The sequence below is a fragment of the Rhinolophus sinicus genome, chromosome 3 (genome assembly GCF_057876585.1).
Source record: "Rhinolophus sinicus isolate RSI-liver-muscle chromosome 3, RSI-T2T, whole genome shotgun sequence".
Lineage (NCBI taxonomy): Eukaryota > Metazoa > Chordata > Mammalia > Chiroptera > Rhinolophidae > Rhinolophus > Rhinolophus sinicus.
The window spans coordinates 71702903-71847081 of record NC_142503.1 but is presented as its reverse complement, the minus strand read 5'-3'; positions in this window follow the sequence as shown (position 1 = coordinate 71847081).

The window sequence follows — 144179 nt, the reverse complement described above, 5'->3', positions numbered from 1 at the left end:
TGGCTTCTGACTCAAACATTTTATATACAATCCAATCTAAAGTAATATTTTCAGTCCCAATCCATATCCCAGTTTCAGGGTTTGATACAATTGACAACCCTAATTTCTTGAAAGTCCCTCTTCATTTGAATCTTACAGAATCATTGTATCCCATTTTTCCTCCTCTTCCTTCTGTCATTTGATTAATACTTATTCCTATTCCTTGAACATAAACGACAAGGTTTGTTCCAGAAAGACTCATCTTTGATCTACTTCTATTCACAACTTGTATGTTCTTGTTAGTAACTCTCCTTTGTACTTATGATGTCAAACATAATTCACAATCCAGAGACGTGCGTGTGTGTGTGTGTGTGTGTGTGTGTGTGTGTGTCGTGTGTGGTTTTTTTGTGTGTGTTTTTTTTAAACTGTGAATGTACCCATCCTTTGCCAACCTTGTTTCTGAATATGTTTTGATGCACAATTAGGGGAAGCTTGAAACCAGAGCAGAGATCTGGCTTGGAAGAGGGGCACTAAGCTGGGCAGAGGAAGTTGATATAATGGAGAACAGGGAGAGAGAGAAAAATTGTGAGAGAGCAGAATAAAAGGTGTATTAAAAAAACCCTGGAGATTTGCAGAGTGATGGAGTCTGAGGTGGCTGTGGTTTACAAAAAACATGGGTCTTGGAAAAATATATTTGCCAAAGTATTTTTGTAAGCTAAAAATTGGATCCATCTTAATGTTCTTTTAAAACCTGAAATAAATATTGGATTTCTTTTTTAATTATTTGACAGCCGGATTTTGCTCCCTTAAATTTTATGCCATGCATTAGCTGGATAATGTGGGGGTCCTATTTTAGGTTTCAATTATAAATATAAAGGTAAATAAAGAATAAGTCTTTTCCTTAAGAATCTGTATACAGAGAGTCTGTATTTGAATTTTTCAGTTTCAAACTTAACTACATTACTCACTCTAAGAGTTAGTCAAAGTTTTGGTTAATAAGTGAAGTAAAATAGGAAATACTGATATTAGAATTCCAAGAGTAAGTGGTATTTACATCATTTCTACTTAATAAGAGGTACTGAGTCAAGAAATACCTAGATGTAAATTCGAGGCTTTGGGAGTAACATTCCTGCTTCCAGGCCACTGGGACATCATTTAGTAAATGCTCCTCCAACACTCAGACTGGAGTAGCCAAATTTCTATTAATTTAGGATTAGAGTCAGAAAAGGAGTCTTATCTCTTTCAATTATTAGCCAAAATACTGTGTCTGGTGAACTCTTGTGAAGATTGGGTTCATCTGTGTTGAATGCCAACCTATGAAAATTGGCCTTCTTTTATTACTTATATCTACAGGACCAATTTCTTTTTCTTGTTTTAAATTTTTTTATTAAATTTATTGGTTAGTAAAATTATATAGGTTTCAAGTGTATATTTCTATAATACATCAACTGTATGTATTATAGAATTGTTTATTTTCTTTGTTGTTGAGTTGTATGTGTTCTTTATATATTTTGGATATTATTAGAGGTGTTGTTTGCAAATATCCTCTCCCGTTTTCTTGGTTGCTTCTTCATTTAGTCTGTGGTTTCTTTTGCTGTGCAGAAGGTTTCTTAGTTTGATATAGTCCCATTCATTGATTTTAGCTTTTATCTCCCTTGCCTTTGAGGTCAAATTCATAAAATCCACTTTGAACCTAAGGTCCATAAATTTAATGCCTATGCTGTCTTCTCTGCAATTTATTGTTTTAGGTCTTATATTTAGGTCTTTGATCCATTTTAAGTGAATTTTGGTCTATCGTGACAGACAGAACCCTAATTTCATTTTTTTGGCATGTGACTTTTTAATTTTCCAACACCATTTATTGAAGAGGCTTTCTTTTCTTCATTGCATGTTTTGGGCTCCTCTGTCAAAAATTATCTACCCATATATATGTGGGTTTATTTATGGGTTCTCAATTCTATTCCACTGGTCTATGTGTCTGTTTTCCTGTCAGTACCATGCTATTTTGATTATTGTCGCTTCATTGTATAAACAACAAGTCAGGGATTGTGATACCTCCAGACTTGTTCTATTTTTCTTAGGATTGCTTTGCCTATTCAGGGTCTTTTGTGATTCCATACAAATCTGATGATATTTCTCCTCTATTTCTTTAAAAAATGCCATTCAGATTTTGATAGGACCAATTTCAAATGCATAGAAATCATCCAATCTCACTTTCAATCCAAAGATCAATCACTGACTGGGATTTTAAAGTATCAGTGCCTTTCTTGAGCCAGGGATATGGCTGTGTCCATAAGGAATGGTGTGAATTGCATATGTGTGTGCATTGCATAAACCGAAGGGTGCTGAAGTGTCATTCACCCTTACATCACTCTCCTCTTAGACTTACGGAAGACTTCAAATTCCCTCCATTACTCCCTTTTTGGTGACAACCAGTTTTGGCCACTGATAAATGTCATTACATATTTAATTTAATTAACATTGGAGCAGTGACACATTTTGGCAGTTTCATTAAGGTTGTCTCAATCTGAATTAGTGTACCAAATTAGCTAGTATAAATCAGGGCCCTCAGAAAATGAGGAGGGAGCAATGTGTGAGAAAAGAAGGCATGGGGGTCAGCAGACAGGCTAGCAAAGCAGCAGGGAGAGAGAAGGAAAATCAGGAAGAGAACGGTGTGGGGAGTGAGGGGGCAGAGGAGAAAAGGAGTTCCTTCAAAATTTGATCTGGGATCAATCCTGTCCTGAACAAGTGACTAGGAAAAAAAAAAATCAAGCTAATTTTTTTTCCTTTTAAATTAATTACATGAGGATTCTCTTTATTATATTACCGCAGAGTTTTAACCCAAACTTTTCTGTTGATGATAATTAGGTTATTTCAAGAAAACAAAGAAACAGAAAAAAGAAAACTATTTTTTTTTTGGATTTAATACTTAGTACATTTAGAGCTGAATTTTAAAGATTTATTTAGTAATTATTTATATTTATAAAATGTTTCTGAAACTAATTCTGATGTTCTAGTGGAATGAGTGGTAAAACAAAACTTGTATCTGTTTTATTCATACGGGGTTCTTTATTCATATAGAAATGCAATGTAATGTTAAGCTCTTGTATTCCTATTGAGAATAGCATCTTAGAATGCATGGAAAGAAGACCCTAAGCATTTTATGTAATTTCATCTGAAATCCATATGCTGTCATTTAGAGAGATCAAGTATAAGAACCTGGTGGGTATAAAATGCTCTCTGCATGGTCCTATTTAGAAAGATGCCTCAAATGTGAGTTTTCACAAGTTCCACAAAATACATTTTCACACCAAATTTGATACAGATATGTATTACAAAATCTCCCTATTGCCATTTGAATATAGAATGGAAAAGTTTCCCTTGAGTTTATAAGACTGTTCTCAAGTATAGGTGGGGGAAAGAACAAGCTGTGTTAACATCTGCCACTTGAAACGACATTGCGGCATTTAAAGTTTCAAAAAGATTACAGTGAAGAACATATCTTTCCTTAATGTAGCTCCAACAGAACCTTACCTATACAAAAGAGAGTCTCTAGTTGTTTCTTTTATTAATAAAAAATGGTTTCTACCACACACAGTGCTGTCACCCTTGGCAAATGGAGGTGGCGGGCATAGGACTGGATAGGTCATGTGTCGATGTGTGCATGTGCTCAAGTTGTGTAGTTGTCCAGGGAGCTGTGTCTGTGAGGCCATTGGTCACAGGCACGCACACTTTACCTCATAGGAGAATGTGTGGGTAGCTGTATAGAATGCAGTATCTGGTAATTCTGGGCTTCTTGGTTGAGGCTGGAGTAGTGGAAGGTAGCCCAACTTGACACATGTGTTCATACGCATACTCAAGAGAGCACACAAAACATGTCCTCACTGACGTAGAGATGTTGGCATGGATGCTCCTTATACAAACTCCACTCAGGCATCACCTAAACTGTAGGTTGTTAAGGTTGTGTGAAAAAGCACTCATTTAATTTAAATGTTTGCTTTTTATCTTGAGAAAGATAAAGGTACTTTACAGGACAGTGGTGGGTAAATGAGGCGATATGCTACTCTATACATTTCTGTATTGCTTGTTTTACATTTTAAAAAGTATTTTAATTTTGTATTTTTTTGTATTTAAAAGGTAAGAATTTTACGTAAGTAAAAAGCAAAGTTGATTCTCTAGAAGGCACATCATAAGGCCAAAACACTGCCACACATTCAGAGTGTCTTTCTGGAAATCCTGAAATGAGGTGTCTTACTGTGCTGTAATAGAAGTTAGTTTTGCGGAGAAATAACTGTGAACAATAGGCACATGAATTCTGGTTGAACGCAGCTTGTGTACGTAAGCAATACTGTGATGTAGGGTTCCAAAAGATGTGGATGTTAACTACAGTGTCTCAGTGATACCAGAGTGACTTCCGTCATTCAGACTTGAGTGCATAATGGGGATGCAAAGCATGTGACTGTGTCATGCATGGGCAAGTGCCTGTGAAATCACAGAGCTCTCTAAGGCATGCTGGAGGAGAGGTACATCTGCTGCAGTGTCTAAGGTTTCTCCAATTACACCTTGGTTAAACAGTCAGTCATTCAGCAAGTATTAATTTAGCGTGCACCGGATGTCAGGGGAAGAAGAACTTGCTGGCCTTGATCCAGATCTTTTGCTGGGGCTTACACTTCGTGTGTTTCCCAGCATTGTCAGGACCAGCATGTTCCTCAAGATGGCCAGCGGAGCGTGCTGTCCAGCAAGCCAGCTACTCCTTTACGCACAGCATGCCACGATCAGCGTCAGGCCCAAGTCACGGGGCTGTGAAACCGAGCAACTTGCATTCAGCGTAGCCTTAAATGGATTCCCAAGGTGTTTTCACGCTGCAACAAGTAGGGATTTCAATCTATTGTGAACCTGTTTGTTTGTTCTAGGAATGCAAGTTTCCAAAACTTTTTGATAGTTTAGAGTAGTCTGTATCTATTATTTTATCTAAGTTTGTGGTTTTTAACTACCTCATATAAGTATGTGTGGATATGATTATTATTATAAAAATCACATATAACAGAAAAGAATGAAAAAAGTCAGAGATGCCATTTCTAAGTGATAAGAGCAGTTAATAATTTAACACGTAGCCTTCCAGACTTTTCCCCATGTGATTCTTTATGAAAGATATTTTCTAAAAATGGGATTATGAATGACATGCTGATCTGTAACCCGTTTTTATACTTCACAAAATATGATGAATGTCATACTGATACATATAACATCTACATCATCTTCTCATCTGTATAATATTACACCTATGTCGTCTTTTGAACATCTGTAATGCTTACATTTCTCTAACACTGACGTTTACTCATTAGATTAACTGGTATCAATTGTACTTACACTTTGATAGCTATTGGGAATTCATAATCCTGGTTCATATATTAATACAAAGTGCTAAGTTTCACTTGTCAGATTGTTCCTGAGGCTAAACTCTTCTGTATCCTCTGAACTGAAATGCTCTAAAACCACTTTCTGTGCTTGGCAGACCCCATGTAATTTTTATATGAATGTTTTATATGTGCGTTTTGCTTTTTTTTAAGGACTGCAACTCAGAGCTGACTTTTCCTTCTGAATTTCATGAGTTTGGTTTTGTCAGGAACAAGGGGCTATGTCTACTATGCACTTGGGCACATTGTATCCCCACAGTCTCCACCTTGGCGACCTTTCCTCTCACAGGCTGAGCAGTGCCAGCCCCTGGGTCCCTGCAGCTCTTTAAGGTAGCTTGCTTCTGTGGAGATTTGGTGTGCAGCAGGTTCAGAGCGCCCTGGGCTCACAATTTCTTTCTTTCTTTTTTTTTTTTTTTAATTTTCAACTTTTTAAAAAAAATTTATTGGGGTGACAAATGTTAGTAAAATTACATAGATTTCAGGTGTACAATTCTGTATTACATCATCTATAAATCCCATTGTGTGTTCACCACCCAGAGTCAGTTCTCCTTCCATCACCATATATTCGATCCCCCTTACCCTCATCTCCCACCGCCCACCCCCCTTACCCTCTGGTAACCACTAAACTATTGTCTGTGTCTATGAGTTTCTGTTTCTCATTTGTTTGTCTTGTTCTTTTGTTGTTTTTGGTTTATATACCACATATCAGTGAAATCATATGGTTCTCTGCTTTTTCTGTCTGACTTATTTCGCTCAGCATTACTCTCTCAAGATCCATTCATGTTGTCACAAATGTTCCTATATCATCTTTTCTTACAGCCGAATAGTATTCCATTGTGTATATATACCACAACTTCTTTATCCATTCATGTATCGAAGGGCATTTTGGTTGTTTCCATGTCTTGGCGACCATAAACAAAGCTACAATGAACATTGGAACACACGTGTCTTTATGGATAAATGTTTTCAGATTTTTTTGGTAGATACCCAGGAGAGGGATTGCTGGGTCATATGGTAATTCTGTTCGTGATTTTTTGAGGAACCTCCACACTGCCTTCCATAACAGCTGCACCAGTCTGCATTCCCACCACAATTTCTTTTTAATCAGTAGCTGGCATAACTCTAAATAGCCATTCTTTTGCTTTTTAATAAGGCACAATTTATGTGAAACGGGAATGCAACTTAACTTTGCAGAAGCAGTAACACTGGTCTATTCCCAAAGCATGTTGTTCTAAAGATTGAGTAGAGCACACTTTTTCTGTGATTCTGTGAAGCTGTTCATATTGAGAAAGTAGACATTCACATTATAGAATTTACCTTTGCTTGTACTAGGATTCACAAAAACCTTACGTAAACAGAAAGGTTTCCTAACCCAAGCTCTGAATCTTCAGATAGATGACTACTCCATGTCTTACTGCTGTTGGAAATGCAGCCAGTCATTCCAGCTGTACGTGTGTGGCTCAGAGTCCAGCAACTGACTTTCTCTTGGGTCTCAAGTTTCCTGGTCTCAAACGACCTGCAGTAATTATCTTCTGGCCAGACTACTTGGTGTGAGATGTTGAGTGTTATGCATATGATTAAACTTACATACCTTTAATATATTAGGTAGTATACTAAATACCTTGCATTTATAATCTAATTTAACCCCGCAATCTGCAATGGATTCACATCATACTTAGAAAAATCCAAACTCCATAGCAGAGCCCATAGGTCTTACACGATCTGTCCCTTATCCATCTCAACAGCCTAAATTCTCACCACTGTCCCCTGTGCTCACTCCACTAACACATTTATTCTAAGTGCTTGCTATGCTTTATGCAATGCTTCAAGTGTTTTGTATCCTCACACTAGCCTATGGAGTAAGTGCTATTATCAGTCCCATGTTACAGATGAGGACATTGAGGCACAGAGAGGTCCCACGGCCAGGAAGTCCAAACCTAGGCAGATGGGCTCCGAAGAGTGAATTCTTAATCACAGCACTATGTTATATTGTGTTACTCGCAGTAGCATTACTGAAAAATGGCAAAAGCAGGTAACTTCAAAGGCCTCCAGGTTTGAGGTGCATTTGGCACACTAAAGAACACTTTGGGGTGCTTGTTGACATACAAGTGACTGTCTTTCCAGTGGCCCAGCAAATGCTGACTTTGGCAAGGGTAAAAAAGACCTGGCTTGAGTTTTTCCTTCCTGCGTGACCATTCCCCACTTCACAGCTCATTTTACATGTGAACACTTATATGAATGATTGCCTGAACGGCATGTCACCAGACTGGGAGATTTCTCATCTTGCCATCCCCAAAATACCTGGCCAACAATAATTATGATCATGTGTACATTATTAATTTATTATTCAGGCTACTCAGTGCTGGATTTATACAATGCGTAGGCTAAGCAAACATTTAGCACATTAACATATATAGTATAAGAAAATAAGACAAAATAATAAGAAACACAAATTTAAAAATTAATTTGAAATAAAGTTAAGTTCAAATGGAGCATCAAAACAGTGAGTCATCACTGTGAAGAATTCTAAACCTTTCTGAATATCTATACACTTATTTATGGAGTGTGTGTGCGCGTGCGCGAGTGCGTGCACATGCATGCGTGTGTGTGTGTGTGTGTGTGTGTGTGCACATTAGATACTAAGACTTTTTAAGTGGTCATGGACTCCAAAACCTTAATGCCACTCTCCTCCACAGGAATGTATCTCAACTAGAAAGGTTCAGGGAAGGGAAAAGGTGAGGTGGAATCATTGGTACAAAAGTATTTGTAAGTGGTGGTCATGTCCTTGATGAAATAGGATTTTTGCCAATAAATTTACCTGTTTCAAGATACTGCAAGAGAGACAGTGTTTGATAGTATATGAAATCCTCCAAAATGGGAAACTATTATTGTTATACATATGACTTATAACTCACTTCATCACAGTTCTCAAGTATTCTACTTATGTTAACATTAAACTTGGATTAAATAATATAACAGGAGTATCTAAATTTAAATGAGTTTAAGATAGTGGTTAGAACAAATGTGTTACGTTAAAGACATCTAGACGGTCTTTTCATGAGAGAAAAATCATTTATTAAATTTACCAAGAAAATCTATTTTATACAGAGTATAATATGACAACAGAATTCATCTACCTTTCTTAGTAATGAGCTAGAAATGTTGCTGAATGTTTGGGATAACATGGTTTGTGAAGCTAAATAAACCAATGTCTTTCTTTCAGTGGCCTGCCTCAAAAATCTCTCTGCGAGGTTCTCATTGCCAAGGGCTTTATGGACAACTTGTATATTTAAAATTTTTGCTATTTTGGGGTAACTATTTATACAAGCTCACTTTCTAAAAACTTACAAAATAGAGGAAAACCATCTACGATTTCAACAATCCTTCAGATAAATTTTGCCCTGTGCTAAATGTACCGGAGGTGCCAAAAAAAATGTAAACAAGTGGACACTTTGGTCCATGTTGCTCAAGCAGTGGTTCGCCGTAATCAGAAGTGTCTGGAAACTGATGGTAATCACTTTGAGCACCTCTTGTAATTGCAGAAGTCAAAGGAAACTGGTATTCATCTTTTGTTATCGGTATATATTATTATAATTTTAATACAGTTTTCCTTTCTTAAAATGTGTATGCATTTTTTGGCACCCTCTGTATTTGTACATATATTATTACTTTATTTTATAAAATTGGGATCACCATATATGTCCCATTTTGTTATTTATTTATTGATTATCTTTCCATATCATTAAATATTCTTCTTTATATCATTTTAATGGCAGCAGAGTATGCCATTGTGTATGTTCGATAGTTATTTAAGATAGTACATATTGTTGGACACCTAGTGGCTTTCCAAAGCTTTACTGTTGTTAATATGCTTAAATAAACATTCACAGAAAATTCCTCATAGACCTCCATGCTTATTTCCTAACAATGAATTTGCTCTATCCAAAGTTGTGTACACTTTTAAAGATTTTGGTCCCAACTCCTAAATTGCCCACCAGACCTTGGCATAGTCTCTGATTACCAGGTACAATGTTTGTCTTTTTCTTGTCAACAGAGAACAGAATGTTAGGGACAATGACATAAAACTTAGGCCAGAATGAAAGTTAAACAGAGTGTAAAAAAATTTAAAGTCTTATTAGTGGCATTGACCTGCTTAGTACAAGATGTAATAATAAAAGCTGTTACTATTCCTCAAGTATTCCCTATGCAGAAAGCAGCCTGTTAAGTATTTCACATATCTTATCCCATTTAATTCTGATCTCAACCCTCTGGGACATATTATTCCTTTTGTACAGGTGAGATACTCTAGGACACGTAAGTTAACTGACCTACTACATGTCATGCCACATTGCTTAGCAAGGATTTGAACTCTGTGATGTTTGGCTGGAAAATTGTGCTCTTAACCAATATACACGTTATTCTCTTGGTTATTGCAGAAGGACTGTGGCAGTGTAGACAGCTTATGGTACTGGATGTCAGTTAGACTTGTGAGTGTGAAAGGGGGTACATGGGACACTGGGGTTCTGGAGCTACCAACAACATAGTTTTACACAAGACAAGGTAAGTTGGAGCTAATCTTCAAAAATTTAATTCATAATCCATCAATTGGATTGCTTCCTACTGACCACTGTGCCTAAGTAGAATGTGTAGGCTTTAAAGGCAATAGGCAAATAACAGACTGTGTACTGATACTGAGTTTACATCTCAATGTAAATTGGATACAATGCACACAGAGGCCAAGAGGAGACACTTAAGCTTGTATCTATGTTCTGCAAGGCTTGTGTCATGTAATGAAACGAGTGTTGGTTACAGCTGGTATGTTAGTCGGGATTATTGGCAATGGAAATGAATTCTTATCATAGCTGGTTTCATTATTAAGGTTGCTGATAAATGACATTTCATGTAACTTCTTGTTAATAATGATATGAGTCTGGGAATTCTGCCATGGTTTTCCTAGCTTGGAGCTAAATAAATGTTCTTTTTTTTCTCCTCCATCTTTTCCCAACCCTCCATTCCCACTCCCACCTCTGTCCCTGAATTATATATTAGATTCTTTGGAGAATGGCTTATGCTGCACAGCTTTAATGACAATCTTGAGTTTGAATGGAGTAAAATAAATATCCAGCTGTAATCACATACCTTTATAAAAGTCATTTAGATTGAGTGGAACCTTGGCATGTAACAAATATTTTACCCAAAGAACACATCATGTCTCCTTATCTGCTGCTACTTGATATGCTTTTAAAATAGAAGCCAGACACAGAAAATGAAAAATTGCATGTCTTAAATTGTTTTTGGAGACACAACCCCCAGAAGATAATTTGTGCTCATTTAGTTCTAAACTTGTTAAATTGTAATGTGAAGTGTACTATTAGTTTTGAGTATCTGCCAATCATTAAGTGCTTTAGCAGCCAATGTTTTAGAAGTCTTTGAAACCTGTTGAGTTCACTAATGATTTGACATCATTTGATGGCAGCAGTCTTAGAAAACCATATTTGTAAATATGAAAGAGTTTAAGATGCATAGTTTATCTCATTGACTAAAGTTGTGTGTGTATAAAACATGCTCTAAGGCAAACTGGTCTCTGTGTGTGTTCTTTGTGCTCTGGTGTTTTCATCAATGACAAATATGCTGATTTAAGTTGATTCTTTAAGAGTGGAATATATATATATATATATTAAAGATTGCCTGCCATGTGGCTACCTTAACACTCCACCTCCCCTCATTTTTACCTCTTGTAGTGACTGTGGATCTATGTTCTCCTATATGGACACATATCTCCTTTTCCAGGATTAGTAGAATCCATTTACCTAAATGGAGAGAACTCTTAATGTGCTTGAGGGCTCCACTGTTCCACATGGCAAGAGGACTGAGCACTTTAGCTCAAGTCCAGCAGCTTCTCAGCCTAGTCAGCCATGTTTTGGAGCTTTTCTGGGATGAGCCTATGGACTGGCTCTCAAAACAGTAAAGTTTATAAGGATAAGGCCTTTGTCTCTCTCATTCTCTTCTTAATCTTTGTACTTAGTACTGTGCCTGCCACTCTATATATATTTCTAGAAGAATTAATTGTAATTTATATAAATTTACGTAATTGCAATGTTATCTTTTTGATTTTTCTAATTAATGCCCTAGTAGCAGGAAGTTCAATTACCTTTATTTTAATGCCTTCCCTTGAACTTCTGATTTGTTCAATAACTTCAGCAGCATATTTAATTAGGAGTGGGTGGTTAAAATATTGTTTTTAATAACAAGTACAGTAAAAACAAGAGCGACGGTGTGCCTTTCTGCTGCCACATAATGTGTAGAGTTCTAGGAACACTCGCATCCCTGTTCTGCCCAGGGCACAGTGGTGCCTGCTCTGGGGCCAGGATTATAGCTCCTTTTACTTCACATTTGTAACATAGACATGCATTCCTTAAGCAAAATCATTATACTGGGGTGTCTAGATCTATAAGAATCCCATCACCAGCCACAGAAATAAGCCACATGTTGCCCGAGGAGCCGAGGTCTCCAGATCCAACTCCCAGTTTTCTGTGAGTGGGTTTTGCTTTTCGCATCTTGGAGGCCTTTTTCTGTCAGAAAACTCTATCAGGTCACTTTGCTCCACATCCTGGTCTCCTTCAGGATCACTAAGGTCACTGAGGGCAGTCCACCCTCTCTCTGAAGGCCTTGGGCTTCTTCTGAAATTGATTGACTGCCATCTCTTTGTCTACCTTGCATACAGTCTCCTTCCTCATAAAGGAACACATGATATGCTCTAAGGGAACTTTCTTTTGTCACAGTGAAAAAGTCTGATAGTTTTAAAGTGCTCATTTAATAAGAAGTCCATTTGATCTCTCCTTTTATAGCTGCCCTGTTATAAAATAAATAGGATCTTTAAAATATTTAAGAAGGCTCTTGTGGGGAGGTGTACAGGTAACCCTCACATAACACAGCACTCGCCTAACACGGTTTTGCTCTAACATGGTTCGAGAATCAGGAGGACCCTCGTACAACACGGCATCCTCGAGCATGGTTTCACTCTAACACGGTTTGAGAATTAGAGAAATCCCTGAACAACATGGAATGTAATAAGAACTTCTAAGGGAAAAAATTTTTCTCTTTTGAAATTAGGGAAATCCCCGAACAACATGGAGCGTAATAAAAGCTTAGTAGTGATGACGAAGAATACATTATTTAATACAGATTAATATGTTATACTTCTGGTGAAAATTGCTTCAATAAAGATATTTCTCTTAATTATAAAAATATAATAGTATTTTTTTTTTTAATTTTTGGAACCTAATCCCCTTTTTTTGTACTAGTTCTTTGTTTCATATAACACGGATTCACATAATACGGCATTTTTCAGGAACCTGACAACTATGTTACACGGAGGTTACCAGTATCTATTTGTTAAATTGTACTAAAAGGTTCAGAATACATTAGTGCACATGTTATAAAGAGACACATATTTGGGAAGTGCACCCTTTCTTTAAGATCTTCATCCAGTCACCCTTCTGTGTCTCTCCTTCCTTATTAGCATCATCTTCTTTAGTTATTGTTTTCTTCTTTACACTCAAGTTCTGTATGCCTCTTCAATTGACCCTGAGCATAAGCAATCTCATATTACAACTGTCTTCTTTTGTGCATTTTCTATGTCTGCAACTGGATGCTAAGGACCCAAGGTCAGAGGCTTCCTCATGTTCCTTTTCTCCTTATGTTCATTGCTATGTGTATTTCCTGCAGCCAGAAATTATTGAATATGTGCTTGTTAATAGTGACTGGTGGCACAGTTCATGCATATTGGCTGAAAGAAAGGCTTCATGAGCTGAAAGTCTGCAGGAAGTTTCATGGTGACCTTCTCAGGACTGATAGGGACTTTGGAAATGTTTGCACTGACCTGGAAACCATCTCTTCATTTCAAGGATACAGAAGAGAGCCTTTAGCCTTGTTTATTCTGTAATCTGAATAGTGTTTCTACATAGCTGAGGTTCAGTAAGTGGGTGGTAGAAAATTGTGACTCTTAGAGTATGGTCTGTTGATCAAGAGCATTAGCATTACCTGGGAACTTGTTAGAAAAGGAACTTGTTGAATTAGCCTCTGAATTTCAGCAAGATCCCTGGTGCTTCCCATGCATGCTAAAGTTGGAGAAGCAGTGATCTAAACCTCTTATACACATCCCTTTCATTACTTGGGATACTTATACATAGTTACTGGTCCTCCTTCATGCCTAAAATTTGGAGATTGATTTGTAAGCTATTGTCAAGAGAAGTGCTTTCTGCATGTCTTTTATACACAGCATGTTCACTTTTTTCTAAGGATTCATCAGGATAAAAGGAGAAAAATGAATATGAAAGACAATTATTGCTGCTTGTACTGTGTTTCATTCTAGAATTCAATATGTTATTCAAAAGGTCAAAGAATATATCTAATACATTCCCTAATGTTCGAAGGAATGATAATGAAACTGCCCAGAAACCAATTCAAATACTATCTGCTGCTATTTAATCAAAGAAATTTAGATAAGGCAACACTTTATGTAATGGGTAGGCAAAACATTTTACATTAAAAAATAATTAGCTGCTTAAATTAACCAAAAGTCTTCATTCACACTTTTAGTATCAATTTAACTTTTTTTATTTCCATAATGATTTCCCCCAGAAAGGTGAAGTTGGGGTTTCTCATTAACTTGAGGGAAACTGATTCTGAAGCTGTTACTAAAGAATCTTCCACATGGTATAGCTCACAATGAAATAACATTATGCAATCACATTCAGAAAAAAAAATTTCTTCTAAAACATGATGATGTATTACAGAGTAAGATTTCTAATAGCAATTTGAACTTATAGTTAGTAAAATAAAATTAATCATGAAATATTGTCATCCTCCCAAATAATACTGAAACTTTGTACTGCAGCACAAGTTAAACCTATATTGCCCTATCCTCTGGAAGAGCGTACTTGCACACAGAATTTTTCTGGATATATAAACTGAAGGACTATGTCCCGTAAAATACTGCTAACTTCTCCCCCTAAAAGAAAAACCCACCATTGACAGTGAATTAATTTTCTAGAGTCGGAATGTATAGATCAAAAAGAATGTTTTAAAAGTAGATGCCATTCATAAAAGACTCAACTTTATTTTCAGTAAATAGCTGAAAATAATTCCTAAAACAACAGTTTGCTTGTGATATAGGTATATGGATAAATTTGGATAAATTCTCACTCTCAATGCTCTCCATGGCCAGAAAATTTCATAACTATTGATGTTTTCCCAATGAAGTGCTCGATTATGAATATGAATTTCATGTGGTTGCTTAATTGTTTGGGGAGTTTTTGCTATAGTGAAGCCTAACACTAAAATAATCTAATCCTTTAAAAATTCATTTATTCACTTATTAATATGCTCATATTGTGTACCAGACATGGCTATAATTAGAAACTACTGGGACAGATGTGATACCCTGCTTTCTTTAAGGACTTTGTGATATATAACCTCAAATTGTCTCCAGACATGTTTCAAGACACTCTCCTACCATCAGAATATGAAGGACCCAAGTCTCAGTATTATTACTAGTAAGGGTTTGAAAGATAAATAACTTCCTATCTCTTTATTGTTTATATCACTGTTAAATATTTTTATATTGTTTTTATTATTAATGTTTATTCTTTTATGTAGCATTTTGTTCTTTTCCTTTGCCATTTTGGGAGTAACATAATATATTGGTATGACAACTATTTTTTGTTATAATCATTTTTCATAATTTGTAATTGTTTTTTTACTACACATTTTCATTATCATTTTACTAATCAAAGTTAACATATATATACATATATATATGATAAAACATATTAACTTATTCAATCAATGCTTTTGTTTCTTGTTTTCTCTCTCTGAAATAAAGGGAAAACTCTGAAGGCCAAGTATTTGCTCCCAGGCAGAACCTGATGCTGTCTACTTTGTAAAATCCTTTTTTCCCCCCATGTTTAGCTGAAAGGCAGAGAAATATACCCAGCTCCAACTCCCAATGGTCAGATGGCATTTTTTTTTCATTGTGACTCTGCTGAATTGATAAGGTACCTTCTATAACCCTGCTGCCTGAAACTCTGAATACATGCACTGTGAGAAAACAAGCTGTCTTGGCCTCTGCCTACACCGACAGAGTACTGTTCAGAAGATACTCCTGGGTGAACTGAACGAAGCAATACATCTTTCTTATCTATACTTCCTTAATGTTATATGTAAACACTTCAATCTCTAAACAAATATGTAAAGGAGGTAAGGATAAATCATTTTTTACCTCCTTGAACACAGTGTCAATGCTGTTGATGGACATTGCAATTTTTATAATTTATTTATATCCTTCCTAGGTTTCTGAGACAATTGGGGCAATAGCAAAACATCTTATACTTTCCTTAAGGCTAGCAGACATTAATACATAATTTAATAAATAATATTAACTATGATAGTGATATGTTTGGCAAAGGTGAGATACAGTGTATTATGAGTAATTGAATAGTGGGGATTAATTCTGAGCTTTAATTCCCATGATTGCTTTGCTTGTTGGCCTCTGACCTCTGAAAAATACAATATACTTTAATGAACATCTAACAAGTATAGACATCTTTATTTAATGTAATTATCATAATGATTTTGATATATGGAAGTTTTCCTGGAATTGAGATTTAAATACGTTTTATTCCAATTAATTATCCCCCTTTCTCATCATCTATGCAAAGTATTATTTCCCCAAAATATCTTCAAATAATTTGTTTTAATAACCCCAATAGTAAAAAAGGAAAGCAATGGGGGCCTACTAAAAGATATGTTGAAAAGAGACTATAGAGCCTTGAAAACTATTGATATAACACAACCCATATGGATCAATGACTTCAAAAAATACAGGGAAAAGTTTATATGAGTATACGGAAATTTTAGTTGGTATTTAAGATACCTAAATTGCAATAGAATTTTTATCATTTTGTCCACTTACATATAATTCACATATGTTTGTTATTCTACTCTTACATATTGTTAGTATTTTAAGTACCAAATACTTGTGGTTAGTTGCTTTTCCTATTTTATACTTTTAAGTGCTGTTGCTGAGTCTATTTCCTGTTCCTATAAATGACCAATTTTAAGTCTGGGTGGTAGTCATCATTTTAGGAGACATACTGCCCTATTAGTTAAACATGAATAAAACATTACAGATTTCTGGTCAAGATGGAGGAGTAGGTAAATGCTGCACTCACCTCCTTCAGGACCACATCAGTTACAACTAAACCACAAAACAACCATTATTGAGAATCACCTGAAGTCTAGTTGAACTTAAGCCCTACAACTAAAGACATGTAGAAGAAGCCACCTCGAGACTGGTACAGTGTTTCCTTGAAAATAAGACCTAGCCAGAAAATAAGCCCTAGCATGATTTTTCAGGATGACATCCCCTGAATATAAGCCCAAATGAGTCTTTTGAAGCAAAAATTAATATAAGACCTGGTCTTATTTTTGGGGAAACACAGTAGAAAGGACAGAGGCATTGAATAGGTTGGTCCCACACCCATGTGTGACCATTAAAAATTGGGAGGCATATCTTGGCTGTGGAGGTCCTCCCCTGAGGAGTGAGGGGTCCCAGCTCCTCCCAGCCCTAGGTTTCAGTGCCAGGGAGAGAAGACCCCATAACTTCTGGCTGTGGAAAACAGGAGACTGCGGCTGAGTGAGACTGAGGACAGCTGCACAACCAGGAGCTCCTCTTAAAAGGTCCCATGCACAGACTCCCTCGCTGATGGAGTCACTTTGAGCTCCACCACTGGGGCAGCATCTTGAAAGGCACCAGGGACATCATATGAGGAGGAATTGAATTGTCTAGTTTCAGAATGAGGGCCAGAGGGGCAGGAGTTGGCAAAAGCCATTGTTTCTTAATCAGCCCTCCCCTTTCCTGCATGCAGACACAGGCAGGCACCATATCTGAGTCTTCATCAAACTGGCTATCTCTTTTTGTCTGCCCCACTGTAGTGGTTCTCTGACATCCCACTCCACCCAAATTTTGGGCACACACGAAACCACTTCCAGTGGCTTTTACATATAAACGGCCTGCTTTGGCTCATCCTAAGGACTTTCTTAAAATCTCTCTAAAGTTCACAAAACCCAAACAAGCAGCATCTGGCTTGAGCATGTCCCATACCTCTGGATGAGTAGCCCTAAGCCCGGCACTAGCAACAGCCAAGCTTAGTTCATGGCTTGACCACTCAAGGCATCTCCAATACAGTGGAGGTGGTGGCTATCTGCGGATTGCCTTGTAGCTCATGCAAGGCGGCCCTGGGTAGGGCACAGACTTTACTGAACTTGGCCTGAGACAGGTACCCTCACAGAAGGCCCTGGGGACAGGCCCAATGGCCAATTTTGGACTGAGCCAGAACATCACCCGGCCACCTCTAAAAACAACACACCCAAAGGGCAGACTGTGTAGGCACCAGAGCCCCACCAGAGTGAAACCTGCTCTGAAGGGTCAGCCCCTGCACAACAACTCCTCCACTGTAGTCACAGCCAGTCCTCACAACCAGTGAGACTGAGGGTCAATCCCTCCTATTGATGTACAAACAGCAATCAAGTGTCAACTACAATAGGAGGGCACACACAATCCACACAAGGGACATACTTAGAGCACCCGGCTCTGGTCACCACGGAGGCTGCACCACTGGGTCCAACAAAAATGCCTACTACATAGGCCAGTCTAGTAAGACTGGGAGGCATAGCAGCTCTACAAAAAAACAAACACAGTGAAGCAGCCAAAATGGGGAGACAAAGAAACATTTCCCAAATAAAATAATAGAAAAAAGCTCCAGAAAAAAAACCCCAAAAAAACAACACAATAGAGTTAAGCAATCTACTAGATGCAGAGTTCTAAACACGTGTTATAAGGATACTCAATGATCTCAGTCAGAGAGAACTTCAACAAAGAGATAGGAAACATAAAAATGAAGATAGAAAACAAACAAGCAAAAAAGAACTAGTCAGAAATAAAGAGTACAATAATGGAAATGAAGAATACATTAAAGGGAATCAACAGTAGATTACATAAAGCAGAGGATTGAATCAGAGATTTAGAAGATAGGTAGCAGAAAACACACAATCAGAACAGTAAAAAAAAAAAAAAAAAAGAATCTAAAAAAAATAAGAAGAGTTTAAGGGCCCACTGGGACAACATCAAGTGTACCAACACTGGCATCATAGGGATACCAGAAGGAGAAGAGAGAGGGAGCTAGGACTTGAAAACCTATTTGAAGAAATAATGACAGAAAACTTCCCTAACCTGGTGAAGGAAATGGATATACAAGTTCAGGAAACAGAGAGAGTGAAACAAGAGTAACTTAAAGAGGCCCACATCAAGACACATCATTATTTAAATGCCAAAGTTTAAAGATAAAGAGAGAATCTTAAAAGCAGCAAGAGTAAAGCAATTAATTATATACAGAGGAGCTCCCATAAGACTATCAATTGATTTCTCAACAGAAACTTTGCAGGCAAGAACGGATTGGCAGGAAATATTCAAAGTGATGAAAATCAAGGTCCTACAACCAAGAATACTCTACCCAGCAAAGCTATCATTTAGAATCAAAGGACAGATAAAGAACTTCCCAAACAAGAAAAAAACTAAAGCAATTCATCACCACCAAACCAGTATTACAAGGAATGTTAGAGGGACTTCTTTAAGACAAGACCAAAAATAAATAAATAAATAAATAAATAAATAGATAAATAAATAAATAAATAAATAAAAAATATGAATAATACAATGGCAATAACTTCATATCTATCAAAGTTACTTTAAATGTAAATAGATTAAATGATTTCATCAAAAGATAGGGTGTCTAAATGGATAAGGAAACAAGATCCTTACATATGCTGCCTATAAGAGACTTACTTCAGATCAAAAGACACACAGACTGAAACTAAAGGGATGCTTTCAGAATGGTATTCTCCTGTGCAATAAAAATTGTTACCTTTTTCTTTTATTATTACAATTCCTCAATTTTAGTTGCGATACCCAGCTAAAGACTAGGTTTTCCAGCCTCCTTCAATATTAGGCATAGCTGAACTTCCCTCTATTCTCTTTTGGCTAATTAGAACGAAGTCAAGATGTTGAGGATGGGAGCAACCATCTTGCACCATGAGTTAAAAACCATATTTTGAAGATGATAGAGCAACAAGACAGACTTTGTACCCTTAACCACTGTTCTACAGACACCTACTAAAGACAAATGTTTTTAACATGTTAATTCTCTTTTCTTTGTGATTTGCTGGTTGTTAAAGAAATATATAGTCAGATAGATGATAAGGGGACAGTTTGAGACAAGCATCCATGCTACCTAGGTGTTAAGGAAGACAAATGAGAGCAGGGATAAGTTACCAAGAAAAACACTGAGACCTCAATTTAAAAATGTTAAACACCATCTGTCTCCCAATGATTCATTGATCATTTTCCACATTTTATTTATATAAATGCTGTATTTTTTTATTGTTCTCAAAATATACATCTTGATACTGATAATAATAAAATTCTCATATTTATGATTTTTTTAGGTCTTAGTTTTTGTTGCTTACAACAGTTCCAGTTTAATACAGGCTGTTAAGTTCCCCAGTGTGCTATTCACAGATTATTTTTGAATCGTTAATAAATGATAAAAGTTGAAAATGATCTGCACTAGTACCACCGTCTGTTTCACACCCCCAAACACATCCAATAAGTTTTGTTTCATTGCCACTTTATTCTTATGCTTTATTTATGGTCTCAGAGCTAATTTTAAATCTATATAAGTATTTCACATCTACTATAAATTTGAATCAATTTAGTAAACAACACTTTTAAAGTGTGACATCAATTTTTTCCTATAATCAAAACACTAAGGGGGAGCTGCGGGCTTCGGTGCAGAGAGGGCCAAGTCCAAGAACCACACCACGCACAATCAGTCCCAAAAACTGGTACAGACATGGTATCAAGAAGCCCTGATCACAAAGATAGGAATCACTTAAGGGGGTGGACCCCAAGTTCCTGAGGATCATGTGCTTTGGCAAGAAGCAAAATAAGAAGGTCCTGAAGAAATGCATGCCAACATTGCCAAGGCCATGAGTGCATGAGCTGAGGCCATCAAAGCCCTCCTAAAGCCCAAGGAGGTCAAACCCAAGATCCCAAAGGGTGACAGCTGCAAGCTCAGTCGACTTGCCTACATCGCCCACCCAAAGCTTGGGTAACGTGCTCGTGCCTGTATCACCAAGGGTCTCAGGCTCTGCCGATCACAGTTCAAGGCCAAGGCTCAAACCAAGGATGAGGCCGTAGCTCTACTTCAAGCTCAGACTCAGGTTCTGACTCTCAAAGTTGCTCAGGCTCCATAAGGCCCCAAAGTAGAGGCCTCTGTCTGCCGATATGAGAACAGAAGGACTGGTGTGACCCCGGGGCTGACGTATGCATGGGGCTGGTGTCCTCCTGTACCATTTATACAAATAAACATGAAGCAGGATCTGTCACCAAACAAACTCCAAAGAACAACAACAACAACAAAACACTAAGTATCTGTTGCATTTACTTTAGCCTGTATTTATTGGTATATCCTTTAAAATGGAAGGGGAGACATGAAAAATATTTGGTCACTTATTGATGATATTTACTGAATTTCTACATGAAAGCCCTTGTCTTTTCTTTTATCTCCTCTCCTGTACTTATCGCTTTATCTCTCTCCTCTCTAGAATCAAGCTGTCTCTATATCATTGTGCCCAATTCACTCTTTAATCCCCTGCTACCTGGTTTCTGCTCTCACCTCTCTAATGACACTATTCTAGCAAAAGTCACCAATGGGACACTAATTCACAAATACACTGATTCTTTTAAGCCCTCTATGCAGCACAAAACTTGAAAATTCCTGTTTTGAAAATGTCTCTTCTTTTGATACCCAAAGCATCATTTGCTCCTCTCTCTCTCTCTCTCTCTTCTTTCCTTCATTGCTTTTTTTTTTTTTTTTTCTCTTCTCTCCAACTTCTTTACATTCATCTCAGAACTCCTCCTTCCCTGTAGGTCTCAGTAGATTTGGAGAACCTATAGCCTAATCTTCCAGAAACAACACCCTCAATGAGGTCTCAGTGTTTTTTACAGTAACTTATCCCTGTTCCTCTTTGTCTTCCTTGCCACCTAGGTAGCATGGATGCTTGTTCCCTTATCATCTATCTGACTATACTTTTCTTTTAAATACTGATGTTCTCTTCGTCATTGTCTTGGTCATCTTTCTGTTCACTACTCATTTGCTTCTCTTCTAATGCCGTATATTGTGTTTTATTGATATCCATGACAATTTCTTTAAACATCATTTTTTCCTTCATGCCTACTTTGGAAAATGTGGCAGACTGACTCACTGAGCACCATTTCAACCCCCTATTTTGGAGGATCTGTTTAGTAGCTGGAAAGCTAAAATCTGTATTTTCCATGTACTCTGGCAACCCTTAATATTTGCACTAACTTTTGGTGAGCCAATGCATCATTTGAGAATCGCAAGGTAGATGTGAGGTAGAGTTCGAGTGAATCTTCTGTCAAGCAAAGTTGCTGTGCCTTTGATTTTCCTAGCAGAGGTCTGATATTCTGATCCCTAACTTCATGCATGTCCAGAGGCAGGGCAAAGGGCATATATTTTGAAAGGATGGATTTCATCAGATTTGGTGTGGTTCTGATTCTGTCAGGTGTGATAGCAGATTACTTATTCTGTGGTTCTTGATCTTAGCAGATGTAGCAATTCCATCGGTGAGCCAGGGTTTTGGTGTCATTTGGTGATATTTCTGGAAGATTAGGCTGTAGGATCTCCACACCTATACTAATTCTGAATGTGCTCCATAACACTTAATAGATCTCTTTCTGGTTAACCTGGCAAACACAGATTTTATGGTCTGCAACTGAGAACTTCTACTAGTTTAACTCCCAAAGCATTGTCTGCAGACCAGTCTTCTCCTTTAAACTTTACATGCCTTAAGTATTACTTACTTACTATGTAACTCACATTGGTAAACCTGCAAGGTGGCAAACTCAACAGGCTGAAAACTAAACACATTGTCTTTCCCCCACAAACCTATGCTTGCTTCTGAACTGTCAAACTTTGTTAAGGACACCACAGTCCACTTAATAACTCAAGGTACAAACCTAGGGCCATCTCTCTCTCTTACTTTTTACCTCCAACTTACCATTGTCCAGGAGAGTCTATCTTATCAATAGCACTCATATCCACCTTCCCGTCTCTTCATTATTTCTTTAATTCAAACTTTTATCTATTTTAGCCTGGATTATTGCCATAACTTTCTAAGTTCCTTTTCCTCTATTCTTGATCCAAACCATCTAGCTGCCTCAGTTTAGACAATTTCTAAGACACAACTTTGGATATGTTACTGTATTGCTTAAAAGCTTTCTCATTGTCTACAAAACAGAGTCCAGATTCCTGGTATGGTACGTGATCAATGACAACCTTGAGCTGGTCCACAATAGTCTCTCCAGTTTAAACCCTGACTGCATATTTCAAACCCTATCATTCTGAACTGCGTACATCACCTGGAACACACCAGAATTGTCAAAGCCTCTGTATCTTTTCTTCCTTTGTGTTTTCTCTCTCCATTACCTTGCCTGAGGTGGGAAGTGAAACTTTAAGGGTTTTATCATATATTGCCAAATCAACCTCCTTAAAAGATAGGCATGGGGTTGACATTCTTTTAAATGTTTGGAATATATATATATATATATATATATATATATATATATATATATCTATATATATATCCTTGCCCCAAGTAGATTCAAGAATTATACTATTTATTTTAGAGATTTGGAAAGTTTAAATTGTTTTCTTAAAGTTGCCCAGCATGGGATAGTAGGCCTGGATCTTAAATTCAGGTCTTCTTATGCAAACCCAGTGCTCTGTTTCACCATACTGGAATGCAAGTGTTCTCAAGACAAGGGAATGGGGGAGGGACCTGGAAAATAAATGAGAAGAAAGTAGGAGTCTTGGACCCCCCCTGGCATAAATACTTCCATATCTCTCATATATTAGCTTCCCTAATAGCCGCTCCAAATAACAAGCTGAACAATTTCTATCATTCAACTTTGGGGTGCTATAGGCTTTTGAAAAATCTCAAGAGTTATTTCTTTAAAAATATTCAGATAGGCTCTTCCGTTTACTACAAATTAAAAAACTGTAGCTACACCCCAAATGAACTAAAAGAATTACTACCCAAAGTATGCTTTATCTTTAAATTTTCTTACCAGGTGATATTTTAATTCAAGGATGGATAGACAGACATCTAGTATGATATTTTCTTTTGTAGTTGTAGAGAAATTGAGGGAGATGTGAAAAAATTGGTCAAGGTTATAGAGGTGTGGTGGATAGCAAAATAGGAAAATTACTCTTCTTCTTGAACACTTGCTTGTTGCCTTGATTTTTTTTTTAAATGAAATCAACAGCTTCACATCAGCTACTGATCAGGTACCAGATGGCAAAAACTTTCAGTTGCTACCACCTAGGGCTATATTCAAACCAATGAAAGGCCTGTATCTCATTATCGGTCTCTTGAGCTCTCCATTCTCCCACATGGTACTGTCTTTTTCAAGTAGAAAAGTGACATTATTTTAAAACTGCCCTTGTTTCAGATAACCAAAAAATTTGATAATTTAAACAGGTTTGTCCTTTAGTTTTTCAATTGTGCATGACATTATTAAACTTGCAATGAGTACCACTGTAACAGAAATTTATAAAATCAAACCAAATCATACTAAACTATATGATAAGACCCAGGAATCTTGCTTAATGTCAAGAATTATAGGAGGCTGAATAAGGTTACCAGGTTTAGCAAATAAAAATACAAAAACCCAGTTAATTTTGAACTTTAAATAAACACATTTTTTTGTTGTTAGTACACATATGCCCCAAATACTGGGTTAAACATACTTATACTAAAAAAAAATTATTCATTGTTTATCTGAAATTCACTTAACTAGAATCCTGTATTTTATCTAGAAACCCTATGAGTAAAGAATGAACAGTTTAAATTATTTTGTATAACTAAAAACATAAGGACATGTTAAGTTGCTTACAAAAGTGTTTTACAATGCCCACCAAAGCCACTTTATGCTCTGTGAGAGACAATCATGTCTTAAAATCATTATTATAATACTGCAAGTCTATGAAGAATAAAAGGGGGAAAATAACTTCTGCTTTGGCTTGAAAATAAAATTATATTTTGCTAGCATGAAATGGCATGCAGCAAAATAAAAGGTACTGTGGATTTTTTCAGTCCCTCTTATAGAAATAGAACCCAATAAATTGTTTTCCTTTTTTTTTTTTTTTTAAGAAGAAGAACATGCTACTCCTAGTTGGAAAACTACTGGGCAAGTTTTAGGTTTAGCAACACTGTTCACTGAATAACAATTCTGAATTGTTGCATATTACTCCATTATTCTCTCTGTCACGTAAGTCTGTGAAGGTAGAAGTGCACCTTTTGCCATGAATGTGATTTAATGGTGTCTATAATTAAAAGGCAGCACACAGATAAAAGGGGAAATATGAAAACATCTGCCTAGTACAGATTTCTTATTTATTTTTGCTTTTATCTTGTTTCAAGAGCAATGAAAGAAATGTGACATCCAATAATTTACCTTTCTGCTATGTATACATGTGAACTCAAATCGCATAGCCATGGTAACAAGGACATTAATAGTAAATATAAAAAGTACATTAGAATCCCTTTTGGGTGTATATTCTTATCTTGATCCATAGATTTATATATCTAACATCCATTAACATTGATGAATATAAATCTCAGGCACTGAGGAAAGAGCATAAATACTTGTAATTCAAGATGTAATTATCCCTACCTTTAAGGGTTAGGTTTCTGACAACTGACAAAAGCAATGAAATGGAAAGTACAGGGAACTGACATTATACTCTTAACCCAAGATACTGTAATATACATAGGAAAAGTTTTTTAAATTGTAAGTTATGCATTCTGATATTAATTATAATGTGAGTAATGACCTCATGTATTAGGCTGTAACCATAGTTGGTATTTCAACACAACTATTACTAGAAAAGTGAAGCTACTTTATTATACTTTCCACTTTTTTTTTAATGTTAAGGGGAATAAATCTATCTTGAGTATGCTACCAGCCATATTGTCTTCTGAAAATTTGGCACATTTGAACACCTTCAGTGAATACTATTTCCCCCCCAAATAACATAAATACTTGGTGACACAAAATATCCTCATAAACCAAAAATATAATAGAGAGGGAAAATACATTGTTCAGTGCATTATATAACAAAGTTTTATTTTATAGACATCTATCTGTCTACTGATTTGTGAATTCATGTGTTAAGCAAGTTGGTAGTGTGTCTTGATGTATGTTTTTTAAAAATTAGAATTACGTCTGTAAATTCATGCTAATCTCTGATGTTCATACTGAAAATAGGTTATTTTGTTCCCAGGAAGCTGTACTCTTTTAGAATGCAATGATCTTTTGGGTGGTGAGGATGGCAGGGTGCTGAGGAATCCTTGCTGTGTGTCACAGAGCTGAAGATGAACCAAAGCTAAACGATCAGTGGCATGTGGAAGAGACCAAGAGGACCTGTGGTGCCAGGAGTTTCATGCACACTTCAAAATCATGAAATGCAGTTATTGGGAAAATGTCATGTACTTGCAGCTCGCTCTACATGCTACTTCTAATCTTATTGATACAAGTACAGGCAAACATCTACTAACAACAGAGATTATCTCTTTTCCCCTTGTTACAATTTAGTATTGATCGCTGTGCAGGAAGGGTGACATGAATCCCAGAATGGGTTTAATTACAAGTATACATAAAAAAGTAAATGGCACAGTAAGAGATTAGTCAGCAGGTTTCTTTTTTACAGAACCACAATATTTACCTTGAGAAGCAGTGGTAATTAACAAAGAAAAAAGAAAAAAAAGTATATATATGACCCCAGTCCAATTTAAAATTCATTTATTTCTTCCTCCTTTAGCCAATTCCCACAAAAGCATTTCAATGCCATCTCTATTGTCATGTTACAAATCACCAATGACTCAATAAATATCAAACTGGAAAATTAAAGGGGGGTAAGACATGAAGCAAGAAAGTGGGTAGTATGAAAAGGCTGCCTCCCAAAACTTACACGAGTGTGATGTGATATAAAACATATTATAATTCTAGATGTCAACATTTTTGTATTTTGGGCAGTCTTCAAATGGGCTTGAAAATTTAGCCTTCTCTACTGACGGTTTTTATATTATAAATAGAATAAATCCCACAAACAAGAATCTGAAACTTAATTTCACAATTTTCTCTTTAGTTGATTATGTTTACACTATCTCCTTTTGTTCTGGGGACACAAATTGGTTTTTCAGATCATGCTGTTATTAATATGATTTTTTTTAAATAATTGAATTTAACATAGAGGTTGGTTGAGAAAACAGGCAAAATGAAAATGATAATTCTTGGTGTGAAAACCTTAGAAAGTGAAATAGAATACACTAATGTTTTTTGCTTACTTAAAAATGTTTAGGATATGTTTGTACTTATTGATGGTACAATATAACAGAAATTGGGCTTGCCAGGGCCTTGCTGTCCATGGGGTGTCAATGATTCATTAGAAACTTTGCTAGGTAACCGAAAAATACTTAACTAGGATTTATTTAGATTTGGTCTCTTCTAAGCTCAGGTTTTCCTTCTCATTTTAGACTTATTTTCTTTCATAAATCAATGTTAATAATAAACTTCTTTTGCTATAAAGTTAATAATAAACTTCTATCTATTGATTACTAATAGACAGAAGTAATCAATCCTGCTATCTTGTTTCTTGTTGCTTTACACCAAAGGCAGGCTAAAATAACCAAATTAGGGGTAAATAAAAGTGATTAAAATCTCCACTTTGGAAAATAATTTCTGTAATTCTATAAAGATGAAGATTGGTCTTTTAATTAACCATTAACTACCAGCCCTAATTACTATGCTACATATATAGTAAGTACTTAGTAAATACTAGTGATTCTCAAGTTATAAAAATGAGAGTATTACTTTGAAATTTTACCTGCATTGATATAATTATATAAGAAAGAGTAGACAATAAAATTATCTAGACATTCTAGACTTTATAATATTTTATAGTATACATATCTGTATTATACTTGCTTTTAAAAATTTCTGTAAATAAATGTAAAGAAAAACAAGCAATGACATAATTATTTTGGTAAAAAGATAAAAAAACAATTGTTTGTTTTTAAATCTGAAAACTCACTATTTTCATTTATCCATGTGAGCATGATTTAGAGATTTTGATAAAAAAACAAAACAAAACAAAAAAATCCTACAATACCAGAGGTGTTGCGTTTTAACATGTATTAACATAAAAGGAACTGAATCACTTCAACCTGTGTGACTCAAATCAGTGAGATGGCAGTCTTTCTGTCTGAGTACTAAATGCCATAATGCAACACAGTTAAAGCACAGAGCAGATTTGTATTCACATGATAGAAGAAAACGTGAAAAATAGTTTCTGATTGTTCACATTTTAGGAAAAGTAAATGACAGAGTAGTAGTTTTACTATGTACATACCTGCAGTAGAACTGTTCTGACCATGGAGTGCATGCTTAACTTGAAAAAGTCTACTCTGTAGTGTAATGTCATTTTGTACATACAATAATTGAAATAAATTTTCAAAAATTAAAAACTGCCAAAGTGAAAATGAACAAACTATTTTTAGCTGGTTGTGTAATAGTTAAAAAAAAACTTTTACAAGCATAGTTCAAGAGAATTTATGTTATATCAAATCGCAACAACTTCCCGAATTGATTGGAACAATGATATTTTGAAACATAACTAAAGAACAAATGATTTAATCTGATTCTCAGCACTGGTATATTTACAGCTCAACAGGGTTTGCATTGATGAAAGACAGCCTGCTACATTAGCTATCAGTAATATTCTTTATAACTATCTCAGGCAATTACTTTGAAGCTGAAAAATCAAGTAATGCTAATGGCTTGTTTTTTATAAGAGAAGTTGGAAAGTCAAGATCATTTTAAGGAAACTAACTGATATAGAAATGTGACTTGTATAAATCTTACATAAAATGCCTACATTAAAAACAGCAACAAAAATTAAACAGTCAAAATACCCAAACAAACAAACATGAGCAAATAAAACAGACAAACAAAATAACCATAAGTCATTTAAAAAGTATTCCCTTCTAGGACATTTAAAACAAATTATTTCATAGCGTTCTCATGAAAATTGACAATTTAGGCAGTATTGAACTAAGGCTTGACCTGCAACCAATCTAAAATATGTTAAAGATAATCTGCATTTTTAGAAATTGGGATTTTTACATTGCAACCTATGTTTAAGAGGATATTTTGCAATAGTTAAGTATGTATTTGCATTCTTTCTAAGGTGTAAAGACTGAAAATTTAAGGATAATTTTATTTTTGCTGAATGTCTGTGGGCATTATATTAGAGGAGAACATCCTCATGATTTATAGAAATGTTATCAAAGTTTTTGAAAAATAATTTTTACTGTTCTAAAATGGTTGTAGTTTACTAAAAATACATACATATCCTGATTAGAATAATTGCAGTCTTTATGTAAACTTTCTCAATGTAAGTTTTACAAATATGCCAATGATATACCCAATAAGGAGTTAATATTTAAATTTATAAAGAACTCATGCAACTTAAAACCAAAAAAAAACAAAAAAAAAACTAAAAATCCGATTAACAAATGGTCAGATGACCTAAATAGACATTTGCCCAAAGAGGATATACAGATGGCCAATAGACATGAAAAGATACTCAATGTCACTGTTCAGTCAAGAAGGCGCAGCAGGTAAATGCTGTGCTTACCTTCTCTCTCGACCACATCAAAATTATAACTAAACTACAAAACAACCATCATTGAGAATCGCCTAAAATATTGCTGAATCGAAGTCCTACAACTAAGGACATGCAGAAGAAGCCACCTCGAGACTGGTAGGAGGGACAGAGACAAAGAACAGGCTGGTCTGACACCTGTGTGTGACCATTAAAAATCAGGAGGGATATCTCAGCTGTGGAGGGATATCCCCGAAGGAGGAAGAGGTCCTAGCCCCACCCCAGCCCAGGGTTCCAGTGCCAGGGAGTGAAATCCCCATAATTTCTGGTTGTAAAAACCAGTGTAGATTGTGGCTGAGTGAGACGCAGGGTGGCTGGAGCCCCAGCCGCTCCTCTTAAAGGCACTGCGCAAGGACTTACCAATGGAATCACTGGCTCTGAGTTCCAGCGCTGGAACAGTAAGTAGCTGGAAAAGTGGTAGGGACGTATGGTAGGGAACTGAGTTGTCTGGCTTGGGACCGGGGCTGGAGAGGCAGCTTTCTCCTGGATGGAGGGACTTTCTCCCAGACGTTGTTTCTTTGTTGAGTCCTTCCCCTTCCTGGCGTGCAGACACAGGTGGCCACCATATGTCAGTCTTCTTCGCCAGGCCTGCTGATTTGAGACCATGCCCCACCCAACTTTCGGGCCCACCCAAGCCACTTCTAGTGGCTTTTTTGTACAAACCACCTGCCTTTGCTCATGCTGCAGACTTTACTAGGGTCTCAAAGGTTTGCGGAACCCAAAAACGCAGCATTTGGCTTGAATGTGTCCGTACCTCTGGCTGAGCAGCCCTTAGCCCAGCACTGGCGACAGCCAACCTTGGTTCATAGCTTGGCCTCTTGAGGCACTTCCAAGCATGCAACGGGCCCTGGCCTACTATGGATTTCTTTGTGTCTCCTGCCGGGTGGCCCTGGGTGGGGCACGGGCTGCAGCTGAACTTGACCTGCAGTGGATCTCCTCCAATGTGGTCCTGAGGCTAATGCCCCCAGTGGCCAGCTTTGAAATGAGCTGGAACATCACCTAGCTGCCTCCAAGAACAACACACGTAAGGGGTGGATTGGTCAGGAACCAGACACCTGCTGAGGAAGGTCCTGATCTGTAGGGTCAACCCGTGTACCACAACTCCTCTGCTATAGTCATGACCAGTCATCACAACCAATGAACCTGAGGGTCAATCCCTCCCATTGATATATAAATAGCAATCAAGTCTCAACTACAAGAGGAGGGCATATACAACCCACACAGGGGACACACCTGAAGTGCATGGCTCAAGTGACCAGGGAGACTGCACCACTGAGCCCCACAGCACATCTATTAAATAAGGCTACTCTACTAAGACCAGAAGACACAGAAGCCCTACAACATACATGGAAACGAACACAGAGAGGCAGCCAAAATGGGGAAACAAACATGTACCAAATAAAAGAACAGAACAAAGCTCCAGAAAAAGCACTAAACAAAATGGAGACAAGAAATCTACTAGACACAGTGTGGGGACAGAGCCCCAGAAAGCAGTTTCCAGGCTCTTGGCCTCACATAGAAAGCTGCTGGCTTAGGTAGTAAATGGTCATCAACTGTGATTGGATGGCCATCAGCTGTGGCTAGTTGGCCGTCAGCTGTAACCAGTGAGCCATTGGCCACTAATATAACTGCTGTGGCTATGCTAGCAAAAAATGGGGGCTAGCAAGAAGATGGTGGCTGAGCTAACAAGAGGGGATTGCAGAGAGGTGGATGCCGCCAGCGAGACTATAGTAGTATGACTCCCCTACTGATGGCTCCATGGGTGTTCCTTTTTGGCCTAGCCATATCCGGCCTTCTCTTGTGGGGAGCGGGAGCAGAGACCCCGCCGGACGCCCTGCACGACACACAGACTCCCAAACAATGTTTATAGGATGCATAATGATCTCAGGGAGAGCTTCAGAAGAGATAGGAAACATAAAAATGAAGATAGAAAATATGAAAAAGAACCAGTAGAACACATGAAAAAGAACCAATAAGAAATAAAGAATACAATAATGGAAATGAAGAATAAATTACAGGGAATCACAGTAAATTAGATGAAGCAGAGAACTGGACCAGTGATGTTGAAGATAAGGTAGCAGAAACCACTCAATCAGAATAGTAAAAAGAAAAAAAGATCCAAAAAATTGAGGAGAGTTTAAGGGGCCTCTGGGACAACATCAAGTGTACCAACATTGGATACCAGAAAGAGAAGACAGAGAGAGAGCAAGGAATTGAAAACTTATTTGAAAAAATAATGACAGAAAACTTCCCTAACCACGGTAAGGCAGTAAATGTATTATACAAGCCCAGGAAGCACAGAGAGTCCCAAACAAGATGAACTTTAAAAGGCCAACACCAAGACATATGATAATTTAAATGCCAAAGATTAAAGACAAAGAGAGAATGTTAAAAGCAGCAATAGAACAGCTTATTTCCTACAAGGGAGCCCCGATAAGGCTGTCAGCTGATTTCTCAAAGGAAACTTTGCAGGCCAGAAGGAATTGGCAGGAAGTATTCAAAGTGATGAAAAGCAAGGACCTACAACCAAGATTACTCTACCCAGCAAAGTTATCATTTAGAATCTAAGGATAGATAAAGAGCTTCTCAAACAAACAAAAAAAGCTAAAGGAGTTCATCACCACCAAAGCAGTATTAAAAGGTATCATGTAATCTTAAAGAGGGATATCTTTAAAATGAAATATATATATATATATATATATATATATATATATATATATATATATATGAATAATAAAATTACAATAACTATACACCTATCAAAAATTACTTTCACTGTAAATGGGTAAAATGCTCTAATCAAAAGATAGAAGGGTTGAATGGATAAGAAAACAAGATCCTTACATATGTTGCCTATAAGAGACATACTTCAAATTGAAAGACACACACAGACTGAAAGTAAAGGGATGGAAAAATATATTTCATGAAAATTGAAACAAACAAACAAAAGTCTGGGGTAGTAATACTTATACCATAAAAAATAGACTTTAAAACAAAGACTATAACAAGAGGCAAAGAAGACCTAGTAATCCCACTTCTTGATATGTATCTGAACAAACCCAAAATGCTACTTCAAGGGGACATGCTCATGTTCATTGCAGCATTAACCACATAAGCCAAGATATGAAGGCAACCGAGGTGTGCCTGAAAGGATGAATTGATAAAGAAGAGGTGGTACATAGATACAATAGAATATTACTTAGTTGTAAAACAGAAGGAAATTTTGCCATCTGACACAACATGGATGGACCTAGAGGGTACTGTGCTGAGTGTAATAAGTCAGACAGAGAAAAATAAGTGTAATATGATTTCACTTATATGTGGAATCTAAAGAACAAAATAAACAAACAAATGCAACAGAAACAAACTCATAGATACAGAAAATATTTTGATAGTTGCCAGATGGGAGGGGGATGGGGGTAGGTGGAAAGGGGAAGAGATTAAGAAGTACAAATTGGTTGTTACACAGTAGTCATGGGGATGTAGGGTATAGCATATGGAATACAGTCAATAAATAATATTGTAATAACTAGGTATGGTGTCCGATGGGTACTAGACCTATCTGGGTGGTTAATGGGAGGGGTGTTGGGGGAGGGTGAAAAAGGTGAAGGGATTAAGAAATACAAATTGGTAGTTACAAAACAGTCGTGGGCATGTAAAGTACAGGGAATATAATTAATAACATGTATATATTATTATGTATAATAATATAATTAATAACTACATATAGTGCCAGGCGAGTACTATTCAGGGGGATCACTTCCTAAATTATATGAACGTCTAACCACTATGCTATATGCTTGAAACTAATATGAAATAATATTGAATGTCAACTCTAGTTGAAAAATTTTAAAAGGGGGGAAAGATCAATAATATTGTGATAGCGTGGTACAGTGTCAGATGGTTGCTGGACTTATCATGGTGATCACTTCTTTAGCATAGGGAATACAATCAATAATGTGGTAATAACTCTGTATAGTGCTAAGTGGGTACTGTTGAATAACTATGACGAATACTTGAAACTAATGTAATAGTGTATCTTAGCTATGTTTTAATAAAAATCTTAAAAAAAATACTCAATGTCACTAATCATCAGAGAAATGCAAACGAAAACCACAATGACATATGACCTCACACCTGTCAGAATGGCTATCATTAATAAATAAACAAACAATAAGCATTGGCATGGATGTGAAGGAAAGGGAACCATTGTGCACTGTCAGTGGGATTGCAAATCAGTGCAGCCAATATGGAAAACAGTATGGAGTGTCCTCAAAAAATTAAAAATATTGCTACCTTATGACCTAGCAATTCTACTTCTGGGTATTTATCCAAATAAATTCAAAACACTAATTCAAGAAGAATTACACCCCTACATTCACTGAAGCATTATTTACAATAGTCAAGATATGGAAGCAACCTGAGTGCCCATCAGTATTGTATAAATAGGAAGTGGTACATATATACAATGGAATATTACTCAGCCATAAAAAAGAATAAAATGTACGATTTGCGACAACACGGATGGACCTAAAGAGTATTATGCTAAGTAAAATAAGTCAAACAGAGAAAGACAAATACCTATGATCTCACTTACATGTGGAATTTAACAAATGAACCAACAAAACAAAAACAGACTCATAGAGACAGAAAACAAACTGATGGTTGCCAGATGGGAGGAGGTTTGGGGGCCTGGGTGAAAAAAGTGAAGGTATTAAGAAGTATAAATTGGTAGTTACAAAGTAGTAATGGGGATGTAAAGTACTACATAGGGAATATAGTCAATATATTGAAATAACCATGTAGATGCCAGGTGGGTACTAATCAGAGGGATCACTTCATACATTATATAAATGTCTAACCACTATGCTGTACACCTGAAACTAATACAAAATAATATTTAATGACAATTGTAACTGAGAGATTTTAAAAGGGGGGTTAGGTGAAGGGGAATAGAATAAGAGGTTCAAATTTCCTGGTATAAAACAAATAAGTCATTGGGATGTAGTGTACACCACAGGGAATATAGTCAATGATATTGTAGTAACATTGTACAGTGTCAGATGGTTACTAGATTAATCATAGTGATGACTTCTTTAGGTATATTAATGCGGAATAACTGTGGTGTACACCTGAAAGTAATATAATATTGTATGTTAGCTATATTTTAATAAAAATAAATTTTAAAGAAAATAAAGGAAACATGAAAAAAAGTTTCACAAATACAATTTTACATTTTGATTCAGCTACTTTTACTTTTAGTTAAGAGTAACTTTAACAAATAGTGACTGAAAAGTTTAGATAAACAATGATATATATCATACTGGAATAGATATGAACGCAATCTAACAAAGGTCTCTAATTTTGCATCCAAGGAAACTAGGCTAAGGTACATTGATGATCAAGTCTAAGTTATTTCCTGGCAAAACAAGGGTGAAATCTTGATTTTTCCAATTTCTAAACTACTACTCTTGATCACACAGCCCAGATCACGTTGCTCTTAGGGATAGAATTTTTATATATTAAACTGTGTTTTAAGTGTAGTAAAGAAACTTGTTGTTTAAAGGGACCCAACAAAGAATGTTTCAAAGGCAAGTAATTTATGTGTAATATAAATAATAATTTTCCAAAATGGTAGGAAATACTCTGAAGCAGCTTCCATAAGACATGGTTTTCAGTCCCTACTCTGAAAATATCTGGGAACATACTTAGAACATGGCTTCTAACTTTCTCTCTCAGTATTTTCTTCTGTACAAATCAGGAAGTTGGATTATGATTTTTGACATACTTTCTAGTTCTAACAATTCAGTTGATGTCATACTAGGAATTGCAATGAACTCTTAACAGTTGTTTGGGCACTGGACTGGTGGGAGTAATTTTATCTACAAGTACCTCTCTCTTTCTTCTGAAGAAAAAGAAAGGGTGTTTACAGAATTGGAATCCTTAATAGGGTCCATTATAATGGCTCTGTCCAGAGCCATTACTTTTTGGAAGGCGCACATTCCAAAAGGTTTCTGAGGTGTACTTTCTCAAACTCCTGATTTAGTAACATTTTAGCCCTTCAGTAAAGTATAATGTAATTTCTTGCAGTAGTTAAATGTGATATTTATGGATGGAAAAGTGAACATAATACATACACATACACACAGATATGCCCATCCACTTACATACCTGTTTTTAGTTTCAGGAGTAGGTGAAATAGACAATCCTTTAGTACATACACAAATATCTTAGCACACTTTATATTTTATCTGAATAACATGTGCTGGGTTCTTAATGCAGTCAGAGAAAGAGTGAGCTCAGTTCACACCTTCCTTTCTTATCAATCAGTCTTAATAAAGGAGAGGGCCCTTTGTGGGAAGAAAAATGAATGAGCTGTCTTGGATTTACCTCATGCAATGACATACGGTGATCTATTTATTTTCTCTGAGTATGTATAGTTCTTTTGGGGGGATACTTAAAATGTGGTGAATGTTATACTGTCATTTTCTCTTTCATATATTTCTACCACTTCCCTTCTCTGTTTATAGTTAGGAAAGTACTTTTTAAGAGTACTGTAAAAGTTGTTCATCTTGTGTTTAATTGACAAATCTCAAACTTGGGAGGCAACAACAGTTAATTAAAACTAGCAGGACATATTGGGAAGATAATAAGTTAACTATATAAAGGTGAGCACAGAATGGAATCCTCAAACACAATTATATCAATGGAATTGTTATTTTTTACTTTATTTTCATCCTAGGCAAGCTGATTTTTCTGTCTAATCTACAGCTGTTTCATTTTGTTGCATCTCTAATGTAATGAAGAGACAGATTACTTCACCCAGTCAACAAAGTTTTGGGGATATTAAGCATAAGTATGTGTTGGTTAGGGGGCAATAAAAACTATTAACTACATATTTGAAGACAATATCTCCATTAGCAAAATGTATTTATTGGGCACAGTGTGTCACTTCAGATTTAAAAAAACCCTACTGCATGGGTCTTCCGTTGAGTATTTAGAGGATATTTCAGTATTGGAATAATCAAAGACTTATTGAGGGATGCAAAAAAAGGGAGGAGGTTTGATGGTCCTCACAGATAATTTTATAGTTTAGAATGGAGCAATTATTATATAACTTCTGGTAGAAATGGAAAAAACACACACAAAAACCCCTAAAACCACGCCAATTAAAAATATATTAAATTGTTTAAAAATGTATAAAAATAGTAAATGCACAATTGAAAAGTAATAAGTAATAATGCCTTTTTAGTTATTTAAAATTTGATAATAAAATATAGTTTTCAGACCCATTTGATGGTTAAAAGATCAGATATAAAACTGTAATAACTATTCTTGTTTTTAAAGTATATTCTCCTAAGTTCATCACTGATATAATTACTGAGTATATGGAATGAATGTGCCTTAAATGAATGGCAGGTTTTTGTCTAGGAATAACTTCAGAGTCAAACAAACTCAATAAACAAAGTGGAAAACATCACATTTTGAAATATGACAGAAAGATAATTACATTGTGGTAGTAGTGATTTAGCTAACAATTTTGTCTTTAAAAGGCTTTTCATGTATTTCTTTATCCAGTAAGGAGATGGTGTCCATTTGTGCTGACTGGATAGAGAAAATTATTGGTGAATGCGTTTGGAATTATTGATTATGTTTAGGCATAGTGAGAGTTGTTAAAAGGAGACAGAATCAGGGGAATTGAGCTGAATTCTCTCCCCTGGTGGTTCTGCACTTTTCTTTCCTAGCCATCCCCCTCCCATGCAGAATCTTTAGGTCACAAGTATGCACTGAATTCAAGAATGTTGCTGAAAAGACATCTATAATAATTTGCGATAATGAGGCAAGGAAAGCATAACATAAGGCATATTTATCAATCCAAAAATATGCATTTGCATTGATGTGGGAGAAAGAACTGGAATTTGAGGTTGGTGTCAAGCCTGTATGAATGCTTGTGAAAAAGTTTGGCTTACTTCTTTAGCTCTCAGTGGAAGTAACATCAGAACTCGCAAGGCTCCTCTTCCACAACTCGGCTTCCATTTTAGGGGATTGTATTCATCCCCATCTTCAATAGATTGTGCAATTTTTTTTTAAGGCTTTAATTCTCTTTCTCTTTGTTCCTTTCCCTTCTGTGTTTTTCATGAGTTTCAAACCCAGTTCACATCTGTCAGTTACCGGACATAGCTTTTGGGACACCTGATTTAGAAAATTTGTTCCAATTCTCTTTATGTTATTTATTAACATGATGGTATTTCCAATTCTGGCAGTACATATAAAATGTAAGCCCAGAGAGCAGGAACTCCCCTCTTCAGTAATAAGATGATATGAGACAGCTAGTTCATGCATCTGCAAAAAATGTTTAGGAAGCCTTAAGAGTGAGAAGACAGTCTAACCATTACTGGGGGAAAGCACGGCTATTTCATTTTTCAAGGAGTTTAAGTAGAAAGATTTGTGGAGCTAATATAAGGCAAGATAATAAACCATGCTTTAAACATGTCAAGTATTATATAAACTCTAAACACGCTTTCTAATACTAAGAAATGCAGATACCATTAAAGGTTTGTCAAATAGTCACTGCAAGATTTAGAGAAGACCACCTTGGGACTGACTCTCACCTTAGAAAATCTGTAGGGATTTTGTCAAATACTTTTAAGGGAACAAGTATTTTATCCTGAACTTGAATTTGCCTGCTGGATAATTCAGGCTCAATGGACATTTTTGATGTTTGATTTGAGTGTGTGTGAAACACTGCAATGTAGCTGGATAAAATTCCACGTTGTCTGGTAGGTAACGAGTCTGGCCTGGATCAAATTTTGTCAGGTTCAGATTGGAGTTGACCCGATCTTTAGGGTCACATTTTCCAATCCTCACACCACTTTACAAGCTTCAGTGTGCATGAAATTATGAAACATGGAGCATGTGAAAATATCTCCCAAGTTGTTTTTGTGGCAAGAAAGCCCAGACAAATAATTTTCAGCCCTTTGAGTTTTATTACTTTCTGAAGAAAGAAAATTTGGTTAGGGTCAGTTTTCAAGTTTAACAGTTCATCAGCCCATAATTGCACTCATTATTACTGTAGCCAGCTTTATATTGGAGTTTGATTAATAATGATATGCACTTCAGTAACACTTTCCATTAAGTGGTACTAATTACTCTGTAACTGCTGTTCAACAACCAAGCAAGTGTAACTACAATGTCATTTTTATGGAGCCAGATTTGCTCATAAGGGTACTTTGATAATGCTAATGAAGGAGTGAAGTAACAGAGTGTGGTGCCAAATTTACTATTACTTTAAATCCTATAGACAATAAACCATGGCATTCTGGAGTTCTTATTGGTAGGAGAAGCTTTGGCTATGGACTCAGTGAAACTCTTTGGAATCCAATAAACATCTGCTTGGAACTACTTTGGAGACTAAGAACCCCAGTCATTAGATGTAAGAGCATAGGATTTACTTGGAAGACTGGGCTCAGATCTTAGCCTACCCATTTATCACTCTGATCCTGGGCAAAGTGCTTGACCTCTCTGAAATGACCACCTATGTATACTGATGCCTGCTCCTATATTTGTGATGCTAGGATTAAATGAGACACTGTGAAGATGCCTAATTTAGTGCCTGGTCCATATTAAAGGCTTTTTTTTTTTTTTTTTTTTTTTTAAGTGTTTACCTAACTCAGTTTTCTTATTTTTTTTATTGGGGGAGGGGAACAGGACTTTATTGGGGAACAGTGTGTACTTCCAGGACTTTTTTTTTCCAAGGCAAGTTGTTGTCCTTTCAATCTTAGTTGTGGAGGGTGCCATTCATCTTCAAGTTGTTGTCCTTTCAGTCTTAGTTGTGGAGGGTGCAGCTCAGCTTCAGGTCCAATTTTCATTGCTAGTTGCAGGGGGTGCAACCCACCATCCCTTGTGGGAGTCGAACTGGCAACCTTGTGGTTGAGAGGATGCACTCCAACCAACTGAGCCATTTGGGAGCACAGCGGCAGCTCAGCTCAAGGTGCTGTGTTCAATCTTAGTTGCAGGGGGTGCTGCCCACCATCCCTTGCGGGACTCAAGGAGTTGAACTGGCAACCTTGTGGTTGAGAGCCCACTGGCCGATGTGGGAATCGAACCAGCAGCCTTTAGAATTAGGAGCATAGAGCTCTAACCACCTGAGCCACCGGGCGGGCCCCTTAAAGGCTTTTTAATGTTTCATAAAGCCATTCTCTCCTCATTCTTTCCATCATTTAGTAGCAGGGAATGCATTCTTGCTCTCTCAGTAAGCTCTCTACTTGAATTAAGACTAAATATATATATTTTTTTAATACTTAAAAATATGTACATACATAGGGAGGAAAAGTGTTAAGCTCTAATAGAAAGAATGCAAATTAATCACTATTGTATTAAGAAACTGGAGAAACTATAGGAAGGAGGGAAAGGGTCAAAGTTTAATTTCCAAGTTGGGATTATTATGGAGAAAAACGATTCTGAGGCCAAAAGTTCAGCCAGGTCTTGGAGACATAAACACTGGGAAAAAATGAAGCAACTTGGATTGGAAAAATTGCACAAGAGAGTGAACATATTATTTAAGAGCTGAATTTTCTGTACTACTACTAGTTCTTTTGCTAATCATTAGATTTTTGGGAGGTGTATGCCTCCAAAGTTTTGCTGAAATAAAAGAATTAGAACCTGTGTAGAATAAATTATTGTAATACCTAGAGTGGGAGATAGGATTTTTTTTTTTTTTAAGAGGAACCACAGGGAATGGGCAGTGTTCCAGTGCCTATAGCAGTAGGTTTCAGATAATGCATTTAATAGTGAGTGGTGACAGGCCAACTAAATTAGAATTCTTGCAAGGAATCACAAATATTTGGTGGAGAGAAGGTCAAAGTAAGATCAAAATACCTTTATATTCTGATATGTTTTCCCAATATTTCCTGCCCTTGAATATCTCTCCTTTTAAAATTCCAATCTGCTCAAAAATTACCTTATAAACATGAGCTTCAACATATATTCTGGGGTTTGATGTAAAGTGTATTGTATAGGAAATGTGGAGAGAAACCAGTTTGATATAATTGTGCCTCTGTAATTTTGGGTTATTGGAATAGTACATAAATGAAAAAGAAAGAAAAGAAAAAAGACATCAATCTCAAATAATGTTCTCTTTGTAAACTGTGTGTCCTTTCATCCCAGTTTCTAATTACATGAGTAATTGCTGGTGCCCAACTATATGTGCAATAATTTAGAAATAAGGCTTTATGACACACTCAGTTGGAAGAGTAGAATCTATTGAGTTAATGCCAAGAGGCAAGGAGACTTGGGTGTAATGAAAAAACCTTAAAAGTTGGTGAACTTATTTTCAGGGATGGGCTCTTTCTGAACGCCAGCACCCGTGATTAATAACTGGTGAGCACCAGTGATTAAACATTTGGCTCTGATTTTCTGGGTTGTAATAAACTCTCAACTTTTGCTCATACTTGTTGAAGGGGTTTTCATACTTCCTTTCAAGGAACATTTTGTGGACCTTCATTTACCTAAAAATATAGAACTGTGAAGAAATTATAGGTTCCCATACATTGATATTTGATGGGAAAGAGTCATACCAACAGTGAGCACAACCACCATGTGAACCAGGAGACAATATGCCCCAATACCTGGGAGAAAGAGGACTCAACACCATCTCCAGCCAAAAATCACTTGAGTTGCTGATCTTTCATGAGGACCATTTAAGTCAATGTCCTGTTTTTTAAATATCTGTACTTATATTAAAATATCATGCTGTATAGAATTGTGACTGTTTAAAAATGACTTTAGTGTTCCCACTTATGTAGGTATACATTGATTCACAGTTCTGTGGGCTAAAGTTATTATTAAGGTAATAACCTTTGCAGCTTTTGATACTTCTTTACAAATAATTCATTAACAATAACTGTAAAGAAAATTTTAAAATAATAAACTTCTTCACTCACGTTAACTAATTTTTAAAAATAGGCTTATGTAAATCTATTTAAATATTTAATTTATCATAAAAATATGAACTGCAGTTGTTAGATGCCTGAAGAGTTTCTATTGAGATGGAATTGGTGGCAAACCTAATATGAAATATTGAATGAAACAGAAAATAAAGGATTGAAGTTTTATCAATTCAGAATATAACATAAATTAATGGTATGATGGCTACTTTGTCCACCAGCTATAATCAGCCTAACATAGCTTCTTAAAAATTTTAAAACAATAAACATGTAATTATAGTTAGCAAGGATTGCAAAAAAATATCTACCTTTTTTTTTTGTATAGAAAAACTATATAAGATCATTTAATGTTGAAAACACAAACCTTTCCTTGTGTTAAGATTTGTTTGTTGATGGATGCATTTAGATTTTGTTAAACACAGCGTATGATGTACCTGTTACAGATTTCGGAACATCAACTAGCATGTCACAATAAATGATTATCTTGGGCACCTATAAATACAAGTTATTAAAACTTTCTAAACGTAAAGAGTTGTTCATTGTTCTCTAACTGTGGAAAACACAAAAACACAAAACACTGTTTCATGGCCATAGTAACCACATGAAGGTAAACGGCAAATTTCTCCCACAGTTACAGTCTGACCTTCTGGTGGCTGCACCATGGGCATGTACAAAGATTTGTTTTACACCACCTTTAGGATGTCAGTGCTTAAAACTTTTCCCCAAGACATAAATATGTTTTACTTTAGATAGATTTTGAAATTATTTGCATTTTCAGATTAAATTATATCTGTTGAATAATACCATTTACAACCTGATCACATTTTATTTGCTTTACGTTTTCCTACAACTGGTAAGTAGAAACGTCTAAAGCTAACCATTCGAAATTTTATTGTAAAACCCATGTGCATCCTAAATATACTGTAAGTAATAAGGTAGACTTTGCTAATTCCCCGGTTTAAGGTTAGGACTTCAACAAAATTCTGTTCATCTTGACACACGGTCACTTTCACTCTCCATCTTAATCACATCATCTTTATAGCTCTTGGGGCTGAACTCTGTTTCATTGGGAGTTTGTAATAAAGCTTTCCTTTAATTCTCAATGTGTCCTCATGGTTTAGTATCTTTGATTTGAAAAGTCTAAAAGACAACCTAAACCTTTAAAAAATATTTTCTAATAAAAGAGTTAAAAAAGTCTCTCAGATCTGTATACACATCATCTATTCATTTCTTAACATATATATGTTTATTTGTTAAAAAAAAAAAAGTAAACTCAGTATTTTACCATCAAATACAATACAAATCTAACACACACCCACAATATACTTTTTAATGTTTATTATAGTTTGGAAATTATTCTACATTCATGCACGCTATTGATGCCATCAATTTTTATTTATGCAAGAATCAATAATTATCTTTATTTATAGATACCACGACAATTATTATAGATTATCTGAATCGATCTGAATGTGCATCTGAATTATTCGAGTTCTTTGAAACATGGAGGTAGGAGTATAATTAAGGTCAGAGAAATAGATTTTCCATATACACATTTGCATATGTGCACACACACATATCTTTGTATCTCTATATTTTTGGATGTTTAGGCAATTAAAAACTATCTTAAAGTACTTTATTTTCCTCTAGCCTAGGCACCCAAGATATACAAGTATGAGGTCTATATACAAATATAAATGACTCATGCCTTATTTCTTTTTAAAATACTCACACTTTTTCATTTATTAGTGAAGATAGCACTTATCTACCTTTGAATGTGTGTGTGTGTGTGTGTGTGTGTGTGTTTGTGTTTGTGTATGCATGCGCATGTGGGTAACAACAGGCGGCAAAATACAAGCTTTATTTTTCTTTAGTTTTCTTACTCAGAGACAGATTTATACCTATTTTAAAATAGAAAAAAAATGCACTTCTGTGAAAGTGCTCAAATATATGGAGATAAATTCTTTTTTTATTTATATTATAATCCTAATATGCAAATTGAAAATCCAAATAAAAACAGCAGGGTAGATAGATATAAACTATACCTACACAAATAAGAATGTCCAAATGTACTGGGTAGTCTTTTTCTTAGTCCTCAATAGGTTCTTCAGTCATAATTTTGGTCTATCTACCAGACACTTCTTGTGTATATTCTTTCATATGCTCCTAACCTCTCCCTTCTCTTGTTTTAGTTGTTGCTGAGACAACCCAGCTGGGCATGGGCTCAAACAACTTCAAAATGGTACAACCTAAGATGGCCTCATTGCATGTCTGTGCTGTATACCATTAGCCTTATGTCTGTAGCTTCTTAAATTACACTAAAGCATGAGACATCTCAAGGCTCCCTAAGTGTTTACATTTGTATAAGCCAGAGGTGTATGAGTTAAAAACCTATGGGTTGATCCAATGCGACACAGGAGGCTTGTGGAGTGCATGGGATACAGAGCTGAGTAATATGTTTTCTCCCTCTTTCTGAGTATAAAGCATACTGAGAAGCAGTTGTTTAGATGGCCTCTTGGAAGAGGGTCCCAGTGAAATCAACCAGTCACTCAGCTGTACTTGATATAATGCAGTGGGCAGATAAATAACACATCCTTTTACTGGTATTTCCTTCTTCCATCCTCACTTCTCATTTCCCTCACTCCCTCTCCCTGGAACTGAACTCCAGTGAAAGTTCCAGGCTTCAGGCTCTGCCTTCTGGGGAACTCAGATTAAAAATGGTGTCAGGAATGGCCCTTGAAGATAAAACTCATGTGTCTATTGACAATAGGATACACTTGCTGATGGTATATAGATTGATGATATGTCATGGTATATATTAGCTTTGCAATTGCTAAGGATTTAATCTCCAGTTAAATAGGACAAGGTTCAGGTAGAAGGTAAGGTGCTGGATTTTACAACAGCAGTTGCATTTTAATGGCATGAGGTAAGGATAATTGTAAGAATTCAAAGTAGCTTTTGTTAACAGCACTGGCATCTGTGTTAGAAAAAAAAAATAAACGAAAGAAAACTAAATGCCTACTGAATCCCAAGGACCTCTATTGCAGCTTTTAAGAAACATTCTTGACATATGTAAACAGAACAGACTGCCTTGAATGTATAGCCCAAAGAGGTCTCCCATGTCAAAATCATGTCACTAATAGAAAAAGACAGGGATAATAATTTCAAGATCCATCCATGTTGTCCCAAATGGCACTATTTCATCTTTTCTTATGGCTGAGTAGTATGCCATTGTGTGTGTATACCACATCTTCTCTATCCAATCGACTGTTGAAGGACATTTTGGTTGTTTCCATGTCTTGGCCACCGTAAATAATGTTGCAGTGGACATCAGAACACACATATCTTTACAGATAAATGTTTTCAGAATGCTGGGTCATATGGTAATTCTATTCTTACTTTTTTGAGGAATGTCCACACTGTCTTCCATAGTGGCTGCACCAATCTGCATTCCCACCAGCAGTGAATGAGGGTTTCTTTTCTTCCATAGCCTCTCCAACACTTGTTACTGTTTGTCTTCTTGATGATAGCCGTTCTAACTGGTGTGAGGTGATACCTCATTGTGGTTTTTATTTGCATTTTTCTGATGATTAGTGATATTGAGCATCTTTTCATATGTATGTTGGCCATATGTATGTCCTCTTTAGAGAAATGTCTATGCAGGTCCTCTGCTCATTTGTTAATTGGGTTGTTTGCTTCTTTGTTGTTGAGTTGTATGAGTTCCTTGTATATTTTGGATATTAGCCCCTTATCGGAGGTGTTGTTTGCAAATATCTTATTCAGTTTGTTGCCTCTTCATTTTATGGATGGTTTCTTTTGCTGTGCAGAAGCTTTTAGTTTGATTTAGTCTCATTCATTTATTTTAGCTTTTATTTTTCTTGCCTTTGAGGTCAAATACATAAAATCCTCTTTGAACCCAAAGTCCATAAGTTTAGTACCTACGTTTTCTTCTATGCAGTTTATTGTTTCAGGTCTTATGTTTAGGTGTCTGATCCATGTGGAGTTAATTTTGGTACATGTTGACAGATAGCAGAAATAAGTCAGACAGAAAAAGTCGAGAACCATATGACTTCACTGATATGTGGGACATAAAACTGAAAGCAACAAAGGAACAAGACAAACAAATAAAGAAACAAAAACTCATAGACACAGACATCAGTTTACTGGTTACCAAAGCGTAATGGGGGAGTAAAGATAATAGAAGATGGTAAAGGGGATCAAATATATGGTGATGGAAGGAGATCTGACTCTGGGTGGTGAACACACAGTGTGATATATAGATGATGTATTACAGAATTGTACACTTGAAACCCATGTAATTTTACTAACCATTGTCACTCCAATAAATTTTAATTAAAAAAGAAAAAGGAAAAAAAAGAAAAAGATAAGAACTCTAAGACTTATCCTGAGGACATTTGATTGGGCAAAACTGAGATTCTCAAATCCCCCCAAACCCTCTGGGCTGGCAGAAGTGACCCCTTTTCCTCTTGCTTCTTTTCAGAAGCAGATTCTTTCCCCCTAGAAACCATGCGATAGTCTCACCTGAGGCAGTTCCCTTGCAAGATGATACTTGTTCCCCTCAGGATTTGCTCCAACCACACCTCACTGTCTTCAGGCCAATAAATCCAGGTCAGAGCTCTCACATAGTCACATGGAGAAGTACAGCCGTGTGACTATGTATTTAGCTTATTTGCTTAAGGAAGTTTTGCATCTGGCTAATATGTTTCAGCAGGGGCTGGGTAAACACATGTAGGAATGAAAATGAGAGTGTTCACCAGGAGAACACAGAATATAAAGCTGCACAGTGAAGAATTTATTAACATAAGAGCAGTAACTCAAACTTGGGATTCAAGGACTCCAGGATCTCGTCATAGTAATTTGCTGATTTGAATCCTTAAATCTAGAACATAGTCATGCCTGACAATATAGTATGTTTAGCTTTCAAAATCCAAAGCAGTCTATCAACTCTTGTGTCCCTTTCTTCGTAGTAGGAGGTCCAAAGTGGAACAACTGTCTTTAGCTGTAGAGGGAGTGTCCCAGCATTCCATCTGACACTGGATCCTACAATCTCCTTTCATGTGGTCAGCACCTGCACCTTTTGGGGGTTTATAGCCTTCTCTCTGACACAGAACTGTTTTATTAGGGTATATAAAGTATTTTCTGCTTCCTTCTTGCCAGATCCAATTTGTTTGATGTCATAAATATAGTGGACTAGCTAACACTGTGTAGAATGTCAAGATGATCTTATCCCTATATTTCTATAAAAAACAGGAGAGATAAAATAGCTCTGAGGCAATACATTGATTCCGAACTGCTCTGACTTCTGTAGGAATGCAAATTGCTTTTTTTCTTCTCTCTTGTTTGGGATAAAGAAGAAAGCATTTGCCACCAGATCAGCAGCCACATACCAAAAGACAAAGACTGTAGGTCTGCTCCAGTAACAATGCATTTAACATGAAAGCTGTGATTCAGAGTACTCTCTGGTGAAGTGCACATTAGACGACTGACATTTGCTACATTCCATTGGTTTTTTAAGAGACAGACAGGTGAATTGAACAAATTGAATGGGATGATGGGAAATATCATCCCGGAATCTAATAAGGGTTTGATAGTGGCACTAATCTCTGCAACACTGTTTGTCCTGAGATGCTCTGTTGTTTCCAATTCCCTATGTTGGCCAAGGCAAAGTGGATACAATAAGAAGTTTCAGAAGCTCTCACTTGGCCTTTCCTCCATATGATTCTCTACCAAATCAGAGAGGCAATGTGAAAGTTCTGCCGCTACAATATATATCTACAATATATATTTATCCTCATTGTATACTCAAGGGACCAGGTGAATAGTCACAGGGCGGAACCACTATAAATAATCACAGATTGGAACCACTACAAATATCGACAGATTGGAACTACTATAAACAGACTTGGGTTCAAAGTACATTTATGACCTGATCTCCATAAATGTCCTAATTAGGAAAATAACTTGATGGAATTTTAGATCCCCTAGTATTGGTGTCATCTCACACCCTGTATCTCATTATTCTCAAAGATTTGGCTATTCTCACCTCTCCTGTGCATATAGCTTCTTTGCGCATAATTAGAGTGGGGAGCGGGTTGGTGAAATCTTAACTGTTTATTTACATAAGAGCTGTCCTTGAGTAGGTAATTGGGATGGTATCCAGTGCATCTGTGGAATGTGTACCCTTAGAAAGAAGCATCTGCACTGAATGCATAGGAACAGGATGAAAGACAGACATGCATACAGAGCAGTTGTGATGGTTAATTTTATGTGTCTATTTGACTGGGCCACAGGGTGCCCGGACATTTGGTCAAAATTATTCTGGATGCATCTGTGACAGTATTTCTGGATGAAATTAACATTTGAATTAGTAAACTGAATAAAGTAGATTGCTCTTCTTAATGTGGGTGGGCCTCATCTAATCACTTGAAGTCCTGAACAGAACAAAAAGCCTGACTCTTCCTGGAGTAAGAAGGAATTCCCTCCTGCCTGACTGCTTTGATCTGGGACATTGTTTTTTTTCCTGCCTTTAAACTTAAATTGAAATATTGACTGAAGCATCATCATCTTCTCAGTTGGTCAAGCCAAATATTGCATATTGCTATGCTTTGGTTTCTCTTTTTCCTTGCTCCCACATTTAGTTCATCAGGAAGCCTGGTTGACTCTTTTATATATATTCTGAATCCATCTTCTTCGATTTTCATATCTTTTTAAGTTCAAGCTACCTTCATCTCCGACCTGAATTTCCACAGTAGTCTTTTACCTACTTGCCCTTACTTCTATTCTCACACAAAAACTTCATTCTTCACTCAGCAGTCAAATATTCTCCCCCAAATATAAATTTTTTCATGTCATTCTCTTGCATAAAATTCTCAGTGCATTTCCATCATAGGTAATGTACCTTTCGAATGCCTTACCCTGGCATCCAAGATTTTCACAGCTGGCTAGCTCCTGTCCTGTCTCTATTTCTCTCCACTATGACACTTGCTAACACTCTTCAGCCACACTGGTTTGCTATCTGTTCCTCGATCATGCCGAACTTACTCTCTTGTCTTAGGGCCTTCCACTTTCTTCCTCCTTTCTCTTGCATTACTTCTAATCATGCAGATATCAGCTTCAATGTCTCCACTTTAATGCAGGTTTCCTTTTCTTTCTTTTCCTTTTTTTTTCTTTCAGTTTCAGGTGCAGAAAACATAGTGATTAGACATTTGTATACCTCACAAAGTGAAAACCCATCTGACACTGTACATACTTATTACAATATTATTGAATATATTCCCTATGCTGTACTACATATCTCCATGACTATTTTTTTTTAAATTGTAGTTGACATTCAATATTATTTTATATGAGTTTCAGGTGTATAGCATAGCAATTAGACATTTATATAATCTATGAAGTGATCCTCCTGATAAGTCTAGTACCCATCTGACACTACACATAGTTTTTACAATATTAACTATATTCCCCAGACTGTACTTTTCATCCCCGTGACAATTTCATAACTACCAATTTGTATTTCTTAATGAAATATTTTTGTTTTGTTTTGTTTTGTGGCCCATATGTGGTCTATCTTGGAAAATCTTCCATGTGCACTTGAAAAGAATGCATATTCTGCTACTTTGGAGTGGAATGCTCTAAAATATCAATTAAATTCATCTGGTCTAGTTTTTCATTTTAGGCCACTGTTTCCTTGTTGATTTTTGTCTGGAAGATCTCTCCATTGGTGTCAATTGAGTGTTAAGGTCCCATACTATGATTGTATTACTGTCGATCTCTCCCTTATGTCAGTCAATATTTGCTTTATGTATTTAGGTGCCCCTATGTTGGGAGCATAAATGTTTACAAGGGTTATAGCCTCTTATTGGATTGATCCTTTTATCATTATGTAATGTCCTTCTTTGTCTCTTATTATAGTCTTCATTTTGAAGTCTATTTTGTCTGATATAAGCTAAATAAGCTACCCCATTTTTTTTTTCCAGTTCCCGTTTGCAAGAAATGTCTTTTTCCATCCCTTTACTTTCAGTCTACATGTGTCTCTTGATCTGAGATGGGTCTCATATAGAGAGCATACATATGGGTCTTGTTTTCTTATCAATTCAGCTACTCTGTATCTTTTGATTGGAGCATTTAATCTACTTACATGTGAAGTGATTATTAATAGATCAATAGTTATTGCCACTTTATTATTCATCTTTTTTTTTATCTCTCCCCCTTCTTTTTTGTCTTAAAGAAGACCCTTTAACATTTCTTGTAATACTGGCTTGGTGGTAATAAATTCCTTTAGCTTTTTCTTGTCTGGAAAGCTCTTTATCTCTCCTTCAATTTTAAATGGTAGCCTTGCTGGGTAGAGCAGTTTGGGTTTTAGGCCCTTGCTTTCCATCATTTTGAATACTTCCTGCCACTCCTTTCTGGCCTGTAAAGTTTCTGTTGAGAAGTCAGCAGATAGTCTTATGGGAGCTTCCTTTTAAGTAACTGATTGTCTCTCTTTCTCTGCTTTTAGGATTCTCTCTTTGTCTTTAACATTTGCCATTTTAGTTATGATGTAACTTGGTGTGAGCCTCTTTGGGTTCATCTTGTTTGGGACTCTGTGCACTTCCTGGGCTTGTATATCTATTTCCTTCACCAGGTTAGGGGAGTTTTCAGTCATTATTTTTTCAAACAGTTTTTTGATACCTTGCTCCCTCTCTTCTCCTTCTGTTACTCCTATGATGTGAATATTTTTACACTTGATGTTGTCCCAGAGGACCTTGAACTATCTTCATTTTTTAAAAATTCATTTTTCTTTTTGTTGTGCCAATTGGGTATTCTTTGCTATATTGTCTTCTAAATTGCTGATTCAACCCTCTGCTTCATCTATCCTGCTGTTGATTCCCTCTAATGTAGTCTTCATTTCAGTTGCTGTATTCTTTATTTCTGACTGGTTCTTTTTATGGTTTCTGTGTCCTTCTTTATGCTTACTGTCTCTTGTTGAAATTCTCATTACGTTCTTTAAGCATTCTTATAACTGGTGTTCTAAACTCTGTCTCTCACAGGTTGATTGTCTCCATTTCATTTAATTCTTTTTCTGGAGTTTTCTCTTGTTCTTTTATTTGGAACATACTTCTTCATTTTGGCTATCCCTCTGCCTTTGTTATTTGACAGATCTTCTATGACTCAGTCTTTGCCGGGTGGCCTTATGTGTGTATGTGTCCTGTGTGGTCCAGTGGTTGAGTCTCTCTGATCACCTGTGTGTATTTCAGGAGTGTCCCTTGTGTGTGTCGTGTATATTCTCCTGTTGTAGTTGAGCCTTAATTGCTTTTGGTACACCAGTGGGTGGGACTGACTCTCAGGCTGACTGGCTGTGAGGAATTGCTATGCCCACAGTGTATGGGCTGTTATGTGGGGGCTGACCTCTCAGAGGGGGATTCACCTGAGGAGTCTTTTGAAACCACCTTTTGTGGGCTCAAATCAGGTTGTACTCTGGTTTATTCTCGGGCCTGCCTCTGGTATCTCTTGGGAGGGGCTCTCATACAGGCCAATTTCAGCCTTGCCTGTGACCAGCCTGGAACTACCTGGTAAAAGCCACAGAGCTATATGCTGTTGGTTGCTGCCTGCACTGGATTTGGAGGTGTGTTGGTATGGCCTTGCTGTGAACCAAGCCTGGCTGCCACCAGTGTTAGGCCTGGGGCATCTCAGCAAAAGGCCTAGGGCCTCCCTAAGCTTGTTGCCACCTGTTGGCTGCCCATCAGGCTCAGCTGCTGAAAGGGCTTCCTTAGTTGCCTGGGCCCAGCTGGTAGACCTGGTGTTGACAGTGCCCCTAGTGATGCTACCCAAATTGGGTGGGGTGTGGTCCCAGGGACTTATGGATTATGGGCTGTGGTTTTCACAAACTTAGCATAGATTCAGTTCTTGCATCAGTGCTGGGCCTGTGGCTGTTATGTACAACACCCAGAGAGTACCTTGGCTAGCCACCACTTGCCTTGGGCCCGCAGATCTCTGAGAAACTCCCAAGAAAGTCTGTAGTGCAAGTTGTGGCTGGCAGTCCATGTCCGAAAGTTTCCCAGGCCACCATGGGCAGTCTGCTGCTGTGAAACCCTTCCACAGCTTGAGGGGAGGTGCCTGGCAGCCCAGGAGCTGGTTGCCCTACAATGCCTCCCTAGCTGGATAAGGCAGAGTTCCAGGGAGTCACCAAGTTGGTACATGTGTGGATTTATCAGACTGATGCATTCTCAGATTTGGCCCTTTTGGCGGAGGGTTCAATACAGGAGAGATGGTGCCCTCCTGTAGGCAACATGTGAGGTGGGCTCCACAAGGATAATGGCGGCTGTACCTCTATCCCTCGCCTGGAGACCACACAACTCAGTCTTTGCCTGTATGTCTCTGGTGCTTCTCGACTTGCCACCCCTCCACTGGAGCCCAGGATGAGTGCTTGTAAGCAAGTGAGTATGTGTGCAGAGTTGCCAGCCACCTTCCATCTCATGGGGATGGATGGACAGAATCCTTGCTGATTTTCACTGCCAGATGTTGTAGGGGCAGCTCGTCCTGGTACAAGACACCAGGACTGGGGAGCCAGGTGTGGGCTGAGACCCCTCAATCCTCAGGGGGGACTTCAGCTGCTGAGTGGACCCTCCAACTGCTCCACTGCTACCTGTGGTTTTGGGGTCAGTCTGTTTCCTGTCTCTGACCTACCAGTCTCAATGTGGCCTCTTCTTTATGTCCTTAGTTATAAGGCTTCTGTTCAGCTAGTCTTCAGATGATTCTTGAGGTTGAGTGTTCTATAATTTAGTTGTAATTTTAATGAAATCCTTGGAGGTAGCAGGCATAGTGCTTACCTATTCCGCCATCTTTGACGTCCTCAATGCAGGGTTGTTTTTTTTTACCATTCAGTATAAAATAGCTATCCAGGCACCTGCTATCAATCTTTACTGAATCTTTATGGAGAAAGTATCAACATGCTAATTAGTCTTGACTGAAGAAGGATATAGTTGGAGATGTGACAGATAAATTCCAGGGCAGGACTGTTCAGTGGAGCACAGGTATAAAAAAGAAATTAATGGCAGTTAGTTTACTGAAAAAAAAATGTTGTCTTCAGAGAAACTCTAGACAACAGCTATTAATAGGTTTTAAAACAGAAAACATGCAATAAATAAATGTGAGCCTTGGGTGGGGGAGATATATCATATGTGGATTTTATGAGTATTACTAACAGAATAAACATTTTGACATGAATTGCAATGTTCAGAGACAATCTTTGGGATCAAGACACACTTGTAGTTTTGTACTTATTTATTATTAGAAAGGCTTTACTATCTAAATACCACATTGCTTAGAAAGATAAATTGGCTATGAAAAGGATGTTATGGACATTTTAAATAAATGATTTTTAAGCTGAATTTGTTTTTCTTAAATATTGATTTAACTATTTTATACTACTCAAACTAATATTAGCCACATGGTCTAGCTTCATTACAATGCAGTGTGACTGTAGCAATAGTCAATTATTTATGAATCAGTGGAAACATCTGGAAACTTGACCTCCTTTTGATATTAAAAAGACTTGGAGCTTTGCTGTATTTCACTATTAGTGCCACTTCAGTTATTACATGCTCTGCCAATGTTTTATATAACTGTACTGATTTCCTCCTGACTTATAATGTCAGCTGGCTGTGAAGGGATTGAGTTTTTCTAGGCAATGGTACCTACGTCTATCTCCTTATTGATATAGTGGCCTCCGACCTAATGCACACCCGCAGTGCAAAACGTATCATTCTAGAATTACATAGTATATTGTGTAAGCATCAGAGAGAATAAACTAATTTATTTCCCTGGACCAATCTTATATTCATGTTTCATAGTATTTCCAATCTTTTCCTTTTTGATATATGCACTCATGCCCTCATATGCACAGACACACACACACACACACACACACACACAATTAAATGTTCCTCATTCGTATCTAAAAAAATATAATGTCCTTACCTACTGGCAGAATAACTACAGCCAGTTAAAAAAGAATGCTTCAATTTTATACCAAATATATTTCCAATGTACTTTACACGAAAAGTAGAGATAGAGAAAGTGCATGTTCAAGGACTGATGACACATGTACCAAAAATATATACAAACATACACAGGTGAATTCACAATTCTATCTCTGGCAAGATAAAGAATATACAATTAAGGAGATGTATCCTACTTCGTTGGATAATCTCAAACTGCAGGAAATCAAGTTATTTGTATTTAGCTTTGTTGTTTTCCTGCCAACAGACTTCCATCCTTATTCATTTTGCTTTGGCTTATTATCATTCACTAGATATTTTTGTGAGTATTCCCTGTATCAGACATGATACTAGACATCAGAGATAAAAATGATGAATGAGATAGTCTCTGGTTCTAATGGGTTTCAGTCTTTTCACATGGTCTAAAGCAGAACAGCCCAGCAGTAGGGTGAAATGTATGGGGAACGAAAATGGGAGATAAGAGTCACTGTCCTGAGATTAAAAACAAACACAAGCAAATACACAATCAGAACAAACTCACATTTTAATACTTAATCTGATTACTTTCCAAAGCTCCTATGTTTTCTTATCAGGGTGCTTCCATATCAATATTGAAAGAACTGAGGTGGAAAAAGCAGAACAAGTGATGTGAGTCTCTGGACGGGGCCACATAAGGTATATGTTTAGAAAAAGAGTCTTCTTAATTTCCGTAGAAAACAAATGCTTGGGAAGTCATAAACTCCTCGATTGTGGGCATGAAACATTGTGAACCGTGAAGGCCAGAGCATATATTGTACCCTGAAATCATACAAAAGGAACACGTGTTCAGTGCTCATCCCACCCTTACCCATTTTGGCAGCTTCTTGTGCTTTGCTTGTTATTCTTTGTGCCACATTACACTATCACTTTGGCAACTCAAGATGAGATTAGTGATGTGACTCTACACTTATTTTAGACGCGAGATTGTGAGGTCCCTGAGCCCTAGAGCTCTAACAAGCCAATGCTCCCTAAAGGCAGTGTGACTGGCACAACACAGCAATTTCTTTGGAGGCTTTGAATGGGAGATATAAAGATAGAGGCAGCAGCTGGCAACAGTAGAGTGATAAATAAGTGGAGAGTCCTAGTGAAAGAAAGCAGTATGCAGAAGCCATCAGCCAGTGGAATCTCTGTGATTAGAAGACGGAAAGCAGTACAATTGGAAAGGGGTAGAAAAACAAGTAAGCAAGAAGAACGAAACAGGGAAAAGGGGGTGAGACTGATGTTACTGGGTATAGGCAGGAGCAGTAGCAGCAAAGACAGACTAGCTGAATCATTTTAACTGTAGGACTCTGAAGTCCTGACCAACGGATGCCTGCTTCTGAAGGCTGAACCTCACATGTCCATTGGCTAAGCAGGTGTACCGACCTTAACAAAGAAGAAAGCATGAGCTGTGATGACCATACCTGGTGTTTCTATAGAAACAGACTTGACATATATAGTCTTTCGCCATAGTAGGCCCAAAAACTTAGGAGAAACAGACTTTGAATAAAAGCTACATCACCTGGGAAAATGAGTCTCCTAAATAGGCTAAATTTTTCCCCTGTGATTAATTCCATCTGCAAAACTTCTATTTGTAAAAATAATCTTTGGCCAGAACTTTGACAAATTATCAGGATTTCTTAAGTGTCCCCTTCTTTAAAATAAAAGAAATTGTGTTAACAGAGAACCCATGTGGTCATGTGGTCATCTTAATTCTGAATGTAGAATCATCTCATTGAATTCCTTTTCCTTGCAGGGCAAAGAAAGGTCCCAAATGTTCCTAAGCATTTTGCACAGTGAGTGCATACATCTCAGCAATAATGGCTATAAAGAAAATCATTTCTTTAATGATAAAATCAATATTCTGTTAAAAAAAAGTCTTGACTGTGAAACAGTGCTTCTCAAAGATAATATCAGGAAGGAAGGTATATTGTGTCACATGGTGGTACACTCTAAGAGAAAGAAGCAGGATATTGGAAGTTAGAGGCACATGTTCTTCCTGGGATCCACTGTGCACTATCCAAATGCTTTTCTCCTTTCAATTTTGTATGGTGTCTAACAGAGTTTAATCATGACACATTTGTTATCTTCTATCTTTAAACAACTGAATTGTCATGGTTTCACACCCGGGCCCAATCCTCATTATCTTCAATGGGAGAAAGTGAGGCCCTGAATACTCAAGACTGGGGTTTCAAGCAAGGAATTGAGCACTAGAACTCCTATTTTATCCTTAATAGCATTTTTCTTTACAAGTCATAGCTGCAGGACTGCTAGAATGGTTTCTTCTTTTCTTCACATTCCTTGGGTTCTCTCACTAAGTACCAGTTAAATCTGTATGCATCTTAAAGAAAAAAAGGTGAAAATGAAGATTTGAAATATTTTAGGGTATAGATGAAGGAAACTGATCATAGTTTGGTTTAATTTTCTAAGTAATGGAGGATGCAAAGTTAACCACACAGAGAAAAGGTTGGCTAGAAATGGGTAATAAAGTTTGGAATTGCTACTGTGAAAATATGGCAGGGAATCAAGTAGAGATGAATAAGAAAACTGTAATAACGGTCCAAGAGCTGATGGATGGCATGCCTTATTACAGTGATTTGCACAGGGTTTTTTTCCTCAAGTCATGACCAAATGTCCTTTGGCAGAAATCCATGTTTGAGGATGGGAAAATTTACATCTTTATTTTCAGTAACCTTGAACTGAAATTTACATTTTCTTCAATTGTGAATATAGGCTACAAACCACAGAAGTATTACTAGTTCTTGTGATATTTTACCCAATTGAAATATTAGCTATTTTCATATCATCTTAGTGTTATAGTATCTCAAAATATCATGTATTATACTCCAATGGTATTTAATGTGTTATTACAAAAGAACATATATTACAATTTCAATTTTTTGACAATTGTATTTCAACATAATTAGATTCCTTTGTACTCTTTAATTTTTTAAATTTAAAATATTTTTAGAAGTGTTCTATGGTATTCATAGACTTCATCAAGTTACCAAAGAGATTCATGGCATATAAAATATTAAGAATGCCTGCTTTTGGTGTCTCAATATTCGTCACACATTATATAACACTTGAGACTGAAGGGAATGGGATACATTGGAATAAAATATTGTTATTGAAATGGGCAGAATACATAAGTAATTACCTAGGTTCATCAACTATTATGAGATGCTGCTTTTCTTATGTTAGAATTTTAATATTATGACTTCTGGTATTTTTCTTTTACAAATGCCCAGGACTTTTTGTTATAGTCAATTAAACCTGTCTCATTAATCTTCTCCAACCTTCAGTTAGAATGCCCATGTAATGTAACATTCATATTTTAACATTGCATGTGCAACAGCATGATTTAAGGCTGATGAAGGCTTTTTTATATGGGCACTTCATTTGGTGAAAATCCATGGCTGACATTTCCAAGTCCTGTTGTTGCTTGCCTCAGGGATTTTTGCAGGTAAATATTGATTGCGTGCCTTTGATTTTCTACTGATTGATAAGTAAGTGCCTAAATGAGGTGACTGAAGAAGGTTGCCAATTTAGCATCAAAGCAAAGGTTACAATACTGTCATGGGTATCCGTTCCTTTCTGCATTTGCCGTGCTAGTACCTCTCCCCTATCATTTTCCAAGGAAAGCAATCAACCTTTTATTTTATCAAAACATTCCCCTTGATTCTTAATTCCTGATTCATTTGGGACTGGCCCTTTCTCCAGCTTCAGGGGTGAACATGTAAATCAGGCCAATCAGAGGGTTCCGTTTCCTTTTCCATAGTATGGTCATAGAGAGAGGCATAGGTGACTGAGGCAAATACGATTCATTTGGATGGCTATTCACTGGAATTCGTTGGGAAAAGTTGGGGTTATTGAGATCTTGTATTAAGCCTGGAGCTGCCGTCAGCCTTCTTTCCACCATGACAGCAAAACCTTTCAGGGAATGAAAGCTGTAGGAAAAAGTGTTCCTCAGAGACGGTAAGAGTCACAGTCATTCTGGTGACTAAATTAGAACGTTGGATCTTGCTGTGCCTAAAGTCACCATGTGAGATTTCATTGCTGTGCACCTATTCGTGATTCGTGTATTGAGTCACTTTGAGCCACAATTCTGTTACTTGGAATAAAGAGAGTCTGAACTAACACAAACACTTTTGCTAAACTCCAAATTCTAATTAGGCTGGAAAGTTGTTATTAACTATGAAATACTTATTAGTGATTCATGCATTCGTCAAAATAAGAATGGCAACAAAGGAAAATTATTTCATACTTAAAAAAAATCTTGTTTTAAATTAAGCCATGGCTAAGTATGGAAGGAGGGAAAAAAATCTGGATATTTCAGATGATTAATAAATTGTCTAAATATGAGTTAATTATTTGAGGAGATACTGCATTTATCATCCAGGATGCCATAATTTCTAAACTGGCATGCGTGGATCATTTGTACATTTTGAAGTCAGAGGATCTAATCAGTCTTTCTCCTGGATTTGTATTCCAGTAGAAATGATGGCCTATTCTAGTGCAGCCAGTGTTTCCTGGCCTATTGTACTGAAGAATAAATGAGTAAGTCTTGATTACCTTACAAATAAATCTGGTTAACAGTTATATTAATTAAAATGCCTGGTTCTGCGGCTATTCTGAACTATTTATACGTGATTTAATTCATATCAGCAGCTAATTTGTATTTAATGCAAACTAATGGGTTTTATGTAAATGGAGCATGTGGCAGTCTATTTAAAAAACAAATTATCTCCAGTTTCATTTCAGTTATTTTAATTAAATTTAGAGTGTGTGTGTGTGGTGGGGGGATGAAGGGGAAAGGGATGTGTTATATATGAAGTGATGATTAAATCCAATTTAAATCTACAGAATAAGAAACAAGTAATTCAAAAAAAAGAAAAAAAAAAAAAAAAAAAAGGAACCAAGTAATTCTCTCAACAGACACATTGGCCCTTTCATAAAGTTTTGGAAAGTCCAGATAGTTCATACACACAAAAGCCTCTAAGATTCTAGATGGTGTGGCTTTCTTAAGATCATGTTTTACGTTACAAACCACAAGCACTTAAAAGTGCTTGTATAAATAAGTTTCTTTACAGATTTTTAAATTTGGCTGGAAATTATGTTATGACTTAAATACGTACATATATATATGTATGTACGTATTTTTTTTCTCAGTCTTTGATTTGGAAATTTTCAAACTATTCTATAAACTGGTAAAGTAATGTTTACTTCACTTTCTGTCAATAGTTTAAATCTATGGAATCATGTTTTAACTGTAATAAAGCTTTCCTAATCTGTAGTTTATATTGGACTTTTATTTTTTTCAAAGAGCATTTTTTTCTCTTATTCCCCAAATTTTGATATGTATTCTGGAGCTAAAGAGGATTTTGGCACATTCTTCATAGTTTCTGCTATTTAGTCCTAGTCTAGAACAGTCTCTCAGCTTGTATAACTTAGTTAACTTCAAAGTTGATAAACTTCTTATTCTTTTCATTGCATTAAGATTACTTTTGTCTGTGTTCCTATTGCCAGCTAGATCATAACTTTTTGAAGGACAAGAACTAATTTGTTTCATGTCTACATAATGTGATTTTGTTGCATGAATACTTCTTGAATATCTCCTCAAAATAAATTATCCAAACCACTGAATGACAAGTGTTCCAAAATCTTTCAACATAAACAAAACATAATTCTCCTCCCTCTCATGCTCTTGGTTACAGGATAAAAACTAAACTCAACAATCTAATCAATCTGGTTTTCCAGACCAAATTTCAAATATCTCAAAAATTCACTAACCATTACCTCTTAGTTGCACTAGTGTCGTGGTAGCATAATGAAGGATTGCATATTGGCCTCTAGGGAAGTCCTCCAAGGGCAGACAATGATTGATACCAAGATTGAATAAATTTTCTAGGGAAACATGGGGAAGAATATGTTTCTGTGATACAGAAGAGCTCCTGCATTCCTCACATAATATGGTGTAGCATTAACCCCAAAGAACACTCTTATGTGCTGGTATTGAACTCTTTCCTTAAGAAAATATGTTTAATGATCATTTACTTAAAACTTTTTCCAATTTTACATTTGCAAAATTGGAACCATTTTAAAAATACCCTAGATTTCCTCCCTGGAATATTTAAGATTACCTAAAATTATAATGACAAACATGAAAATAAGTTTTAGAAATCGTGTCATTGGTATATATCCACAGTTACAGAAAATTGTCACAAGCTTGTACAGGAAAAGACAATCAATTTTTAAACTTCATGTTTTCTTGTCACCAAAGAACAGAAACAGGAAATCCAAACAATTGTTTATGGATATTAATCCTGATCAGATTGATCAGTTGACAGTCCCTCCAGTTTCACCGGTTGTATAGGGAAGTGTTGACTCCTACTTAGTATTTACAGTGACTTCAGGTGTAATTCAACTGCTGCCAATTTGGAGCCACGCTCAACAACTCAACTCCTCCAGAGAAACTTTAACAGCTATAATTAGGAATATTTGAAATGAAAGAATATTCACTCAGTTAAAATGATTGGAAATCCACTTTTTTTACAATGTAGTTAGATTCTAACAAGTTATTTAATTAACTTCATTATCATTTACTTCAGGAGGATCATAACTGTTCCGATGGTATAGTAATGCTTTGTGTGGTACTGTGAGGTGTACCAAAATAGGGTGGTCTCATTCATTTCTCAGTAGCACACGGGAGAGTGAAAAGCTGATGTGGGATATAGGAGCAACTACATTTCATGTAACCCCATGTAATTTACATATGCAAATTATAGTTTATACAAATGATGCCTCAAAAGTTGTACCCCAAGGAAGAGATGGGAAGAAGAGAAAATATGCTTCACAGAGCTCACTGTTATACCCTTTTTCTAAAGCAAAAAGTAAGTTACTAAGATAGCATTATTTGTGACAACATGGATGGATCTTGAGATTATAATGCTAAGCAAAATAAGTCAGACAGAAAAAGTAGAGAACCATATGATTTCACTGATATGTGGTATATAAAACTGAAAACAACAAAAGAACATGACAAACAAATGAAGGAACCAAAATTCATAGACATGGAAAATAGTTTAGGGGTTACCAGAGGTAAGAGGAGAGGGGGGCTCTAGAAGAGAGTAAATGCGGTCTAATATATGGTGATGGAAAGAGAACTGACTCTGGGTGCTGAACACACAATGTGAGATATAGATGATATATTACAGAATTGTACGCCTGAAATCTACGTAACTTGACTAACAATTGCCACCCCAGTGAACCTTAATAATAATAATAATAAAAAAACATGTAGCATTATTTGTGCAGCTGCCAAATCCCTCTTCTACTGTCCTCTCTTTCAGGCCCTGCTCCCCTCTCAACTTAGCTGCATTAGCCGTCTACATTGATTCCATTGACAGGTGATTTATCAGACCAGCATTTCATCTTCCCTACAAAGGCAAAACATGCCCTGTTCCTGGGGCTACAAGGGGGAACAGACGAATATTCCTTTGATGCTACAAGGACACCAGACTGATAAAATTTGCTCCTGCATTGAACTTGACATGGAGGTGGAGTGCTTTAACTTTTAAAAGTCTGTTCTGTTACTCTCAGAATAACTGATGACTCTCGTTTATATTCACATTTCCAATGAAGATAAATCTTCTCTTTTTTTCTTCTTCTTTGATTCTAGGTCCAAAATTTTCACCTTCTACACACACACACCCTGTTATCTCAAAGTGACGAAAATCTTTCTACCTGCTGAGTCACTCAGTCCATCCATCTATCTATTCATATGCAATGGGATGGAAAAATATTGCTATTTAAACCAAAGTCACCTGCATTTGTTATCACATACTAGAGAGTGGAATGATTTATAACCGAGAGAATATTCTTTGTTTAGAAAGTACCATAGTACCTCTTCCACTTACTTGAGGGGGGGAAATAAGAAAAAAAAAAAATGAGAAGAATCTGGAGTTTTCAAAGGCACTGCAAGAACTAAGAAAGGGAGTAGAGGCAAGGCCACTTCACAGGTGAGTGACTTGTGCTGTAGCACAAGGCTCTGAATTCAAGAGGGCTCCATTCTTAGTTTAAGGTTCTGCTGTTACTATCTTGAAATCCTTACAAAAATTTTGAATGAGATATCTGAAAATTTATATTGCACTGGACCTGCAAATTATATAGCCAGTTGTGGACAGCAACACTCCATTTTCTTTAACTTAGTCCAAATCTTGAGTTAAATATAGTGAAATATTGCCAATCAAATGTCTTAGGCCTATTTCCAGGTGTGAAACAATGTACCAAATATTATGTAAAGCCACTTAAAAACAGCAAATACTCTCACATCCTATAGCTTGGTGTTTTCAGACACCAGGGATGCTTTATTCCATAGGCTTGAGGTTAATTTACAGGATTAGCATTTATTTAATTAGACTGATTTTTCTTTTCTCCCCACCCCTACCTTTTATCAGAGTGTCCTGTGGTTTCTCTAGGAAACTGATTTTCATAATGAAGGTTGTTAGGGCATGGGGTAATTTAACACAGACTACCTTAAACCTCAGTCGTATTTTTTAATTTATTTTTTTTAAACTGAATATTTCCTTGGGGTGAATATGAAAGAGGCTTGGGTAGGCAAGGTTTTAGTAACCTTGTGACAGGTAGCTGTTCCTACCCACTTCTCTGTCTTTAAGGTTAAGAAACCCACTCTTTAAATATAAGATGCAAAAAGCCAGGTACTCCCTTTACCAGTTTCCCTTAAAGCTGGGAAATAACATTTCTCAAATCCTGGTGAATGGGAGATGAGACAAAAGGCCTTTTGGAGGCTGTGAGGAAAGGTTTTCTTTGATGATAAAGAGAGAAGAAACTCATTCGCAATGCTTGCCGGTGGAAACGATTTTGTGAACACATGATATATGAGCTACAACAGACACCTTGAGACAATGAGGGGAGAGCCATAAAAATAGAAGAGAGGAAAGATAGCAACATGAGACATGTATGAAGCCATTTGCTGCTGATGTAAGTAATGCTGAAAGCACCTCCCTTCAGAATTCTTGTAAATTTAAGTCAGTGGTTCTCAAAGTATGGTCCCTGGAGCAGCAATGTCAGCATTACCCAGAAATTTGGTAGAAAAGGGAATTCTTGGGTATCATTTCAGATTACTGAATCAAAAATACTGGGGGTGAGACCAAGCATTCTGTGATTTAACAAGCCCTCTTGGTAATCTGTACTTTCTTTTAATGTTATGTTTTGACAACATGCATATTCCTGAAATTAAAAATATCCGAACTTAGTATTCAGCTAACAAAAACAGTTTAAGAATTTTTCCTCATGTTTATTGCAACATTATTTACAATAGCAAAGATATGGAAGCAACCTAAATGTCCATTGATGGATGAATGGATAAAGAAGATGTGGCACACACACACACACACACACACACACACACACACACACACACACACAAGAATACTACTAGTCCATTAAAAAGAATAGAATCTTGCCATTTGGAACAACATGAGTGGACACTGAGGGCATTATGCTAAGTGAAATAAATCAAACAGAGAAAGACAAATACCATATGATCTCACTTATATGTGGAATCTAACAAATAAATAAACAAACAAACAAAACAAATAAACAAAAACCCAAGCTCATGGATACAGAGAACAGAATGATGGTTGCCAGAAGAGAGGATTGGGGGTGGGCGAAATGAGTGATGGGAGTCAAAATATGCAAACTTTCAGTTATAAAATAAATAAGTTATGGAGATGTAATATACAACATAGTGACTATTGTTAATAATATTGTATGGTGTATTTGAAAGTTGCTAGGAGCACAAATCTTAAAAGTTAAAAGTCCCAATTACAAGAAGAAAAATAACTTTTTTTTTGTAATTCTGTGTGGGAACAGATGGTATCTAGCCTTACTGTGGTGATGATTTTGCAGTGTAAACATACATCAAATCATTATGTTGTACAACTGAAACTAATATGTCAGTTAAATTATACTTCAATAAAAAAAAGAATTTATCACTTTGCTCATAACACCCATCTGTGAGAATCACTGTCATCGGATATGAAATTGATTTGATATTATTTATCTCATTTTCATACTTGTTAGTTAAATCTTTGCTGCTACTTGAGGACTACTTTTATCTCAATGGGAAAATTGGGATAAATAGAAATATTAGTTACAACAATGCATGAAATTTGCTACAAACAATCTCTTTGTATACCAATAAAACCAGTATTGGATTTGGATGCAGCATTCCTTAATTAGACTCTAACAGTAGATATCACTTTCCAGTATCGCTTTCCAGTGTTTCCAGTATCACTCCCATGTTCTTGCTTGGAGTATTTACATACTCTGCTGTTAGCTTATTCTGCTTCAACCATAACTCGACCTGTATTCTCTTTACAAAACTCCTCCTTAGTTCCTCTCTGCCTATAGAAGTCTTCTTCAAAGTGGAAACATGTGTACTCCAGATATTTCCAAGATGATAAATTGACGTACAGGGAGAAATATTAAAACTCTGTATATTTTTTCATTTACTAATAGGAAACAAATCTTTACTAGAAATGTAATATATGGATCAACACTCATGTATAAATGTGGTCTATTTTCTGGTACATCATATATCATGTACAATGTGACAGCTATCTTCAAGAAAGAATGAAACTGACATACTGGACAAAGGGGGACAGTAGAGCCTTCTTTTTATTTATTTATTTATTTTTGGCTGTCAGCATATTTTTATTAATGTAGTTTATTTGTGCCAGACTTAGTGAAGTTATAAATTATATTATCTAGTTTTAACTACACAAACTTTCACAAATTAAGGGAGTTCAGATGCTTTTTAAAAATTGCAGGTTGAAGGAATCATAACTAATGTAAATACAAGTGACGATAGTGATATTGGTGCTTTCCATTTTGTTCATGGGCATTTTGTCAGCCTTGTTACAAGATATAAACAATTATACTCTAATATGACGCAATGACAAGTTTCCAAGCACTTGTTAAAATAATTTAGAAGAGTATCTGGAATATAAATTTATATCTATTATTTTTAGTGATGACCCTCACTCTAAGTGGATATTGACCTATAAATATTAGCTTAATGATAGTTATAGCTGTACCTATAACTATCTATTATTATGTACACTACACAAAGCACTATCTTTTTTCTGATTTCTAAATTTTATTGTGCTACTGATTTTATTGTAATTTATTTACTTTTTAGCTGATAGAGGATAGATAGTAAAAAACAAAACAAAACGAAACAAAACAGTGTGTAGGCTCTTGACTCACAGAATGAGGTAAAAATTTCTTTGCTTTTCATACAAGGATTTCTAGCAGCTGAGTCCAATCTGCTTTTCAATCATCATTTTCCTTTACTCTTCTCTCATGTTCTGTGTGCTTCTGCTACAATGATGGGACTGCTCACTCTTTTCCAGACCCAGCTCTACACACTTTCTCAAACTAATTTCAGCCAGGAGTCATTTCACCTTCTTTGAATCCTCATAATGAATGTTGATACATTACACCTTTTTAAGTTCTTTGAGGGCAGAATTTATTATCTGATTCATTTTATCTCCCCCATAATGCACAGGATATGTATTCCAAGAAAATTGTTAGAAAAAAGGAAGAAAGGAAAGAAGAAATATCAACTGTGTGAGTGTGAGGAAAAAACAAAACAAGCAAAACAAAACAAAAGTTCTTCACCTGTCCTGTCTGAAGGTTCAGGCTTATGGGGAGTCACCAAACTATGCAAATTAATTCCTTCAATCATCTAATTTTGAAAGTGTACTTCTTTTTACACTATCTTTCATGACTAGAGCAAGCTTAAAATATCACCAGGCTGCTGTATTTCTGTCATGTAGTGACACATAAAACAAAATCTAAACTATGGGGTTCACAGAACTTCCAGGCTAGTGAGCACCGCATATGCTGGAAAGGTGATATACCCTAAATCCTGAACCTACTGAACTACATAAAACACAGAAACCTGAGAGGGAGGACAGTGTGTGGCATGGACATTTTATGCCATCAGAACTAGGTGACAATCCAGCTTCATTACTTAATACGCACATGCAACTGTTCTTCACACTCTTTCTTCTCTAATGTTCTCACCTTTCAAATGGCTGTATGAATTCAAATAAATGATACATGCAAGGAACTTAACATAGTAACCAGATATAATAAGTGTAACTTTTGGCAACTTTTGTTTTCCGTTACTGACAGCACTTCTGACACCAAATGTGTGGGGCTTTTCCCCACACAAAACAATTTTCCATTTCTCTCACCATCCACTGGGTGTCCTATAATTCAACCATGACACTAACCACCCAGAGTTACTTTAAGGGTTCACCCCCACATGATCGTCCCTGATTTCTGATGCCCTTTGCGAATCCAAGGTTGTCATCTGTAATTCTGATCAACTGACTATATACATTGAAGTTTCCCAAACCTCCTCCTCAGGTTTGATAGTTTGCTATAATGGTTCAAAGACCTCAAAGAAACACTTACTTGTGTTTATTGATTTATTATAAAGGATACAACGAAAGACACAGATGAACAGTCAGATGAAGAGGTACATAGGGCGAGGTCCAGAAGGGCCTTGAGTGCAGGAGTTCTGTCTCTGTGATTTTGGGGTATATCACCTTTCCAGCATGTGTGGTGCTCACTGATCTGGAAAGCTCTCTACACCCTACAAATACTATAATAGGATGTAGAGAGCTTCCAGGTCAGTGAGCACCACACAACCACACATGCTGGAAAGACGATATATATGTATTTTTTTTTTTTTTTTAATGGAGGCTTCGTCACGTGGCATGGTCAATCTCCAATCACTCTCCCTTCCAAGGATGGTTGGGAGTGAGCTGAAAGTTCCGAGCTTCTAATATGCTTGGTCTTTCTAGTTACCAGCCCATGTTCAGGAGCCCAGCAACAGTTGTGTCATTAGAAAAAAAAGGTGCTCCTGTCACCTAGGAAATGCAAGGAATTCAGGAACTCTGTGTAAGACACTGCTATCATCCCCATCACTCAGGAAATTACAAGGGTTTTTGGAGCATTTTTTCAGGAATCAGGGGCAGAGACAAAAAATATATATCTTACTATGTCATAGCTTCCTGTTGTTATGAATCATTCTTACCATTACATGTATCCTTAAGGCTTAATAATGATAACATGTATATATAATATATTATTTTGACTTACGTTATTGAAGTTCTAAATTTTAAACTTAATTAGCAGTGGTACAATTATCTTATGTTTCATCCGTAGCTTAATAATTTTATGCTTTGATTATTTTCTCATACTTTCTAACATAAACAATTTCCCATGATCAAAATTATTTATTAATTCTACAGCTTAGGTCTCCTCTAACATTCATCAAATTGACCATTTAACACTATGGGAAGTGGAAAAAAATAGTTTATATACTTGCAAATAATAGGGGTTATAGTAAAAAGAGAACAATAAAAATAAGAAAATGGTATCAAATAAATAACACAAGAAACTTCTCAGATGTGAAGCACACAAATCCTCAGATGAAGTTTCCACTGATTGTCCAGCAAAATGAAGAAAACAGAAAACAAATCCACAACAAAGCTTATCAATCTACACACTGGGACTAAAGAGATATTTTTAAAAGACTTAAAAGGTTGTGTGAGGGGGAAACTGGTCTGTTACAAATGCTAGGAAATCAAACTGTTATTCATCTGTCAATAAGAACCTATATCCTAGAAGTCCTTGAAACAATGCTTCTAAATTCTAAGAAAAGACAGTTCTCATCCTGTAATACTATAGTCAGGCTAACTGTCAGTCAGTAGTGAGAGAAGAAAAACATAATCTCAAAAACGTAAGGACTCAATAATTTAGCTGTCGTGTAATCTGCCTTAGGAAGGTTCTAGAGAACTTACCTTAGAAAGATAAGTGATAAATCCACACATGCACAAAGAATGCATGCTATCCTGGAAAAAGGCTACCCAATACAGGAGAATGAGGAATTGAAATTCCAGAGTGACAGCTGTGTGTCAGGTTCAGAAAGATGTGATCCTTAATATAGGGAGCAGGTGTTTAGAGGGCTGTCTGGAAGAACTTCAAGTTTCCTTACATACTTTGGTATTTTGGAAAATTATTACTAAGCTTTTGATAGCTTTGATGTAACATTTGGATAACTATCAACAATAGATACATAGAACACATAGGAAATTTTAGAAAGCAGAAATGTATTCTTTGGAAAAAAAAACCCACAATGCATTGAGAAGGAAACAAACTGTTTGGCATAGCCATAAATAAGTAATCTTTACAATGGTACACTTAAATAAAAATTGACTAATGGTTTAACCAAACATTATAATATTACAATAGCTGAAAGCTCTGGGAGAGAAATTCAGGAAGGGTGATGACGGAATAAGAGAATTTAAGTCTCAGCTAGAAAACCAGTAAGTCAATAGTTTCTGACCAACTAGACAAAGACCTACACATTTCAAGTGTTTTACCTAGAAAAATGGGGATCAATACCCAAAGAAACAACTAATACAGAGCCGTTATGGGAGATAATTCTGGGATTGAGAGTCAGGAGTTGGCTTCCTTCTTCCCTCACACTTTTCTCTCTACCCCCCAGTTCCAAGTACTTGTCTTCCTGAGACCTCCCTGGAGCAACTCCTTATGCATGAGATATCTGTGCAAGAAGTCTCTGGCTTTGTTGAGGTCTTTGCTGAGAGAACACTGGTATTGAATTATCTTGTCTTTGAGGAAAACAGTGACATGGAAAGTGGGGTTGGAGACCAGGGATGAGGCCCTGAGGGCAGCACATCAAAGTAAAAGATTTGTTCAAGCCAACTGTATACCCAAAAAACAGTTGGATGCTGACCTGTGTTAGTGTACCAGGTATTGCATATTCCCAGAGGACTTGGAGACAGCTGAATCAGAGGGCTGAGTCTCCCCTACCCCAAGCTATGGGCATGTGGGAAGATGGGAGAACAGATTTTTTTTTTTTTTTATAGATGCCTGTGGCTTTGATGTGGGAGAGGGTCCATGAATGACATTTTACCTTACAGCACCTATAGGAATCCCATCAGTTAGGCTATTACAATAATGAGCTTTAAACCTGATTGAGCTGAAATGGGGAATTAGCCACCTATCTGAGAAAACTAACAGGGAGAGAACAATCATGTTGAAACACCTAGATACAAGTCTAGTGAAATAGAATGCCTGAGGAGCTATCTGGATACCTGAATTAACATAGCCATTTGGGAAAACCCAAATGCATCACAAACAATACCTTCTGGAACTTATAAACATGATTTGTGATTTAAAAAAAATAGCACACAGTGTGAGGGATATAAATGATAAATGTCTAAGTTTTGCTTTGTCTTGTGCACCTGAAACTAATTAATAAAAAAAAAAAAAAAAAAAAAATAGTATGAGTCAAATCAGAATATATAATTGCTGAGACTCAATGTCTTTGACAAGAGAGCTTTGGAGTGTCTAACGGCAGAAACAAGAGACACACCGTTTCTGTGTATAGCTCGCTGACTAGACCAGTGTCCTGATCCTGCTGAATTGCAGGGCAAGGGAAGTATAAATCCTGCCTGGTGCTTGGATAGAAGGGAGAAGGTTGCACGGGTGAACAATGAAAGTTGCCATCATGATCTGAGGTCAGAGAAGAAGATTCTAACTAAAATGCAAAATGAAGAGAAATCTCAAAAAGGAAATATTAGTGAATAATGGATAGTGACATAAAGATATAGCTATCAATACACAGACAGAAATGTAATTATGAAGGATAGACGGCCTGGGAATATGTAACAAAATGCTAAATAAGCTCACTTAAAACGGAAGAGACATTCTGTGAGAAAAATTCTAACAATCCTTATAAACCTTACAGTGGGAGAGGGGGAGAAAGGAAATACAAGCTTATCTCCAAGATACTGTGGGTTTGGCTCCAGACAACCTCAATAAAGCAAATATCGCACTAAAGCAAGTCAAACAACATTTTTTGTTTTGTTTTGTTTCCCAGTGCATATAAAAGTTATGTTCATATTATACTGTAGCCTATTAAGTGTGCAATAGCATTATATTAAAAAATGTACATACCTTAATTTAGAAATACCTTATTGCCAAAAAAATAATCACCATCTGAACTTTCAGTGAGTCAAAATCACTTTGCTCGTGGAGGGCCTTGCCTTGATGTTAATGGCTGTTTACTAATAAGGAGAATGAATACTGAAGGTCGGGGTGATTGTGTTCACTTCTCAAAGTAAGACAACTATGAACTTTGTTGCATTTATCAACTCTTCCTTTCACGAATGATCTCTTTGTAGCATGCTACGCTGTTTGATAGCATTTACCCACAGTAGAGTGTCTTTCAAAATCTGAGTCAATCCTCTCAAACCCTGCTGCTGTTTTATCAGCAAAAGTTATGTAATATTCTAAATACTTTGCTGTCATTTCAACAATATCCACAGTGTCTTCACTAGGAGTAGATTCCATCTCAAGAAACCAAGTTCTTCACTCATTCATAAGAAGCAACTTCTCCTCTCTTCAAGTTTCATCGTGAGAGCACATCAATTCATTCACAACTTCATGCTCCACGCTTATTCTAGTTCTCTTGCTATTCCCACCACATCTGCAGTTACTTACGCCACTGACGTCTTGGACCCCTCAAAGTCATCCATGAGGGTTGAAATCAATTTCTTCCAAGTTCTTATTACTGTTAATATTTTGATCTCTTCTCATGAATTATGAATGTTCTTATTGGCGTCTAGAATGGTGAGTCCTTTCCCAGAAGGTTTTCATTCTACTTTGCCCTGATCCATCAGAAGAATCACTATGGCAACTATAGCCTTATAAAATATGTTTCTTAAAAAATAAGACATGAAAGTCAAAACTACCTGTTTGATCCATGGGCTGCAGAATGGATGTTATGTTAGCAGGCATGAAAATAACATTAGTCTCGTACATCTCCATCAGAGCTCTTGGGTAAACCAGGAGCATTGTCAATGAGCAGTAATATTTTGAAAGAAATCGTTTTCTTCCTCCCTCCCACCCCTGAGCAGTAGGTCTCAACAGTGGGTGTAAAATATTCAGTAAACCATGTTGTAAAATATATATATATATAGTCTTATCCAGGCTTTGTTCCATTTATGCAGCACAGGGAGAGTAGATTTAGCATAACTTTTAAGGATCCTTGGATTTTAGGAAGGTAAATGAGCATTGGCTTCAACTTAAAGTCACCAGCTGCATTAGCTCCTAACAAGGGAGGGAGTCAGCTTGTCCTCTGAAGCAAGGCATTGATACTCTCTAGTTATGAAAGTCCTAGACGGTATCCTCTTCCAATATAAGGTTGTTTGTCTATGTTGAAAATCTGTTGTTTAGTGTAGCCACCTTCGTTCGTTATCTTAGCTAGATCTTCTGAAAAACCCACTGCAGCTTCTACATCAGCACTTGCTGCTTCACCTTGAACTTCTATGTTATGGAGCTGGCAGAGTTGAAGACAGTCACAGCCTTGCTGTTGACTAGGCTCTGGCGTAAGGGAACATCATGGCTAATTTGATATTCTATCCAGGCTACTAAAACTGTCTCCATACCAATAATAAGTCTGTTTAGTGGAGAAGCACTTTTAATTTCAAGAATGTTTTCTTTGTATTCACAAGTTGGCTAACTGTTTAGCACAGGAGATCAGCTTTCAGCCTATCTTTGCTTTCAGCATGTCTTCCTCACTAAGCTTAATCAGTTCTAGCTTTTGATTTAAAGTGAGAGATGTGGGACTCTTCCTTCACTCGAATATTTAGAGGCCACTATAGGATTATTAATTGGCCTAATTTCAATATGTTTGTGTCTCAGGAAATAGGGAGGCCCAAGGAGAGGAAGGGAGACAGGGGACTGGCTGTGTAGTCAGCACACACACACATCCATTGATTAAATTCACTGTCTTATACAGCACAGCTTGTGGACCCCCCAAAATTACAGTAGTTATATCAAAGGTCATTGATCACAGGCCATTATAACCAATAAAACAGTAATAAAAAAGTTTGAAATATTGCATGAATTTCCAAAATGTGACACAGAGACATGAAATGAACAAATGCTTTGGGAAGAAATGGCACTGATAGACAGGATTGCCACAAATTTTCACTTTTTAAAAAGAGCAATATTTGCAAAACTCAATAAAGCAAAATACAATAAAAGTAGGCATGCCTATAAAAACATACCAGAAGTCTCAATTATTGTGGGAAGAAAAACGGAGGAAAAATAAGAGGAACCCTATTTTAATGGTTTTATTCTGTGGGAGGAGGGAGTAAAACAAAATAGAATTAGCATCGTGGTGAGAGAGGCAATGGGTTTTAATGAGAAAATAGTAGGTAATAATAATAGATTCATATATGTGTGTTTAAAAAAAGTAATCAGAGGGATCATAGCTATATAACAGAGAAATACAAAATCTTCATACTAATTGAGAGAAACCTAGAATGGAAATCAATAAAATAGCTAGCAAAAAATAGGCTAAGGAGAAAAGAAAGTAAAATATACAATGATTTATGTACAGGGTAAGGTAGAAATAATAAAATCTAAGATACATTAATTACACTAAGTGTAGATACATACACAGATTACAATAGAAAGCAAACTCAGATACCTGCTGTTTTGAAGGAATAGACTTAAAATATACTAACTAAGTAATAATAATGATAATAATGAGGAGGAGGAGGAGCAGAAGAAGGAGGAAAACCAAAGGACAAAGAAATTTCAGGTATCTAAAACCAGAAGAAAATTAAAATGAGAGTTACTTTCCAAGGTAGGGTTTACAATTAAAAACACTAAAGAGCATTAAGAAGGATAATATACACATTAGAAAATATAAATGAGGAATAAAAAGATATAATAGACGTAAATATATATATGAAGAAAACAGTATAGTAGCTAAAGAAAAACCAAAAAAAAATGTTTAGATTGTATGAGGTAGACATATGTAGAATTCAAAAAAATGCAAAATATTTGAAGATTTTATTAGTTTCATCCCAGCATTACACAGAAGTAATAGGGGAGATTTGAAAGTGCTGCTATCCTGAAAACTAGGGTTTGTGAGAGGACAGAAGGAAACCTCAATTACATAGATACAAGTGGTTAAGTACCATTTTATTTTTTTCAAATTGTAATCATATATTTGATAAAATTAAATAGTAATTTGAAACCATGTCTGTGAAATAATCATTTCTCAGAATGAAGGGAGAAATAGAGGAGGTTATTGCTCATGATAATGCTATATACTCTCTGGGGAGTGAGGATTAGGATCCATGCCATTCTGTTTCCCTCTGAGTAGATTAATTTGTTTACTGTCTCCTCATTCATTCTTAATTGCAAATAAATATGTAGACTTTATACAACAAAATAATTAAAATTATGGACATTTCATTGTGTTAAGTTTATTTCAAATAAGAGATAATGGTTAAAATCATATTAAGTTTATAACAAACAATTAAACATTGTCTTTAAAGAGAATCTCATTTAGAGAGAAGTATTTTCTTTCCTTGGTAAAGTAATATGCAATTTCTTTTATTTTAAAACTGTCTTTTATGTTTGGTTTACATTTTCATTTCTGTGGGCAGGTTCTTAAAATCCCTGTAGGCATTAACAAAATTCTGAATCTGTTTCTCCTCACTACATGCTATTTTGTTAATGCTTCTTTTAAGGCAACTAACATTTTCCAGAAGTAAACCAAATTGCTACAAAATGGACAAATTGAGAGAAGACCCAGACATTTTTGGCCTTCTTGCCAGGCCCATTTTAATTTAAAGCTTTGACAACATTCTTTTTATGTGATATTTGGATGAATTCACGGCACTTTAATTTGATTCTTATTTCCCTTTATGACTTTCTTTTTCAAAATTCTTCTGTTTTATGTAATCATTTTTCTAAATGTAATTTTATCAAATTCAAAACTGGTTTAATGAGAATGTTACTTGGAATTCTCTTAAATTGGAGGAACTTGCCATATTCATAACACTCATTATTCCCACCAAGAACTTTCTGTATTTGCTATATAATCAAATCTGTTTTTATATTTCTTAGCAGAATTTGATACTTTTCTCTGTACATTATTCACATATTTTTGTTTATTGAATCTCTAGTTTGAAGTTACCTTTTTAATTGTATTTTGTGAACTGTTATTGCTACTTCATTAGATACACTTTGGATTTGTCATGTTAGTTTTTCTGTCCATTATCTTAATAAATTTGCTTTTTAAAATCTAATTGTATTTTAGTGTATTTTCTTAAGTTTTTTAGATAGACCATCAATCTTTAGTATAATAATATGGGTTATACAAAATTTGCATTCTTTCTGTTTCTTGTCTTATTGCATTGGCTAGAATGAAGTTAAATCGTAATTAGCACAGCAGGCATCTCTATTATGAAACTTAAAAAAGATATTATTTGAAAACCCTCTAATGCTTGCCCATTAATGTGTAGTTGTTGGTTCACTTATGACAGATATTCTATAATGTTTTTATCGGAGTTCTCATCTATTATTTTACTAAGTCTTTCTTTGGATGGTGGTCAAGTTTCATCAAATATCTCTTGGGCATCTTTTGAGATGGTCACATACTTTTTAATGTAGGATCTGTCTGTGTTATTATTTATACAAAAATACATTTGCATTTCTGGGAATAACTCTATTTGGATGTTGTCAATTACTTTTTAATAAATTATTGAATTTAATTAATGGTGTTTTATTTGGTATTATTACATATGATATATGTTTCATTCTATATTTTTTCTTTTTGCTACATTTCTCTATTTTTTTAATATTGGAGGAATGCATAACATTTAATTCAACTATATAATCTGAAGATTATAAGGAGTGGGAAATATTCGAGGTTTATTATTTGTTTGAATTCACGAGTAAAGTTGTATGGACCAAGACATTATTTTAGATATAATTCTTTCTTTGATTTTCTAGTTCTTTTATTGTCATTAGTCTGATTTGATCTTTTAATTCTTGAAATAATTATAGAAATTCTAATTTTGTCAAAAAACTCAATAGACAAAGATATAAAATATATGAACATAAGTTCATGGAAACTAGTATCTCATAACTTTAAAAATATCCAATTGTTTCCTCATTTCTTATTTTAATATGTTCTTCTAAAAAGTTGTTAAATTGTTATATTTATAAATAATATGTGAATATATTACATTCATTATATTCCCAATTAGTTACTTAAATGAATAAGTTTCTTAAATAATTTTATAGTTTTATTTTCTTATTGTTCACTTAATTTGTGCTGTTAACTTTTGAACTTTCTGCACTACATTATAAAAATGTGGTCAAATATTTTGTATTCTTCAGATGCACTGAGTTTTTGTTTTGTGATCAATAAGTAATAAATTTTATAAAAATTTTAATATAAGTGAAAAGTTGTGCATTCTTTATTTATAGGATGTATATGTACACATATTATCAATTAAACTTTATTGTCTATATTATTTTGTTTTTAATACGTTTACATGTTTGTCTTTATTTGACTGAGTGTGTAGATTTAAAACTACTATAAATGATTTTTTCTTATTTTTTTCTTGTACGATAAATATGTCTTTGAAGTTATAATCAAATCACTGACTTCTAAGAGAACAGGGCTATTCTCATATGCCTACCAAGAATATAGTATAAAGAAAAGTTCAGAAAATAATTGTTGGAAAAAGTACAAAAGCCATAATAAGTTGTAACTAATGCCATCAATTAAACTATTAAACTATTGAGATAAATTCAATTTGCATAAATGTCAAAAATACAGTATTTTGAAAAAGGTAAAAGACAAGAATGCATTTAAAATGCAAAATTGCAAAATTAACATTTTACTCTGTCCTAAAAATAATTAATTCCTAATGAGGAACAATTAAAATGGTACGTATATTTTAGAATTTATTAAAATTAAAAGTCCAAATTAAAATGTAAGAGTCAAATAAATATTTGACTCATTTTCTACATGTAGCTCCACAATAATAATTTACTGCTCAAAAATTACATTAAGTATTTTATGAGGATTCATTTTTCTGGAAAACAAAATTACTATCAATTTTCAAGAATTTCAGAGCATAAAGAGAAAACAACATTTTAAAATCAGAGAATAATGTTGAAAATAGAAGTATGCCTAATCTTTAGTATCTTAGAATAATGAGATGGTGTTGGGAAAAATGGATAGCAACATGCAAAAGAATGAAAGTGGACCACCATCTTACAACATATACAAAAATGAACTAAAAATGGATTAAATACTTGAACATAAGACCTGAAACCATAAAACTAGAAGAAACATAGGCAATAAGCTCCTGGACATAGGTCTTGGGGATGATTTTTTAAAATCTGACACCAAAAGTAAAAGCAACAAAAACAAAATAAACAAGTGGGACTACGACAAACTAAAAAGTTTCTCACAGCAAAGGAAACCATCAACAAAACAAACAGGCAACCTACTGAATGGGAGAAATTTTTTGAAAACTATATATATGCAAGTACGTAAAGAACTCATTCATTTCAATAGCAAAAAACAAAACAAAACAAAAAAACAAAAACAAAAACAAAACACACTAAGTAAAAATTGAGGAGAAGATCTGAATAAGCATTTTGCCAAAGAACACATACAGGTGGCCAACAGGTATATGAAAAGATGCTCAACAACATTAATGATCAGGGAAATGCAAATTGAAACCACAATGAGATATTATCTAACATCTGTTAGAATGGCTGCTATCAATAGGACAAAAAATAATAAGTGTTGGAAAGGATGTACCCTTGTGTACTATTGGTGGGAATGTAAATTGTTATAGCTACTATGGAAAACAGTATGGTAGTTTGTAAAAAAATTACAAATAGAACTACCTTATGATCTAGCAATTCAACTTTTGGATATTTATCTGAAGAGGATGAAAATACTAACTCGAAATATGCACCGTCATGTTCATTGCAGCACTATTTATAAGAGCCAAGATATAGAAACAACCTAAATCTGTTCATCAATGAATGAATGGATAAAGAAGTTGTGACACACACACACACACACACACACACACAGACACACACACACACACACACACACAGAGTCACGCACCTATGCATGCACATGTGCATGCAATGGAATATCATTCAGCTACACACACAAAAAAATTTGAAATCCTGCCATTTGCCACAATGTGAATGGACTTCAAGGGCAAAATAAGTCAGACAGAGAAAGATACAAATATCATATGACTTTCCTTGCACGTGGAATCTAAAAAAAACAGAACAAAATAAAATGAAACAAACCGAGTTCATAGATGAAGAGAACAAATTGGTAGTTGTCAGAGGTGGCGGGGGAGTGAGAGGGGGCAATTGAGAAAAATAACTGAAGGGGTCAAAAGGTAAAAAAAATAAAATAAAATAAAATAAAACAAACATGAATTTCCCCTTAGATACATTGCCAAACCCTTAACTCTCTGCTTTGAGACTTTCCCTAAAGTATTTATGTGGGAGAATAAACCAATATCCATGGCTTAGTTAATATTATTTTAAGAGGAAAGAAGTTATCTACTAACTTAGTGGAACACATTTTCCCATTGGCTAAGGAAATAATACAAAATTACTAAATATTATAGAAAGCTCTTGTAATTGCCATTGACTTTCTCAAAGTGATGTTTTAGTTAAGTCTCATTAGTTTATAGTTATACGATTCTGAATTTATATAGGATATAGTGAAGGCTGAACTTGATCCACCTTGGAGAAGGAAATATTGATATAGTGACTACATAGTGAAGATTCATTTTCACTGTGAACACATTAACCAATGGAGAGTACAGAGCCTCTGAACAGCTCTTATGCCAAATTCATAGCCGCTTGCCCTTACCCTCTAGTTCAGCTATGCTGCATTGGTTCTGCACAGTCTTGGATGGGTTTTGCACTGGTTAACCTGACTGTAACTTGCCTTATTTGCATCTTCTGCACCTTTCAATTCCTACTCTAGGGCTTCTTTGAAGACATAGTATACATAGGAAGCCAGCTGGGAGGCCTGCATGAATTGCCTCATGAATGCAGTACAGGGAAGTGTGGGAGAGTTAACACTCCATAGGGAATTACTTTATCAATGAAAGATAAGAGCCAACAGACAGAGTCTTCCTTCATTTATCCCATGGGCGGACAGTTCTGAGGCTTTTTATGTTACAAAAATTATATTTATTTTATAAGGCTCCTCAGAAAGTGTTGGTGACATTAAGCACTGAGCCACCCTTAGCCAATGTCATATGATCATCTTTATACTGGTTTTTGCTTTTCTCCTTTCCTTAATTCAGTTCCCTGGCATTCCAAAATAAATGAGAGAGAGAGAGAGAGAGAGAGAGAGAGAGAGAGAGAGAGAGAGAGAGAGAGAGAGAGAGAGAGAGAGAGAGAGAGAGAAAGAGAGAATAAGGTTGAAAATAGAGATATGCCTAATCTTTAGTATCCTAGAGTAATGAGATGACAGTTTGAACTCTGTCTCTGAACTAAAGGATCTTTTTTTCTTGATCATCTTTCTGTATCTTACTGGCAATTTCCTTTTGGTCTCAGTGAGTGATGTTAAAACTTTTTGTTGGGAGATTGATTTAGTTGTACCACAAAGTAAAAGCCTGCTTATTTGGTTAAAATTTTATGCTGACCAAATGTTCTTTGGAAAAGTACTTCTCACATCTGCCAACTAAATTCTATCATACATCAAATTAGATGTTAGGACTATTTCTTTCCATCTGTATTCTGTAAACTCTTAAATGATAATTTACTATGATTATACAGAATATATATATATATATATATATATATATATATATATACTTTTATATGGGGAATCCATTTTGCTTAATCTGTGATAGATTTGTAATATGTTATCATGCTAATTATGACGCATTTTAGAGTTTTAAAAAATTAAGTGTGGTTATCACTTCTCCCTGGGCACACACAAAAAAATCACACTTTCCAACACCTTGCAGTTAGGTAGGACCATGTAATTAGTTCTGGTCAATCAAATGTGTGTTAACATGATGTGTGCCACTATCAGGGTAATTAAATTCAAAGCCTGAGAGTGATTAGCTTGTGTCTTCTTTTTCTTGCCTGTGGTTGTTGTGGATGTCATAAGCTATCAGAATCACAGGATTAAACCATCCTGTATATGTGAGTCACTGAATAGTGGACAGATGCCCTGGGTAGTTACCTGGACCCAAATAGACTTTACATATATTAGGAATAAACCTTTGTTTTCTTAAACTACTGAGATATGGGAGTTATTTGTTATTGCAGCACAGTCTCTTAAGGCATATACATCAAGCAATCAGCTAACTTGGAGTTTCTATTTACCAGTAGGGAGTTTATGAATGTATGCTTATACTTTTAGCTATTTGCATACTATTTTCATTGAGCCTGCTTTTTAGAAAAGTACTTCGCAAAATACATATTATGATAATTTACTTTTTTTGTTCATACACATTACTATATTTATTTAAATATGCTTTATACTAATATTTCTTTTCACTTCACTGTTATCAAATATTTAAGTGCATGGTGGCAATTATATTTGACCCAGAAATGTTATATTCATCCATTTTATTTGTAATACTTGTCTTAGGACATGATTGATTATGTGAAATGTACTCTACCCATTGAATTTTGTTGTTATATTTTGTACTTGTCACATAGAATGCGCAACATGAAATATTTATGTCTCCCAAGGAGACAAATATGCACCTCAGCATTTGAAATAGACCATGGTGATAGTAAATATTTATTAATTGTAAAGCACGACACCAAAATTTATGAGATGGACTACATGCATACGGAATGTCATACTGAACGCCAGTGTACACATTGATGAATAATGGATAATAAGGCTGACATCTATGAAAATGACTATGAACTCTTTTGAAGAAGAAAAAAACAGCACCTAGATATATTGCAAGTCATTTGTCTTTATTTTCTGTTTTGTTTTCTTTTTGCCCAAAAGTTAGGGGCATAGAGAAATAAAGGCCTTCTCTCTATCATGCACTCTCCCCTTGTGCCTACAAAATTGTTCACTCATTGATTTAACAACTATTTATTGAGTGACTACTCTATGCCAGGTACTACTTTAGGTGATGAGGCAGAACATTTAAAAAACGTAATTTTCTTACTTTTGTGGAACTTTATTAGAGACAATCAACAAAATAAATACATGTGATGATTTCATAGAGGAATAACTGGTATGAAGTTCATGCGACGTGGGGAGTGATCAAAGATCTTTTACAGGAGGTGATTTTCTTTCCAGTGCTCTTTTTTATTTGTTTTATTGAGAAATAATTGACATACATCACTGTATAAATTTAAGGGGTACAGGATGACAATTCAATGGAGAGGTGATATTTGAACTGAGACCTGAATTATAAGATCTAATCCCTGTGAAAATGAGACTTTCAAAAATTTATTTTGGAGTACATGGAGATCTAAATGACACTGTGATAACTACCAGCTGACACGTTCTGGTTTAAATCATCTATATGGAGGTACTACCATATACTATTATTTTTTCCTTTGGGACTAGGGGACTTAAAATGTGCTCCAATAGCTATTCTTGGTAATAATTTCTAATTTTAGATGCAGGAATCATCAAGTGTATGGATCAGACCCATTTATTTTTGCGTAGTCCTCTCCATTTTTCAATGAATATATTAGTGTAAGTGTCAAGCTTGACATCTATATCTTATTAAATTTTTTTCCGCCAAAGTTGTCATATTTCTTACTCACTATTTTTCTTAATCATCTGGAGTCCTGCAATGCCTTCCAAGTGCCCACCCACACCCGCTGGTTCCACTTCAATTCATTTTTCACACTGTAACTAAATTAAATCCTTTAAAAATGTCAGTCTTATTACCACCACAACCCTCCATACACACATATTTGAGATTCTCTATTAGCTTCTTTTTGCTCTTAGAATGAAACCACCAGATTTTCATAGGCCCTAGAGACACTACACAGTCCCTTCGTATGCCTGCCTCTTTTGGTTCCTTCACTCTAAAACACAGGAATTGGTTAACGTGCATGTATCACGTTGCATTCTGCCACCAGTCTGTGCATATGCTACTCCATCTGGAATGTTCTTAACTCACTTCATATCCTAATGATTTCTTTACAGTTTTCAAATTCTGAGTTATTTAAAACATTAGAAAATACACATAGAATATTATTGTTTGGAAATTTATTAAATATTTTGTCAAATTTGTTTCAGAATTTTTTAAAACATTCAGTGTATTACACAAACATTGTAACTTATGTAGTTATCATTTCATTGTCTTCCTTCCTAACCCCAGATCAACCACTATTTTCAATCTGGCGCATTTCCATTAATAATTTTATACTAAAACTTCCCCTCGCTATATAATTATAATCTCTATCTGAATTTGGATAACGTGAGTTGGGACAGAGGGTTAAAGAGCAAAACAATGCAAATTAAATGAATATGTTTGGTTCTAGAATTTCAAATAGCAAGTAGTGAGAATTTAGACATAGATTTGTACAAAAAATTACCTGAATCCATCAATTTCTATGTTTGAATAGCAAGAGTTTGGATAGTGTACAGTCTGCGGTGTTTGAGTGTGTGTGTGTGTGTGTGTGTGTGTGTGTGTGTGTTGTGTGTATGTATGTGATTTTTTTACATTTTTTGAAATTCATATAAATACATTTATATGGCTTACATAATATCTGTTACTTTAGCAACATTATGTTTTTCGTAGACTTATCCATGTTGACCTAGTTTATTTACTTTAATGGCTATATATGTGTGATTATGCCTTAATTTAATTTTGCATCCCATTATTTCCATTTTATAAGTAATAGTTTAACGAACATTTTCCCACATTTTATTTATGCCTAAGTGTAAGAGATTTTCTAGGATATATATATATATATATATATATATATATATATATATATTTATGAAGGCTTGAACATTGTCAATTTTACAAGATATTGTCAAAATGCTTTCTAATATAGATTTATCAATTCTTCCTACACCAATAGTATATGGAAGCCCCTTAGTTTTTATTTTCTTCCCAAAACTTGGTCATGTCAACATATGGAGTACGTTTTCATTTCTATTCCCCTGATAACTAATAAGGTTGAGTAGTTTTGCATTTTTATTGGCTAATTTTCTTTTTTTGTGAACTGTCTATACACCAATTTTATCCAGTGTTGTATTGGGTCATTTTCTCCCTCATTAATTTATATAGAAATCTTTACATCTATATATTAAAATATCATCATTACATGTGTTTAAATAGCTTCTCTCTATATGTCACCTGTCTTTTATCTTAGTTAATGATGTCTTTTATTGAACAGAAAAATTTTTAATGTAACTGAATTTAGTGATCTCGTACTGATTGCTTTTTCTACTTCTTGTTCAGAAATCTATCCTTATTCTAAGGTTATAAGAATACACTCTTATGTATTCTTCTAAAAAAATTAGAGTTTTCCATATTTATTATACTTCCATGTTGTATTTATAGCTAAAATATAAGTTTGTGTATTATGTTAAATAGACATCTATTTTTATTTTTATAATCATAAATAACCAAATACTAAGCATCATCTATTAAGCAGTCCATACTTGGCCCCGCTGATTTATAATACAAAAATCTGTCCTATATCATAAATATTATGCTTGATTTTATTTACTTTTTACTTATTCCTGTATCAATACTCAATAGATTAGAACTTGTATCAAATAGGTTTTGATATTTGGTAGAGCTAGTTTTCTTCTTATTCAATGTTTTTGCTATTCTTGGCCCTTTATTCTTCCATATGCATTTTTAATTGGGTTATCAAATTCAATGAAAACCTCTATTTGGGTTTTAATGAAAATAGGATTGAATTTACAGAGTAATTTGTAGAAAATTGACATAATTTTGATACTGAGTTTGTAGTGCATGGATATTTTTAAAGTTTTGTTTCATATCTTCAAATCCATAGTTTAATTTCTTCCATATAATTCTTGCACATGTTTTTTAAAAATAAATATTCCTAGGTATGGCATGATTTTGACTATAATTGGAGATAACATCTTCTTTTTAAATGTATTTTCTAAAGGTTTGTTTCTGATGTAAATAAATATAATTGCTCTTTGTACACTACTTATTTTTCAGATCTTCACTCACATATGTTACTTCAGAAATCATCTGATTTCCTCCATATGTTTTGGAGCTCTGAGTACCTCTCTTTCATATATTTGCCACAGATGCTCTTTTCCTTTGTTTTCATGATTACTTTATTAAATTCGCTCTTTTTCACTAGACTTTATGTTCTAGGTTACAGATCATTCTGTTTTTCCCCACCTTTATATCTCCTAGACCTAAGGACAGTGCTTTGCACATAACAGATATTTAGTATTTTTTGAGTGACTATAGGAATGAATAAATGGTTATAATTTTTTAAAGCAAGTTATTAATTAGGCTTAGATCCTTCGAGTATGAGAGATTAAATGAAGTTTCTCTTCAGATATAACAGTTCAGTTCACACTGGAGACAAGTCAATTAAGGCTAGTAAAAGACTGAAAATTCATCACCATTCGAGACTTAAAATTATGTTTTCACTATCTCCTGGCTGCTGATCATAACAACCCTCTTCAAATACAACATGGACTAAAGAATTGCATAGGAGAAGAGAGAAGTAAATTGTTGCCCTTCACTTTAACTGAGCTTTAATAGTAAAAGGCTGTGCAGTATTTATGAAAATGAGCACAGATAACAATGAAATTGCTCTGATCAAGACTACCAAAAGGAAGACTCAATGAATTAATTGTAAACAAAGTACAGCTTTTTACAATGTGAGGATTTTTAACTGGGTTGTAGTTTGATGAACCATAAGGAAAACAGCTCAAATTTAATTTTATACTGGTATAATAACTGAAGTTTTAACATGTCTTCCAATTTGGATAACAAAGGGAAAAGAACACAAAAACTGTTGTCAAGATAATAGTTTACTTTTTTTTCTATAGGTTTTCCAAGCAGGCGACTTTGAGCTTAGACATGACCTTTTTTCCTAACTAAATCTTCTGTTAATAGCATATGAAGGGGAGCAGGATTTGCCCCCAAATGTTTCTTTGGCATAGGAATTATTTTAGGATGGTTAGGAAAAGCTCTGAAAGAGAAATAGGAGTTGCCCTTTTTTAAGTGACATTTACAAGACAAATCTCCATTAGTTAGAGTGTCTCCCTCTCCATACCAGGAAGAGGAGGATGACTGAAACGCTAGAAACTCTTACCAATGGAGAAGGCTTGGACTTAAAACTGCACAACAACCACACCGTTGTTTACTGTTTACTGGTGCTTTTCCTAGTGACTTCCCACAACTTGCTCTCCCGCCACTCCCAACATCTTTTGTTTTTAGCTGCAGATGGTATTTAAGGTGGTAGCTTGGACCATTTCCTGGAGTTACGCACTTTTACTAGGTCTCTTCTCTGCATATAAGAGATACACATTTTATTAAACTTCGGTTTGCTTTTTTTCTGTTAATATATTTTGCTCATTTCTTTGTTTTGTTTTGTTTTTATATATAACGGGGTCTCATCCAAAAACCCAAGGGTAAAGGGACACTCATAGAACCAAATATCTGGCATTAGATTATACTGATGAGCAGAGCTCTTTTCCTTCCTTCCTCTCTCTCTCTCTCTCTCTTTCATTTTCTCTTTCTGTGTTTCATTTTTGTCTAGCTTTTATACATTTCCTAGAAGTTTTGGAAAGGTCACGGAATACAGTTAAAGAAGACTTAACTCTCCCTTTCCACATATAGTCCCAATTTCATGTGATATAGACTATTTGTGAATCATCAATCTCACCTTAATGAGAAACTCATAACCACTGCTTCAGCCAGGGTCAGATACATAATATGTAGGATCCAGTGCACAATGAAAATATGGTTCCCTTGTTCAAAAACATTTAGAAATTTGAGAGGTTGACAACAGAGCATTCCACAAAGTGTGGGGCCAGTTTGAGGCCTGAAGTTCACTCATTCATGAAGTTGAGGATTTTGTATCTGCTCTTGCAATCCTGGTATGATGGATGCTGATGAAGTGCAGATGAGGAATGGGTTAGCTTTTCAAAAGGGTTCCAGGTGAGTTCTAAAACAAGGATTTTACCATCAAGGACACACTCTGTGATCCTTGAGAACATCCCAGGCCTTTCTGAATAGAGGCAATGGTGACTGATGGTTATTGGTATAATTTCCATGACATGAACCATAATTATAAAATTAATTATAAATGCATTTTACTTATAAACTTATATTAACTATAAATTTCCCATTTCCCCTTTGTAATTTTTTTAGTGTGAAATAACTGAAAATCATGACATTGTCCAGATTAAAAATACTTTAATTTGAAAAGTACAATGCAGATACTACTATTGCTGTTGCTCTTAGCTTCTCTTTGCATTGGTGTATTAACGGCTTCAAACTACTTTCCTTTTATTCTGGACTTTAATCACCATGTCACCTACCACTTCAATATGAACTGTCATTGTTTTCTTTAACTGCTTCTCCCTCCAAATATATATACATAAAATAAAAAGGAAAGACCTTTGAGAACTGGGCTCTAACAGGTTATTTTGTAAAGTACAGAGGCAAAAGCAGATGCTCAAAAATGGTTGCTTGTGAGAGGTAAAAGGGGTCGAGTACATGGTGGTGGAAGGAGAACTGACTCTGGGTGGTGAACACAAAATGCAATATACAGATGTTATATTATAGAATGGTACACTTGAAACCTAAGTAATTTTACTTAACACTCTCACCCCAATAAATTTAATAATTTATAAATGTTGTTTCTGTTGCAGGGGAGTAAATCCCTTTGAAAAGCAGAAGATAGAACTATGGTCCTTTGAGCCTGACTTGAGTTACAGGTACATATGGAGTTTAATACAGCAGGTAAAGAAAGCAGTTTCTGAAAAAAAAAAAAAAAAAGAGGGAAACACTTGACATCAGAAAGAGAGCTACATCATAAATCACAAGTGATCAGTTTGTTCCTGGTGATATCCCTCTTCTTAGCAGGGTGCATAAGTTGAGCAAAGTTTACCTCCGAAAAAAGGTAATGAGAAGAACAAGGCATGGCCAGCCCATGTCTCAGGGGCTTGTTCTATGGCATGACTTCTGCTTCAGCAGGAAAACTGAAACAAAAATCCAAGCAGAAAGAGGCTGTGTGAGGAGGCAATGCGATGGTGAAAGAGGGGGCAAGTAAAAGCTGAATCAGAGGGAGAAGCATTGGAGTTCTGGGCATTAAGAATAGTGATCCTCATGGCTAGGATTATTACACCCACGTTTACAGAGCACTAGCAGGCATTGTTGAAAGAGCTGAGAACTACAAAGGTAATGTAACGTCACGCATATTGTCTTTATGTGTTCTGGGTCTAGTAGGCAAAAAGGACACAAATAGTTTCATTATAATAACATAACAAAAAGCTTAGAAGTATACACTGAATAGGTGTATACTTATTACGACAACTGTTATTTCTTGCTCATGGTACATATCCTGTGGACTGTGACGTAGCTCTGCTCCACACAGAAGCGTACAATATGGCCTGGGATTTCAAGAAAAATATTTATGACTGAATCTTAAAATGTGAGTAGAAATGAGTCAGATGAGGAATGAATAGGAGGTAATTCTAGATAAATAGAACAGCATGAGCAATGTGGTGTGTGGTAGAACTACAGGCAACTCAGTATTACCAGACATTAGCTTAACAGGAAAGAAAGGAAGGGAATGGAGGGAACAACAGGCCAAGTCATGGAAGGCTTGTATGTCACATTGCTAGGCTGTGACTCCTGACGTTTGAAGGTGACCAATAAGGCAATGTTGCATTTTACATTTAATCAAAGGTAAAGATATTTGAGTAATCTGGAGGCAGTAAGACCAGTCAGGCGGTTATAGTAATAACCTGATGAGAGCAGCTGAAGGCCTGGACTAAGGGAGTAATAGCAGGACCAGACAGGAAGGGGCACATGTAAGATAGATTTAGGAGGTAAAGATAGCAATTATTAACCAAATTGGTTTGTGGTTTAATGATGAACTTGAGGGGAAGGAAACAAATAACTGTATCTGAGTGGCGCTGAGAAAGGTAGGGCTAAATATACCCCTTATGATGTGTGGGAATTCATTTTAGTGGGTAGGCTGTTATACCACATTAAAAACAGCCAAAATTTTCAGTGACCTAATGGCAACTGTATTTCTTGCTCATGGTACATACCCTGTGGACTGTGACGTATCTCTGCTCCACATAAGCACTCGGGGATCCAGACTGCCACAGGTGCCACCATTCTGTTCCTGCAGCAACTGAGTCATGTCCCGACAGCAGAGGGAGGAGAGCCTGGAGAAATGTACTTAGACATTCCTATCTCAGCCAAGAAGTAACAAAATTTTCCTCTGCTCCCATTTATTTGGTCCGAACTACTGACACATCCCTATCCAAATTATAATTTACACAGAGCCTGATAAATGTAATCTTCAGTATGCCCAGAAGGAAAGGAGACCCAAACATTGATGACAACTAGTGAATTATTATGAAACCTAAAGTAATGTGAACCTGTTCTAGTGTGAAGTTATGTAGCATAAGACAGGCTAAACATGGCCATAGGAAAACATTCAGAGCACACTTTGTAATAATTTGCTCTGTGCCAGACCCTATGCTCAGTATTACACCAGACATTGATGTAATCTCTGTGGCATACTCAAGAAGACATGGCTGGTCATGCAGGCTTTATTAATATCCCAAACGACAATGCTTTTATTTGTATTGAAAACCTTAAGGTTTGGTGGGGTGAGGAAAGGGTGCATATATCAAAAGAATTTAGTTATTTAATCCTCTCAACCTTTCAAGAATACAATAAACATTTTGAATTTTAAACTTGGAAAATAATTTTCAAGTGATCATTCTATAACAAACCCTTTATTTTGCAGATGAAAAACTGATATCAAGAAGAGTAAAATGAAAAAGTACATACTTCCAGTTATAAAATAAATACGTCACGGGGAAGTAATGTACAGCATTGTGACTATAGTTAGTATTGTATTGCATATCTGGAAGTTGCTAAGAGAGTGGATCTGAAAAGTTCTCATCACAAGGAAAAAATGTAACTACATATGGTGACAGATGTTAAGTTGGCTTACTGTGGTGATCATTTTACAATATATACAAATATTAAATCATTATGTTGTACACCTGAAACTAATATAATGTTGTATCTCAATTAGACCTAAAAAAAAAAAAAAGATGCTGATGGGCTGACAGACAAAAGTGACCATCATATGAGCAGGAGACCCAGGAATTTTTATTTATTACAGAGACTCATACAATAAAAGGACAAAATAAATAAACTAACAAGAAAAAAAAAAAAAAAGAGTGGAATAATGAATTTCAGATAACATAAAAAATGAGCCTCAGAGATAAGAATCAAACTCAGACTGGATGCTAAATCCAAAGGGCTTTCTTCCATCCCACTATTCCTCATGTTCCATGATTTGGATCTCAAAGATCACAGAAAGTTCTGTGACATTTCATACAGCTGGGCAAAATTACTGGTACAAACCTCTCAGTAAAGGGTGAGTATAAAGCCACGATTAAATTATATTTTATTCAATGTTGATGTAATCTCTGTGGCATACTCAAGAAGACATGGCTGGTCATGCAGGCTTTATTAATATCCCAAATGACAATGCTTTTATTTGTATTGAAAACCTTAAGGTTTGGTGGGGTGAGGAAAGGGTGCAGTTTTTCCCTTACTAACCTCATAAATGCTTAACGACAAAGTCTCTATCGTTATGATTTGCAGTTATATTTCACATTGTCACACCACATTCTGACAGGAGGGAGATATAGCACTGCTCTGGCCAATTCTCACGGCCTACTGTATTCATTTAACCTAGAATTACCACATCGTGGCACTAACTTCCTGACTCAAAACTCTAAACAAAATTGTAAAAGAGAAATAAATTTTAATTACTAAATAGTAAAGGAGATTAACTGTATCATTTAAACTGGCACTTAGGTTAAGATACGTAATCACTATGCCAGTAGAGTTAATACAAGTTAGTTTACTTTCTGGTTGCAGAATTTAACACATACTATATTAAAGTCTACAGGCAAGAGTGAGATGTAATTCACCAGTGGTTATAAAGTAGATAATTCCCCCCAAAAATGAGATATGTTATAAAATTATATGAATAAAAAAAAAATGTTTTTAGTACAGCATCAGTGAAAGTTTGACTCTTTCCCCAAACGTTGGTGCTTACCTCTGAGCAGTGTGCAAAAGCTATTTAAAGGTACAAGGTAAACTACAAAATAAACTCATCATGTTCTTGGAGACTCTATTTTAATATAAAATTTAATGATTTAACTAGTATATTTATATTATTATAAGCATGGATATATTATAGGGTAGAATCAAAGCTTGCATGACTTTAATGATACAGCAGAAACTAATGGAAGCAGGTCATTTAAGTCTTCTCTGAGGATATGCGTCAGATCCCTCTGCTGTTAATGGTAGCATAGCAATAAACTCTGAGAAACAGATGGAGGGAAATTTGCAAATTGGAGCAACACAAGTTTGTGATTTTATCATGTCTTTGGACTTCAGAATAAAGGACTGAAATTGTCCTTCGGCAGGTAAAGAAGTAGGAACAAGCCAAGAATTACCTTCCTTTGAACATGAACTGGACAGTAATGTGGATAAATGATGACAGGTTACATTCAGTTACAAAGTTGGCAGAGCATCTAAGAATCTTCCATTTTTATATGAGAGGACAGAGAGTTGGCTGAGCCCTAGGCTACAATACTCTGAAGACACTGGACGTGACGAGGATTTTATCCTGCCTACTCTTACAGAATCCATGTCCTCCATTCCTCTTGGCATACATTTGAAGAGTACACTGAAACTGTGAAATAGAGAGACAGATTTAATAATCATTCCACTTAGTAAGTACAGCTGGGGCAGGTAATTAAACAGGTTTTCTCTTGCCAGCAGGCCTAAAGCAATATAGCTCAGCATCTCTGTCACACCTCTGGACTGAGATGGAGCTAATGTTAAACAGGCCTTCGCCAGGCAGGTCCATGTCAGCATCGCTGTTCTTAGCAAGTAGAAGTTATTAAAGGGTCTAGTCAGGCTGCCAGAGGCCCGCCAAACCGTCAGTCTTAGGAATGTTGAAAATAAAGGCTGAAAATGAAAAGGGACTAGAATAATTGAAAAATTATTATAATCGAAGTGGTTGATATCTAATAAAATATGCTCATTGTGATTTTTTAATATTATCATGATATGAATAACAATTCAAACATTGGTAATATAATTTCTTAATTTTTAAAATCTATAGTCCTTTGCATTGTGAAAGTACAGTATTTAATTGAGGTGAGACATAGTAGCCTAATTGCGTGTAGGTTGAATAGGGACAAAACACTCATAGGGAGATGAAAATTCAACTTAGTTAAATTGCCCTTTGTTGCAAACGGTTTTTTGCTTGGTTGAGGATGGAAAGTCAAAACAACTTAAACATTTTTCATTTAAAAAATATGTCAGTTATATCTGTGGCTCCATTAATCGTGTTTCCTTTGTTGTTTCTTTTATATACATATATTGCTACATAACAAACTACTCCAAAACTTAGTGTATTAAAATAGCAAATACTCTATTATACCTCAAAATTTTGGGGGTTGGGAATTTGGGTAGCGGTTAGCTAGGTAATTCCTCTGCCCCACACTGTGTTGACTTGGATTATGTAGTGGTATTTACTTGGATTACCTGGATTACTTAGCTGATGGCTGGTCTGGTCTTGGGAGTAGAACACAGCTAGTGCTGTGGTGGGGACAAGTGTGAGTTTGGGCCCAGCTGTGCCTTTTGCTTTCACCATAGAGATTTAGGGCATCTCCACAATCAATGGTCCTACTATTGATGCCCAGGCAGCACGTACTGATTAACCACCACTGGAGTTGATGTATGCTACAGGTTCAGTGATTGCTAATCTTCATGCCCTAATTTCAACAGGGTGTCAAAACTATAAATATTCTTCACATATCAAACATACATTCCAACAAATGTTTTCGGAGAGTTTGGTGACATTTAAATCTTCTTCCACTGTGTGGGAAGGCATCAAATCTAAGTACAAGTAACTGGATTTGATGCCTTCACTGGAGTCTGTGGTTCTACTTTTAAGTGGGTGTGTATGGTGGTGGCGGTGGGATGTGGAGGAGGGGCTTGGGGAAGACTTTTCAATGAATTCCCAATCTTATTTGTGTTTTGCCAGCTTGGTTCTTTGGAGGGAGGCAGAAACAGTGATTGGTTTGTAAATACAGTGACTTAAATAGTGTTGTGTCTTTGACATTAAAATATGCCTCTATTATTTTCTTTACTGTGTTTTAAAATATTTAAGAAAAAAAATCTCATTAATACCGTGTTTCCCTGAAAATAAGACCTAGCCGGACAATCAGCTCTAATGTGTCTTTTGGAGCAAAAATTAATGTAAGTCCTGGAATTGTATTGTATTATATTATATTATATTATATTATATTATATTATAGTATATTATACTGGGTCTTATAGTAAAATAATACTGGGTCTTATGTTAATTTTTGCTTCAAAAGACACATTAGAGCTGACTGTCTGGCTAGGTCTTACTTTCAGGGAAACGGTAGGAACTCAAATTGCATGATTTATGCTAAATGTAAAACATTTGGATAGCTGTGTGATATGAGATAATCTATATTTTAAACTAGATGACAACAATGCAGAAGTAAACAGAATTGCAATTGCTGCCTGGATACTTAAAAATAGAATAAAGGTACAACTCTAAATCTATTACCTAGATTTAACAGGAAGCTAAGTTTCAGAGATATTCATACAATATTGAGAATTTATATTTTTAAATTTTAATTATTTTACTAGACAATATTTTTTACATGGCCAACATTTATAAAATATATTAAATATAAGTTATAGAGCGAAGGTCTCTACCACACAGACAACCACTATTAGCAGTTTCTTTATGTGTGAATAAGCAAATATGACTATGTATTTTCATTTTCCTATTTTCATGAAAAAGTGGTATTAGATACACACTATTCTAGACCTTGTTTTTTTCACTTAATAAATCTTTCCATATGCACACATTAAGAGCTTTTTAATTTTTTACATTCACATAGTATTGCATTATATGGATGCACCATAATTTAAACAGCTCTCTATTGGTGAACACTTATTTTTTAAAATACAACTTTTTTTTCATGTAATTAATAACCTATTATTTCTATTATTTAAAACACAAGTATATCCATGTTAAGCTTTACAGAAGGGAAATCACTGGGTCAAAATACATATGCATTTCTAATTTTCATAGATATTATCGAATTGCTCCTGATAGAAGCTGCAAATACGAGTATATGCGGACTCTAGAAATACATGAGACTGGCTTCCACGCAGCCTGACCAAGAGGGTCAAATGAAATTTTATTCTTCTTTCCAAGTGAAAGGTTAAAAAAGTGGCATTTCTGTATCATTAATGTACATTTCTTTTAGTCTCATTGAATCCATGCATTGCTTTTTATATTTTAAAGAACATTTGCTTTCCTGTGAACTGTATGATCATATTCTTTTACCAAAGATCTATTGGGTTATTATTATTTTTCTTATTTATATTTCTTAGTAATATTCATCAATATTAGCATTTAAGGAACTTTATATATTAAAGTTGAGGCATTTTTGACCTGATTTAGCAAATATTGTTTCTTCATTTTTTATTAGGCCTTTGGCTACATAATTCTTTTGGCTTTGCAGAAGTTCTTTACATATTTTCATTAGTGACTTCTGGATTTTGAGTTATACTTAAAAAGGTTTTTGTCTCTCCAATTTTATCAAGTAATTCTCCCAGTATTTTTCTGGTGCATTTATGTATTATTTAAACATTGTTCTGTTTGGAATTTATCTTGCTGTCTGGTGTGAAGTACAGCTTACTTTTCATTAGTTATTCCAATGCCATTTTTTAAATAGTTCATCTTTTCCCTACTAATTTGATATACTAACTTTATCATCTTTCAAATTTATATACATATATTTATATAAACTTTGGATACTGTATTCTGAGACATTGATCTGTCTGAGCCAATACTTCACTGTTTTAATATTGAAGCTTTATTAATATTTGTTATAAATATATCATAAGTAATATTCTCATAAGACTGGTCCTTCATGTAGTCTTCCTTATTCTTTTTCAGAGTTTTGCTAGAAATTTTTCTATTTAAACATGATGATTAATTATGATATGATTAGTTATTATTAGTTTGTCTAACTAACACATATTTTTATTTAGGTTGTATCAAATCAATAGAATAACTTAGATATAATTAAAATCTCTATAAAGACACTGAGCATTTCTATCCAATGACATAGTATGTTGTTACATTTCGTCATGTCCTTCAGTTCTGGTTTAAATTCTTCTTCAAAGAAATCTTTTCATCTTTGTGATTGTTATTTCCTGTTCGAACTTGGTAGTGTATATAGAGTCATTTTTCTCGTGCTGTATTTTCTAACTGGTTGTTATTTGCATATATGAAATCTGTTTTTCAAATGTTTTTTTTATCATCTACAGTGGTGATTTATATTACTTGTATTAATAGATGTCTTAGTGTTGAATCATTACACATACAATAAAACTTAGTTATGCTATAATTATCTTTTAATTTTCTGTATTTTCTTGAGTATTTTATTTAAGTTTTTTGAATCAATATAAGTGAGACTGTTCGACAGTCTGTTTTTAAAGTACAGTTTTAATAAGACTTTAGTATCAATGTCATATTCTTTTTATAAACTTGCTTTCTCTTTTATGCCTGGAGCAGTTTAAAAGCATTTCATAGTGTGATTGTTAAATATTTGTTGGAATTCTCCTGTGAAGCCCTTTGATCCTAGTGCTGTTTAGGAGGATTGATCTTTGACCACTTTTGTCTCAATTGTTTTATGAAAATTAACCTTTTCTGATTTTATGGATCTCAACATCAGTTTTGCCAAATTATTTATTCTTAGGAAACGTATCTATGTTATCCACATTTCAAATTTATTTTCATAGAATTAACATAGCACTTATTAATGTCATCCACTTTCTTCTATTTCTGTGATTTTTTTTCTTTATTATAATTTCTTATTATATGCTTTTTTCCAACTAATCTTGATTAACTAGTGAATTTTATGTTTTAGTGTTTACTTTTTTCTTCAAAGAAGCAGTTTTTAGATTTATTATTTTTGCTGTTTACATATTTTTCTCATTAAATTTTACTTTTGTTTTTATTGATTCTTCCCTTATGCTTGCTTTCAATTTATTTCTAAACTTCTAACGGAATCAGTGACTTAATACATTCTTTTTAACTGACAAAAGCATTTATGGCTATGCATTTTTCTCTAAACAGTACTTACCTATATTCCACATGCTCAGATATGGATAATTTTTTGTTACGTGTGTTTTATAGAAGTTTTACAATTTTGATTCGTGTTTAGAGTTAATATTTTTTCTGTATCTAGGTTTATAGATTCATGCATTTACTTGTGTTGTTAACTTCTAATTTTATTGCATTTTTAGCAGATAATATTGTTTCTACCACCTGCGATGGTTAATTTTATATATCAATTTGACTGTGTCATGGATTGCCTACATGTGTGGTCAAACATCATTCTATATGTTTCTGTTACAGTGTTTTAGATGACATTAAGGTTTAAATCCTTAGACTATGAGTAAAGTTAATTGCCCTTCATAATGTGAGTGGGTTTTATCCAGTCACTCAACCAGCTAAAGGCCTGAATTGAACATAAAGACTCTCTACTACCCAAAGAAGAGAGAATGCTTTAGCAGACTGCCTTTAATCTTCTACAACATCGGGCCCCTCCTGGTTCTGCAGCCCACTGTCATTGGACTTGAACTAGAATATTGGCTTTCCTGGGTATCCAGTCTGTTAGCCGACCCTGTAGGTTTTGGACTTGCCAGCCTCCAAAAATCAATTCCTTATAATGAATCAATTATTTTCTCTCTCCATATGTATATAAATATAAATCCTATTGGTGTTGTTTCCTTGTAGAATCCTAATACACCATTCAACATTTTAGTCTATATTCCTCTATTATTATTTTGTTTGCTCAATATTTTTAGTTTCAAAAGGAATTCATCTGAACAATATTTTCTGAATTTGTTTTTAGAGTTTTATAACTTCATGACACCTGCACTGACTATAAAATTTATAAATGGTCTTTCTTTTTAATTTTTCATTATCTAATGTGTTTTCTGTGGTCTTCTGGCATTGAGTTTTACTGGGTGGAAATCTGAAGCCAGCTTTATTTTTTCCTCTTATAAATAACTAGTTATATAGTCCCTTAGTTGCTTTCTAGTTAAACTCTAGTAACTTTATTATCATATGTCTGGCTGTTGGGCATCCTACTCATTTTGCTTTGACATATAATATGTCTTTTTAATATATAAATACAAAGGGCATTACCATTTATTAGCTGAGAATTGATATAACTTAACTTTTATACATTTCAGTTTCCTCATCTATATAATAGGAACAATAATTGGATTTGCTTTAGAAGGTTGTTATAAGATAGAATTAACATTAAACAATGCTTAATACTGTGCTTGATACATAGCAAATCATATTGCTTATTTAATAACTAATAAACAAAAACAAATTTCTGTCAGATAATTTTCTTGATTTTACGTATTCAAATGTTAATTGAATTCTCTTCTTAGAGAATTTCAGTTATGTGCATATTAGATGTCCTTTGCCTGTCTTCTAAATCTATTGTTTTCTCTCTAATTCTTAAACAAAAAAACAAAAATACTGATTACTGAGTATATTGTTTGGTGTAAGTGCAGAGTTTTGGCAAATGTACACAACTGTACAATGACTAGAGTCAGATTTTAGAACTCTTCCATGGGCTTCAAAACTTCCCTCAGGATGCTTGAGGTCAAATCCTGCCCCACCCTGGTCCCAGGCAATCTCTGATCTATGTTGTTGTTGCTATAGTTTTACCTTTTCTAGAATTTTATGTAAATGAAATCACATTGTATGTAGGTTTTATATCTGGCTTCTTTCATCTGTATTGTGTGTATAGTTTTTTCTTTCTTTCATTGTATGGATACACCACATTTTGTTTATTATAATCTGTATAAACAGTTAATTTCCATTACTTTTTGCTTGCTTTGCTTATTTCTATTTTATACTCCTATGTTCCTTATTGGGTTTCCTGTGGTGTTTCTTCCCTTTTGTGCTTTTTCAGATTTCATCTTTCTATACATGATGTTTCCTTCTCACTGTGTATGTATGTATATATATATATATATATATATATATATATATATATATATATATTTTTTTTTTTTTTTTTTTACTTTTTCCTGTCCTCCACCAGTTATTGCATCTTTCCCTAGTATCCCCCTGTCTCTGCCCTAAGTTCTTAAATATGTCCTTTTTGAATTTCCTTTATAGAGTGATGGTTTAGTTCAGGTTTCTTAATTTTTAGTGATATGCTTAGCTATGCTCTTTATCTGTTCTGTGGAAACATTTTCTGAAGAGTGTACATTCATTCATTCAATCATTCACACATTTAACAAATATATTTTGAATTCATACACTGTAGCAGGCACTGAGAATAAAGCTGTAAATAAACCAATAAAATAATATATATATATATAAATATAAATATAAAATATATCAGATTGTAAATTGTCTTATGCAGGGAAATATAACTCAGAGAAGAGGAATAAGGAATGTTGATGTGTTGGTCACAATTTTAAATAATGTGACTTGTAACAATCAATCTTGGGAAGTGACAGTTGATTAAAATGTGAAGGAATCAAAGAGTGAGCCCTGTACCTATCTAGGAAGAATATGTCAGACACAGGGAATAGCAAGATAAAAGGCTTTGAGCAATGACTATGTCTAGAATATTCTAGGAACATAAAGAAGACTAGGGAACAAAGTTTAGAAGTCAAAAGTAATGGGAAGTGAGATCATACAGGGCCTTGTAGGCTTTTTAAAAGTTTAGCTTTTTTTCTTGAGTTAGAAGGATAGGAACATTTGTGACAACATGGATGGATCTTGAGAGTGTAATGCTAAGCGAAATAAGTCAGACAGAAAAATCAGAGAACCATATGATTTCACTGATATGTGGTATATAAACCAAAAACAACAAAAGAACAAGACAAACAAATGAGAAACAAAAACTCGTAGACACAGACAATAGTTTAGTGGTTACCAGAGGGTAAGGGGGGAGGGGGGTGGGAGATGAGGGTAAGGGGGATCAAATATATGGTGATGGAAGGAGAACTGACTCTGGGTGGTGAAAACACAATGGGATTTATAGATGATGTAATACAGAATTGTACACCTGAAATCCATGTAATTTTACTAAAAATTGTCACCCCAATAAATTAAAAAAAAAAAGAAGGATAGGGAACCCTGGAATATATGGAGTGGAAGACGAAAGAATCTGAGTATTTTTAATCTTTAGTTACTTTGGTGACCTTTACTATATTGTTATAGTATTTATATATCGATGCTGCTCCATATTCTTTTTTAGTACCTATCACTGTATAAGTTCGGTTTTCCTAAACTAGATAGTTGTAGATGGTTCCAGTGGAAGTGGGGTGTGAGAGGATCCTAGGCAATATTCCAGACTTTACAACTTAAAAGCTCTCTTCCTGCTGCCACAGAACAGACTGCCTCCTACAAACGTGGCTCCTTTGTGTATCTTCTCATACTCCACAACATCTCGCATCTCTGTTTCTCTTTTGCAAGCCTGGGCCAGAGTTTATGTTCCCTCCTGTTTAGGAAATGTAGTTTTTTCACGTCTCTGTGATCCCCTCACCCTTGTTGATTCTGTCAGAGAACTGCCCTGCTAGGGCCTCATGAGCTCTCTTTCTTCTTATCTCAATTTATTCTTTATGCTTTCTATTCATTTCATTTAAGCTCCTCTTGACAACCCTCACATGTATGATGAAGGCAGCTTATTACAGCAGCCTGTTATATTCTCTGAAAATTGAGGTAACAGGGTGATGTTCCTTTTCCTTGATTGTTTGCTGTGTCTTTTCAGGAAGACAAGGAGAAAGATCCTTACTTAGATAGTGTGATGGTTAATTTTATGTGTCAACTTGGCTAGGCTATGGTGATAGTTGGTTGGTCAAATACCAGTCTACAGATGTTGTGAAGATATTTTTTAGATGTGATTAACATTTATTAATTCAATAGACTTTGAATAAGGCAGATTACCCTCCATAATATGTGTTGGTCTCATCCAATCAGTTGAAAGCCTTAAAAGAAAAGACAGTGTCTCTGAAGAGGAAGATATTCTGCATTCAGATTGCCTTCAGACTCAAGACTGCAACATCAACCTGTCAGAATTTCTAGCCTGCTGGACATCCTGTGAATGCCAAAATTGCCAGCCCCTTGATTGTGTAAGCCGATTCCTTAAAATAAATCTAACTCTCTATTTGTATATATATCCTGTTGAATCTGTTTCTCTGGAGAACCTTGACTAATAAAGGTAGCCATGTTTGTAAAGAAGATTCAATAACTAAGTTGATGCAAATATTGGGAAATTTTTTTTCAGAGATACGTCATTTAATAATATTTTGTATTTATTCAGCATTTCTATAAATTTAAGGTTTTCAAAGATGTATTTATTATCACACATATTTTCATGGGACATTTTTGGGAATAGTACTTTAACAATGCAGGGCATTTCTGTATTTTATCTTTACTTTTACTATAGTGTTTAGAAAGTGTGGTATTAAAACAGAAGGGTCAGGAACTGAAAGTTTAAGGGGTTACCATTTGGGAAGACTATGTCTGTTAGCCATCAATGAATGACTGAGTTTGTAGATCGCAGAATGAAGATGGAATTCATGTTATCTTTCAGTAGCGATAGGAACACTCTAAATCTCTTTCCTACTCATGAACATACGTATTATTTTGTAAGCCATTCTTCAACTACAATATGCATTTGTAACCAAAAATATAGCAAACAGATATAGCTTAAAAATAATGACATTAAATGTAATAGATACATAATGATGTCATATATTCTAGATCTCAATTTCTTAGGCATTCAGGCTAGGGTCCTTAGAGCAGACTGAGGACCTTAAATTTAAATCTGTGTTTAGAAAAGTCCAAGGGTCATAGGAAAATATCTAAACCTTAATCATTAAAAATATAATTAGAGTATACATCTTTTTTAGTATAATTTTTGTGTGTGATTTTATATTCATGTTATAAATATAGACTATAACAGTATTCTAAATAAATGTAATATGTAAAACTATAAACAGTCACTTTTTAAAACATAGCTTGAACTACTATAGCTTAAGAGAATTATCTCTTATAGTATCCAATGTGAGATAAAATAGGTAATGTACAGTTAAGTCTATTGCAATGCATTTATTCATAGCATAGATGAGCAATTTATATTTTGCAAAGGATATGTACAATCAGAATTACCAGATAAATATCAACTATCAAAATTACTCCACAGGCTTGCTCTTTGAGAGAAAGAACACTTTGTTAAATATTTCCAAAGGACATATTGCTTTGGGAAGTTTCATATTCTTGAATCTGTTTTACGTTTTATAACTGCTGATGGACAAATTATTTGCATAAGTGCTAGGTTGCCTTACATTTTCATTGTATTTATTCATAAAATTCTTGGTGGTCATAAAGAAAGTATATAGTCCCCTAACTTAAAGATTGACTAGTTAAGGCATTATACCTGAGGTTTCTGAATATGACATACTTGAGTATGAAAAACTATTAGGTATCAGTTTCTTACTTGATAGTATGTTGTAAAACCTTCAGAATCAAATGTACTCACCACACAGATGACACTTTATGGACTATGGTTTACTCACACAAAAAGGGCATCCTATAAAAAAGATAAAGAAACAGAGGAAATAAGCATAAATTACCCTATCAGTGATTAGATAAAACATCCAGATATTGCACTAAAGTTTGTAATATGCTGGAAGAAGTTTCAAAGGTGACTTTGCTGTATACTGTATGAGACTTACCAAAGATTTTCTAGTCTTTTGTTCTCAAACTCATGCCAGAGAAATTCTGTGAAAGTCCTTAAATAAATTATGAGAGAGTCTCCATTTAGACAAAAACAAATTCCTCAAGATGTTCTTCCAATTCAGATCCATGAGCCAGAAAGTCTGTCAACATTTAAGTGTGCTATAAAGAATATATTGTAGATTTCAGTATCAATTTCTGGCCCAACTTAAGTGTGTAGCCAATAAAATGTTTTATTTTTGTCAGCTGTGCCCTGGACCTTATTTTATGTGTTCCAGGTTGCTCTTGTCCCTAGATGTCTTGCTCAGGTATCTCGTCTTGCTTCAGAGGAGATAGTACTGGTTTTTCAATAGTGTTTGTGTTTTATGTTTGAGAGCTAGAGGCTCTCAAACCTTGTAGATCCAAATTTACTAGTTAGTATTTTAACTGTGGCAAGACTTCAATCAAGGAGAGTCTCATTTATTAGTGGAGTGGGCATGCATTTGAAAATGGGCACAGCTGATTGTTATTATAACCACTGGCTTATGCTTATCTCATAGTTCAGTCTCTAACTATCAAATCCATTAATTACCTCCACTGGCATGAAAATTATCTGAAAAATATGGGCTGGCTGTTTTATTCCAGGAATGGCTAGGCAACACCATGGTGTCCTCTCTGAGTTTCTCCGAGACTTGCTCTTCAGTATTGTTCAGCATCATGACATACTCACTTGCTATGCTAATAAACAACTCCCTACCATCCTCCCTATCACTGCCATCCCTCTACCCCACAGCAGTGTCTCAGCATGTTTACTACTTAATCACTTCATGCCCAAGAACACGTGGGCTGCACTGAATGAGGCATGTAAACAAATGATAGAGCTCTACTTGATTATCATTCACAACAGTAGCTCAATACATGATTTTTCTAATTATCTCCCCTGTGGTGGACATTAGCCCCTGTTTGGTTTTCAATTATAACATCTATATGTCTTAGTCCCCAAACATTCCTAAGGGATGTACTGTTTAAATAACCATAGAGTAAAGTGCCAGGAAAGCTAATCCCTTTCATGACTTCTGTTTTTCTTTATCATAAGTTGGACTATTGTTAAGAAAGGGGCTGAAGGAACAAACACGTTAATTTTTAGTCAAAAGATTTTCAGAATTTTCTCCAAATAACAAAAAGTAAATGCCATATTAGTTTCTTTGATGTATTTTTTTAGACATGCAACCATCATTCTTTTTCATCAAAGGAATGTTCTAAATGGGCTTGCTTATTTTCTGCAGTCATTCAAATTATAATATTTTTGAAGTTTTATTTGTTGAGTGACTGTTTTAGGTACATAATTCCTTAGGATCTGAATCAGACTTGATTATAATCACATTATGTTTTAAGTAATTGATGTTATTGATGCTCTTTCAGGAGATCTTCAATTAAATGTTGGTCAATATGTATTTTGCATTTTTACAGACAATACCATATGTCATTTTTACTATTACTTCAATTTTCATGACAAAGTCATATAGGAGAAAATGATTTCTTGAAAAATGCTAAATTTGGCAAAATATTAATATTTTCCTCATGTTCTCTGTCCCAAAAGGAGATACTCCGGAGTCATTTTGTTTGAGTGTCAAGTTTTATTGATGATCTTAGTCAGAATCATTTATACTTTGCACGTGTCATTAATAGGGAGCTGCTTCCTTGCTTGCATGAATGTTTGATTTCTTTTTCTAGTTAAGCAGTGATCCAAATGCACAATCTAATGTTTAGGATAATCATGTGAATTTATGACCATCATGCAGATGCTGGACTTTCAGAAATAAAATTGAATAGATCATATTTCTCTATAAATGTAGGTTTTGCAGAGGAGATAGATCTAATATTGATAATCTCTTTATTTAACTGTTTCAAAATGCCATATGTGACTGAAAGCAACAGAATGGAAATAACTATGTTTATAACAAACAGAACAGAAAACGAAAGGAGGTACGCAGAGCGTCTCACTGAAGCGAGCATCAGATGAATACTATAGTACAGCAGTGAGGGCGGAGACTGGCAGGTTGAAAAAAGGGAGTGGAGTGCACCTAAATGTAGGATGAGGAAATTAAATTGGGAAAAATATGATGGCTATTTTCAGATGCTCAGCATCTCCCAGAAAGGATAACTTGAAGACTAAATTAAACTAACTTAAAATCAGGGAAAATGCCTGCTGATTTATTTCCCGATTTTGTATGGAACAAGGTACATCTACTAGGTCTCATTTTCCCAGTAGCTGCCATGTCACATCTATATTATTGCAAAAACAATGACTCAAGGTATATCAAAAGTTCAATTTAAGAGACATTACTTATTCTAAAATGAATGCTGATTTTGCATTTTCCTTAGTCTGTAGTCATTCATTTATCCCACATGATCTTTGAAAGTGAAATTAGTTACAGGGAAAATGCTATGGACTGAATTGTTTCCTGAAATTTTGTGTTGCAGCCCTGACCCCTAATGTGACTGTATTTAGAGTTTTTAGTAGGTAATTAAAGGTAGGGTTCTAATCGGATGGGAAGAAGAAGAGAGAGTGACCTCTCTTTTTTCCTGCCATGTGAGAACACATTGAGAACATGGCTGTCTGCAAGCCAAGAAGAGAACCTTCACCATAAACTGACCATGCTGGCTCCGTGAACTTGGGCTTTCCTGACTCCAGAACGCTAAGAAAATACATTTCTGCTTCTTAAACACCTAGTTTATGGTATTTTACTATGGCAGTCTGACCAGACTAAGACAGAGAGCATATTCATTCCAAACACATATCTATGCTCAGATGACAGGATAATTATTTACCATTTCATTTAGCTTCCTCACTGTTTCTAAAATACTTGAATGTTTTAGCAGCTTTGGTGGTGACAGATCCACATAGAGGCTTTCTAAAGACTATTCAGTCTGCATTTGCTCACCAACCTGCACTAATTTGCCAAATATCTTAGAATACAAGGGATTTCTGTAGTTAGAAACAAACATGCAAACATAAAAGCCCTGTTTGAAACCTTAACAATCTCAATTAGAATCAAATCAAGCAATAAGAAAATATTATCTACGAAATATACAAATACAGGATATCTTTGCATTTTAGTCTATAGAATTTACATTTTCTGGTTAGTCAAATTTTAACTCAAGAACCAGAATGTCTGTATTACTATGTCTGGGATCAGGAAGAGAGACCCACTTTTACATACTCATATATTTCTAAGGAAAAAGGGATTTCTTTGAATTAGAATTTGGAAAAAGAAAGTTATTATTTACCATATATATATATATATATATATATATATATATATATATATATATATATAATTAAGACCAGATTTTAAACTTAGTCTTACAATTCATAATACAATTCATAATAAAGTCAATTATTACCATTCTTAAGCAACCCTAGATACAACAGCAAATGGACAGAGAAAAAAAATATACAAACTATATGATAAAAAGAAACTATATGCTTTTAAATCGTGACATAAAAATCATTTTAAAACAAAAACAAACCCTTTTAAGTTTCATCATATTAGAATTTATTTCCCATGTTTATGTACATTTGTATTCATCTATTTTATGTGCCGACTATGTACCTGTCACCTTGACAGGTTTTGGGGATAAAAGGAATACAAAGATGTTATCCCCACCTTTAAGATTTCTATTTAAAAAAAAAAAAGACCAGTTGGTCTGCGATTTTATAAATTGGTAGTCTGGACTTTAGCCAGCCATGTAGATATTCCTGTGAAGTTCACTCAGTTGTAATTTGCATAATTGGATTATTTAAATATTATATATTGCCTTTTATAAATATTAGAAAGCAGATACTTCAAATAATGTGTAATAATTATTGTTGCTCCAAACTCAAACTTAAGACTATTTCATGAAGATTTTTCCTCTTAGTAACACCAGGAAAAAAATTATACATGTCACTGGAGCAGGACTTTTCCAGTGTGACTACGCTTCTCTGCCTCTAGAGATGATCTTTTCCCGATGGATTCATGAACAGGTGTTAAACACAGAGGGGGATTAGAAGGAATGAACAAGCAGGCTCTTGTTCTCCTTTTCACCTCTCTCTCTCTCTCTCTCTCTTTTTTCTCCTGTAAATTGGGGGAATAATTTGTTTATGTAAGTAGCATTGGAGACTACTTTGTGGTTTTATGTGGTTTATATGTACCATCTAGTTGAACTTCATCTTTCAACTTCTCTCCTCATTTTTGCTTCTCCTTTTGCTTCTCTACCCAACTCATGTCTTATATTAACCTTTAATAAGGACTGTCCTGGCTTGAAATCAGTTTTTATCATCAATATCTTAACATAACATATATCTTTACAAATGTATCCTGTTACATTATGAAAAAATCATCAACAATATCTAATACTCACTGATTAGGTATTTGTGACATATCTAAGTGTTGTACTAATTGATTTCATGTGAATATCTGTCCTGTTCTTTCAATCACATTTATCAGACACTTTCATGATTTAAACTATTTTTGCCAAAAATCAAGACTATATATCACTTAGATTCAGGAAGACCTAGTATATTTGAGTATTATAGTTCTTCAGTGTTCACCTAAACTTTTCTTACCCCATCTTATTATAGGCTCTCATATTCCTCAGTTTTAGCTTAGTTTCCATAATTCGCCCAATAGACATAGATCAAATATGTTATGAACATTCACCAAAGAGTGCTATTTTCTTATTGTCCTTGGCTCTTTTTGGGATCTGTTCCTCCACTGTGTGATGTAGCAACACTTGAGGAAATTGTTAGAAAGTTGATACACAGATGCCAGATGGGCACAAGTTCCCGATTGTTTTGATCACTTGGTTTATCTTTTGTAGGCTTGGATTGGAAAACATTTCATCTTTGTAAAGTTGGTATTGAAGAAAAGGACTTGGGAAATAGATGTCCCGGGTTTTGGTCTTCCCTTTGGAATTATCTTTATGATTTGGGAAACTCAGTTAATCTCTCTGCTTCTTCATCTGTCATTAGTGCTTCTAGACTATATTAAGCTGTACTTCCTTGACTCTTTCCTTCTTTCCATTATTCAAGAGCAGTTACAATGAACCAAGCTTCATAGTTCAGTTTAAGGCTTACAGCAATTTACAGACACTTGTTCAGTGCTCTGTGTGGAAGTAGTCAGCTGGTAGAGCATTGTTCATTTCGTTCCCCAGTTGGCAAGGCATTGCTACTATACACAACCTGAAGGAATTTGCTAGAAATAACATCCTAGGTATCAGATGTAAAATAAAAGATGTTAGGAGTTCAGACATTTCTTATGGTCTTTCTTATGGTTGACTCTAAAGTAAATACTGGGTTGTCTTTCTCCAGATGAGTTATTAGAACTCTGTTTTCATTTTTACTGTTTGACTGCCTCAATCAAATTAACTACAATATCTGTATAAAAGGTCACACTAAGGATCTTTGATGATATTTAAATCACCTTCATTTAGCTTTTGTTTTTCTTGCTTATATTCAATATAGAGATAACTGGGTTCTGGGGAGAGAATTTGTCTATATTTTTTATAGGCTAGAATTTACTTCATTGTTTTTCTTCCTTTATATTAGAAAATTATGAAGAACAGACCACAGTGGGCAGTTCTGGTTTCTTTGATATTTCAAATTCAAAACTGAGGTGACAAGAAAATTACTTTGTGTATATATTTTAATGTTACTACACAATTAATGCATCCTAGTGAAAAGGAATATAAAACATGTATATTAAAATATTCAATGAACTCTCTCCTTATAAAACCCAAGCTTTCAATAATTATTTTCTTTGTGAAAGAGAAAGAAAAGGAATCCAAGCATTACCACTATTGAATTATAAAACAACAAACTATCTCTTTCTCTGTGGCTTTCATCCATATAATTTACAGTACAAATGCAATTTTTGGTACACAAATGCTTCTATATTGAGAGCTCTGTGGAAAATAGAATGCCTAGTTCCAATTTTCTTGCCAAACAAAGAAAACAAAATCCTACCCCATCTTCTGTATTATGTGAGTGCCAATAACGCCTCTTTGATGGTAGCTTTGTGCTGTATTGTGTTTTTTGCTTTTAATTAAGATATATTGGGTAAAATAGTGCTTCATTGTATTTTACAAAATACGGAAGCATTGGCTAATTACAGCCTTCAATGGGATTCAGTATAGACCTCATGTTACTGTCTCATGCTCATTTTTTTAGTGTTTAGCAGTGTTCTGATATTATATTTTCTCCTGGGTTTTCTTTTTGCTTCTCTTTATCCAAATGAAAAGCAATGACCCCTACTTAAAATGTTAATTAAATGGCTACCTCACTTGTTATAAAGTTTTTATTTAAAAAAGATTCTTACATTTTGGATGCCAAAATTCAATTTTGACCCACATAGCCATTTTCACACTTGGTTTTAGAGGGCATGATTTTCACAGAAGGCAAAATTCAAAGTTAGCAGAAAGCAGGTTGGGAGGCAGACAAACATGGGAGAAATGTCACCCTCATCTTTATTTAAACTTGATTAACCTTTTTAACTTAGTCATTAAGTTTTATTGAAAATGAGCCAAATATAGTCATTAGTTGTGGAAAGAGAATGGAATCAATTTAGACATTAAAGGGTAAAATCTCCAGAACTTCTAGGTAAAGACAAACTAGGAGGTTACTTATTGCAAACTAATTTTAAGGGAAAAAGAATATTACCCATATTGAAATTTACCCAGATGGCAACCTATTTGAGTTTGCAATTATATGATAAAACTCAAATAATGCCTAGTATACAAGTATATCTTTTCAAGATACTGACTAAATATTTGTTAGTTGACTTGAAAAATGATTATAGCTAATATTCCATTGGGGTTTCCTTGATTCTTGAGCATGGGGTATGGTTGGGATGAGGGTGAGAGGATCAATAAGACAACTTTATTTCCTTTTATATGATCTCAATGAAATATATTCTTTTGTAAATATGATGAAAACAGTGTGTTGCAGGAAAAATGCCCATTGAGCCAAAAGAAAGATTTAGTGTACATTTTAAAAAGAATGATATCAGTAACTATGACAGGTTCTGTTTTATGTTCTGTCTCTGACCCTTTTTCTAGTTGCCTGCAATTTATTTTGTGAATATTCTGCAAACATTATTAGTGTCCATATAAGTATCTAATCTTTTGTTGAACTGCATTGGATTAAAATGGTAATTGTAATTGTTGTAATTGCCATTTTCATTCTGTATGCTAAATACAATGGAGTCTACTAAATCATTGCCTGAAAATGCATAATGTTTAGTCATATATATTGAAAGTTGGTTTTTCCAACAGCCATTATAGAGATATGCAAATCTATATGTTATGGAGTGCTTAGTGTGTGTACTTACTTGGATCATCTCCTTAAATTCTTAAAACTACCCAGTGATATCATATGGATACAACTGACTTCTCATTCTGTTCCAGGAATACTACGTGCTTTCTCATCCAACTTTATATTTAATATATACGTCACCTCCTCCTCTCCTAGGAAGTAGGAGTTTAAGAAATGAAGAAACAAAAGCGTTGCAACTAGTATATGGTTAATAGGGTTCCAAATCCATGCAGCTTGATTCCAGAGACTTTCATCTCAGGCAGTATGTGATACTGCCATTCTTTACGGCTAATGCTTTACTTAAGAGAGTGGCAGGCTGATCTTGCAGCTCTCTTCCTGGGGATTTCTGCAAAGTCAACAGTGATGCATGAAAGTGCTCATGTCTGTATATAATCTGATACAACATGAGAGCATAATATTGTATCAGAGCTTTGAGTATACAAGAGATATTTGTTTTCAAGTTCCTTGCATAGGGTTCAGTTTTAAAATGTAAGTTAGCTCAAACCCTAGGATGGTTCCTCCTTTTACTGAAGTGAAAAATTATGTCCTCAACATGGGCTTCAAGGTTCTTTATATTCTGGCTCCCGATTCTCTCCCTGACCTCATCTCCTACTACTCATTCCTTTGCACAGTCTGCTACTTTGTCATGTTATTTTTCCTTGAATATTCCAGCAATGCTCTTCGACTTCAAATATACCCTCTGCCTGGAAAGCTCTTGCCCCAGCTATCTTAATGGCTAGCTGCTGAACATCTTCCTTTTGTTTCCCTTATTTCAGCTGGCCGACAATGTGAAATTCTCTATGTACAATTTATATAGATACAGAAATTAAAATTTGTATGTGGGCATCACTATACAATAGTTCTGGTTTCAAATTTCCATATGGCATTGTCCTCAGCAAATATCAATCTTAGTTCTTGTTCAGATTTTTTTGCTGTTATCTTCTACCTACGCCATTGTCTGAAGCACCTCTGAGTCCCACTTCTGTTCACATATTTATCTTTTATTCATATTGTTGTTGTTGGGACTTGTTAACTTCTTGTAGATATACATACATGAATAATTAGGTATACATACATAAATAATGAAGATATTAAAAAAAAAAAGAAAAGAACAAATACAAAATGCAGGCCAGTATTTTCTGTGGGGTGTGTGCGTGTGCGTGTGTGTGTGTATTGGGGGGTGTTGAGAGTAAGGTAGAAGGACGGGATGGGAAGGGACACATGGCAATGCAAATTATGGGTAATTTATTGGTTTTGGGGTTGTGTGGTGGTTCAAGAATACTTGTTATACTTTTATGCTTTATAATGCACACATATTATTTTGTTTACATCAAATAACATATTAATCAAAAATATTTTAATGGTTATCACTAGAGTTTCATTGGCACTAGCTGTTTCTGTTCTTACATGCAAAGTTGACATACTGTATGTTAGCTTTTTTCCAATGTATGTGCTAACAGATGCTTATCTTTATTTTATTTTTTCCACTTCAGTTGAAAAGGTTTCAGAAATATACTGACCTTTTTGAAGAAAAGGTAATTTCTGTACAGAATTATTGGGGGGCTTTTCCTTATATTAGTCCTAGAGCTGCTGTAATAAGGTACCATAGACTGGATGGCTTTAAACAAAAGAAATGTATTCTCTCACATTTCTGGAGGCTAGAAGTCAGAAATCAAGGAATTCGCAGGGCTGTGCTCAGTGTGAAGGCTCTATGGGAGAATCTGTTTCATGTCTTTCTCTTAGCGTTTGGTGTTGGCAATCGTTGGTAATACTTGGCCTGCAGACTAATCACACGGCATTCTCTCTTGTGTCTGTGTCCCTTCTCTTCTTATAGGACACAGGTCTTACAGGATTAGGGCCCATCCTATGTGAGCATGACAAAACGGCATCTTAACTTGATTACAACTGCAAAGACCTTATTGCCAAATATAGTCAAATTCATATGGGTTAGGACTTAAATATACCCTTTTAAAGGACCCGATTCAATCTATGACACCACTCCATGATGGGGAAGCCATTTACTTTCTGGATGCTTTATGGTTGTTGCATATGTGTGTATGTATATATATGAGGTCAATTAAGTTCGCAAACTCATCCTAGAAAAAGCGCTACATATTTCATTGCTGAATACCACTATGGTCACCTTCAAAGTACACCCCTCGGGAAGCTATGCACCAATGCCAGTGCCTAGTCCACACTTCAAAGCAATTTTGGAACTCTTTTTCTGGATTGGCCATCAGAGCAGTCATCGTATTAACCTTGGTGTCCTGAATGTCATCAAAATGTATTCCTTTCAATATTTCCTTTATCTTCGGGGAAAGAAAGAAATCATTGGGGTCCAGATCAGGTAAGTAGGGAGGGTGTTTCAATACAGTTATTTGTTCACTGACTAAAAACTCCCTCACAGACAGTGCTGTGTGAGCTGATGCATTGTCCTTATGAAAGAGCCATGAATTATTGGAGAAAAGTTTAGGTCGTCTAATTTTTTCTCGCAACCTTTTAGCACTTCCAAATAGTAAACTTGGTTACCTGTTTGTCCAGTTGGTACAGATCCATAATGAATAATCCCTCTGATATCAAAAAAAGTTAGCAACATTGTTTCAACAAGTTTGCAAACTTAATTGTCAGAACTGTGTGTGTGTGTGTGTGTGTGTGTGTGTGTGTGTGTGTGTGTGTTTCCTGTTTGTAAGCAGGGAGTGATACTTTTTCTTTTCCCCTGGACATTTATAGTTGAGCCAGATATGTGTACATGTCTATTTGCATGTATTTTACTATCACACACCATTAAGAAATAAATACTGCTCTGTCAGTTGGAAAGACAACTGATGACACAGTATGCTTTTTAATAACATGTGGATCTGAATTTTCTGCAGATAACATTTGAATGGAAAAATAACAAATATTGATTTGAAGATATATGAGTTTATATCCTTTATGGGCACCTGGGAATTGTCCATTTTTGTTTTCCCTCTGTCTTTTCCTTCTCCTTCTTTGTTTTTGACACTAGGGGTATATTGTCTACTAAAACTAAATTTGTGTTACTAACACTCAGTATTTAGAAAATTTTACCATTATAACTCTTACATCAGATTGTTTTGGAACCTGGCACTTGAGAAACGTTTAGGGAATGAATCCTCTTTCATTGCCTCAAGCTTTCACACTAAATTTTTCTTAGTCTCTTTCATATCCTTTAACTCAATCATATGAAGTTTTTCTTATGTTTCTCTCCATATAGAATTACAGCAAAATATGTATACATGCAATTTGTGTCTCACTGGAAATCTACTTGTCCACTTTGGGCTGGGTCACTTAGAATTTAAATCTTTATCTACTGGGAAGCCTCACTCCTAGTCTTTAGGTGTGTCTGATAGTTCATCCTGCTGTTGCAACACTTGGCTATTATTTCTATTCATCATGTAATACGATCATTATTTATTATTGCTTGACATAATTTCTTGTAATCACTTAAATATAATTTTACCATTTCTTTAGCAATAAGACATACTATATTTTTGACACTTAAAATTGTTCAGAAAAGAGTTAAGATATCCTAAAAATACTATATTCTTCTCTATGGTACCTTTTTAACCTGCATTTGCCTGTGGGCTGATTGACTGATTTTTCTATGGTTATGGCTAACCTCTGTTGCCCTGTGTTAGTTTAGAACAGGGGTGTCCAAACTGCGGCCTGTGGGCCAACTGCGGCCCATGATCCATTGTTAATTGGCCCACAGCAAATTCCAAAAATATATTTAGTTTACTTAAATAAACCAGGTGAGGCAATACGTACTTCACCTCGAGTGAGTGGCCTGGCTGTTTGTGTATTTTACCGCATATGGCCCTTGGTGAAAACCGTTGAAAAAAGTTCGGACACCCCTGGTTTAGAACAAGGGAAAATAGCACCTGTGGGAGAACACCCTCATACTTCACAGGTCTGCCAGACTACATGGTAACTCAGAGAGCCCTCCGAGAGCTCTCAGACAAAATATTCAAATCAATAATTAATAAAGAAAATAGTCTTCCCCCACTTAAATAATAGAGAAGCATATTGTGATTGCTGTATTTTTGTATTTGTTTTTAAGGAAGGGAGGTTCTAGAATAAAATAACACCATTGGGTAATAACCATCATGTTTCATAGTGGAAACATGAGTCAGACATATTTGGGGACCAGTTCTATCTTGTTACTTAGTAGGTAGTGTTGTTGGCCCAGACAGACCAGGAGGAATCACCAGATCTTTTCAAGTCAAGTTTATCAATATCCATGAACAGAATGCATTTTAGTTGGAAGGGGTTGTCTGCTCCATTATCAATATCCGTAAGTCTAATAACTTCTGTTTTTCATATCAGAGTGAAAATCACACTGAGGTCACAAGTTAATTACAGATGCACATCTTTCATTATAATTTCTTTTGTTAAGATGTTTTTCATTATCCAAATAATCATCCTTGTTTTGTAAAACTATACTCTTTGAAAAACATTTTTAAACAAATGTGTTGTGCAGTACTTGAAATAATGGAGACCACCCTTCTTGGATGTACCAGAAGGCTGACTAAATATAATATTGTCAATATATAATATAGTCACCAGAAAAACTAAAGATATTTGATATCATTTCCTGATTGAATTTGTTAAGCTGTTGATTTTTTTTGATGTCTGTAACACAGTTTAACCCCCTTGACCTGGAAACATGTTACAATTATCTTTCTTCTTAAAATACTTAGTAAATTTAAACAAGTTTTGATAATACACAAAAAACAACCAAAATAATAAAACAGCAATTTGTTAGCACAGTGAATTCTCTTACGTCTCCCTTTTAAGAGAGTTATATCCCAAGAAAGATGAATTACTACAGACAAAGTACTAAAAGGAATGAGAATGAAAAAGGGCACACTATCATTTACAATTGCGAGGACTTGCATTATTGCAAAAGAGAATGCATATAAATAAACCCTGCATGGGTGTAAAGCAAAAATAATTTTCTGTGTAGAATGAAATTTCAGTTGGAGGAAAATATTTTGTTGAATTAGAATGTAGTTAATGCTTTTTTCCTCAGAAACCAGGGTTCAATCTCAGGGGCATGTTTCCTAAATGTTAAAGATATTAGCTCTCCTGGTCTCTTCCTTCTTTTAGTTTCAATTTTTGCAATTGCCTGCATATTGTATCATTAATTCAGTATTTTCCCCCTTTTAACCCTTGACAACATTCCTCTACTTATGGCAAAGTATTTTTTATCTAAGTTAGAAGAATGAAGGGAGAGAAGGGGACTCAATAGACCCTTTACACTTGCACCAGCTCCACATACCTCAATGTGTCTGCATACCTCCTTCCAACCACAGTCTAAGAACCGCCAAGGAAGGTGTAATGAAAGATAATAAAAAAAGTTCTCATAACATGTGAATAAATTACAACTACTCTTGCTTTTCCCCTATTTATTTATTTATTTATTTATTTATTTTTCCCTATTTATTTTTTTATTTATTTTTCTAGAGTGTTCTCCTCATTCACATTTATGAAAATATCAGACTCTATTGAAAATGACCAAATTCCACACTTGTTGAAGGAGATCTATAAGAATTTGATAATCTATATATGTCTAGATTATATATAAATATATAATTATATCCACAGACATGTACACGTGCATGAACACACATAATTATGTATTCTGAAGAAAGGAATTGGTGGTATATTCTAAATGTAGCGAACACTGCTTTTCATTGGATGGTGTGAATTGTGGGGGAAGTAGGTTACTACTGGGATTTCCTTAGTGTAACCTGTATTTTACTCCTGGCTGCGTAGCTTCTAAGCCTGAGTCTCTCGACTTTTCTTTTTATTTCATTTGTAAGAATCAGCAATCTTAAAATATATAGAGAGGGGGTGCCAAAAAAAAAAGTGTACATATTTTAAGAAAGGAAAAAACTGTATTAAGATTGTAATACTAAATATATACCGGTAACAAAAGATGAATACAAGTCATGTGTGTACATTCATTTTTTGGCACCCCCTGTGTGTGTGTGTGTGTGTGTGTGTGTGTGTGTGTGTTCATATATATATATATATATTTTTTTTCTTTTTTTCCTTAGAACTAAAGGTAGCTGCAGCCACTAAAGAATGTAGCCTATATAATTGTCAGAAAGTCTAATGCATCTTCTAATATGTTCATTCTTTATTTGTAGGACTATTAACATCAAATAGGGTGAAAGTAAATGAGGACAAAGCCATTTTGAAGAAAATAGAAGGATAGTTGAATTTTCTGTAGTAATTGATTCCCACCCCAACCCCCCTAACCCCAAATACTACCTAGCTTGGTGCCTAGCACATAATAATCTCTCGTTAGATGCTTTATAAGTCAATACACCAAATTTTATTTATTTTTCCAAAATTTTCTCTCTCAATCTTCTAAAGAACCATTGGCTTCTTATAGTAGGATTTAGAGTGATGGAAAGATTACTCACATATAATTCAATTTAGAATTCTCTAGGTTTGTCAAAGAATAATTTCTTGTAGAATATCCTACAAGTAGTATATGAGGTGTGATAAAAAAATATGGTGAATGCTTAAATAAAAAAAATGTTAGAGTAAAAGATATGTGCCATCAATCCCCCTCAAAATACTCCTTGCTTCGAACACACCACACTTATCCCATCAGTTTTGCTACTTTCTGAAGCAGTTCTGGAAGTCCTCTTTTGTGAATTTCTTTAGTTGCATTGTCCTGGCTGCCTCAATGTCCTGAATTGATTCAAAATGTTTACCTTTCATGGTCGTTTTGAGTTTGGGGAAGAACAAGAAGTAGCAGGGGGCCAGATCCGTGAATAAGGTGGATGAGGATATACTGCAATGTTTTTATTTGACAGAAATCACTATAACAGAAGCAATGTGTGACATGGAGCCTTTCCATTGTGATCTGAAAATGTGGTGAATGCAGCTGCCGAGTGCCATCCAACGGAAAGGCAGGAATCTTCAATATGGGAAGCTGTGCATCCAACCTTAGTAACAGTGTGTAACAAGTTTCAACTTGTTTGGTACAGTCAGTGGGGTGTGAGCTATCGTCGAGACAAGATGTTTTTTAAAGTGTGCTGTAACCCATCCTCCACTATGATAACGCTCCGTGTCACACATCACTTCTGATTTGGCAATTTCTGTTAAGTGAAAATATCACGGTGTGTACTCATCCACCTTATTCACCAGATTTGGCACTGTGCAACTTCTGACTCTTCCCCAAAGTAAAAATGATTCAGAACCCTGACGCAGCCCTGACAGTGCAACTGAAGACACTCAAGAAAGAGGACTTCCAGAACTGCTTCAGAAGATGGGATAAGTGTGTTCGAAGCTAGGGGGAGTGTTTGAGGGGGATTAATGACAATGTGTCTTTTACTGTAATAATTTTTTTCATTAAACATTCACCGTATTGTTTGATCACACCTCGTATTTTGATATAAAATTGTATTACATTTCATTTCATCAACTGCATCCTTACCTACAAAATGATTATTACATGTCCATCTACATACAAAGCATAGTGCTAAGTGTCAGGGCTCCAAAGACAAGCTCCCTCCCCAAGGTCCATGCCCTGGAGCTAGGCTAATGATATAGAACTTAGTAAGTGAAGTGCTAGGAGAAATTATTAGAATTCTGGTATATGGCAATAAGAGAAACTTTAAAGATGAAATGAGTCTTGACTTGTATCATGAGGAAAAGAGAGATTTTAGCTGAGCTTGGAGAAAAGGAGGGACACTTTAAAAAAGACATGAAGTGTTAGCAAATACTAAAATCAGGAAACACACAAGAATATTTTCAAGGCAAACGCATGAAACAGCTTTCCTTGAATAAGTGTTTGATTAGGGAAATGGTAAGAAGTAGGTAAATTTACACCATTGTAAGGAATTTAGATTTAGTCTTGGAAGCAGATGGGGATCACTGACTATTTTGATTGCATATTTTATGTATTATTTCTATAAGCATGAATTTCTTTCTCAAATAATTGAAGTATGTTGCTTCTATGACTAGAGTTTTGAAAAGGCTCATCTTTGTCTACTTTTACATTATGCTGTCCAGTTATCATTAATTTAATCTTTTAATTTGCTTTTCAAATGAAGTATCTCTATATTTCATATTATTTGTTCTCACCCAACTTGATGACTTCATAGAAATCCAAATTTGTTTGGTAAAGAACAGAGAGATAATGAATAACTCCTTTCTACTTATACAAGATGAAAAATTAAAGTTGACAAATGTGAGCTTCCAAACAGTGGCATTACATTTTTTAACATACTAAGTTTCGCTTCAATGAGAATTTTCTTTCTCAGAGACTAAATGCATCTTTTGATGGCATTTGAAGGAAAAGACAAAGGAAAACAAGCAGGCAGACGTGTGGAGTCTGATCTTTGGCTTTCCCATCCTAGCTGTGACCACTCATCAAAATTTCATGTGCAGCCTCCAAAGTCATTTGGAGTTCACCAAATCAAATTACCTCTCATATTACCCCTCTACCTATCCTACCATGTTGTTCTCCCTGCAAATATAGCATGATCAAATTTCGTATTGTTATACTTGTCTAGAGAGAGATATACATTATATCCAATTCTTTCATCAATTGGTACATTTAACATAATAAATGGCAGGTCCCACTTTGTGATCCTTGGATAATGTTGCTATTAGCCAGAATGTCTTTTTTTTATACAGAGCTCAAGTAAACCATAGTTCCTTTAAAAATTAATAAATTGAGATATTCTTTCTTTTAGATTCTTGGTCTAAAATTCATAGTTTGTGCAATTTCTACTTCCTACCTTGAAAATTGCAACATTGTTTTAAAATATTTTATTAAAAAGGATAATTCCATTAAAAAAGTCATGCCTATCAAAGTTTAAATTTTTTCTTTCTTTTTTTTTTTTAATCCAAGGTGATTCATCTTTAATCCACAAATGACCATTAGGCATTTTTGGAGAATTTCAGTATACTGACAATTTCTATTATAGCATCTTCCTTTCTGTTTTAGAAAATGCATTAAATCTTTTAGTTTAATTAAATGCCTACCTTGCTTGGAGCATGATTGCAAGGAGGATTGTGGATACTTCCTACTGTTTTTGATTTCAGAGTTAGCTACTGAATAGCCTGTAACTATTATTTTGACTCCTTTAACCAGAAAGTCTGCAATGTTTATAATGAACCTATATATTCATGCTGAGCTCTTTTTTGTCATTGATCTTAGTATTGCATTAGTAATTGTGAAATATGACCATCTTGTTTTCCTATCTGTAACTAATCTGTACCTGTAATTAGTTTATATTTACTACTATTACGTATGAAATAATATACCCAGAAAATAAAACAAAACTTAACATATCACAATGCAATCCTAAAATGCCTTTTGGTGATTTATATATAACAACTCTGAGATAATAATAAACACAATGAGTTAACATGTATTGAAAGATTACAATTTTGCAGACACTGTGTTAAGCAATTTATAATCATTATCTCATTTAATTTTCAAAATAACCTTAGGGTAGAAGCTCTAACTATACCTATTTTCAGATGAAGGACTTTAGACACAGAAGCTAGTATGGTGGAATGTGAAAATAATTCCAAGCTTACTCCAATTAATGTTACTTACCAGTTATAATGTTAACTTTTTTATTAGCCATTAAATTATAATAATAGCCAAAAAATAACCAACTAATCATATTAAGCTATGAGGTTTGAATTTCCTATTGTTTTCAAAGAAAAGGAAAAATAGTTTTCTATTAATTCTGTGGTGATCCCTAGTAACAAACACTTCCTCATTCTCTGGCAAAAAAGAAAAATGTTCATCTGGTGCTCTTGTAGAATTTATAGTTCCTTAAGTGGAAAATTTCTGACCTAGACTGGATGTTCACAAGGGCACTGGTAACAAATGGGCCTGTCATACTGGGGTAGAGGAAGGAGGAAGTTTATGTCTGGGAGAACATGGACTAGCCAGAGACAGCAAATAACAGGTAGAGATAAACAACACATTGTTGGTTTGCTCGCTTCTCCTTGCTCCCCAAAATTACTTTATGTGTTTGTGACAGTACGCCTTTGTCATTGAACTAGAGAAAAAAGGAGTAGCAGAGGGATCATACTTATTATTTCTTCCATTATAAACTTCAGATCTGTTTTCTACCAAAATGCAGACACCATCATATTTCTTCACAGAAATTCTTCTCAACATGATTTTACATGAAGTAATTTGAACCTACATGATAATTTGTTAAAATTGACTATGTTTTTGTAGATTCCTTGAACATGTCTTTTTCAGGTCTTAGGAAGGGGAAATTACATTTTAAAAAACTGAAAACTGAATAATGAAGTAATTTCACAAAGAGGCAGAAGCAGGACCTCTAATATAAGCAAGTATCACATCATAACAAGTTAAAACGTATTTATATTAGTGATGAAAATAATATAAGTAACCTGATTTAGATATTAAATAAGAAAATAAATTAAAATCCATGTAGTTATCACAAGCTGGTCATCATTGTTTTAACTTTATTTGGTATTGGAACGTTTCAGAATTCAAAAGAAAGATCTTAAAGATTATGTTAGAGTGTATAAAATTAACAGAGGTTCACAAATTCTCATATAGTATTTTAAGATAATTATAATGGAGAAGGAGGAAATGTTTCAATTGGAATATTGTTAATGAGCAGAAAATATTATTTAAATTAATACCAATATGTAATACATGTAAGATTTAATTTTTCACTAATTGGTAGTTACAGAGTAGTCATGTGGATGTAAAGTAGATAATAGGGGATATAGTCAATAGTATTGTAATAATCATGAATGGTGCCAGGTGGATAGTAACTTATCGGGGGAAATCACTTTATTAGTTATATAAGTGGCTAACCACTATGCTGGACACCTGAAAATAATACAATATTGAATATCAATTATAATTGAAAAATAAAAAATAATTTAAAAAAATATTTACTCAAACCTTTTTCAAGTTAGTTGCTATTTATTCCAGTCTTCAATTTTTTTAATTAACCCCAAGAGATAAAAAACTGAAACTGACTATTTCATCATATTACAAAATTTTTTGAGAATGTATAAATTCAGAGTATAGGTTTTAGTAAATATTATTCTTTCTAATATTTATGATCTTCTAGAAAGTTTCTTTGTGCACAGTCTGTAGGTATCTTGAGGTAAAAACTTACTTAACAAAATAAGTTGCCTGGTGTTCACAGAAGACCATATAATACTGACAAGTACAATTATAGTAAGTGAATAATATAAAATAGATAAGGCTTATTCGGCATATGAGGAGACATGAGATGACATAAATGCAAGAAAGCATAATTGAACAAAAACGAAAAGAAGAAAGCTATCCAGGGTGAGGCTTTTTTAGTAAATGACTTAAAATAACGTAGAGAGACAGGGAAAGAGAAATGATCCCATTATTACTTGGAAGGGAAAGTACAGGGCCCCACATCACAGAGCTGGGATGAAACAGACGCTCGGAATGGATGTTGAGAATAATGCTGAGTTGCCGTGATCAGCTGTGGCACCTCATTATCTAAGAGCTGTGTATACATATAAGAATTTCAGAGAAGAACAGTGGATAAGATTATGAGAAAGAGGATGGGAGGAGTGATGTATAAGGCAAGATCAAACATACTAAATATTTTTGCAAGTTCTAAGGAACAACAAAGATAGAAAATATCAGTCTACAAATAAGTAACAAGTGGTAAGAGTAATTACTGAACATATTTGAAGCGGATAATGGGATGAATTAAATTTAAGGTGAATATGATGTGTGAGGGAATCCCTTTGTATGAAATATATAACAGGCAAAATATATGACTTCATGAGAAAAGCTACCTCATACTTGAGGTCCTCGTGAATTCACATTGTAGGAGACAACCTGGATGAACACCAGAGAATACCAGATTCAGAAGAGCAGATTGATAAGCCTTAAGCACCTTAGTGTTAAACTGCAGGTGCTGTTTGAATGAACTGCTTCTGCCAGGTGACCACAAATAACCATGGCACAGAGCAAAAAACATATTCAGGATTTGTGGTCAGCTACACAGGGCAGAGCTCACTAAAGAGTTAGTTACGTGAAAAACAGGTTAAACCAGCTTAGAGACTGATAACCTAGGAGAGAACTTGAAGAAATGTGTATTGATGGATAGAAGGAGGGTATGTTCTGTCAGAATTTGGTGGATTCCAAAAGGGTACTTGGTGCCACTGAATTGTGTTCTTGATGTTCAGAAAAGAGGGGTTTTGGTAAGAGAAAAATACTTTATATAAGAAAATCCTACCAGAGGATGAGAACATTCATATGTATATAGTAGATATGAAGTACAAATGAAGGACCCTAACTCTTTCCTGACTGTCATAATGAAAAGGGAGAGAGAGAGAAAGAGGGAGGGAGGCAGGAAGAGAGAGAGAGAGAGAGAGAGAGAGAGAGAGAGAGAGAGAGAGAGAGAGAGAGAGAGAGAGAGGCAGCAAGAACCTGGGATAAACATTGACACTTTGTCTCCATATAAAAGAAGCCAAAACAATAGCTGAGATAACCGCAAATAGGAGAATGCACACCCATTTGAAGAGAAAATACTGAAATTCATTAGAATATTGCCATCTTCTGATTTTCAAGAGAAGGTGAAAATAAGAATTTTTAAATTGGACAACTAATTAAGGAAGTAAACTAACTAAGTGGTCTGACTATGTGAGTTTAAAGAAATGTCATTCAGATTCGGGGCCTCTTTTGTCTCGTGTTATATATTATGATGTATTATTATATAGGTTACTAAGATGAGTAAAGTCACTTTCTAAGGAATCATGTCCCCCTATAACAATTTCCTTATCTTCTTAGGGAGAAAACCAAGGGATGCAGAAAGCTCGTCTTCAACATTCTCTTCTTACCTTGTGAAAATGTTTAAAGAATTTAAAATTTTTAAAGAAAATGTAATTTGTTCCTAAAACATTCAATCTCCTCAGGCCTATTCTTTACTTGTGCTAGTAATCAAGAAAGGTAGCACAGTGTTCTCATGATTCAGACATATCCTCCACTTAAAAACCACAGCATTGTTGGATAAATCATAAGTAAAAGGCATAGAAATTGGAAAGTAACCAAATTGTTCATATTTTTAAACCATATATCTACATTGAACCCTCCCTCAATAGTACATAGAAAATATTAGCACTAAAAAGAGAATTTAGTAAGGGTTTTGCATATAAGACTCAAAATAAAAGTCAATAGCATTTCTATACAAAACTAATATCCCATTTAAAATATGTAATTGAAAATACTTCTATTCACAATAACAACAAACTTGTAGATATGTAGAAAGAAACCAAACAATGATGTAACCAACTGTTACAAACTAATTAAGAATATATAAGGATACCTGAATAACAAATATGATATAGATAGGCAGGGCAATCCATATCAAGAAAACACACATTCTTCCCCTACTTAATCTATACATTTGACTTCCAGTCAAAAACTGTAACTGTTCTTTGGAATCATTTAAACTGATCCTAAAATTTCTCTGGGATACAAAAACCAAAATATACAATTTTGAAAAAAGACAATGTGCGAAAGATACCTCCTACCAGATATCAAGATTCATTTGGAGCTTTAGTAATTAATACAGTGCATACTGATAGTGATAGGGGTTGATAAATAGGTTCATGGAATAGAATAGAGAAAAAAAATTGCACATATATTGAAATAATACATTACAGAGGTAGCATTGCAAATGAATAAAAAATTATGGACAAGTCAATAGTGGTGGTTAAAAAACATAAATATTTATGCAGGAACATAAATTTAGATCCAGTCCTCAAACAACAGAAAGATAAAACATCTAGTCGACTAAAACAGATATCAAAAGCCAATCCTTAAAACTTGGAGAAGAAACTATGTTACTAAGACTTTAGTTTAGGAATGGATTTCTTAGAAAATAAATAAAAATACACAGACATAAAGAATACTTATTGAAATTAAATATTTGTTATTTTAAAAACACCATAAATGAGGGGGAAAGACAAGCTTCATATCAGGAGAAATTATTTCCAAGGGATATAATCAGGAAGTGTTTGGGAAATATATGAATGCCAACAAATCAATAAAACAATGACATAGGGTCCAATAGGAAGAAAAACAAGAGATTTGTACCAAGTATTCACAGAAAAGAAAATCTGAATGGCCAATGAAACATGGACAATAGTAAATATATTAGTAATCATAAAATTGCAAATTAATGCCACAATAAGATAATTATTTCACAACCATCACAACAGAAATAGTTTGGCAAGAGCAGTCTTGGTCATAAATAGGGATTTAGGAACTTCATACATTCTGAAGAGTAGTAAAAATAATACAGGACATTCTTGACAACTACAAAATGAATATTAACATAATATATGATCCAGGTATATTTTTTAGAGAAACTCACACATGTGGGTATATTAATATGTCAAATCTCAAAAACAATATTTTAAGCAAAAAACAAAAAAAGGCAAAGTCAAAATGACATATTAAATATAACTGTCTACATGAAGTTTAAAGCTCAATATTTTAGAATATTAATTGATATATAAACATTCAATAAAAACCAAATATGAGTGAATATGACAAATGCTAGCATTAATTAATTCTGCCTGGGGCAAGGATTAGAGGAATGGAATTGAAAAGGTGTATACAATATTCTGTCATGGTAATTGTACTTGTTATATCTTTTAAAATGATAGAAATGAATATAAAATCATGTCAAGATTTTTCTAAATGTGGTTTGCGAATAAGTGAGTAAAATAAATGCTGGGTATTCATTAACTTCCTATTTTTATATAAATGAAATATTTCATAAATATAGTAAATAAATAAGACATCAATTTTGACCCTAGCCCATTTCATTACAAATAGATAATAGAAACACACACACACACACACACCAGCACAAGGTGAATTCTCATTTTGCTGTGACGAAAGACAGATTTAAGAACACACTCTCATCCTCTTATTTATCTTTCCTTTCCTCTTTTCCTCCTTGCAGTCTAGAAAGATGATAAAAGAACATTTTAAAAAGTATCTAAATCCATATATTCCCCTCTAAGCACTGCTTTAACTCAATACAATATGTATCGATAATATTTTATCATCCATTTTGAAATGCTTTCAAATTTGCTTTATGATCCTTTCTTGCCTCCTTCTCTACCTTCTTTCTCTCTTCTCTCTCTTTCTCATGTTTGGAGGTTTTTTAAAGTATATAATTCTTTTAATTTCTAATAAAATTAATTACAGTCAGATAACATACTCAATTTTATTTCAGTCCTTTGATATTTATCAAGACTTCTTTTATGGACCATTTTGAGATATACCTTGCTGAATGTTCTATTTACACTTGAAAATAAAGCATATTTTCTATTATTCGGATGTCATGTTTTTAAATGTAAATTATTATAAGTTGGTTGACAGTGTTGTGCAAATTCTCTTTATCTTTACTAATGGTTTTCTCATTTCATGTTCTATTTCAAATACTGAAAGAGAGATGTCATATTAGCAACTATGATTGCAGATTTGTCTATTTTTTCCTTTAGTTTTGTAAATTTTTTGCAATGTGTGTTTTAAAGTTCTCTATTGTGTTTTCTTAAAAATACAATTTTCTAAAGTATTGCAGACATACAATTTAGAATTTTAATGTCTTCTTGGCAAATTTATTTTTTATTATTAGAAAATAGTCTACTTTATTTCTAATATGTTCTTTGTTTCGAAGTTTGTTGTTCTTTTATGATCTCATGCCACTTTTCTTGAGTTTATGCTTTGCATGACATATATATTTTATTTTACTGGAATACCAAAAGTAATTGTTTTCATACATTTTGTTTGTGGCTTTTTGTTGCAATATAATTTGATCTGGGCTGTTTCTACACCCCCATTGAAGCTATAAGAAATATGTGCCCTGGCAATTTGAAAAGAGGAGGTATTCTGTTTAAGAAAAAGAGTTTTCTCTATCATCTTCCCAAAGGTTTAGGATGCTCTCCTTCCAAGGATGGGCCTTGGGTTTATGATGGTTCCCGCCATGTTCCTTCCGATTCTGTAACAGCACCCTCCCCACCCAAGTTGTCTATTTTGGGGCAGGTTGCCCACCAGTCCACAAATATCTCAGCAAGTTTGCTAAACACCATTGAGAGTACTGACTTTATGAAGATTAGACATGTCATATGTAGAAAAATTAAACGTTTCAATTTGATGTGACAACCTTTTCATATACAGCATAAATGTTAACCATTATTCTTCTCCCTGCTTCACTCTTAATTAAAAGCTCTAGTGTAAAACTAAAGATAGTTACATCTTTTTAGTTTGGGAATGCTGAAGAAAAAATGGGCCTCACATTATTCTTTTGGCCTGTGAATTCAGTCTTTTCTCCCCTAAGAACTGTGTTTTCTTCCACTTGATCAAGACATTCTGGAATCCACTGTCTTCTTGGTTTTTTTTTTTTTTTTTTGGTTTTGTTTTGATTTGTTTTAAATAAAATTTTAATTTTAGAATCAGTTAGATGTACTTTATTAAAAAAGGATGATAATGGTGGAAAGTGGGGGAGGGTTATATGGTAACTCTCTACACTACCTTCTCGATTTATCTGTAAATCTAAGACATCCTTAAGCTCCTCTTGTTTGTGACACTTTCTCAGACTTTTCTTGTTTTGATTACCTTGACAATTTTGAGGATTACTGGTCAGTTATTTTGTAGAATGTCCCTCAGCTGGGAATTGTCTGAAGTTTTTCTTATGAATAGGCTGTGGTTATGGCTTTTTGGCAGGAAGACTACAGAAGAAATGTGCCATTTTTATTATATTATGTCAAAAGTACATACTATCAACAGAATTTAACACTATGATGTTGACATTCATCACCAGCATGACATGGTATTTGTCAGGTTTTTCCACTATAAAGTTCATCTTTTTCTCCCTTCTCTATCCTTTCCATCTGTCCTCTATGTGCAGCCCACACTTACAGAGTAAATAGGTATTCTCTACTTCCTTTAGAACGGAGGATCTATATCTCTCTATATATAGATATATAGATATAGATATGTATCTTATTTGGAATTTCCTGCATTGGAGATTCGTCTCTTCTATAGGCATATTTATTTAATCACTTATTTGTATCAGTATGAACTTCTGGATATTTATTTTATACTACTTTAATCCTCCACACATAGCCTCTAGCAGTTAATCAAAATTACCATGTAAATGTTCCAGCCTGTATATTATGGCTTTAGTGTTTCTGTCCAGGTAAACTGTTTTTAACTGTGTCTCCGTAGATGCTCCCGACTCTCCAGATTTTGATGTGGATTTGTACTGCAACCTCAGTGGTCTGATGAGTCCAAGCAAAAGAATTGTTTCAGTTTGTTAAGCTTTGTCTAAGAATGTAAGAATTGGAGTGACAGTTTCTAAACTCTCAGAACTGAAACTGGAAGTTGGTATATCTTTTTTAGTCAATATTTTTATTTTCAACTAGTCTCTATCATTCTATTTAAAGTAGGCAGTGTCTTGCTTTTTAACCAGTATGAGAATTTGTGACTTGTGTTTAGTCTATCACATTAAATTGAATTATCACTATGGTTGGATTTAATTTTATCATGCTTTGGAGTTGTTGTTGTTAACTATTTCTTCTTTTGACTATTAATAACTTTTTTTTAGTATTTCAAGTAACTTGAACTTTTTATTTTCTGCAAGACATTTTGTATTAAATAACAGTAGGGACTGAATTATATAGTATTTATCTCCAGAAAATATATGACATTTTCTTTCAGGCTGCTAGAGCTGGAGGCTGAGTCAATCTGAAATATAGTTAAACTGTATATAGGCATTGTTAGAGTTTTCATTCAACACTGACTTAACATATTTTGAAATTGTGACCAGGATTGGAGAACAAAGGATCTGAGTTCTGGTGAGGCTTTTTAACATTTTGCATGTTATCTGCTAGTTTGGCAAACTATAGCATATTTCCCTTTCTTTCACTGATTAGATGTTAGCTTTCTGGGCCATTTTGGCATTCTCTTTGCTCTCCAGTCCTACCCCTACCTTTCTCTGTCTTGGAAAATCTCTATCTGCTCTATTGCAATGCCATGCTCTTCCCAACATTGAGGGTGGCTGCATTATATTCCTGGAATGCTTCAGAATGGATTCTCTTAGCTCTTCTGCTGGCCTCTGGTAGCGGAATGCTTGGAGTGTCTCAAAGGTTGCTTTTTTTCCCTTTTTTTCCTATAGAGCTCTTTTAGTAGGACTGACAGTGTGGTAAAATTTTCATATACCATATTTTCCTTGAGTATTAGGAAAAGCTTATGAAGCAGTTTTTAGTAAAATTCTACAGGTAGTAATTGGAGAAAAGAGAAATTAAGATGAAAGAATCAAAAGACTAACATAAAAAAAAAGTAGGCAACTCAAAAGAAAGAGAAAAGATGAAATGGAAGGAGAAGGAAGCAGAGATGGTCTGTAAGACAGGAAGGTTTAGAGAATATCTACTGGAGCAAGGTTAATAGTGGCAAGTTTTGTTTTCATTGGCTTATTTACTTATAAGACTTATTCAAATTAGAGACTATTTAGAGTATCTTTTTGTTCCTCATTAAGCTATGCATTTGTTAAGGACAGATATTGTGCCTTATTCACATATATATCCTCAGGAATGTGCAAAAGGCCTAGCACAAATTAAGTAAACATAAGCATTCACTATTACCTTAAGATTTCATTCCAGTCATTCATTCAGAAATATTTTTGAGGACTTCCTCCTATGTGCCAAGCACTCTTTTAGATGTTCAGGATACATCAGAGGACAACACAGAAAAAATCTATGGCCATGTAAAGCTTTAAAAAGAGAGCGATGGACAGAAACATAAAATAAATTAATTATATGGTATTCTAGAAGGTGATAAGTACTATAAAAAGACAAATAGAACAAGGAAGTGGTGATTTGGAGAGTGTGTTAGGAAAAATGGGTTTCAATTTTAGAGTGCAGTCAAGAAAAGCATCTAAGAGACGGTCAAATTTGAGCAAAGACCTATAGTAGGCTAGGGAGACAGCCATGCAAGCTGTGAAAACCTTCAGTTTTCACCATCTTAAGTGATTCCTGGATTGCCAAGGGACAAGTATGGCTGCATTGGAGTAACAAAGGCGAGAGCAGCACAAGCTGAGAGAACGCAGGTAAGGGTCGTTCAGTTTCTGTTAGTCCTATTAGGCCATTGTAAGGCTTTCACTTTAAGTGAAATGAGGAACTATGCAGTTTTGAGCAGAAGAGTAACACTATATGACTCGTGTTTCAGAAGTTTTACATTCTCCCAAATGATATAGCTAATGAAATAGAGATTTATTGCCCTATCAATTTCTTTTCTGCATTATGTTTCAGGATTCCTAAGTAACAGTCTGTGGTAAAGAAATAAGCATCATATTTCAACTCACAGTTATTTAAATTCATGGATTGGTGAAGTGCTAATTGGGGCCTAAATATCTAGATGTCCCATGTTCAAGAGATACAAGACCCAACTTTCTAGATTCTTAAGTCCTTTCATATTTAAAGAAAGGACAAGGCTAACCTATCATCTTTTTGTATATGAAGATATTGAGGTTTGAGAAATAATGAGAGCTTTTGACATTTTCAGCATTACAATATGCTGCCTCTTCATACTTTATAAAAGAAGAAAATGATGATTTAGACCTGGCATAATCAAATTTTATTTGTACACGGGCAGATAGTAAATACGTTGGGCTCTATGGTCTATATAGTGTCTTTCACAACTACTCAAGTCTGAGTTGCTGCGCAAAAGCTGCCATAGACAATACATAAATGAGTGGAGGCAGCTGTGTTTCAATAACTCCTAATTTACAACAATAGGCGGTATAGTGAGTCAAATTTCACTGTTAAGCTATAGTTTGCAAGCCTTTGATTTAGATTATGTTGTTGAGAGCAAAGGGAAGATTGTAAAACACAGTTTCCAGAAGTTATGCTGACTTTTTTAAGCTTAGTAGTTCCTGGGTGACATTGAAAAGGAGAAAAACTATGCAAATAAGAACATGAATATACTCAACTTCAAATTGCACCACGCTCCTACGTACAGCTCTACTGCTGCCTAACCAAGACTACCTTTGGGAGGAATTACAAGTTAGTCTTTCTTCACAAAAGAATATTTGGAAGCATACGTGGATGAAAATGACACATTTGCTTCTTAGAGATTTGTAAATGATTTGCTAAATTATCAAGGCACCCACCGTTTGGAAATACATGTTGGAGGAAGAAGTAAACATTTATAAAATTTTGAAACTAAGTATTCAAATGTTAGTATTTCTAAGATTACTATGACTAATGGCTCACATTAATATGGCACCTTTATTCTTCCATTTTCCTTTCTGTGTATCTGTGAATTACATATATATACAAAATATCACATATAATTCTATATATAATATTACACATATATATTTTCCTCTCATCCCACTTCATGAAAGGGAAACTGAGTCACAATAAGGCTTAATAAATACCTAAAAAAGAAGTTAATGACAGAACTGAGAATTCTGCTCTACTGGCACCCAAATTAAAGCTGTTTACACTTTCTCTAAATTAACATATCTGCAGCCCAGGTGAGTCTCCTAAAGCAAACAGAAAGAAATCCCAGAGTGTATCAGTCAGACAAGAATAATAATTTGCACATGTACATTTGAAATGAGGACATATCTACCATTTTCTAAAGCTGAAAGCCTATCTTTATAAAACTCACATTTAGCACAGATGTTTCACATACCTAATTATTATTGGTTAGAGTACTTCAGTAGTAAACAAGTTTGTCAGATCTTTTCCTTGGCCAAATAACTTTAATAGGGTAGATTGTCACTAAATGAGATGATTAAAGGTTCCTAGTGGCCTCTATCTCACTTCCAAATGCAGGTAGTATATTTACCGGTTATTACCGAAATCTTTGCTGATAATCACAGACAAAATGGTACAAGAAAGCCAGTCATTAGACATATCCTTTGGCTAGCCCTTGGTGGAGGATTTACTTGAGTGAAGATACATTATCTATAATCACATTTGGCTAGTCTGCATATGTGTATGATATTTTTGAAGGCTGGAACTGCAGAAAAAAGTTAGCTGGCTTTCTATATGTGAACTTGAAAATTTAAAGAAATATATATTCCTTATTACACATTATTACAGATACATGAACTATTGATTCCGTTTTTCATATCAAAACATATTTTGTTTAGGTAAAAGAACCCATGTGAATACAAACTTCAGATTTAAAATAATTAGAAGGAGCACTTGGACTTTTTTTGTTTTTTAATCAATGGACCCCTCAATTTGCCATGAAAAAAGGCTGAAATTCCTTGGCTTATGTCTGACCTGTAATGAATGAAATAAAGGGAACAGAGAACCTGTGGAGGGACTTTGGGTATTTTTGAGAACTGTGTGTTGAATTTCATATGATGGAAAATGTTAGCAAATTCAGTAGAGGAGTATATATTACCTTAATGAATAAGACCTAATCTTCTTAATGTTTAGACAGTAAAGAGGTCTCAAAGTATTTGATATTGCTTAATACAATAGATTATTTATATAAATTTTGATTGCTTGGTTATATAATCATTTGAATATAGGTAACACACATCCCTTGCATGTATCTCTAACTCCCATGCTGTGATATATCCATGGGCTAACTAAAGAAAAATTCTGTTTAGATGTTGTAGCCAACGGGGAAACGTGCATGATACAATGGAAATGTTATGGTGCTGTCCAACAGAGTACCCATTTATGGTAATGTCCAATGGTAGTATCCTTTTTTTTTTTTTTTTTAAGATTTTATTGGGGAAGGGGAACAGGACTTTATTGGGGAACAGTGTGTACTTCCAGGACGTTTTCCAAGTCAAGTTGTTGTCCTTTCAATCCTAGTTGTGGAGTGGCCGTTGCTAGTTGTGGGGGACACAGCCCACCATCCCTTGCGGGAGTCGAGCCGGCAAACTTATGGTTGAAAGGACGTGCTCCAACCAACTGAGCCATCCAGGAGCTCAGCAGCAGCTCAGCTCAAGGTGACGTGTTCAATTTTAGTTGCAGGGGGTGCTGCCCACCATCCTTTGCAGGAGTTGAGGAATTGAACTCGCAACCTTGTGGTTGAGAGCCCACTGGCCCATGTGGGAATCGAACCAGCAGCCTTCGGAGTTAGGAGCATGGAGCTCTAACCACCTGAGCCACCGGGTAGTATCCTTTTTAAGTTCTAATTTTGAGAACTAAATTAATTTCCCAATAAAAGATAACATTAAAATGACTCCTCTTTCATCATATAGAATGCTGATCTTTGCAGGGATAAGCAGAGAGACGCATAAGCTGTTGAACGGCTGAGTTTGAAAGAAAGTTGAAGCTGTATACAATCATTTATGCTAAATAATAAGGCAAGCAGCTAGCATTTTACCAAGCATAAAAGAGGGAACCACGTAGGACTTTGTGCTTAGCACATGATTTTTACTGAATTAATATTAATTAACTGAGAAATGTGGGGTCACAGCAACGAACAATTTGAAAGAATTAGAATCTTTGTATGAGGCACTCTAGAATGATAGTAGATCTGGATTGACCCAGAATGTTGATTCAAACAAAAGTTTGTTAGTGAAGAGAACCTAGAAACGTAGTTTAGAATAATTTAGAATACTTGTAAGTGATGTAAGTTTATATGATGAAAAATACATATTTACTATTAGAGAATATATGATCAATATTTTTAACAAGTCCTTTAGTTGTTTTCATAAAATACACTGTTAAACAAGCTTCTTAAATATTGTTAAATAACACAAAGTGTAGAGATTTTGTTGATAAAAAAGTCTCTGATTCCAAATTTTAAAAAAATCAAATGAATAAATGTGTTAGCATCTTACAGATTTCTGTTACTGAGAGCTTACTTCTTAGATGTGCCACATATATACTTAATCTTACAAGTACAGGTTATCACACATTTAAAAAAATACATGATTTTATTAAATGCCTCAAAGCATATTTTGAGAGACTGTTTTAGAAAATATTAAAACATTTTGAGCTATTTCCATGTTACAATATTGTCTTTAAAATAAGGAATTTGACTGTTTAAAAAATTAATCTAAGTTGAGAAGCTGAAAATTTTGATGTGATTCTAAAATAGGGATAAATTCCCTATTTTCAAATATTTGATTTGTTAAAATTCTGTTTCCTTTAGCAGTACAATAAAATAAATGATGTATTTGAATCTTCTGAGATTTTTAAAATTAGTTTTGGAAATATTAAACTATTCTTCTTGATTTAAATTACTCATTATGCAATATAAGCACCTGAAAATCATTGTAAAGAGAACTCATTAAGATTCTTCTGTGACAAATTGTAAACCTGCTGTTTGGGGAAATAGAGGTTCAATTTTTCTCGGCAGTTTCCCATGGTTATTATTGAGAAAAATTCATAGTAGTCTTGAAACACAGACGTTTTCTTTGAGTATATACCTGTAATGCATATTGACCTCATCTGAACTTCTTACAATTTGTTGAACTAATATATATCCCTGAAATATATTTACATGAATATAGAATATACTTGCTCTATTTTTTTTGCTTTAAACTCTAATACATATTCTCACTTTTACATCAAGCAATATAGTCTCCATTTAAATTAATAAAAATCTGTTATCTTCTTATACAAGAAAAAAATAATCACCTCAAATAGATGTAATATATCACTATTCTGTCTGTACCAGAACAAAACAAGTTATTCCTACAAAAGGATTGCTTTTGCTTTAAAACTAAGTTCCTTGGCCAAGTGATTCTGTATGAAAAGATTCAATATGAAACACAATCGAGAATAAAATGCCTTTGAGAGAGAATTAAGAGTTGGTTTGAGTCCCTCTTCTCCCTGACTGAGTGATCACAGGTATTTTAGAGTTTGTATTTATGATCCTTCCTATGATTATACAATTCATAAAAGAGGTGATACTCAAGCTCTTAAAAGTACATATTCTATGGGAAGAAGAATATTCATAATATTCATTCTTTTAATTTGATATTTAAAATACTTTAGAAAATATGAAAATAATAATGCCAAAATGTAACAAAATGAAACAAAGATTAACAAAGCAATAAAGGCCCAACAAGTTAAGCTTGAGAAGCAGGGAATAAATCTCAAAACAAAACAAAAATGTTTATTTACCAAAAGTAGTAGTAGCAAATGAGAAAAAGGAATGAGAAGAGGCACCCATGAGACTTGTAGTATAAGCTCTCAAAAAAAAAAAAAAAAAAAGAGAGAGAAAATAAAAGAACATGTCTTTAAAAATATATCCCATGACATTAGGAAGATAGTATTAAAATTGAAAATGCGAGATAAAGTATAAACATTGATGGAAGACAAGAAAATTAGTACTCCAGCACAAAAAGCCAATATTTCAAATCAAGGTAACTTATAGAAACACATGATAAAATGCAAGAGAATCTAAGAGCCTGTAGAGTAAGACACATAAATAGTTATTATTAGTGCAAATAGAGAAGGCCAAATTAGTAAGGAATTATAACTGGGCTTTAAGGTTAGCGGTACATGAATTTTAATTCCAAATCTGTCATTTCTTAGCTGTCTGATCATGCTATTTAATATTTTTAAACCTCAGAAACCTCATTAGAAATAGGCCATTATACCTCTGTCATAGAATTTTTGAGATAATTAAATGTTATCATCTGTATAAAGCAGTTAGCCAAATGCCTGGCAAATAATGGTCATCTATTTTTTCTTTCTTTTAATTGTTTGTGTGTAACGGGGAGTTGAATAAATTAGTTAGCTAACTTATTTTAACCATGATGCTTCCTCAGAATGGATATAAAGGCAACAGACTCTCTTTCAGTAGACACACACACACACACAAACATTCCCAGGCCTCTGCTTGTCTTGTTTTAAAACTTTAAAAGTTTTAATTTTAAAGCTTAACACTTTAGAGAACAAAGTGAGGATTTTATAAACTGCTAGGAAAGCAGAAAATACAGTAACAAAAATGTCTTGAAATTTTCTCCTCCTGCATGTTTGGAAAAAAATCTATTGATTGCCCATCAAGTTGACCTTTACTTTTCAAATTAATTATTAAGACCTAAAAAATGAACAACAAAAAAAACTGTTTTCAAATAATTACACCATAGCGAAGTGAAATAGAAGTAAAAATGAGTATAGGACACATAAAAGATGCTTAAAAATTATGGATTAAAAAAAATTATGTGAGATAAGAGTAACAAAATGAAGTAAAATGATGTAGGGAATCTGACCAACAGGTGAGAAATGGAAAAGCAGAAGGTAGAAATTCATAGAGTTTTATTCTACAGAATATAACTAGAAAGTGAGTAAGGCAAGGAGAAGTTCAACCCAAGAAAGATACTTTATTTTTAATAAGTTCATAGCTTATTTAATAAGTCATGAAAGAAAATAAAGACCCAATGAATGAGGCTAAGCATTTACCTATGAAATTAGAATCTATTTTATTACATTAGCAAACTATGAACAGTAAATTAAATCTCAGCTTAATTATGTTATTAAATATTGCATAATAATTATACATTGAATTACAAATAAATTTTAAGGGAATTAGAACTTAGTGTTTGCTAGAAAACATATATAAAAAAAGAGAGAACATAACCAGGATAAAAATAAAATGACACAAGGAAGAATTATAATACTTAGAACAATTGTTCTCAATTGTCTTTTAATCATTGACTGTATTTTTTTAAAAATGCAATCATTATGCCTACAAAAGATGTACCTATTACTGAAAATCACATAATCTTTCTTAACTATTGGGTGAAAAAGGCAATGTAGAACACAGTAGCACATACATATAAAAAGAAGAAAGCCACACAAACAAATATTAATGTTACAGATATAAAAGAGAGAAACAGGGAGAGAGGGAGAAAGGGAGAGACAGATGCACACAAATGTGCATTTAAATAGATAGACATAAAGTAACCTAGAAAAAAATGCAATAGTTTCAATTTCATAGAAAGTTTTCAGAGATCTATTAGAACATTATAGGTTATATGTAGCATAAAATATTATATCATAAATTTGGCTCTATAAAAAAAAGTTTGGAAGTAGAACAAAGTGCCAAAAGAAAAGAGGAATCGTCTGCTGTTTCTGCAAATTTCCTCTCCTCCCTAACTGTCATGGACAGAGCTCAGTTTTCTGAACACTTTTTCTGTGTGTGCTTTCCATTTCTAAAGAAAACCTTGAGCTCCCCGGAGATTTCCAGGAACTATGGGGAAGCAGGACAGGTGTATAAAGATTCTCTACTTCACTTTTCTTTTTCTTTATTTATTGTTGAATATGAAGTCTTTGGTACGTGAAAGACAAAATTTATCTGCATTTCAGAGAAACACCGAGACAGGCTTTCTTAGGAGTTTTGTCAAAGGGGCAAGGGTTTAGTCTCTGGGTAGGGGTGGAGTCAGTGGTGTCCTGAATAGATAGGAAAAAGGCTTAAGATAGTATCTTGAGGCTGCCATTTGGAAAACTGTGCAAAAAGTTAACTAACATTCTTAACTCACAGCACAAGCTAAAGATTTCAACTTCATCGAGGCTTATTTCTTCAAAGAATATTAGAGATTTTTTTTTTCCATTTTGATACGTAATTTGCTACCTTTCTTAAAGAAAATAATGGTTTCTTGTTATTATTTTTTAGTTTAGCTTTCTTTTAGAGGTCAAGTTGTACCCTGATCCATATAATTTCTGAAATTCCTTGGGGAAGTTGGTGAATATGAATTAAACATTTTTTTTTTGTTATTTTCACATCATATTCAACTTTATCAATATAGTAGGCTTTCAGAGCTAAATGACCAGACATATCATTGCAATATAAACATATTGCTATACTGAAAAAGCTTAGTGGACATAATTTATATCCTTCTGAATGTTCAAAAAGCATGTTATTGTAACATGTCTCATATTTGTGTACATGGCTTATTTTCCCAGGTATTAAAGTAACATATAATCATTGAATAAAATTCGGAAAATAGTACACACTATAAAGTAAAATCAACCACGAGTCTAGTATCAAGACAATACCTATACAGAGAGAGTTTGATAGATATGATAAAAAAGATAGGACATAAAACATGAATTAGATTATACCATAAATAAATATTTTTGTATCAGGTTTTAAAAATTAAGACTGTGCTTTGTCTATGTTTCTGTTATTAAATATTCTAATGCATTATAGAGTCATTCCATAAATTATTTAGGCAGATCTCAATTTTTTGGTATTGATATCTTTCTAATTATTTATTATAGATAATGGTTCATATCTAGAAGTGAAATTATTGCATCAAATGCTGTGCAAATTTATGTTTCTTAATAATTAACCAGAGCCTGGAATACTGGGACAAAAGTAAGTTTTAGAGTTGCACACATTGGATTCAAAACCTAGCAATTTGATTTCAAGCTTTCTGCCTCCATTAAAACAAAACAAAACAAAAAAAAACAAAAAAAACATCTTTACAATCCAGATGTTGGATTTGGAAAGAAAAAGGTTGGTAAGAAGGACTGAATTAAATTATGTTTAATTTAAATGCTTACTTTAAACATATTTAAAGTATCTAATAGAGAACCTGGCAAATGGCATAACCCCAAATAGTAAATATTTTTATTCCATAGGTTATTTATCTTTTAACCATCATATTTATTGTAAATATTCAAAAAAATTATTTTCAAGTTATTTTTTGTACATAGCAATTTTGATGTCAAGGAGTTTGTTATGTAATAAAATCTACTTTAGTTTTCATATTATTTCCATCTTTCTTTACATTTAAGAAGTTCTTCCCCAAATTAAATCAGGAAATAAGTCACCTATATATGTTTTTAATTTCTGTGTCTTATTTTTTTTTAAGGAAAAATGTTGCAAAGTAAGGTGAAGATGAGAATAGAATTGGTTGATGTACTTTCCCAAGTATTACCTAATTAAATACTTACTACACTCCCTCTTGGAGGCTATATTTGAGTTAAACAACCAGAGCAAAGAAAAATTGTACCTCACAGGAATGGACTCACACTACATCAACAATTATTAGGCTTTGTGTAGTGATTTAGCACTTGTGATGATAGCCTTGACATTTACAAGTATATGAGTAAAAGCTATCAGCATAGATGCTGATATTAAAGAGGATACTAATAGCTCTTTTTTTTCTTTTACCACATGTTAAGCACTGTGTTGGTATATCTTTCCCAATTTAGTATGGATAAATAGAATCTAAACAAAGCATGGCACATGATAGGTTTTTGAAACAAACAAAAAGAAACTTAAGGAAAAGTGGACAAATAATTTAAATAATTAGAAGAAGAGTATTTTTTTCAAAAACTGTCTACAGAAAATAAATGGAAATGCTATGAGAAGCAAGGGGAATTAGAGATAGGTCAAAAGTCACACACACAAAAAAGTCTACAGTGACTTCACAGATGTACCCGAAAATGGCTAGACTCAGAAAAATAGAAGAAAGGATGCCTAAAATCTAATAATTATTAGATAATTTAATCTAATAATTAAATTATTATCTGTACTTTTGAGGCAGAAAATATCTTTTATAGCAGAAATTTATCCAGTAGTGTGGAGGACAAGTTTGAGAAACTTATCAACAATGCAAATTAAAAATAAGTGTTTTATTAGGTTGGTACAAAAGTAATTGCAGTTTTTCAAATTATTGTTAACCTTTTAAATCACAATTACTTTTGCACCAACCTAATATCTAAGTAAGAGATCCAGTTTATAATTTAGTGCTATGAGTGAAATAAGAAAATAATTTCATTGTGCATATAAGGAATAATTAAATATATTGTAGAAGAAAAGAAACTTCTGAAATGAAGAAATACTAAATATGAAAACTCTGGTAATATACAGAAGCAGAGAAATTAGTTTACTTAAAAAGCAATAAAAATCAGGCTGGTGTGACATTTCTTCTCTCCAAATATAAATCACAGAAGCCAATAGAATTTTGAATAAATGAATTAATCTCATTCTAGGACAGTGAGACTTAAATCCTTTACTCACATGAGAATATTACTTACATAATTACATAAGAAATAGAAATTGCATCACTCTTACTCTTCCCAAGAGTATTATGTGAGTATCCTTTCCAAATCAATAAACTTTACTGACACTAACAGTAAACTGAGAGGTAAATCAAAATCAAGAATTAAAATGGTACAGTCATAGCATTAAATGTCTGATGGGGAATACTGAAACCAATTAACTAAATTAAGTGAAGTATAAAGAGTGGTTATAATTATAGCTATAAACTTGAGTGCAAAAGCTCAAAACTATTCTAAAAGGTATTTTATATAGTTAGACTAAAACATAAAAAATAAGTTTGATCTGAAACATTTATTTAAGGAGAATTTATATTTTATGGTATGGGAAATTAAGGAACATAAAATTTGCTTCATGATTTTTCTCTATTTTTCAGTTTTTTGTCAATGAACATGTATTAGATTTTTAGTTAAAATATGTGTGAACATCAAATGATACAAAAATTTTTTTTCACAAATGTTGGTAATTAGGCTCTTTGGAAAATTAACTAATGTATTGACTAAATCACAAGCTGCAGATAGATTCTAATTTATGAGTAATATATATATAAGAAATATAGATCACTATTTAATAAATCTCTGGAGAAGTAAACTGAGGAAAAAATCATGAGAGCAGTTACAAAATATTGACAGATTTAATTCCATTAAAAATTAAAAATCTGTATCACAAGAATAATTAAAATGGGAATCATGAGGTGATTAATTTCCAAGAAATAAATAAATGTATAATATCCTCAAATAGAGAAGGTACTTTGCAATCAGTAAGATTAATAATTATGTCACCACAAGTATGTAGTCAAGAAATTATATATTACCAATTCTAGAAGAATTATAGTTGGAATATAAACATTAAAAAAAATCACCTTCCCTAGTGATTACTTGTCAATAGAATGTAACTCAGCAATTACATAACTGTTTAAATCCTATAAATTTGATGAAAAATAACAATATTTATTATATTTGGTACTGGCACCAGTGTTGTAAGAACTTTCCAGGGAGAATTTGATAATATCTATGAAAGGCCATATAAGTATCTATATTCTTTGATGCACTTTAGTTTTATTAATCTGTCACAAAGAGGGAACTGAAATAAATGTGTCTCATGCATGGGAATATAAATTTAATATTTACATTAAAGAAACACATGATTCAAAGAGACAGTGTCAATCACTTGAAGACAGTTGAAGTTAACAATGTAAACCACATTTGTTTAGGAAGAATATAACAATGAAAAACACATTCATTGGCTTATGGAAATACTCACAGCATGACATTAAGTAAAAGCAAAGTAAGACATATTTTATTAGAGTCGGTATAATAACTTTAAGTAGATATACAGAGAGAGCACCAAAAAGATTTAGAGCACTAAAGAAAGAGTAGTGAAAGAATATATACGCAAATAGCAATAACGGCTTTTGCTAAAGGGTGGAATAACAAGTGGCTGTGATTTCTGCATTAAATTTTATGTAATTACATATATATTGTTTATATATTACTCGTGTGTGTATGTGTGTGTGTGTGTGTGTGTTTATGTAGTTTCTACACTAAAAAAACCAACATCCCCATAAAATTCATAGATTTCTTTTCAGCATGATGTATGTGCGATACACTGAGTTAGGAGTCTTAGACTAAGTCCTGGTACTATTACTTAGTATCTGTTTCATTTTGTACAAGTTTCTAAATTTTATCAAGTTTCAGTTTATTCATCTCAAAATGGGGATGAAAACTACATCATACGCCCTATGATGTAGTTATCAAAATTTATTTCTTTTAATTTTGATGATTAAAAAAAATAAAATAATGCCTTGATGTTACCCATCCTGCTTACCAGTCACTTGATTACAAATAGTATTTAGAGCACATAAGATTTTAATCTAAAACTCTGACTCATAAAACTCTGAGTTATGCTATTTAGTAGAAATATATCCATATATATATATATATATATATATATATGGATATATATATATATATATATATGTTTGTTGTTGTATGTGCATGTTTTCAAGTATACTTACATACATACATGTATATTAAATAGTGAATACAAAGCCACACGTGCTCTTCCATAATTCTCATTAGAAGTTAGGATTCTAGACTGCAAATGTCCTCATAAATTTCACGAGTCACTAATGGTTAATAATGACAATGTTTTTGAATATTGAGTATCCTATTAAAAGTGCTATTGACTTTGCAATGGGTTTACAGACCTATGCTTCCTCTTCAGCAACCCATATTTTTATTGGGCGAAGTCCACATAACCCTTTTTTGCATTCTCATTACCAATTTTTGGAAGAACTGAATTGGTTTTCAACTTCTTTGATACATAGCGTAGTTGGTTACATAAATGGGTAAGGTTGTATATGTTTTCGTGTACTATACAGTTTTGAATTTTCTTTTTATTGTTTCAAAAAACTTTCTGTATTTCAGTTTATGGTTTTGTCTCCAATTAGTGAAGATGTTAGATGTCTGACTTCCTAATAAACTCAGTGGGTGTTAATTTTATTGCCTCTTTAGCTCCAGATTATGCTAAATTCATTTCAGAGCATGGAATTCAATATGAATACAATATAATCACATGGTTAATTGCAAGTAAAACCTGCTGTAAAATTAATATTTAAAGTGGAATTGCAATCAAAAGCAAATGAAGGAAGAGGCATTGTTACAATAGTGACCTGAGGGAGATTAGTGCATTTCAGAGAAATTTAGGTTGTGAATCAGGAAATAATCCCTAATAAATCCCCAGAGAAGGCCAGCTCTGTTTCCAGAAACTGTATTTCTGGTGGGTTAGATACTTAGTCTCTTGCTTTATCTTCTTTGCATTTGGCTGGGAAAATCTTTAACACAGAAAAATAAGCTTTCTTTCAAGATCTTTTTATTTTTCAAGGACTCACTGTAATGACTTTTTCTTCTGCCTTGAGTATCATATGTTTAACAAGACTTCTCTTTTCACATGTTTGCTGGATATTAGAACTAAGACCATATATTTTCCTTATTCCTATTTAGCATTAGATTCTTAGCAAGCATTTCAGTTATCTTCCACCTCAGAGGATAATTGAATAAGTAGAGATGGAAATTACAAACAAACAGGGCTTTTGTGGTTATATCTTATTGTACTTTGTTGATTTAACATAATTTAAGATGGGATTATACGTAGAGAAGAAATGATATAGCACTATACTAAACTTTTAAATATTTAGGTATCTTGCTATACTAATCAACAGTCACTTGATTTCCAATGCTGTTTAGGCTATGTAGAATTTTAATGCCAAATTTTAACTTACAAAACTTTGAGAGATGTCAATTTTTTAAAATACTTTTTTTCTCTCCTTAAAAAAATCCTTTACTCTAAAGGTTTCCCTCCTATCTGTAAGAAGAATATTGAAAAACTTCTAAATACAAAAGCAGGTCAAGAATTAGTCCCAATACGATCTTACATTTCAGAAATTCAATTCTTGTGTTCAGAAGAGTAGATTTTATACACAATCTTTAATGGGCATCTGTTATAAAGAATATTCTCACATAGCACTCAATATCATAAAGTAAAATAATTGATTCCTAAATATATCTGAATAAAATAAATTGCAAAAGATGATGAATTTATACTTTATATAGAAAAATAGAAACTCACTTGTTCTTTTAGTCTCAGATTAAATTTCTTCATGTATATAATCATAGTATGTCTACCTGGAGACATAGTATGTCTACCTGGAGACAAATAGAGATTACTAATATTTGATATTTTATTTTATGAATAATGAAACTTGAGGTCCAAAGAGTGTCTTGTCTTCAGTTATCAGTTAGGGAGTGAACTTTCTCTGTATCTTGCTGCCATCCAAGATTAGATATTTATTCATATCTTTTGATTCTTCAATAAATACATTTCACTAGATAATGGTGACAGACCAGGAGAGAGAGAGCCATGAGGAGCCGTATCAAGAGTCCAAAAAACTTTACCACCCAATCTGACTTCAAGTTTTTCTTAAACACTGGCCATTTGCTATTTTTCCTTGGTTTGGGCTCTGCATGGTGTACCATGTGTGTATACAACTGATTAAACACTCAATAATTCATTCAACAAACTGTTTTCTAAGCTCTACTGTGTGCTTTCAATAAAAATGAGACAGATATGCAAAGAACTAGCTGTAATATCAATTAGAATGAAATGAGAGTTAAGTGGACTTTCAGATTGTAGATGGAAAGGGGCTTGATTTCAATTGAGAAATAAGAAAATAGGCTTCAAGGAAAAGGCACTTGGGCTACTCCTTAAACACTAAGAAGGCATTTGAAAAGTGAATTTAAATAGGTATACTAGGTTCAGCAAATTACATCAAGAAAAGTGTGGAAATGCTCAAATGGAAAGAATATGAAATCGGCAGGATTATGGTGTGGTTGAGATTATTTCCTGGAAAGAAAGATCCAGGACTCACTGGTCTTTAATGCATGTTCCAGTCTCTTTTACTATCTGTGGCGTATATAACTTAACTTCCTGTCAGGGTTGAGAGACATAGACTTTTTTCAAGTTTTGAGTATTTGCTCTAGGGATTCCACGTTCTCTGTAACTTCTCAACAGACTGTGTATCATATGTCTAGTACAGGGAGCAGCCTGGATAACATGAGTTAAGGAATGCTGAACGAATTCTTGTCTGTAAAATAACACAATGTTGTCTGTCCATGAAATTATAAACTTCACTACTGAAAGATACCTTAGTGTTAGAACCACATATTTTATTAAGTGAAGTAATTGAAAGACAGATGTTTGCTCACAATCACATAACACTGGTAGCATTACATACTTTTCTAACTAAGAAATGGTTTCTCTAGAATTCTCCTGTTATAAAATTATAAAACCCAAGTTGCTCTGAAAAAGAAATACTTATTTCACACACACACACACACACACACACACACACACACACACACACACACTTTTTTCCCTTCTTTTTTGGAATCCAGTTCACAGAATTGCATTATGTTTTGTTCTTCACAGCTTACTGACATTTTGGTCCATACATGACTCTCTGTGATCATATTTGTTTAAATATTTATTAGTAATATAATTAACAACTCTATTGTATCATGCATTCCAAAAACTCAAATATTTTTTAAGATTTACATTTACCTATGTGCTTTTCCCCACATCTTGTCTTTAGCGTGTCATCCAAAAATATCATATATACAGAAATTTATGCTTATCATTCCCTTCTTGTTCTTCGATATTTTTTATCAAACACACATATAAAAGCTTAACAAATATGTTATGCAGTTTTGCTTTTTTAAAACTTATTAAAGAGGTATGATTTTATATTAACTTCTTAATGTAGGATTATTTTGTCAGATAATTAGCTATAATTTGAAAAGTGGAGATAGAACCTGAGAGCATAATAATAAAAGCCCATTCCACAAACATTTATGGAACAGTTAGCATTTGTAGGCACTGGGGATACAAATGCAAATAAAATATATTTCCTTCTTTGAGGAATTTGTGACTTGTGAGAAACTGATATTAACAGATAATTATAATAAAATGGGAAAAGTACTACAAAAAAGATTTTTGTAAACTGGTATAGGTATATGGGAGAGAGAACATTTTCCTTAAGTCTTTAAGTATCTTTGGGCTATCATTACAACATGAGAAACATTTCAAGTCAAGGGAGACACCTGTGTAATGCTACTGAGGTGGAAGCAGAGCAGATGTCAAGGTATCAAGAAATTATGAAGGATCAAAATTAAGGCAGAAGAAATTAAGGCTAATGAATTAGGAAGAATACTACTGGATTTGTTGGGAGGATTACAGAAAATGGTAGAAGTTACCATCAATATGATCTATACTGTGTCTACTACAGATTCTGTAAAATTTGGTGACTATTAGAAACAGCAATAGAAAACAAGAAAAAGCCAAAGATTAGACAGACTCCTATGATGCATAACTGAATAAGTGATGGTGGTCTTATAAATAAGAGAAGGAATTGGTAGGGGAAAGAAAAAAAATATGGTTAACTATTTTACCTAACTACAAAGGTGATATATTTTCTTTGCAGAATATTTGTAACAGGTGTGCATCAGAACAATCTGGTATTGCTTATTCAATTTTAGTATACACATACCTCATGACCCGTGAATGTGTGTGTGTGTGTGTGTGTGTGTGTGTGTGTATGTGTGTATAGCCTGTGCAAGTTTATTAGTGGCAATGTTCAAGGAAAATCACTGCAGCGTTATTTGTGGTGGGGGGGCGCAGGGTGGGAGGCGATCTGAGTATCCATAAGTTGAATCAATAAATAAAATATGCATACAATGAAATTTTAAGTTACAAATAAAGGCAGTTGTGCTGTTGTCGTTATATGTCTCAGATTGTGTCCTGATATTCTTTATTCTCATCACAAAACTGGCCAGATGTGACTGAATTGTCTAATCCATGACTTTCGCTCATGTGGAGTCACTGTGCTCCGAAATCTCATTACTACTGAGTTTCCCTGCCATTTGATGTTAGGAGTAGCATGGATGTAATTTGTCTGGAACTTCAATAACTGCTATAGGGGGTCCTGGCCTCACACTCATATTCTTTTTCTTTTTTTTTTTCTTTTTTTTTTTTTTTTTACAATCCATACAGTTCACATGCAACAATCTGCTTTTTTCTCTGAGCCCCACATCAGTTGCCTGATGCCTGGTTCTCATAAAATTATCCTGACATTCACAAAGTAAATGTCCTTTGAGTTTTGACTGCAGGGTGAGGTGACCCACCAGATGTGGTATTCTGGTGCAGTTTGAAAGAAGCAGACAATGTTTACATTAACCTTTTCAAGCCCTTTCCCATGAGGGGTTAGCAGCATGGTGGTTAAACAAAGATGTTTGGTCATCCAGAATCCTGTAAGCACTTGACACCATGTCAAGTAATCTACTCTACCCCACATGATTTGGCCATCCTGGACGTGGTAGAGAAGGAGCCTGGTAATAAGAACCCAATGTTATCTGAGTACCTATCTACGTCAGGACATTACACTGACAATTTTCTTTTCCCTTTGGTAATATACTTTAACCAACCTTCACTATGAGGTGACTGGCCACTAATAGGAGAGGGATAAAAATTTCATCCTGATTTTATGAATTTCTGAACTGCAAGTAGATTCGTCAATTATTTTATTTATTTTTTTAGATTATGGTCTTGCAGACAGAGCATTAAAGATAGGGCAAACTAGTAAATAATGTCCCTTCAAATTGCAGAACAGTTCACTAAGGAAACATTATACTAATGGGAGAACTCTTTTAACCTGCTTTATGCTTTACTGTTTATGATAAACTATTGAAATCTAGCAATACTAGGAGCTTATTCCAAGAAAAAATAACTACATTTAAACCTATAGGAATTTATTTTTCTAAGAAATGAAAGACAAATCTAAATACCTGCCTTTCCCTGGTTAAGCTTCTGACTTAAAATAGCATGTGGTTTTCTGAAAACTTATTTTTCTCCTTTTCCCTTTAATTTATGAAAAAAAGACCATAATGGCTATTAAATTTAAATGTTCCAACAGCTTTAAGGAAACACAAATATCATTTTACAAATGTGAAATTTGTCATAATGTTCAATTAATGGAAAAAACATTGTGAAGATTTTCCTTTGCAAGCACTTGTGACAGCTAAAAGGTAATAATTTATATTAATAAGTGATTTAATGTATACTAACATATGTCCAGGCCCATAGCTATTGTGTCAATAAACAGAGCTAATCAGTTTAATGTACTGTAGACAGCAACTAGTAATGCTTACAAATGTAAAGATAACAAGGAAAGGAGTTTTTATCTCTTATTTTGTGAGTTTTCCCCAGTGGTGACGGGCTTTAAGGCATTCTTATGTGAATTATCTTCCATTTGTACCTGTCCAAAATGTCTGCTCTCAAGTTAACTCTTATCAGTGGACAATTCTGTAGTCATTTTTATTCCACTGTAATCTCCCCAGTATATCTTGCTGCCTGTGCAGTGTCTTACTTTGATTAGGGTGTATATTCCGCCATTCTTGACAGGAAGACTGAGGGTGTGGGAAAGAAGGAAGGTGGAGTGAGGGAGGAGGAACAGTGTAGGGAATTCAAATAGCTATCCTGTACCCTGTCCCTGATTGGAAAAGAAATACCCATGAGTTACTATGGTGTACAGATTTATTTCTTAAGCTGGTATTTAGAACATAATGTTGAATATATATGCGTGTGTGTGTTGTATGTGTGGAGGATAGCTACAGATAAAGTACGTTGTATGCTAATCTGATTGTAAAAAAAATTCATAATACAATATTGGCATTACAAATGAATGAGAACACTAAAAAAGGATAAACTCCATAACTTTCTAGAGTCTTATTCGGGTGCAATGATAATGGTTAAAGATAACTATAACTTATCCAATATTTTC